The 144,179-nt window shown below is 35.8% G+C and overlaps 1 long non-coding RNA gene across 6 annotated transcripts; it reads left to right on the top strand.

Moving 5' to 3' along the window:
- Positions 1-48,662: 48,662 nt before the first annotated feature.
- On the top strand, positions 48,663-104,043 carry LOC147648183 (uncharacterized). 6 transcript variants are annotated; one of them, XR_015280734.1, is made up of 5 exons: positions 48,663-48,854; positions 50,875-50,934; positions 52,690-52,774; positions 57,689-57,788; positions 98,249-100,563. It is a non-coding gene; the product is annotated as an uncharacterized LOC147648183 (long non-coding RNA). The 6 variants fall into 6 exon arrangements; XR_015280731.1 differs by lacking the exon at positions 57,689-57,788 and adding an exon at positions 51,921-51,959 and having other exon boundaries at positions 48,710-48,854; positions 98,249-100,710; XR_015280730.1 differs by lacking the exons at positions 57,689-57,788; positions 98,249-100,563 and adding exons at positions 51,921-51,959; positions 103,965-104,043 and having other exon boundaries at positions 48,716-48,854.
- The last annotated feature ends 40,136 nt before the right edge of the window (positions 104,044-144,179 follow it).

The raw sequence follows: 144,179 nt of genomic DNA, 5'->3' as shown, positions 1-144,179 counted from the left end.
AAATAAGGGACTAAACCTGAAAGTCACCATCTTTTCCAATTACTTTGCCATGTCATTGAATTGGATGAATAATTTGCCTTTCAATTGCATCACATAAAATCAAGGACCGAGTTCTGTTACATTCAGGAATGAATGTCAGATGAAAAAAATATACTTCAGAGATGACATAAGTAAAATAACGATATATAAGCCAGTTAAGCTAAAGAATAAAATGACAAAGGTTTCATAGCTTTCATTTATTTCACTTACGGATTTTTTGCTTTCAGACTACATCTTTTATGGTTACAATTAAGTGAACACTTAGAATATGCACAGAACCTGGACAACAAACTGACTAAACTGCTATCAAGTGTACCCAACATTTACAAAAGTTTAGCTTTTTCTCTCTCTCCACGAGCATCACTGCTGTTTTAAGAAAAAGTCAAAAGCCTTTGCCTAGCTGACAGAGACTTTGTGAAGTTTAACTAACTAATGTAAGGCACAAAGAAAATGTCATATCTTTAAAAGAGATTATTAGTATAAAAGAAATGAAGCTCTGAAAAAGTAGTGGAGTTCATCATGACTTTTCAACCTTTTTAAGATCAAGAGAAACATAGAAAAATTGGTTCCATTTGCCATCCCGTCATCTGATGTTGACTCTAAGTAGCAGGTATCCATTTATGAGCACACACCGGACAGGGGTGGGCTTGTGTTTGTTACTTCACTTATCGTACAGAAAAGTGTGTCTTTTTGCACACACAACACTTAATTCTTCTTTCCAGCCTGTCTTTCTATATTTTTTTATAATCTGCTTTCTCCACTTATGTGGAATTTTAGCTAGTATGTTTCACATCAGTCTTTTGGGGGCATATTGTTACCTGGTTTTATCTACTAGAAGTACATGTAAGATTTATGTAGGATTTTTTTTTTATTTTTGAGGATATTTTCCATAAGAACAAGTGGAAAAAACCTGGTTTATAAAGCTGCATTATTCTTTCAGATTACCAACAACTTTCTTACAAGCCAAATCTGAACCCTGGCTTCAATATAAGCAAAAGAGATGTTCAAAATATGACTTTGTATGGTATATGTATGGTATGTTGCAGAAAAAGTAGTTTAACACAGAATGGAAGGAAACGCTGTTTTGTAAATCTGATTTTTTTCATCAGGTCTGTGTAATATACAGTCATAAAAGTACTTCATCCAAAGTAAGAATAGTTGAAACAATTAAGATCAACAATGCAAGACATAAGAAGGAGGGTAGTTTGAGAAAGATCAAAATACTCATTTTAGTATTTTTGGATTTGTCTGCTTTTGCTAAGTGCTAAATAAATACTGAAATCCATTGGGTACAAGTCATTATTTTCCTAATTCTAAAAATATAATTTTTTAAATTAATTCATAGAATACTTTAATACAATGTGTATAAAACAAACCATCATTATATTTGTGCTCATTGTATTTGATTACAACATTTTTTTACATTTATATGTGATAGTTTTGTTATATTTTAAATTAATGCTAAGGAAATTATTAAATAAAACTTCAATGTTTAGCAGATAGATTTTTTTAGAGCAATGTATTACTTCAGACTTTAGACTTTCGTGTGGTGTTGGTTTTTTGTTTGGTTGTTGTTCTTCTTTTTCTTTTGAAGTAACAAAATACGTTTTTGACTTAGCCTTCAACAACAGAAGGCAGATCTACTTATTTTTTAAGCACCCCTCTTCTGCATTTGCTTCTTTCATGGTAGGTAAACCGTTGGCAAGGAACTCCCTCTTGTGGTCAAATATTCTTAATTAGGAAAAAAATCCAGCATTGAGCTGATGGTACAGAGTATTAGGGCATGCGTCACTTGAAATTATTAACATTACTGATATAAGTAGTTCTAGTGAAGCAATTGATTTCAAAATAGAGATGAACATACATTTTTAATTTTTCTTAAAAATATAAGAGTCTTCTTCACTTTTCTGGACAAATCAACTCCAAAGTGAACTCTCTATCTTGCCTCCTTTCTCCTTTCTAAATCACAGCTGTATCTATAATAAAATCATATTTCCAGTCTACATCTCTAATACAAAGCAAAGTTTAACTTCTCATTGGTTCTGACCTCCCAACTGACATTCACAAAAAAATAGTAAATCATATGATTTTCAAACTCTGCAGAAGGGTTGAACATTTCTTAAAGGGCATTTCCAACATGCCCTTAACTAGGGTATAGTTACACTGTGTGCCAGGGCTCTCCTTTCTGCTCTGCAGCAATAATCGAATAGCCCCAAGTTAGGACAGCTTTGCAGAAACTACGGATGTAATTAAATTAAACTAAACTCAAATATCTGGCAGACTGAAAAATCATCTCATGCTTAATTGCTTGTTTAGAATACTACTTCCAAATACTTCAGCAACATCAGACCTTTCTATTGATTTTTCTTTAATGCTACCCACTGAATATGTCTGCTCAGGGAATTGTCTTAATTTGAGGGTCAAGTTCCATTTCCCTAAAGAAATTCTTAAGGTTTGCATGAAATCAGAAAAAGATTCTGGACTCAAGTTCTTTTCAAGGTATAGATTTTGCATCCTATAAAAAGAAATATGAGCAAGGGAAGACACACAGATATAGAGGATTTGAAAGGAAAGCAAAGCATTGTATAAAGTGAGACAGTGGATAGCTGGCTGAACTTATGGGCCAAATTTTAATTCTTCCCTTATAAATCCACCTTCCTATCTAGGTTCACAAGAAGTCCAAGCATGAGAATTGCTTGCACTGTGGGCAACCCTGCTATGCATGTGTAAGACAGACAGCAGAAACTGGACACTCACAGAAATAGCAAAATACAATAATTTCTCTTTATGAGTACTTTTACTCACGCACATTAAATACGTGACAATGCTCTTTGTCTTTAGGACACCTCACATTCCAGCTAGAAGAAATATGGATAGTGATATCAAGATTGGTATTACATTTAGCTTTCCTAGGAGAAGGTACAGCATTAATCTTTATTAAGCAGAGGAACAAAAAAAGGCTGATGAAGCTATGTTACTAAGAGAAGAACTGCTGTTTATTAATAATCATATATTTAATTTTCTAATTTAAAAATTGGGGTTCAGAGACTAGGCTTTACCTCTACAACATGTAATCTTAATTCTGGAAAAAAGAGGGCAGAAAACATAGGGAGTATAAACCACTTTTCATTGTTTCAATCCTGAAGTGATATTTAATTATCTCAAAGGCCCTAACAAAGGTATAGGAAATCAGTAGACTATGTAGTGATATCAGCAGTATCCAGAACCATGATAATTGCATGCTTTTCCAGTAGATACCCAAATGGTTAAATTATCTGGGAGGTGCTCAGGGAGTCAACCCTTTGAAGAGATATCTTGTACAGAACATTGTCTACAGGACTTCAAGAGGCTACACTTATTTCAATTCCTGATATGGTCACATTACACAAGGAATCTAGGAGAATCTATCCCCAAATCTCTGCCAGGACCTTAGGTCTTACAATCAGTAATGATTGTCTTACAATGTATAATGATAATGTCCAGCACAAATAACAGAAAGTGGAACCATCAGTTACACTTTTCTTGTCCTGCTTCCTGGTGATATGGAAATACATCTAGGTCTGTACACGTAATTTTCACACTTTATTCCATAACATTAAGCAAAGTCACCTCCCCTTAGTGTGCTCCATAAGCCAGGTGAACTCTAATGAGATGTGTGAGACCGGCTGTTCCTCCGTGTACTGTGGAGATACATCAGAGTTTCACACACCACTCCTGTTTCAATGTGTTGCAGCCAGGAGCTGTAAGAAGGTATCTGCCACTTTTCCAGTATACAGAGACAAAACCTTTTGTGAGTTTCATTTCAGCAGTTTTTCTCCTCTTGGTAGAGACTACAGAGTGTACGGCAACATATCTGAAGAGGTTTACTTTTATTAGAAGAATATGTGGATTGCATCTTCAAATAAAGAGATGGCATGAAATATTCTCTCTTCCTTGTGTAAATTAACTGGCAAATATTTTTGAGTGAAAAAAGATTTAAAGATTAAGTGAGAAATACTGGGCTCTTTGATATATCATTCAGAAATGGCATTGATAATATAATTTAAATTTAACCTATTTCATAGTGAATTCATGTTGATTATGAAGGTCCCATTAAATTTTACTTATTCGTGGAAAATGCTTGACCCAAGTGCTGTCCATGAGCTTTAAGAAATGGTGCAGACCTCTCCTAGCATCAGGGGGAGGCATCCTGGCTAGTCAGATGTTCTGTTGCTGTGACTCTCCTTGGAAAAATCATTCTTGTTTCTACCTTTTGAAATATTTCCTTCTGTCTGAGTAACCTCAAAGAACTTTCTTCAATGGATGACCCATTTCTTTCCATTTAAGAGGTATATTAACAGCAGCTGAAAGCCTCACAGCTTCATCCTGGATATCAGGTACCCAGCTAGAAGGATCCATAAGAGGAATCAGCCAGGAAGCAGGACATACTTTTTAATTTTATGATCTCCATGGAAACAAAGACAAAATTATTTGTAATACTCTCAATTTGATAACTAAGATGTGGTTGTGTCAACACTGGGATTTATGGTACAAGGCATAGAATGAAAGGGCTCAAAGAACTCCTCAGTGTTCTGGAAGGCAACTGGCTGCATGTGAGCCTTTGCTACAGAAGTTTGTAAATCTTTCATATGGGTAGAGTTTCAGCAGGTTTTGCTTGTTTACTTTTGGTTGGTTTGTTTTGTTGTTTTTAAGATTGACTGCTAAAACATGGTACGCATTGTGATTAAATAAAACTCAGATTAATTCTGAAAAAAATGCACTGTAAAAGAGCCTCTACCCGTAGAAAATTGGATTGGTTGCACAAAAAACCCCTGTAATTATGAAGCAAGTCTATACCCAGTCACAAAATGGGACAGAAACAGAGTGAGTGATAAAATGAGAGCGTGGCAAGGCTTTTTACTCTCTCACTGGGGAGAAAGAATGAGACATCAGCAAGAGTTGTGAAGAATAACACCTGAAGCATTAGAGGAACTGATAAGTGTCTTATGAATGTTATGATTCAAGATACAATGAGGCTTTAGAGAAGTACTTTTTATTTATCCTTTTTTTTTTTTATTTTTTTCCCTTTTACCTGAAACTTAGAAGCTAATAGAGGAAAATAATAGAAGCTAATAGAGAGGAAATAGATTCTTATTTTTGACACTCTGAGTGATTTTGAGAACAATAAAGAATTGCTGGTAGAATATCTGATTTCAGCTTGTTGGAGTAGCTGTTGAAAGAATGCCCTCAAAAAGCAAAAGAAGATGAACTCCATACAAAAATACGAAAAGTGTGCCTACAGTGAAACAATATTTATTTTTTCATATTAAAGAAACACTGAAAGGAAAAAAAAAAAAATAAAAAAGCAGAGATTGACCAGAATTTATACTGTGAGTCATGGTAGAAGTTACAAAGAGGAATGCTGTCCTATATGTAACAGAGGACTAGAGTGACTTGGAAAGGAAGTCCAGAATTTGCCTAGATTAGCACCCGGCAGAAAGCCTGTCTAATTAGAAAAAACTGATCAGAACTTTACCTGGGTAAGTCTAAAACACCTCCAGCGAGGGAGGGACCACAACGCTGGACAACACTGTTTCTTTGGCAATCCCCATGGTGCAAAAATAAAATAAAATATAAAATAAAATAAAATAAAATAAAATAAAATAAAATAAAATAAAATAAAATAAAATAATAAAATAAAAACATGTCATTGTATCACATCCTAATTTCTCATTTTCAAAACTGTTTCACAGTTTTCTAACTTGATTGGAAAAAACATCTGGTAAAATTACACAATTGTGTTTACCTTCTCACAGCTTCATCTCCTGGAGACTGCTGCATGCAGAAATCTACTAATACATGTGATTTCCCCTTTTCTACAGGAATTTCTAAGGCACTCTCTTGTAGAAGAGGTTTGCTTTTTTCTCAGTAGATTCCATGAAATTTATGTGCATTGAAGGTTAACCCTGTGAATCCTGGCTTAGATTCCCTCTCCATTTTTGGGTAGGTTTTTGATTCCCTTTGGTTTTTGATTTCCTTTCCTTTTCCTTAGGTACTGCCTGGTAGCTGTAAAGCTGTAGAGTTTATCCCAAAAATCATATCAGGTTGTGCACAAAACTCTTTTTTCCCTTCCAATTTGGAAGAGCAAATATTAAGGAAGCTGGATCTAACTTTCCCAAGCAGGCAATACTATAGTGCAGCACTTTAAGAGAGGGACAAAATCAGCACAAACTCCAAGTTCAGCTTTTGTGACAAGGTGAATATTTGGTGTAATTAAGAACTGTTGGGAGAAATCACATCAGTGAGAACAGCCTACAACAGTTATTACTGAAACTGAAAATCTCAATAAAATTGTTGTAAATATCTAATGTATCTCAATGACAGGACTTTCCTGTGCCAAATAAACTTGATTGGATATGTGGATACAAAAAAAGGTTTACAAGAATAGCATAAACAGGTTCCTTAATATTATGTTCCAAAAATATCCATCAAGATCTTCTCTTCCATAGCAGGAGAAGCTGCACCTGTATCCTATTCAGATTTCAAGAGAAAAATGTTCTGATATTTACTAAACATTCATTCAAGCCAACTTTTCCTTGAGGGGACTGAGAGATAGTCTCAGAAAATGTAAAGGCTGATATGGTGCCATGTACACACCTCTTCTTTAAGGAGTCAGTGAGATCTGAGACTTCTGTTGTGGGCACAACATTAGTGATATCTGTAGCCTGAAAGGCTGAGGCAAAAGAAACCCAAAAAAACAGTACCAGGAAAATACCAGGATTAAATTATCTTGCTTCAGGGAATCCCTTAAGAATTCTAATTTCAGAAAAGATCTAGTTAGAAAACCTGGACAATTTCAATAAATTTCATCACAAATTTGGGGTGATCTGAAGATGAGAATGGCTATTAGCAACTGCTGATATCTTTCACAAAATATTTGTGGTATTGTCCTCCAGCCTGAATAAACACCTACATATCATCCAGAGGATGATGCTCAGGTGCCATGTGCCAACAGGCAAGGCAAGAAGATGGCATAGAGAATTAGGGATGAATCTCAGCTACTGATTTGAAAACATAAGAGAATCAGAATTGCATTATACTTGTACTAACTAGAAACAAAGAGAAATAACTTGGTAAATGAAATGAGAAGCCACTTCTCCAGTAGGCTTAACAACAGAAATGAGAAACATGATATTGACTTGAAGGCTAGAAAACATGCGACTCATCACAGCACTGGGGTCAAAGAATAAATATTGACAAAGCAAACTGAAAAGTAAAAAGTGCTTACACCAGTAAAATCAGTTACAGTCAAACAAAAACACACTAAAATCTTCCAAGCCATAATAATCAGCAGACAGTATGAGGGAAGAAAACCAGGAAAGAACAGTTTATCTCATTTACCTGAACTGTGTCCTTGTTTCCTTTTCTTGATGCTTTACATTGTCATTTCTTGTTGGAATCAGATTTGCTAATGCCATTAGTTAACAAACATTTTGAAAATCAGAGTATTAAACTAGATTGTCGGGTATTAAGGGGGTATGGTATAAAACAGGTGAGGTGTTGGGGCTTTTTTAATTGTTCAGACTGTTCACCTAAATTCATGTTTTAATATCAATAGGGATAAACTTCAAATAGTTAAATATAAATAAACTCATGTATGTATTCACCAGCAAAATTTAACCACCTTTAATGTAAAATATTGCAACTGTTGAATATCACCTACCAAAACACCACTGAAAGACATTGGGTACCAATAATTGAATTCTTTGTATTGGAGACTATCAATGCCTTTCAACATTGCCCTTTTCTGCCCTATATGAGATATTTAAGTATATCAATAATGTTACTGTTTTTTCAGTAAAATGTTTAAGTTAGCAATTCATCTTAGCTTTGTGTTTTGACATGAAATGAGTATTTAGTTAGAAGATACTAAAAATAATATGACTATGGCATAAGCCTGTGGTTGAAAAGGCTCTCTGAAAGGCAGATGCAACTCAGATATGCGTCTGGGCATGGCTAAGAAGGATTAGGCTGCATGACAATGTCACAGATGGATTATATCCCACCATGCTATGTAGGTGCTGACCAGCCTGCTCTGCCATTTTCAGAGGTTATGAGGTTTCATGTCTGTGGCAGTCTGCAGAAAAATGTTCCTCAGTGTCACACTCACACTGATTCCGACTGTAATTAATTGCCTTGCCAATTGCATCAATTGAAGAAATGTTGAGGCCTTTAATTAACTGTTTTCTGGACGTGTCATATTGTATTTCTGACATTTCAAAATATTTAAAATGCAACTTCTTTCATTTGTCTACAAATAGTACATGTCTTTATTGTTGATTTTTGAGGGTTCATTAGGTTTCAACTAAGGAAAACTTTTACTACATCAGACTATTGTTTTGATTCAACTCTATGCAGCCATGTACTCAGATTTTCCTTAGAATTAAATTAGGTTGACTTTTACATATATTTTTTTTTTGATAGAAGTAAACATCTCAAGAAAGCTGTAATTTTTATTTTTATTTTTATTTTTATTTTTATTATTTTTATTTTTATTTTTATTTTTATTTTTATTTTTATTTTTATTTTTATTTTTTTGCTTTTAATTAAGGTTATTTTTATGTGCTTTTAAATGAATGTTCTGAGGTGGCTTTACTCACTTATTTTACACTCATATTTAATATTTTTTTATAGCTTAATTGTAATCTTTGCCTACAGTTTTTTATCTATTTTTAGTGAAAAATTTCATTTATTGTTTAGTCTGTGCTGTGAAGTATGTTGAAATTACTTTATCTTTTATTGTTTTACAAGTTTCTGTAATACAGCATAAAATATCTCTGCCAAATATTTCATCAAAATCACTGCAAATTAATACATTTATATTTCTCTGAATGTTTTATTTCCTGGAGCAGGTGTGAGAAAAACAAACAGAAAAATGATCTGATTTGGGGGTTATTTTAAAAATGAGCTTGCATTCTGAAAAAAAAGCAAATTTTTAAAACACCTACAAAAATAGTCACTTGAGAGGTAATCCTTTGTCTATGATGGCATAGTAAAATTATTAATGTAAAGTCTGGCCTTTTATTTTTAACTTTAAAAAAGTGCCTGGAAACCTCACTTGTTTAATTGGGAGTTTGAAGGCATTCAGTATGAAGCAGGATGAGCTTTTTTGACATGTTTTAGCCCAGATTGAATCTTTACAGCTGAGCTACAACCCATGAAAAACATGGCATTATAATGGAAATGCTGACACAATCTTTCAATTAGAGCACTGTTAACTGCATCATTATAATTAGGGATGCACTGACCCTTTGAAAACTTTGGTTTTCAGATCAGGAGAAGGTATTCTCATTTAGCTGGTCACTAGCCACATTTTTATAAATATAGAACCCCCTAACCTATTAAAAATGGTACACAAAAATTGTTTTCTTGACAAAATAAAAATGGTATCTAGAAAATAATCCCAGTCATCATGATCATTGTCAGTTATGAAAGTATCCTCTTAAATACATTATCTGATCTCGCAAAAAAAAAAAAAAAAAAAGTCAGAAAAATCATTATTTTGAGCTGATTTCTCCTATGATAAACCATACTATCATTCTAATATATCAAACTGACAACAGAAATCTGGGTGTTTTTAAGTAAACATTTCCCATATTTTAATGTAAAATATTTGGTTAATTCAGCTTGCCAGCCATTCTGGAAAGATTACAACTAAATAGTGATGAGACTCAAAACTGACAAATTAACAAAATTCCATTAAAATGAAAATTTTAATACAATAAATGTCATAAGCAATAGCATAGTTGTTTTTAAGAAAATCAGTAGAGTTCTTTGAGGGACATTGTGGTCTATTTCTGGAAAAAACCATCCCAATACTTTCTCAGTCATTTCGGTGTTCCTACTCTGCTGAATCAAACAGAACTGTGAGGCACAGAACTGTAAGAAAATATACTTATATATATATATATTTGTCTATGGACTTTTGAAGAAAGGAAAATATAAATCAGTAGAAAGCTATTTCCCCTAAATTCTAGATTAAAAAAACTGTTATGGTGCCCCAGCATGAATGTGGTTAAGTACAGTTCATGAAATCATAGAATCACAGAATATGCAAAGTTGGAAGGGACCTGCAAGGATCATCAAGTCCAACTCCTGGCCTGGCACAGCACCATCCCCAACAGTCACACTGTCTGCTGAGAGCATTGTCCAAATGCTTCCTGAGCTCTGTCAGGCTTGATGCTGTGACTGCTTCCCTGTTCCAGTGCCCAACCACCCACTGAGGTGAAGGACCTTTTCCTCATATCCAACCTAAACCTTCCCTTAAAGCCACAACTTAAAGCCATTGCCTTGGGTACTGTCACTGGTCACCACAGAGAAGAGATCAGTGCTTGCCCTCCTCTTCTCTTCTGAGAAAAATGTGGAGCATAATTAGTTCTCCATCACTTTCCCCTTCTTGAGGCTGAATAAAACTAACATTGAACAACTTTTTGATAATAATAGTTTGAGAGGTTTTGCTGCCTTGTAAATCAAAATTACTTTTCTTATTTTTACTGAACTTGCGTTCTTACTTATCACAAGAAAGTAAGGTTCCACAGTAAGATTCCAAAACCAAATATATTCTTGTGCTAATTAATATCTGTGTACTATTTATCCAGTTTCCTTGTGCGTGAGTGTATAATAATATTTCTTTAATTGCATAATCACATTCTATTTCTCTCTTCCTTTTTAAGTCTAGGATGCATAGCACACACCAAATAAGATTTCTATTTTTTGATTTTGTGCCCAATTTGCTACACTAAATCCAAATCCACTCTTTTAACAGAAAGATTAATTTAAATTTTTCTATAACACTCTCTGCTGTAGCTAAGTCTTTCATGACCAACTGCTGATATATTTTCTGTAATACTCAAGAGAAATTTAGTGGTATGGTCATCACAACATCTATCAAGATTTGGTCTATATACTCCAAGATGGCAAACATCTTTGCCAACCATGGCAAACATGGATTTTCCAATGTAGTTTACATGAGATAGAATTGAACAGACTCAAGTTCCAACACTGGCTAAGATGAATTCTCAGTGTACCTCTCAGAAATTACTCAATCAGAAAATCAGAGATATAAAACTACTAACAGTGTATCAAACGGCTGTTTAAATATTTGGCTCCATTTCACCTCATGCAAAACAGAGTTTTGTACTGACACCCAAGTTGGCACTGAGTGAACTAATTGCATATCCAGTCAGCAGAGCTCTCCTTCTAAACTAATTAGTTTTGATTTTACTGCAAGGGAGCAAACCTAATTAATTCACCCAAGTACTGGGCCACAATGCTGTTGAAACCTAAGCTACTATCTCTGTATTTTTTGTGTCAATATAGCAGCTTCAACATAACGAAAACTAACTACCTTCAGAGGTGCTTCCAGGTGTGACAGACATAGTCTACCGTTGGATACAAAATCTTCTGTAGATGTAATGCAATTTTCCGTGTCTCCTTTGATCTGTAGTCACAGCATTTTCAATCTGTGTTTTGTAGCTTTGGTAAAAAGTAAGCCAGAGTACTATGATGAAGATTTTCCTTGAAATGAAAAGCACCACTCAGATCCAAAGCAATGACCATCCTCTGAACAAAATAAGGCAAAGAGGAAAAAATATAGGGCACAATGAAATGCAATAATGCACAATCAAGTGCTATAATGTATTCTCACTGACTTAAATTAAGGTTTTAATTATAATCTTAATGATGGGATCTCTAACTTCTGAACAGAATGTCACTGTACAGACCTACTTTGCTCAAGGTAGACACAAGCCAATATTCTTAGATAGCTTGTGAAATGTAAAGTGGTGGTTTTAGTAAGCTTAAAAAAGCTTTAAAGTCACTTTAAAAAGAGAATAGCTTAAGCACTAGTTCTGAGATGGTATATTTTATTTGTCTTTTTCTAAAACCAGCTAAGAACTGCTGAAATCTCTCCATGTGTCATTGTATTTATGGGTTTTCAGATCATAAGTTCTAGCTACATACTTAGTTGACCACTTGAGTCAACTGTTCAGTTGGTTGAAGTTGCCTTCTTATATAAGAAATTGATGAATTCTCAAAAAAAACAAAAGAAAAATATAAAAAAGGCACTGTTTTCTGTGTTGATTTGTGGGTGTTTTCTAATTCCAGGTGTTAAGAACTGCTGTGAGTCCTTCAGCTAAGTCCTACAGCCTCAAACAAGCATGTGTCTGGGCAATGCTGTTTTCTAAGGGTTTGTGTATTAATTCCATCCCTCTTCCCCAGGTTCCAGATACTGATCCTGCTTACCTGACTTCAAGTCCATGCTGACTCTCTGGCTGTAGTCTTCATCCAAACCATGCCTTTATTTCCTTTGCAAGCTTTGGCAAGCCTCAACCTTGATCATTTAAATCTTCGTTCTAAACCCTAGCCTTAGCCTAATCCATAAGATCTCAGTTGTCCAGCAGCCTTGCTCTGGTCTCAATCCTTTCTGTCTTCCAGTTTATGAATTCCCTTTTTGCACTGTCCAGTTCATCTCACCTTTTCCCACTGAGAATTTCTGCATCAAAATGTTGTTGCCCTTTCCCCATTCTTTACTTTATAGATATACACTATATTTCATATACAATTGTGAGTATTCCTTCTCCCTGCTGTTTCCTAGGTCATGTCAACTACATCAATTGTTTTATTAGAGGTCTGTACAGCTGAAGGGGTTACAGGTGCTGGAGTCTTTTATATAAAATACTTGCATTTCTATTTATTCATGTCCTTAAGAAACTTTCTTTTACATCCCTCATATGCTAGTCTGGTGGTAGAATATTTGCTCTTTTTTCCTTTGTTCTTTTTTCCCCAAAGAGATTTGAGATCTGCAGTTGACCGTTGCTGGTGCCTTTAACGGATGTTATATAGAATTTGTTTCTCATTCATCTAAAGATGAAAAATTTTTATCCATGGTCAGATTCAACCTGAATTAAAGAGAAGGTATTTAATGTGGATAGCAAAAACTGTGATATTTTGATTCCTTTTCTCTGTTCCCATGGAAAAGAACAGGTGTTCAAATAAGGTTCAGTTTAAGGTTCAATTTTTTTCAACTTTTAAGGTCATATATCTTTGTGACAACAGTGGACGTACAAAAAATTTTGAAAGAGAACTGTAGATTTCTCACAATTCACATCTCAAAAATTTAGTTTCCACTGGTTACCTAAGTCCCCATAATTTGTATAACATATTAACATATGAATTTGAATTTAATAATATTATTGTCAGTAGAGAACATTCTCACTTCAGTTCAAGGAGTAGTTTATGGGAAAGACATTTATTGAAATCTAAAAGGTTTGACTGGATTCTTACACTTCAAGTTTTATTCTCTACTACAAAAGATCTCCCTCCAATAGTTGAATATTAAGATTCAAGAATATTAAACATTTGGGTATATTCTAGAAGAATTACCAAAACCTTCCTTTACAGAGTAGAAAGAACTGAGTAATTACTTGAAAACAGTAAGTCTGGTGCAAAATGTAGAACAGAAAATATACAAGATATATAAAACATAAAATATAGAATATCTGTATTAGATAATAGTGATTATGTAATTAAACCCTGTTTACACCCTTGACACTGGCATATTCTTTCCATAGTGGATATGAAGAAGCAGAAATCTCTCTAAGGTGTTATGATGGATTAAGGCAACCGATAATTCTCTTCAGATATTTAGACTAAACAAAAATTGGACATTTCAGTGTGCAAAGAAACCACTGAAACACTTGAATTAAATAAACAATTCAAATGATGTTTTGTAATAAACACCCCTCAGTAGAAGAGGGCCCTTTTCTACTCCTTACAATTTTTTTCTGTTGCCATATATTCCATTTTTATTTACCTTTCTCTGTCTCAGCTTTGTTACCACATTCATTAACTTCATAGATTTTAAGAAAAAAAACCACAGGTGGAGAAGTGAAAGGGAGAAACTTTCAATAAAATTGTGACATTATTAATAGAAGTTGATATCACCAGTGCTTTACAGTGTAATCTTCTATAACTCTTAACAGCCTATGCCAATCTTTGCTATCATTTCTTGAATCAATTATATATTCTACTATGCCAGTATCAGAAAATTCAGAAAAATAAGCTGTTGGGCTTTTTTTTCCCTCTTCCCCTTTTTTTTAATATTTTTTTACTATAGGAAACCACTATAATAAATGTTCTCTTTGTTTGCTATTTGTTTGGAAAGAAAGAATGGAGAAATTGTGATCAGGTATAAAATAGCTAATTTCTGATTTATAGTCATGGTAGCTTCTAAATATTTTCATGCTTGTGTCCAAGGATTAGTATCAAATGTTCATTCAAAAATACATATAAGAAGCTTCTGTTCCCAAACAATTAATTTTTTAATGAGTTATTTAAATGGATTGTTTATCTACTCAAAAGAAGTTCTTTTTCAATAAGGCAGTTATCTAATTACTTATTTGTTGTGTATCTTAAAATCATGATCAAAAAGACTAATAATATTAAAAAATTGACATTTGGCAATCTTAAATTATTGGTACCCACTGATTAGCTAATATGATTTGAAGACTTGATACAGAAGCAAAGGCAACTGGTGTTTAGAAGGAAACAGTTGTTTTCCAAATGAAGCAGAATCTGTAAAATCCTTTGAGTCATTTTGAGAGTCTGTGGGTACACATTGTATATTTTGTGCCAACCTCAATTGGCTTATACACAAACTGTCAAAATAAAAGTTCATTCATTGTATTAAATTAGGTAGTACAAAATAAAAGAGTTCTGTGATTGAAGAGTCAATAATATGAAGAAGGATTATTTTAAGGCCCTTTTATGGATGTTTATAGTATGTTAAGGTAGTATATCCATGCCTTCTGAAAACTATGCCTTTAATATCAAATATCTAATTATATACTATATTTTTAATTTGAACAGCAGCTGTATAATGTATTCTGTGAGCTCCCTTGTGCAGCTGAAATAAACCTTCCTTATGTTACATACAAGCTATTTCCAAACAAGTCATCATATTTAAAGTGCAATCTAAGGAAACCTTATTTTAAAATAGTTTTTGTTTGCCAAACTGAACATTCCAGTGAAAGTCCTAGGCTGTATTATGTTAATGATACTGATGGATTCTAATATGTAAATATTTGAATCAAACTTTTGAATCAAGCAGCTTTTAACAATTAAAATTATCTCTAATTAAAACAGATATATTAAAAAATCTCTATTTTATCATATGTACCAGGTGTCAGGGACTCAAAAATTCATTTATTTTGGTCTTTCAGTCCTTCTGAGATTTTTTCTGATTCAATAGCACTCATATCACTCACCTCTTGTGCATATGCACTTAGCTCCATTGAGTGAACAAGCTTTATGGAGTAGCAATCTGTATTCTACTAAAACTAATTTACAGGCCACCTGTAATTTTTGAAAAAAATCTCAAAGAGCTAGGAGAAAAAATAGTTACATAAACCTAGGCATTGCCCCAGATCATCTATTGCCATTTTCCAGCACTTGTAGTAGGCAGAGGGTCTTCCAACACGAAACCTTGTAGTGGACTGTAGCAGGGTGCTTTACCCTGGATGCTCTGCCTGGGGATATGCTCCAGCAACTCTGACAATATGCTATTTGCAAATCTGTTAGTGTTGGATTGAGAGCAGGCTCCATGTGCTCTTCTGCTGTGGAACTATGCTAAATCCATGCTGGCAACTAACCCTGAATTAACATCCTCATAGTGAGACAAAGATTTGGCAGATAAGCTGCCAAGTTGACCTGGAAACATATGACTGGCAGTCACATCATTTTAAGCTATAAAATCCAGTCCAATTTCATATGGTGAGGTCTTCTAAAATATTCCCTCCTGCAATGTGCATATGAAGTTTTCCCCAATGGGTAAGGGAACACCACCCAGCTACCTCCTCCTTGAGGTTAAGAGAAAGAGATCTGCTCATGAGTGTTGTGTGGGTGAGTTACATCAACCTCTACTTAATAATTACATTTATAATAAATTAACAGTTAATATTTTTTTATTTTTGCTAGCTTTAATATAATTGGTTTGATTTCATGCACTATTATATCCAATCCTATGCTAGTAGTAGTTTTAGCTTTTATACTGTCTAGTAAATACTTCTGATTAAGAACTTTTGTTTTATAATTTGACATATACATAGTTCATTTTATAGAAATATATCTGATCTACCTATTTTATCCTGTGGGACAAAGTTACTTATACCATTTTGACAAGCTTTGGGCTTAAGGTTGGATCCAGCAGAACTTAGGCTCCTCTCTGAGGGAGAGTTTAGGAAACAAGGGAGTCGTCTCTTCACCTCATGAGTCAATAGGAGGGTTCTTCTAATAAATTTCCTCTGAAGCTCCCACTCCACCCATGTGGGTAACCCTGGAGAATCTGTTGCAGAGGAAGTTTCTTCCAAACCCTTTCAATATACTCTAAAGCATATGTTGCAAATACTTCAAATTAGACATAGAGATATAAAAACTGCTGTTCTCGTTTAATGTGTAAACATATAATTGGTGCAGTTTTTAAACATGCTTTTTGAGTGCTCAACATTTAGGAAATACAAGTGTATAATGAAAGGATGTCACTGCTAAGTTAAATTAAACTTGTTCTCTATTATAAACAGAAGAACAATGTAAGAATGCTGCCAGTAAATTTCATTTAAGAGCAACAGAGTACCCTTAAAAGAGTTCTAATTTGTTCTTTGTTTGTACAGTGTTAGCATTTATTCCCATAAAATCCACCAATGACATGTTAAGATTGGGGTGGGGCATAGAGAGGTTTCTTTTTCTGAACTAGCATACCAAGCAGACAGTGGAAATTTGGGAAAGGCTGATTGTGCCTAATAATATGGCATACATGCATTCTATACATGATATTTCCCTAGTTGTGTTATCAGATTATACAACCTACAGTCAAGTTTTGAGAAATCAGAGCATCTAATAGATATGCAGGTAATTAAGAAAATACATACCAACCACTGTTCATTGAATTTGTCTAATAAAAATAAATGTAATGAATGCTTTTCCTAAGATGCTGCAAGAGACAATGGATTTAGCCAACTTCAGATGTAGGAGGTGTTGCAATCAAAACAATACGGAGAATTCGGTTGTGTTCTGTCCTGGTTCCACTCAGGATGGGGTTAACTTTTGCAGTATCCAGGAGAGGGCATGAGTAGGACCTGGAGGTTATTCTATACCACATCACATCATTTTCCAGGAACAGGAGAAGGATTTGCTTCTGGGTTGATGGAACATGTCGCAGACAAGTTGCGTTGCACAGTGAGCATTCTGCATGTGAGCTGTTTCCCTTTCTCTTGTACTTTTGTTATAAATATTGTTGGTATTACCCTTAGTTTTCTTATCTCATGGCTGCTTCCAGTAAATTGTTCTCATCTCAACCCACCATCTCTTTGTGTCTCCAATTCATATCTTCAGTCCAGCCCAGAGGAAGAGTAAGGGGAAAGTGAGTGAGCAGTAAGTTTTCAATGGGAGCACTAAACTGGAGAATACCATTCCTAAACAACAACTAGTTCTTTGAAAAAAATAAACTTACATTTGTCATTGAAATATAAAAAAATATTTTCACTTCAAAAAGTATTCTCACACTGATGGGTCATATTTATAGTGTTATAATAAATTTTGGTAAACTGGAGAAACAAACTGGTGTTTTAGAAACAGAGTTTGAGAGCACAATTGCAGGGGAGACGCCACAGAAGAAAATTTTCTTTTTTTACATGAGTAAAAAAAGAAAATTTCTAGAATATAGTGCTGCAGAAATAAGTGATGAGAGAAAAGAGTAACTGGAAAATATCAAGATAAATCATATAGTAAGATGTATGAGTGATTGACAAAACTGACTTGAAAAAATAAGATAGAGACTTGAAGTGTTAACTAACAAAAAAAAAAAAATTTTACTCAAGAAAATGTCTCACAGGGGACATCTGAACTTGTGTTTATCAATTTAGCCACTATAGTACAAAAATATGTGACCATGGCCACCATCATTATGTGCAAATCTGGTCATAACTGCATGGAGTGAAAATTTTCTTTTTTTATACCTTATGATATTTTCAGGACAAGCTCAGGTTCATGACAGAAACACTATGTGATCAACCAAAATTTCTCGTTAAGAAAGTGTTCTAGTGATAAAACTGCAAGCACTCCACCTGTTAATCCTTAGGCAGCTACTGCAGACACCTGTATAGTTAAAGGACTTTGGCCAGAATAAATGTATCTATCTAGAAATAATGAAGGGCAGATAATTGAAACTGTGCAAAGACTCTGTAAAGATTGTCTAGGTAGAAAACTTGTTATAAAGAGAAAGAACAGAAGAAAAGGAAAAACTTCAGCAGAGTTTATACATTACATGTCATTGTTGTGGCTCATTAAAATGATACTAATGGATATAGATGTTACTGGTTTTTTGATATATATGTCAAGTATTAAAAAAGTTAAGAAAAATCCATCATAAAAAATGTAAAACACTGAACATGCACTCATCTTTCCATAAAGCTATTAATTCATAAAGGAGATAGAATTTACAGGAGAGAAGCTGTATTTTGAGAAAAATATGTACCTTTTAAAGCTTGAATTATATTATAAAATTGCATTTTAATGAACCTGTACACTGCAAATGAATATGCTCAATGTATTCTACAGGCAGGAGTCTGTACTGATATTTTCTGTTCTCAGTACAGCTAAGATTTACTTTCAGGAATTCAGCACTATATTATTTTACAGAATCCATAGCTGTTATGTTTGGAAGGTACCTCTGGAAATCATCTAGTCTAACCTCCATGCCAAGGGAGGGTGACCTAGAAGATCTGACATGTGAACATGTACAGGTGGGTTTTGAATGTCTTGAGAGAAGAAAACTCCATGACCTCCCAGGGCAGCCTGTTCCAGCTGTGATACCCTCAATGAAAATAAGTTATTTCTCATGTTGAAGTGCAACTCCTTCTCTTTTGGTTTATGGCCATTGCTTCTTGTCCTGTCACTGGGCACCACTGAGAAGAGACTGGCTCCATCCTCTTGACAACTACCTTGGAGATATTTATATGCATTAATGAGAACTCAGTTCTTCCCTAGACAAAACAGGCTCATCTCCTGCAGTCTCTCCTCATTAGAGAGATGCTCCAGTCCCTTAATCAGCTTTGTGGCCTCTGCTGAACCCTCCCCAGTTTCTTGTCTCCGTCTGAGGAGCCCACAACTGGGCTCTGTACTCCAGATATGACCTCACTGGAGCCAAGTAGAGGGCAGGATCCCTTGCTCTTCTGGCCATGGTCTTCTCAATGCACAGCAGGATAATATTGGCTGCCCTGGCTGCAAGGACACTTCTGGCTCATAATCAGCCTGTCATTCAGCTAAACTCACAGGTCCTTCCCAGCAGAGCTGCTCTCTAGTAGGTCAGCCCCCAGCCTGTGCTGGTACTTGGGGTTATTCCTCCCCAAGTGCAGTACCTTACACTTTCTCTTGCTGAAGCTCCTTAGGTTTCTCTCTGCCCAGCTCTCCAGCCAGTCAAGGTCCTGCTGACTGGCAGTACAGCCTTTGGATGTCATCAGAACTTCCCCCCTTCTGATCACCAGCAAACTTGCTGAGGGTACATTCTATTCCTTCATCCAGACTGTAGATAAACAAGCTGAGTAAGATTGAACCCAGTACTGATCCCTCCAGAATGCCACACTGTATAGGCCTCCAACCTGATCCTACTTCACTGATCACAATCCTCTGAACTCTGCCCTTCAGCCTTGATCCACCCCACTGTACATTCATCTAACCCACATTTCCTAAGCATACCTATAAAGATGTTATGGGAGAGACTGTAAAAACCTTGCTGAAGTTGAGGAAGAAAACATCAACACATCTCCCCTCATCACCTGTAACATCAAAGAAGGCTATCAGATTAGTTACGCACTTCTGAGTTTTTCCTCTGTGTGCTTGTGATGACCTTCAGAATGATCTGTTTCATCACTTTTCCAGGGGTGGAGGTGATTGACCAGTAGTTTCTCAGGTGTCCTCCTTGTCCTTTTTGAAGATGGGAGTAACACTGGCCTTCCTCCAGATATCAAGACCCCTCTTCATGACTTTTCAAAGATGATGGAGATTGGCTTAGGAACAACATATGCTCACTCAGGACCTGTTGAGTGCCTGGATTTATGGGTGTTAAGTCTATCTAGACCATCTCTAACTCATCCCTCAACAAGGGGAAGGCTTCCTTCCTTTCTCTGACCTTCTCTTACCTGCAAGGTAGTATAGGACTCTTGAGAGCCATCCTCAGCAGTGAAGCCTGAGGCAAAGAAGACACTTGGTTTTTTCATCTACTCTGTGTCTCCCATTACCAAGATACCCTTCTCATTCAGCAAAGGCCTCATGCTTTCCATATCTTCATTTTGCTGCTGAGGTACTTGTAGAAACCATTCTTCTTGTCCTTGATGTCCTTTTCCAGACTCAGTTCCAAGTGGACCTTAGCCTTCCTCATCACATCCTGCATACCCATACCACATGGCCTATTTTCCACATCCATAAGTTTCTTTATTGTGTTTGAGATTTACTAGGAGCTTCCTGCTGATCCATGCAGGTGTCTTGCTGCCTTTGTCTGATTTTTTTGATCCTGGGGATACACTGGTCTTGAGCTTGGAAGAATTGTTGCTTGAACATTGACTAGCTCTCTCGGACCCCCTTCTCTCCTAGAGCACCATCCCATGAGATTCCTTTAAGCAGGTCTTTGAAGAGGTCCGTTAGTTTTCTGGAAGTTTGGAATCTTTGTCTTTCTTACTGCTTTGCTTCCTCCATGCAGGCACCTGAATTTCACCATCTCATGGTCACTATAGCTGCCTGTCCCTTATTTCTTACCCATAAACTCCCAGGTCATTCATTTGTCCCTGGCTAGAGCTCAACGTATTCAGGCTGGTCTCTCACATAGAGGCCAACTCCATCACCTTTTGCATCTCTGGTCTTTCTAAAATGTGCATAGCCAACCTGACAGTATTCCAGTCAGGTAAGCTATCTCACCATCTCTCAGTAATGGCAATGATTACATGGACCTGTTATTGATCACACATTTGACAATTTGTAGTCCTTGTCTATTGCATGTGCTGTGTGTGTTTACACACAGGCACTTCAGAGAGGTAGCCAAGCAACCAGTTGGGTGGAAGCATCAGAATTCTCAGAGGCTATCTCAGCAGACACACTGGTTTTAAGTCTTTAAGTCACATGGCCACCATTATGGCAGAGAGCTAAAACACTCAGCACTTAGCAGAGGTGTGGGCCTACCTGCAGACTGCAGCACTACTCCTGCATGCCCTGGAACTGTCATGCCACATCCTTTGGACGTGCCCCATCCTGTTAGCTGTGCATTGGCAATAGCCTAAAATCATTTAAATCTCTCTTGGATGGTCCTGGCAATGCGACCTCCATGCCTGGCTGTCTCAAAAGAGCTACTAAGTCCTGACAGAGCTCTGGTCTGCTGCTTGGGTATCCCTGAACTTGGAAACCTCCCTGTACTGCTCAATCTAAGAGTCACACCCAGACTTACCCCAGCTGTAGAAGTAAGGCCCGGTGCTCGGAAGATATTGGGATGTAACCGAAAGATAGTAATCCCCCCCGCCTCCTCTTTAGTATGGTAATGACCCCTGCAATTAGCCAATGGAACCTAGCTGTGATGAAAGCAGATGGGAGTAACACAGTGACCCTAGGTTATAAAATGTCAAATTCTCCAGCAATAAACACCATTTTTGCCGTCCATCACATTGGTGTCTGTGGGCAATGGACTGAGTGGCCAGGGGAGGCCACCGTGCTGTTCCTAAACCAGGGTGTTTGCCTTACTTGAAAGGCAACATCCAGCTGTTGATGCGGCCACCTGATCTATTGATCATATTTGAGCATAATTTTAAAACATCAACTTGAAACAGCAAATTGATAAGGTTTCTGTGATCCTACCATGAATTTGTCTTCATAGATACGCTATATGCAGAAAGAGAACTTATCAGAGAATCATAGGATGGTTTGCTTTGCCAGAGACTGTTAGAGGCCATGGGAGGACACTCCAGCCAGCCCATTACATTTCCTAGCACTTTTGCATAGGGTATAGTTCACCTAAAAGGAATTTCATGGGAATGTTAGCATTGTTCTTTATCAGGAGACAGGTATTGCTGCAAAACTAAGAGGTTCCTTAGGCTTGAATGAAACACGGTGGGCAAGGAATGGGGTGCTCAAGGAATAATTACTACAACTAAGATGCCCATAGCTATGCTTGTTTATAAATAAACAATATATAGATGTAAATTCTCAATTATCTGTTCACAAGCCAGGAGTTCACAACTATGAAACCTTTGTTTAAAATATGTGGTGCTTCAGTTTGCAAATTCATGAATATTTCACGTGCTATGCAAACAGAGCAGCAAATAGCAGCAGGGACCTCTGAGGATAGCAAATGTTGTTTAAGTGAGTGTGGGAAAAAGCAGGAGGCCTTCACATTTGAGCAGGAAATGAGCCTATCTCTACAAAACACCTTAATTTAAGCTCTTTTCTTCATGAGCTGTCAGGGGGATCATGCTGGGTGATTTGCAGTAATGAACTCCACCTGGAAGCTCAGTTAAACTGAAATGTGAGTTGAGTTGCATTGGTTACTATTGTTTCTACAGCTTTGGTTAATCCAGTTCCAGTTTGATCAATATGTGGCTATCCCAACAAGAAGGATAAGAAAATTTTTGAAATTGCCTGTTCAGCATGCTGCATTTCAAAGGACAATGGTTGAGTACACAAGACCACTTTAAGAAGCATTTGTTTTCAAAACTAGCTTTGATACAGGAAATATTTCCATGGCTATAATGTCAAATGGAAATACAAGGACAAATTAGTCTGTTAATGCATTTTAAGACAGTGAAACCTCCTAAAGTAGTTTTGGGTACATTGCCAATTATCATTTTTAGTTCTCTGTTTCTGCATTTCTGTTTTCTATTCCCAGAAATAAAGCATTACATGCATTTGAACAGTAGTATATCATACTTGACTGTCATGTACACATGAGCTATGTGTGTCAAGGGATCATCAGCTCTGCAAGAACAAATTAATAGTTAATGGTACGACAAGTGCCCTTTTACCTACTTTTAAACGTATTCAACAATCTTACTGTCCAGAGGATACTTGCCAAAACAGTGTGAGATACAAGTGTTATGAAAAGTACACATAAATTATATCTATGGAACCTGAGAAATATGAAATATTAAAATACTAATGGATTCAGAAGATATGGGATATGGGGTTTTTTTATATATATACATGTTTATAATTTTTAACCTTCCTAAAAGGTTATTCTTCTATGCCTTGTAGTAAAAAATATTTGGAATAAAATGAGATTTAAACTGTAAAAAAAAATTCACTTTTTTTTAATGTGCAATTTCTTATTCATCTTCCAGCTGCAATTCAGTATAACTTGACAACACCACATGTAAAAATCTGTCTAAAAATAAATCCAACTTTTCCTAAAAAATTCTTGTCCCAACATTACACCAGTCAGATCTCAAAATTTTATAGACAATTCTCAAAGCACTATTTTACACTTATAACTTTAGAATTTTTTGTTTTGAATTTTTAAGTAGTAACTTGTATATTGTTGACTAATATTATTTTTATCTGTTACTAACAGTATTTTTGTTATATGATTAAGAGTACTGTTGACTATCATAAAAGTCAAAGTAAAAATATAGTTAAATTAATTCTGATTTCTAAGTTTGATATTTTTTAAGAACAGAAACTGTTCTAAGATGAGTCTCTAAGTTTTGTTGATGAGACCCTCTACTAAAGCGAGACTTTTCAAAGGTAATACAAAAATCCATGAATCTCTTAAAGAAAATTGTTGTAATGTAAAGTTTTTCCTGAATAATATGAATATATAAATTAAATATTTGTTAACTTTAAATAAAACTTGAATAACACTTCAAGTACTGATGGTAACTTTTACGTCTGGCAGAATTAATCATCATATTTTGAACACTGTATTAAGATGGAAAACAAATGTATGTTTTCTCCATACATACATACATGTTTCTATATGTTTTCTACAGTAATTTGAATTATTCTACAGTAAATTGAATGCCAGAATGGAGGAAAATGCAAGTTTGACAGTATGTACTGGCTGTTCTTTAGCATCTCACCTTTGTCTGAGTTTACCTGCAATCAAAGTTGCTACAGAAAACTCCACTGACCAAATTTCTTAGCACAGGTGAAAGGACATAAATTCTCCATGCCTGTGAATTTAAGAACCTAAACTAATTTTATAAGAATGACCACCACAGTTTAGGTAACAGGTAGAAGCATGGACCTTCCCAAACTTGTAGAGCATCAGGCTTGTAGAAGTTGAGGTGGGTAAGAATAGCATTCATAGAATAACAAACATAGAAAAGAGCTGAAAAAGCAGGAAAAGACTAATTGGCTATTGAATAGAAAAAAACTTCAGTTTATTTAAGCAAGGAAAGTTCACTGAAAAGAGAACAGCAATCTGAACAAAAACTATGAACATGTGAGGAAATTGAGGGATTTGACAGAGAGACTTTCATAATGACGAGAGAAGCATGGGCTCCAGTCCCTTAAAGACAAAATTTAAAAGACTCAGAGGCCAAAACACTTCAATAATAGCCTATCAAGAGTATCTACTGTAAAATATATAAGAGAAAATGTCCAAAACTTCACAAGAAAAAATAAATTTAAAAGAAACAAAAGCATCCATCAGACAAATAAATAAAACCCCAGAAATCTGAAAGCTAAAGCAAAGTTAATTGATTTCTATCAAAATTTCTAATTTAGATATTCTTTCTTACAAATCTATAAAGGAAAATTCTGCACGTTTTTAAGACTGTAGCTTCTGATGGGAAATACATAGGGTATTTAAATAACCCTCACTGCATGACTGAGAAATACCTAGCCATTTCTTTAATTGTAAATCCTTTAAACATATTTTAATATAGGAAAATTTTTATTTTTATTAATCTGTTGAAATATTTAGTGTCTGAAAGTTCACGTGAGGTTTACTGAAACTCAGATTTACATCTTTATATTCCTCAACAGCTCTTATCAAAATTAATTGTGAAAAACAGTCTTACTTTATTTCTTGGGGAATATCCAGTCTCCTAAAATTCAAAATAAGAAGTTAGCCAAGAAAGATAAAATAAAGTAGAATTAAAAAAAAAAAAAATGAAAATGACAGTGAGAGGGATGCAACTATAGTCCAAAATAAGAAGACAAAATAAACTGCTAAAATTTTTTTCCAATGCAACATTTTTACATCACAATACTAACAGCAGTCTTAACAAGTCGGAAACAGAAAATGATAAAAAATTAAGCAATAAAGTAATAAAGACTGTAGACTACTTTGAAAGGAACAGAAAACCCAAATTTTTTCAAATATGATCTCTAAGAAGACTAACTTTGAAGGACTTACATCATCTGTATCTAATATCACATTGCCACAGAGTTATGAAATTAGTTTAGCATCTCTCATACATTGATATTGATTCCTGACAATTTCACTTCCATTGTCACAAAAACTCAGAAACAATACTTTAGTAATAATGCCAACTCAGTCAAGACAAATTTCAACACATATTGTTCTGCATGGGTCTTTTGAGTCACTAACCCTTCACTCTTCTCACTTCCCTAGCACTTTTAATCTTGGAGCAGCAATGGATACAAAGATCTGCTGAAATAATTCTTTACCTTTCATGTCTTTTAACATGATATTATTTTTCTTTCTTTATTGAAAATCCAATTAGAAATTATCTTTTGTTTTCAGTTGGCTCTTAATCTGTATTATTTCCTATAATGGAAAGGTTAGCATAAAATACCTGTAAGAGAAGGAGAAATAGTAGATATGCATTCCATTTTTTTCTCAGATATACATACAAAAAGGGTGCATGTTTTTATTAAAAAAGCTGATAACTTGCTGTTTTCTATTGTCTCTTAGAAACACCTAAAAAGACAGCTCTGAAAGCTGTTTTCTGGACACAGTTAATTTTGAATGCAGAAACTTTCAAAATATCAGGTAGATTAAACATCAGCTCACCAAATACACAGATCTTTTGGGTAAAAGAGGCAAACCTTCTCAAAAGAGGTTAATGAAAATGTTAAAGCAGCACATTTTGTGCTGTACTCTATGCAGAAACCCATCAAGAAAAGCTACATAATTAAACCATGAAGCTTTCATAACCAGTGATGTCTTCTTTGTATCTGTTTTATGTTTTCCTTAAACTTGCTTGGCTGTTCATTCATTCATTCATTCATTCATTCATTCATTCATTCATTCATTCATACGAAGGCTTCAAAATATATTTAGAAATAATTAAATAAGGTGTTTAGTGCACAAAATGTAGTTACAAAGCTTTTCAAAGTTACAAAGCTCTCTGTAGATCTCCAGACTAGGCATACATCCATAACTGTTCAGTTAATGCAGCAATGAAGGATACTTATTTAATGATTTATAACAAATTAAATCGGAGAATCCCTGAAGGAGAATAGTCAGTGAGAATGGAAAATATGACCATAAATAGAAAAGTGTTTAAAATTTTCCAAAACAAGTTTTTCTTGGTGCTATAATGAATGACCATGTTGCAGTTCTTGGCAAGATACAAACTTGCCTGAAATAAGGTTATTTTCCATGGAATTTTATATAAGGATATTCTGATGCTATAAAAACCAAAAGAGACATAGCAGGCAGGGGAAACTTTCTTAAGGAGCTGCTAAAGTAGACTAATAATTAAAAAGGACAATGAAAATCCTAATAAAGGTAACCAAACTGAAACAAAGAGAAACTGAAATGGTGCCATTGACCAGAACTTGGTACCCCAGACAGAGGGAAGCAGAATCCTTCCACAGATGCTCTCACTAGAACATCAGATTTTAATATAAGAGACCATGCCTTTCTTTTTAACAAGAATTTTTAATTTTTCTATTAATTAAAGAAAGCAACTGTTAGCACACTTTCACGAATTTACAATATAAAAGAAATACTGGTTGAAAGTTATGAGGATCCACTCTGTCACTAAATCTAGAACTACCACAGGTCAGGCCAGCATGGCTTCATTCATCTGCATCATAAGTAGCTCCAAGGGCAGAGTGGCAAAATCCTCCCAGACAGCTTGAGTGTTGTACTTTCCTCTCAGGGAGAAAAATTTTCTATTTGTCTGTTTTTTTCCACTTAGCCAATAGGAGAAGGTGACTATGCTGATTTAAGTATAATTTTTGCGTGGAAGAAGCAAGTGACTTTATTTGCATGGACTGTAAACAGCCATGCTCCATCATCTTTCCAAAGCCTGAGGAGAGAGATAACCTGCAGTTCCTCAGGTCACCATTTTGCTTTCTTCACCTATGACTTTGGTTTCTCTTTTAATACAATTCTGAGCTTAAAAAAAACTCCAAATAAAGAAAAAATGTGATTCTGATCATCATTCCAAGGAGAAAAGAGGAATATAAAATGAAGACACAGTATTTTTATTTCCACAAACTCAGTACTAAACAGCTGTGTGTGTTCCATCCTCTGAAAAAACTGAGGAAAAAATTATAAATTTTCCCCTGACATCTTTGTATTTCCCACTGGTGTCTTGTATCTTAGAAGTTAACTTACCTTATATACTGGAACATCCTATATTTCACAGTTGCTATGGCAATTGCTAATTGATATTTATTTAAAGAGCAAATAGTGTTCTAAAAATGCTCTGCAATTAGCTACCCAATTCTAAGGAGATCTCAAATGGCATTAGATACGTACTTTCACTTTGAAAAATTTCTGTATTATCATTGCTATCCTGCTTATCAAATTTGCCTTTATAACATGGTAACCCACCCAGTTGATCAAGGGAAGCCAGTTGGTGTTTGGGTTTTAGTAAAGCTTTGCATGCTGTCTCTCACAGTATCCTTCTGGATAAAATGTCCAGCACTGAGCTGGATAAACACATCATGGGGTGGGTGAGCAACCAGCTCACGGGCCAGGAACAAAGGGTGACAGTGAATGGGGTGACATCAGACTGGTGACCTGTCACCAGTGGGGGTTCCCCAGGGCTGCATCTTAGCCCTGTGCTCTTCAAAGTCTTTGTAACTTCATATCAACATAAATGCCTTGGGCAGAGAACAGAAGGGATGCTAAGTTCACAGATGGTACAAATGTGAGCTGTTGACTCCCTCAGAGGCAGGGAGGCCCTGCAGAGGGACCTCAGCAAATTACAGCACTGAGCAATCACCAACCATATGAAGTTCAGCAAGGGAAAGTGCCAGATTCTGCACCTGGCATGGGGCAACCCTGCATGTATGGACAGTCTGGGGAATGAGATGCTGGAAAGCAGCTCCATGGAAAGGGACCTGGGGGTCCTGGTCAGTGGCAAGTTGAACAGGAGCCAGCAGTGCCCTGGCAGCCAGGAGGGCCAAGCGTGTCCTGGGGGACATCAGGGCCAGCATCTCCAGCCAGGCAAGTGAGGGGATTGTCCTGCTCTGCTCTGCTCTGGGGCAGCCTCAGCTTGAGTGTGAGAGGCAGTTTTGGATCCAGTTTTACAGTATAAGACACAAAGCTATGAGAAAGTGCCTAAAGGAGGACCACAAGAGTATTGAAGGTCCTTGAGGAAAAGCCATATGAGGAGTAGCTGAGGTCACTGAGTCTGCTCAGCCTGAAGAAGAGGAGACCGAGGGGAGACCTTATGACAATCTGCAACTTCTTTGTAAGGGGAAGAGGAGGGAAAGACACTGCTCTCTTCTCTGTGATAACCCATGGCAGAACCTGAGGTAATAGCCTAGAGTTGTGTCAGAAAAGATCTGGAATGGATATTAGAAAAAGATTCTTTACCCAGAGGGTGGTTGGTCACTTGGACAGACTCCCCAGGGAAGTGGTCACGTCAACACACTTGGCAGAGTTCAAGAAGTGTTTGTACAATGGTCTTATGCACATGGTGTGATTCTTGAGGATAGTGCTGTGCATGGACAGGAGTTAAGTCCTCAGTCTTTAGAGATCCATTTCAATTTAGCATATTCTGGGATTCTGTGATTTTGGAATCTAACCCAGTTCCAAGGCCTTACACCTGTGATCATCTATGTCCCAATTTTTGCATGCAGGCCACAAGCTGAGCTGCTACAGTATGGAGTTCAATGTTAGTAAACAGGTTGGTCTTTCTGTGAGGATGCAGAGAAAGGTCATTATGGAATGGTTAAGCTCATTTTTTGAGGGCCACATTTAGGTCTAAATGAGAAAATTTTCCAAGAGGTTAAGAGAAGCTCAGAGTTGCCTTGAAATCTAGTGACTGGTAATTTGAAATTAGATAGTGTTGCACTCCACCCTTGCTATGGTCAACAAAGATATCTCTTCTTTCCCCTGGTTAATCTGGACTTGATCAGAAGAGGGGGAACACATAACAGAGAAAATTTTACTGCATCTGAGTGCAGTATTGTATTATTTACTGAGAAGAAGGATTTTTCACTCAGTTGCAATTTTAAGGTAACAAGAGGACCTTGCCTTGCAAGAGTTCTTGTCAAGGATTTACAGGAAATTTCTAGACAACAGGCTTTACTAGTCCAACTTGCTAAAGCATGATGGACATAGCACAAATATTTGCTATTCACTGAAAAAAAATCTTACATAATATATATCCCTAAATTGTATGTTTATTACAAGGACAAAAAACATTTTTATAAAGAGTCACAATACTTGACCTGAGAAATTACTGTTATAAATGTATATGCAAAGAGGTATCTGACATATTTACGATTTTGGTTTGAGATATTGACTAGATTTGAGGGCTTTTTTGCAGTCAGAAATATTGATGTATGACTTAGTTTATTACTTGATGGTAATAATTAAATTTGCATAACATTTTGAACACTTTAGTAGTCATTATTTAGTTTCCAGTTACTCAATACTACAAACTACAAAATCAACTGTACAAAATATACTAAGGTCACTTGAAAATTATGTTATATTTTAAAAATTATAAGTTAGTCAGGCTTTTTTGTTTTTGTTTTTTTACTGTATTTTTTTATAGGTCTTTAGTACATTGAGTGGAACACTAGCAATCAGTAATGAAATCATAATGGATTTAGGAGCTCAGAATAGCTTTGTCTGAGTTGCATTGTTTTACACATGAGTGGAAGTATTTTGATTCTATAAATGACAGGTTGCAGTACACTTTCTAAAAACACATTATAGTTTTAAAGCAAAGATCCAAGTATAAAAAACATATGTTGTTTACTACATCTCAAATTTTACAGGAAATCCAGGTTCTTATTAAATCTGGTGTAATTTTCTTTCTGATTTTAGCATTATGAAACAGAAACCAATTTTACTAAATAATCTAAAATTTATGAGACTGGAGATTCTTCCTAGGGGGATTCCTAAAAATCCCCCAAACAATCAAAGAAAACAAAATGAAAATCAAAATATAGCCCATAAAACTGCTGAACAAAATTGTATATATCATAATAACATGGCAACATTAGCATTTTAATGTTGTGGAATTTACTGACAAGTCAGATAAAGAAAATGAACTACTTGTCTTTCTAAAATTTTAAGTGAGTGATTCTTTAAAAAAGAATCCTTTTAATACAGTACTTGAAGTGTCTTTTGGTGAAAGAAAAATAATTGCAATCTTTCTTTATTTGATCAACATTTCTTCTGTTCACAGAGGAAATCTTATTACCTATTTCTATTGGTTAAAAAAAAAAGTACTAGAATTATGACATTTAACTTGATGTGTGTACTGAAGATGCATCCAACAAGGTTGCTTACACTAAGCAGGAAATAAAAAACTCAACTACTTTATAAAAAGTAAGTTTACTTTAGTCCATATTACTGATCCAATAAACATGATTTACAATTTCCCTGTCTGCATAATTGAATCAAGGTATTTGTTAGGCTTACTGTATTTTAATGATTTACAAATGTTACATACTATTTAGAAAAAAAACCCCAACTTTATTAAAAAAAACAAATTTTAACATGGGGAAACATTATCTCTTCTTTTCCTTCAGAGAAAAATAATCCAAAAGCATTTTTCAAAGTTACTTTCAGACTATTTTCCTTGTTTCGTGAAATGCCAGTGGCCAAAATAATGTTGCACTTATAACGTAACTGTGGCGACATATTTGTAAAACAGCATGTACACACTTATAAAAGGATAACAACTTCCTTAAGTGTTAGTAAAAGAAGCTTTACTAAAAGAAGAGACACAGAGAGGTGCTAGTGTTCACATGTAACAGTAGCCATATCACCTATTTGTTTGCTTTCTTCCAAGACTCAAAATTTTTCTGGGTAGGAATGGTTGGTGTATGTTCTAAGCCAGTTTGGAACACTAGGAGTGCATCTACACTGTCATTTTGCTTTAATTCAAAAATGTATTTTGAAAGAAAATCTCAGCATCAGTAGATCTAACCACAGAAAATTAACCTCAGGTTCCTGTAAGTACCCTTACAGCATGTGTGCTAAGTTTCTTAAGTGGAAAATACAGTGTTAGAGAACATCTGAAGTGCTGCAATACATGGGGCCATTCTAGCAACTTGGAAGAAAACCTTTCAAAACGCATAGAGTTTGAAGGATGGCAACACAAAAAGCTTAAAATTTTAATTTGCTCTTGCTGCTAACCCATAGTTTCTCTGCTATTCTACCAGGATAACATCATTAATTCAGTCCTCTTGGTGATGACAATGCTTTGGGGAATAGCATGGCACCAGTCAAATTGTGCACAGACCACTGAGGGATTTTCACCCTTCCAGCCAGGACTCAGAAAATAAGCCTCTGATTTCTCATTGATATTTAATGGTATTTTCACTTTTCTATTCATACAAGTATATGAAGATGGGTAACATGAATCATACAAAGAAAGTGTCTAGGGCGCACCTTACTTCTAGATTAATATGGACACGTGCTTTCTTTGTAGATGGTTAGTCCTATTTAAGGATAACTTCTAATGAGAAAAAGCAAGAAATTAATGACTAAAAACTTAGGACTACCAGTCCTTTAGGGTAAATTTAAAACACATAAGTATACATGATTGTATGCAAAGGTAGATCAAAATTAGTAGAATTAGACAAAATAGGCAAAATAAATCTGTATAGAAATTAAATAGCTACAGGGGAACCAAAGCCTTTATCTTCATTGCACTCTTTTGAAGCAAATTCACAGAGCTTAAAGGGAAGTGCTCTTATTTGACTGGATCTGGCTGTGACCGTTTAAAGGAAATTAATATATGAGGAAACTAACTTCTTGATAAAAGTCTCCTACTTCTAGATGATAACCTGTGCTAATATCTATACCAATATTTTTCAAATGTTCTAACCCCAGCCTTCTACTCTACTTTCTCTTAAGGGAAAACAGAGCCTTCAAGTACATTTCAAGTCAATACATTTTCCTCATAAAGTCATAACTAATAATAGAGGATGATACAAAATCAAGTTTAAATGAACATTAAAAATATACTGAATGTCATTGATTTAAATATTTTAATGAAATTTAAAAGGTAAATTTGATTAATAAAATCTTTAAAGAAACATTTTGTTTCCAGTAGCATTTCATTAGGAATTTTTCTGTGTCACACATGGAATGAGATTCATGTACTTTATGATAGCTGTATGGTAGAGAAGAATAAATTGTTTAACAATTTCAGTATTTTGTCACATTCTTTTATACATATGTGGGAGAGTGGGTGAAAGCTATATTGGTTCTTCTGTATCACACATCAAGAAAAAATCTTTTGAAAGCGAAAGACAAACATGCTGACCCATACCTGCTCCACACACCATTAAGTGAGTTAACTTCCCTGAAGACTCAAGACTGACTCCCTGCTCAGCTGAGTTAAGACCAGCTCTTATATCCACAAGCATCTGCTAAATTCTGGATGCTGAAACTCACCACTCCTTTTCTGAGCCAGTAAATTATTAATGACTGATACAAAATGCAAGATACCATGAAGAGAGAGTGAAAGAATGCCATAACAGGATGCTCAACAGCTTTGCAGACATAGTCCGCTTGAAGGAAGGAGGTTGGAGGTTTAAAATCTCCAAACCAACTAAATTAGAAAGGAGTTACAAAGTGGGTTGTTCATGATCTACAGAATAATGATATCAATGTTATCTAATCCCCATGTCCTTATCCATGTGTTCTTTAAGCTTCTCAGATCTTAGCTTCCCTGTTCTGGTACAACTAACCACACTTTATACAACATCCTTGGAGCCACAGCTCTCCAAACAAAATAGAAACAGGAAAATCCCATGTATATAACAAATCATTTATACAGAGAACACAGGAGGATGACTAAATGAATTAGCCACAAAAGAAGGACAAGTAGGCATGCTGTGGTTTGACACATTTCTTTGAAGAGAAAACAAACCACCACAGTTAAGGATAGAAATCAAAACAGGCTTCTGCAAAAAAGGGAATGAGTAAGCTCATCTAACTGATAAAGCCTTCACACAGGTCAAAACTTAAAAATCAAATAATTGAACAAATTGGCCTACCAGCACAGAGAAGGCAGACAATGGATTTTACTAATAACTTTAGCATTTTACTTACTTGCTCCATAAAATGTGAAATATGGAGTGAAATATAAAGTGCAGCCTCAGCAGTGAGAATGAACATGAACAGAGAGAAAAATCTTCTAATACATCAAGCTAACAATATGAAAAAATAACCATCAGGTTTAAAGATCCCTTTGTGTTCACCAATTCTAAAGGTCTCTCACGTAAATTCAAGACTTCAGACTTGAAACTTTGCAATACGAAACAATTTTGGAGATGATGGAAGAAAACGAATTGGTTCTTCCAACCCAGCTCTAGCCCATAATGATACCATATTTCAAAGGAATCTTTGAATGTGTGTGCTGTGCAATACAAATCTGATTAATTTAGTGTACCATTTTTTTTCCCTGAAAGTCATCCTATCAATCATAGACAGAAAAGAACAGAACGCAGATAAATACCTTATCTCCATGGAGACTGTTTAGTAGCATGGATATCCTGAATATTATGCTCATTAGAGAACAAACAATAAGTTTACAACTCTCACTACTCTATGTGTGACTGTGCAGCACTTCTGTAGCACAAAGCACTGATTTAACCAGCCAGGGCAATATCTCTCCCACTGGGATGGGATAATCAGTACTATAATTTAGTTAAGGACCTTAGACTACAGCAAATAAAGTAAAAGTACACCTTTCCCTAATATTTCCAGACAGGAAGACACAGAGGAAAAGTCATATGTGGCAAAAAACAACCCCATAAACAGGTAGAATGAATGAAAAGAAGCATTCAAATTCAGTTTCATTTAAAATTGCCAAAATTTCTGGATTTATCAGGTTTTTAACTACATAGGTCCAACTTGAAAGAAACCAAAAACCAAAGCTTTCACCATGCTAGAATTATTTACTTTTGTTTTGCCATCTGCAACCTATTACAGTCTTACTCTGGGCTACTTACTGAAATACATCTAATAGAGAAAAAGAATCACCTTCCTCTTTAACATATTTTTCATGTCACATGAATTCCTAGTCTCTGCTTGTAGAGGCCACTGTTCAAGTCTGATTTCACTTCATAAGGATTATAGCTTTCAATCTGCTCCTAAAACAGACAGCTTTATAAAAAAACTAGATTTCTGGTAGCGTAGGGGATGGAAAACGTCCATTGCTCACAAGGTCAATTTTGCTTTTAACTTTCCTGATTAAAACCTCTAAACAGATACTGCAGTAAAGACAGTGGCAGAGATTTGTAATGACAAAGCAGACCCAAAGAGCATTTGTAGATGGGCAAATTTCCACAAGCTCACTTGGTGTACAAGAGTAAAAAATGAGATGGCTCACAATGATAAGAACCTTAGACGAAGAAAAAGTGTTGAAAATCATGCCTCATTATAAATCAATTTATGGCATGTTTCTCATTACAAAATTAATTTTACAGTTTGTTTTCATGAAGGATAAGTTATTTTCACAATGTCAGCATCACAAGTGCAGCCTCAATTAAAAACTCACAGAAAGAGCTGCCACCAGAGAATCAGTCACTAAACAAAGATATCGTCAATTTAACATCTCTACACTTTGTCCTTTGATAATCTCTTATATTGTAAAATCAATGTGGTAAAGATTCTGGATACTGAGTATCCCAGGAACAAAAGAGGATCATTTGGTTGCACTATTTAAAGATTTACATAGCTGTCTTTTTGCATCTACCTAAGAACATCCCAAAACCATGGGGGGATGAATGAGGATGTGCTACCACTGTGCCTGCTCCCATTGAAAATTACTTTAGTAAGCAAGAGTATTACCCTAGACACCCTCAGGTGCTCTCTAGGCAACGCATGCTACTTGCAGTTATGCAAGAGTGGCCTGAAGAGGCTGTTCAGCTTCTCACCAGAATCTTACCAGTACAACAGACTGAAGATGTACTTTCGCAGAGAAACCTCAAGGACTGGGCTATTGAAAACCTCTACTAAGCTTTCAATCAAAATTATGCTGTGTTAAACATGTCTATGTATTTTTCAAAAAATCTTCTTTGTTATGAATTATGGTAACTTCCTTTTTAAAAATACCCATTCACTGCATCCCAAGAGAATATATGAAATTTTCAGAGAAGTAGCACAGGGCTGCTACTGAGAGAAAGTACCTAGTGAAAACGAACATTGAGGTTCCTGTCTTGGAGTTTTAGTAGTACACAACACAGATCAGGGAAACTTCTGCTGCAGAAAATACACCACATTAGCTTTGGAACAATTTTTGTTTAAAACAGCCAACTGTATGCATTTGTATGGTGTTCTGCCATGTGGAGAAATACAGAGGACACAAGTTCAACTGTTCAAATTCTTCGTCACTAGGAAGCTTCGTGCCTGAACAATAATTCAAAAGTTTCATAAGAGGATCTACCTTAGAGCAAGGTAATAATGAATGCACTTTACAAGTATTCGCACAGTTGTACACATGCAGCTTACAAAACCAAACAAAATACTGTCCCAGTAGCTGACTTCAAGATTCATGTCTTGGGATTTTTATGATGTGGGAAAAGCCACTTTACTGTGCTAGACAAAATGGAGGCAGGCACCTGAACCAGTTATTTAACACCCATCTCAAGCCCCTCTTGTATTTCTGAATATATTATACACTTCTTTTTTGGCGCTAAAATTTTTCAAAAGTCAAAAAGGACAAGAACAGTTAGAGAAAAAACTCACAGAATATATACTTCAATAGATGAGAAGTATTCATGAACATGTCAATTTCTCAAAATTTTCTCAAAAAATTGTCCAAGCAGACTAGTGGGGTTATTTTGTGTAGATTTCATACATATATTGGCTTAAAGCACCATATTACTTAACAAAAAACAAGAAAAATATGTATACTTCAACCAACATTGCATGAGGTAGTTTAGAAGGTAGTAGTATTTCACTCAGAATTACAATAAATGTATCTGGGTTCCAAAATAGAAGTTTCTAGAACTTCCATTCATGCAAAGTAACTGTTGGAGTGTACAGAAAGGGGAGGTAAGCAATAACATCCAAACCAGGAGAATCAGAACTTTAATTTATACATTTTAAATTTAAAGTGTTTTTTGTTGGTTTTTTTTTAATCTCCTTAAATATAAAAAAAATTGAATTGTTTCACAGAAAGAAGTCTGAGGTAATACAGCATAACAATGACAAGTTATTCGTTAGAGGACATGGTTCTGATCGAGTGAATAACTGCTCTCAGAGACCTAGTCTTCTGGATGTCCAGGTTGTGTGCCTTTATGAGACCTGTCCTGCTCACAGTCAATGAAGTGTCCAGGAGCACATCAAATAACTGAGTAGCTGAGGCTTAAAAGACAGAAACTGTAACAAGAATATAGTTTTAGAATAAAACATGTGGTATTAAGACTGCAAAAAACATAGCTCAGTCTACCCATCTTTTTTTTTTTTTTTCTCCCCTCTCTAGAATTAAGCTATATTTTATCCACATGCAATATATTGTATGGTTTTGCTAATTCCTAATCCAAGGAGAGAAGCTATTACATTTTGTAACATTTAAAATGCTGTCTGTGAGATTTTTATTTCATCAAATGCATTTTATTTCTACATATATAAAACATGGACAACAATCACTGGTAGTAATTTAATATACATTTGGTCAGTAGCTAATAATAGTAATAATAATAATAATAACAATAATAACAGTAATGATACAGAAACTAAGAAATATCTATTGTGTAGCTTTTATCTGAAAGACTCCTTAAGTCAAGAAAAAATTTAATGACTAGAAAAAGCTTTCCAGTCCACAATCTGCTGTTTTGTAAATTAAACTTTTACATAAGTTATTCTGATGAAGTGACTTCTCAAAAGCCTTCAATATTGAATTAATATTTTGAAGTAATCTAGTCTTTTATAGCACCTAAAAGAGAAAAAACAATGTAAAATATGTGGTTGGGATTTACTTTACTAACCCACTTATGTTAAACATATCTTTTCTGATCAAATCCTGTATGTTTTACATGCATCAAAAAATAATTACAGCAACATATTAATATCACTAAGAGACTTGATACAGGTACTCTGAGGAATAGCATTACAGCCATAACTCAGGTCTTGTTATCTCTGGGAAAAAAATAGATATTGTTACAGCAGTAAAAGTATACACTATGTGTCTAATCAAGAGATGAATTTTAAATAAATCCCTTAAGAGGTCTCAAACATAATGAACTTAATGAAAATTAACACAGTGTGAAACCGAGCAGAAATAGGAATCACAGACAGCATAAATCAGTGCTGAGGCTGGAAGTCCTTAAAAGCTTATATTATAATTTTGAAAACAATTATCTTAAGAGGTCTTAATAACAAAAAAAAGCAGTAAAGCTATTATAGCCATTCTCTGGAGTGCTCCACTTCACCTTGTTATTAAATTGCTAAAACACAAATAATGCACTTTGGGCTGTATGACCTTCATATTTGTTAAGATGAACTCCCTCTGTTTTAAAGCAAGGTCACCAAGCAGGATTCAATTTAGGAGCAAAGAGGTTAAGCAACTTAAACAATACATTCAAAAATAATTCCATCAAGGTAAAGATTAATCTTAATTCTGAGTGTGCTGCTTTTAATACCAGTCCATAAATTCAACTTTAAATAAGCCACTCCCCTTCTCTTTTCCAGTAAGGGAGGGGCAAAGCAGAGACTTGTGTTAACAATTTACTGAAAGCACAAAACGGTAGGATAAGGCACACACAGTAACAACAGCAATACTGATGGCAAGGACACATAAAACCAGAAGATATTTTACCTAGAGAAAAGGTAACTTTTGTTCACTCCTGGGAACAAAAAAACTCCAAGATGGTGGCTGCTTCCCACAGGTCCTGACTGTGTGGCTTTCCTCAAAGGCATATGGCAACTGCTCCCACATGCTGCTCATGTGGCTGTCAGGAGCAAAAGCAAGGTGGCAGGGGAGATACCGTGTCTAGTGTTTCCCACCCATCGGACTGAAATGATGAAAAAGCATGAGCTGCGAAAGCTGGGCAGGTGCCTGTGAACTTGTACCTCTCCACCATGCTGAAGGTTGTTCCCAAGCCTCGCTGCTTTCAACTGATCTGCTGTGCTCCTTTTGGCTCAGCTCAGCTTGGCCCAGCTGAGGTCTCCTCTTGGGGTCAGCCCTGCCAGCTCTCTGCCTGCAGCAGTCTTTGTGCTGGTGCTGTTAGTTCAGCATCACTGTCAATTTGCACCTTTGCTATTTTGCCCTTCAGCACTATATCCTGCATCCTGTTGTGGAGAAAACATGAGGAGAAGTGGTGGTGGAGGCAGGGGACAGGGCCAAAGGGCCTGACTTTGGAAGGAGCACCTTCCCACTGGAGAGAGAGAAACAAAATGGTGCTGACATCCATGGGGTGCACTCCTTCACATCTGAAAACCATGCCCCCATCAAGTGATTAAGTGGTACAGAATAACAATGTAAACACATGGACACCATGCTAAGCTTCACCTTCCTCTCTGCAACCAGGCCATTTAACCTTACTTTGTTTAATGGCAAAACCAGCCTTCAGAAGGATCTGGATAATCTTTCCCTTTTGTCAAAAAACTCTGCTGAAGTTTTTCCATGCAATGATAGTCTCCTGTCAGTTTCCATTCTCCATAGGACCCAGACACTGGCCATCCTTTAACATTAGGACTGTTAAATGATGAGTGAGCCTTGCTGGCCACTCCCAGGCTGTCCAGGACCCATCTCACGGCTGGGGTTCAGAGTCCTGGCTGCTGGAGTTATCGATGGTGCACTGTTGTGGGAGTGCTTGGTACCTGTTGCTCTTCAGCCCTCAGCAGAAGGATCCTCTGAGAGAACAGGCAAGCTATTCAGCTATTTCATTTCCTCTGCCTCCACAGCAGCTCTCCCAAAAGCCTACCAATGGCCTTTTGGGGTCTTTGAAATACCCACTCCTGAGGTAATCTCTGCCAAGAGTGCACAAGGCCTCTGGGCCAGTCACAATGGGGTGTTTTTGTTATTCATTCCCTGTTGGGTTCACTTCAGCTTTCACAACAGTCATGTGTTGGGATCGCCCTGTCACCCCAGAAACAGAGATGGATTCTGCCCCTATATATCTTGATGGCATCAGGGTACATCATGTGCTCTGGGGTCAACTACAGCCTCATATTCAACTCACAATCATCTAGGAGCAGAGCCAATTGGAGGACAAATACTCAGAACTGTTTATCTTCTCCTCAACAATACCTAAGTTTACTCGTATCCCTTGTTTACTTTTGACTAATTTTTCATTTATAATTTTATTTTCCTTTACAAAAGTCTCTTGAGGGGTTGTGCTACTAACCCAACAAATTTCTTTAAAAGTGTTTTTCTTAATCTTCTGTTTATTATAATCCATAATAATATATGAATTATTCTACTTCCAGATAGAGAACATTAAAGTCTTTAAGATCTTGAATTTTCCTTTGCAAAAATCATTCAAGATTTTGCCCATAATTTGTTTATTCAGACATAATAAAACTATGAGATTGTTATTCATTTGTTCTATGCGGTTTTCCAAGCTGTGCAGGTTCCCTACTAGAATAATTCTATACATTAAAATGTTCTACCATATGTTAGTAGGCAGCTCCTCCTATGCTACGCTTTAACTTCATTTAAAACAATTTTTGGCAAATTCAGTGCCTACAAATTCCCACGCAACTTCCTCAAATCCATGCAGTGTAGCACAATTCTGGGCCATATTCAGACCTGTACAAGCCTAAAGGTACAATTCCCTTGAAGACAGTACATTTTCATTATAAATTATTCAGCTCTCTTTCTCCGCACTCAGTGACAAATCAATGACTACAATTTCACTGCTTAATTACCTTTAAAAATATTCTGCATTCTACACAAATATTTAAACAGCTCTTTTTGTTGAAGAAGCAAAATATAATATAAAAAGATTTTACTTTCCTGTGCTGTCAAATCTGGCACCTTTCAAAAAGCTCTATAATGATACATCCACTTAAAGTGAATTAGATCACCAAGAACCCAACATAATACAAGAAAAAAAAAAATCTAAACTATTTTGGGTTCCCCTGTACTTGTACTTCTAGCTTTCCTAGCTGAGATATAATAAACCCACAGGAAATGTATTCTGTGTCTCTCCTGTTCATTTTATTCCTACTACAGTTATCTCTAAAAAGTGTCTTAAATCAGTCTCAGTACACTGAAATTTATTACTGAATATAGCACTTTAGTGCATGCATCATGGTTGTGGTTTTAAATAGTACTAGCAACAAATATCAGAGTGCTTTATATTCCTTAGAGATCTATGCACATTTCTACTAGAAAATAAGATGCCACCTGCCCAATTAAAAAAAAAAACAACAAACAAAAACCCCACAAAAGCATCCATCTTCTATTTCTAACAATCAAACATGGATCATATTAAGTTTTCAGCTGCTTTCAGTATAATGTTATCATGTATAAATCCTATTAAGGAAACCAGTCATTCTGAGATTTGTCTTGTTCTGGGTTTTTGGGGAGCACTGTCTGTATAAAATCTGCTCTTCAAATCAAAAATAAAATCTTTCCAGTATCTAGAACTTAACTGAATGACAAAATAAAATTATATCTAGCAGGATTTGGCTTGATTTTAGTTACTGAACACCTTAACTTCTTCAGTGCTCTCTGCTACATCCCAATGTACCATTTTAGGTGGTAACACACTTAAAGGATTTTAACTAAAACAACTATGTCTAAGAAAACAACAGTGTATTCAGAGTGGGATTTAAATATGTTCGAATATTGTCCTTAGAGAGATTTAATCTGCGTAATGCAGGTGCAAAGCATCCTGTCTTTTATTTTACTCCAAAGTTTAAATGTTTCCTCTAGAGTTTTAACATTATTGTGGCATCAATTTCTAACAAATATAAAGTACCCTACCTTTAAAAAAAAAATGGATTAATATAAGGCATAATGCTAAAGTATGTGTCAAGTGTAACCTTTATAACTTTGCTTGTCAGGTTTTTCCATTAGAGACCTCATAAGCAGCCCCTGCATATCAGTCACAGTGTACCCTGACAGGTTTAACCTTCCCAAGTGGCTGAATACACCATCTTCACTGCAGCCTATTGACCAAAGCAATAAGCCATTCTGTATAGTGTATTAAAGTCATTTTCCACATGCTACCTCAGCACGACCCATTGTTCATGCTGGCTCCTGCTGACCATGAAAACCTGCACTCCACACTAAATTGCTACACTTTACACCGTTACACCAGTTAAGCAGTAAGCCCCCTACTGAATTGTTTTTTTTCTCTTCATAGTCTAAAAAGCACAGCGATTATCACAAATGCTCAAGATATGATTTTAGACTGCAAATAATAAAAACCAACCCTGCAAATAATTTAAACACTTAAAATATATGCTGACTGTGGAAACTTTTTTTTTGTTATAATTCACCAATCCTTTGTTCATAGATATCTAAGGGTGGCAGGCCATCTGTGCAAGCCTGAGAAGCCCTGGGCACTCTGTGTCAAAGGTTGCATTTCAGCCCCATGAAATTCACGCCGTCTCTGCTGAAATCAGCTTTGTTGCTAGACCCTGTGACAAATGAGTCCAATCTAGGCTGAATGCCCTTGACTTGACCCTGGCCAGTGAAAACAATAGGGCAGACTCAGCCAGTGGAAAAGATGTTCTGCACTAATGAACCCAGCGGTGGCCACAGGTCAGTTAAAAAAGAGGGGACAATGTTCAATCTTTTCAGGTGCACATTTATAATGAGAGAAGCACACAATCCCTTTCAGGATGGAGCACATATAACAAAGAAAGTATTTGTACACTCATCAAGGCTAATGGACCCTGAGGGTACAATAGGAATATGTTTTTAATTTAATCTTTATTGAATGACCTTACACACTTCATTTTCTCTGCACGGCACCATGAAATGGACACACTCTCACTAAGTTCAGTGCTGAAAACAGATGAATATAAAAATGACCACTGCCTGCTGGGTATGCAGATTAATTTTCTTCCCTTATTTTCACCTTTGTCCACCCTGCTGCTTGCTCCTAACACAATTTCTTATGGCAATATTTCTGCTATAAAGACTTTTTTTAGCTGCCTACAGTTACTGTACCATTTTCAGCATGGGATACTGAGAAGAGAAAGGGTGTCTGGTACATACATGTTTAAAGAATTTTTCATCACATGTTGTTTCTCTCTGCTGAGGGAGTCCTTCCCCTGTTTCACTATGGGGTCCCTTCCACAGGAGATTGTTCTTCCTGAATTTCTTCAATGTGAGTCCATTCCATGGGAAACAGTCCTCCCCAGATTGCTGCAGCATGGGTCACTCTTGCATCGGGTGCTGTCCTTCAAGGACAGGCTGCTCCAATGTGGGGTCATCTCTCCACAGGCCTCCCGCGGGGTCACAGCTTTCTCTCCCTGCTCCAGTGTGGGGCTTCTCCATGGGCTGCATGATCTCTGCACCTGCATGGATCTCCATGAGCTGCAGAGGCACAGCTGTCTCACCGTGGTGTACACCATAGACTGCAGGGGAATACCAGCTGCATCTTCTCCCCCTCCTTCCCCACTGACCTTGGTGTCTGTCATAGTTCCTCTTGCATGTTCTTACCCTGCAATTTTCTGGCTACAATTTCAGCTGCATAATAACATCTTTTTTTTCCTCCTTAAATCTGTTATCACAGAGGCATTACCATAGTTTCTAGTAGGGCCAGCCTTGACCAGTAGCACATCCATCTTTGGAGCTGAGGATTGTCTCTGCTGGACATGAGGGAAGCTCCTGTCAATTTCTCACAGAAGCTACCTTGTACCCCTCCACCTACCAAAGCCTGGCCATACAAACCCAGGAAAAAAATACGACTTTTCCCTAGTGTCTCCTCCTAATGTGTCATGTTTTTGCAAAAGGAAGCCTCTTATCTCTCAATGCTTCTGGTGCAGACCACAGACATATTTTGGCATTTTTAAATGAATGCATGTAAATGCAACTGCACCAGGCCCTACCAAACTTCTTCCTATACTCTGTTAATAATTTTGTTGCAACACTGATCCTTGTTCCATTGCAGTCTGGTTTGAATTCCAACATACATCAACTTCATGCAAACTTCTAAAATTCATTGGAGGACACTCCTAGAACCTAAGCGTCAGTTTCTTTATGTATATTATTCCCAAAAATGAGACAGGAGGAGTCCTCGTCATAAACTAAAGCATGCCCTGAAAAAGTCTTCCATAAATTCAAAACACAGTTGCCAACACAAGTTGCATAAAATTTTACAGGTTATAATGGGATTATAAATTTATTTTCTTGTAAAATGTTTAACTGGTATTGAAAGGTGGCGAGAAAAAATACTATATTTTCTTATGCAATTCCAAGACCCAAATCCTCAAAAAAATCTCCTCTCAATACACAACCCTGTATGATAATTTCCTGCATGAAAACCAACCAAAGTAAAAGCCACCTGAGCTCCTGCTCAGAAAACTACACCCCCATGTGCAATTGAAAGGGGTTCTACTTGCAAAAGAATGAACAAATAAAGGTAAATAAAATCTGGTTGCTTACAAAAAATAACATCTGCATTTCCTCTTTCCTTTTCTATAAAGGAAGGAGACATCTGGAAGTCTCAATTAAAAAGATTGGTTACTTATCATTTTACAGTGATGCCTAAGGATCCAGGCAAATCCCATTTTTTTAAGTACTCTGTGAGCACAGAGATTCAAAAGACAGTCATACCTAGAAGGACTTACAGACTGAAGAAACAAGAAAAATATATATAAAAAAAATGTGGTACAGCTACATGAAGTGATTTACTGAAAGGAACCCAATGGACTAATAATAATTAATAGGATATAAAGGTCAGCAGGACTAGGGCAATGATCATGCCCCTGCACTCAGCAGTGGAGCAGCTGCATCTTGAACACTCTGTTCAGTTTTGGGGTTCTCAGGGCAACAAAGACATTGAGGTGCTGGCGAAGGTCCATAGAGGGTCAATGGAGCTGGGTAAGTGTCTGGATCATGAGCAAGGTGAGGGAGCTGAGGGTGTTTAGCCTGGAGAACAGGAGGATCAGAAGAGATCTTTTCACTCTCTACAGCTACCTGAAAGGAGATTGTAGCCAGGTGGGGGTCTATCTTTTCTCCCAGGGAACTAGGGAATGTGGCCTCAAGTTGCTCCAGGGGAGGTTTAGATTGGATGTTAGGAAAGATTTTTTTCATGGAAAGGATTGTCAAACTTCAGAACTGGTTTCCCAGGGAAGTATGGGATCATTGTCACTGAGGGTATTTAAAAGATGGGACATAGGTTAATAGCGGGCTGGGCAGTGCTGGGTTAATGGTCAGACCTGATGAACCTGAAGTTTTTTCCATCCCATATGGGTCACTGATTCCCTCCAAAATACTGGTATAGTTTAACAATGTTTTTTCATGTTTACCATCTCTGTCTTTTCTTACAGCAAACCTGGTAAGACACAGATATATCATGGTACAGTACAAATGTCCAGCCATGTTTAAAGATGTGCACAGAACTCTTCCATAGATTCTTCCCTTGTTCAGCTACAGGATTGACTGATTTTGGTAACTAAGAAAATGTAGCTACGTAATCCATGAAGAATGAGGAGTATCACAAATTACATCAGGCTTTTGAGAACAATGTACACAAGAAAAGAGAATGAAGGAGAAACTTAGATGTCTAATTCCTGAGGCTGTAAATCAGAGGCTGGCAGTGAAACAGAAATGCAAGAGAATCGTATAGATCTGATTAGAAAGCAATTTTTTTTATTTGGAGCACTCATGTATTATTGGGTTGCCCATAAAATCAGACTATGAGCCTAAATAGGAATTGGATTTTGCATTTGTTTAGGTAGATCATTCAAATGAGCTCTCAGTGCTCAAGCAGGAAACAAGATCTTCACTTTTGCATAATACACAGTGTTTATGATAGTCCCTTAAATAATCAAAAGAATTTACACAACTAAATAAGAATTTTAACACTGAGGAAAAGGTCATAAGGTCATTGGGGTAGAGATAAATCTGGGTCTTGTGTGTAGAAATGGTAATTAAAGCCATGAAAACAGATGAGGTTATTGAGAAGAACATATAAAAGGTTGCACATCAACATGGCCACACAACCTCCCTGACCTTCCCTCAATGCTAACCAAGGTGCTGCAGAAATCAATGATTTCAGAATTCTGTAGTCCCACCAAAGCATATGTCTCTTATTATGAAAAGAAAGCAGTTTTATTGTTTCCACACTCACACAACCAAATACTAACCCCCACCCTGATCAAAAAAAAAAAAAAAAAAAAAAAAAAATTGGGACCAAATGGCAGGAATATGACATTAAGCCCAGTGCAAAAATATTAATTAGAGAAACTTGCAGAAAAGTGAAGACACAGAAGCAGACCTTTGACCTACTCTTAAAGCACTGCCAAAACTATAGCAGAGCTCTGGAGCAAGAAAGAAAGGATTTGTACATTTAAGATGCTGAAGTGCCTTAGCAGATGAACATCAGAGCCAAAATAGAGGCAATTTTGTTTGGCAGGGAATTGCTTTTAAAAGTAACTCTTCAAAATAAGGTTTACTGTACAGTAAATATACTTAACATTCTTTGATACAATGAGAAATTCAAAATTTCCTTTTGCTTTGCTCTGCAGTTTGATTTTATCTTCATTCACAATACACAGATTACACTGTGCTGTGACAGCCTGAGTCAAACTTGTCTATGGCTGTGTCTTAGAAGCTCACAGTATGTTATTATTAAATCTCATGGATGAAAATGAAGCCTATTATTTCTACAGCTAAATGGTGTATTTGAATATGTGGACTCAGATTGAAACTGTGTGACTTTCAGAATACAAAACAAAACCAAAGACTCAATCATTGGCCATTTCTCTATATGTACTTACTGAGTTGTGATTCAGTTTTGTTATTTTTTATTTTTTATTTTTTTTACTTTTCTGAGTAAACCAGGATGCACAGTCTATGAAGCAAGAAAAGATTCAGTGTAAGTTAAGATGTTGGTCATGGTCAGATAAGAGATGCTTGGTGCATGCATTTATTTTACAGTCCTGAGAACATAATTGATTTCTACCCATGTATATACAAAGACATAAATAGATATAAGGATATTAGAACAAAATATAAATCAGGTATCTTATTCATAATTGGCTTTCAACAAAATTTGATTATCTCTTTCTCTTTATCTCCCTTAAATTTATGACTGCACTTTCTGACCAACTGAAATATTGTTCCCTTTCCCATCATGGATGGGCAGTTCCTACTCCTTTCAGTTCTACTGAAGAAGTAGAGTAAAAACCAGTCACTGCTGCTGCAGGATTTTTTTTGTTCTTAATTCAGGTCCAAACATTCACATCAGTATAAGAATCATTCAAATATAGGATTACTAATCTTAAGTAGGTATCAGCGTTACCAAAGCTTGTAGATAGTATTGGAAATTTTGAAATTGGAAATTCCTTATAATTATTTTGTTTTGAAACATAATGATGAATTTTAATTATATGCCTAAATTTTACATGCTAACTTCATACTTCTTTGCATAATCCTTATTTTCCCCACTTAAAAAAACCAAGGAAAAAACCCAAAAAAACAGGGTAAGAAAAGAAAAAAAAGAAGTGAAAAAAGCAAACTGTATCTATTAAATCTTCCCAAGGTCATTGCCCTGTGTCTTTTTCTGCTCCTCAACAAAGTACTCATTTTTCTTAGCTTCCTGTCAGTGTGCCATGATATCCTTCACATCTGCCTGTGCCTTTGCTTTTATTAACAGAAAATACAGCCATAGCTTTAGTGTCATGTGTACTATAAAGACAGGATTTTCAAGAGATTTGACAACTCTCATATTTTCCGAAGTATTCTCTATGTAACACAGAAACCGTTTATTACTGCTAAGTAGTGACTGTCTCTCCAGCTTGAATAATGAAGTCCTCTAGGTCAGTATTTTCTACAAGGATGCATTTAAGGAAGAATTCCTTTGCAGTCCACCACTAAAACAATGGGTGTCATAATAGAAATCTACGAATTATCAATCTTAGATGCCACTATAATCAATCTAATTCTTTGGACAATGAAAATACAATATGTTATTGTGTTAAACCAAGAATTTTATTTTTCCAAAATGTTTATAAAAAACATAATAAAATTATTTATAGAGGCTAGCTGTGCTGTGCAAGGTAGAATAAATTTAACCTTCTATGAACAGTGCTTTCAGCTGCAAGAGATTTACATCTGTTACCTGTAAAACAAATTTCCACACAATGCAGTAACATAGTTTTTGAGAATTATTAAACATTAAGAACTTTCCGTGCTTCAGAGTACTTTTTCTATAAAAAATTCACAGATTTACCACAATTATAAAAAAATACTCATCATTAACTAACATACAAAAGGTTTTTATTTATATGCCAAAATTACACAGTTCTTGAAGCAAGAACTTTTATTAGGTCATTTTCACAAAATTATGGAATACAAAATATGAGAATAAACTTTCATACAGATAATTAGAAAATAACTGATGCAATTCTACAGAAGATGCTGTAACCAATATCCATCATAGACACTGAATCAGAAATACACCAACCTTGCAGACATCTTGTGAGTAATCCTCCAAAATTATATTACGCATATACTTAAGCCTCTTTCTTTTAATCTTAGAGGATATATATAGAGGAGGGAGATAGATATCTTGGAGGATAGAGATTTTTAATAACAGTTGTAAAACGTTTGATATACTCAGTATGTTACAGATCACTTTATTTTAGTAACATAAGTACTCTACTAATGCAGAACAGAAAACAAAAAATTGATCACAATCCCTTAGCTTTTTGCTTGTATGCTATTTGGACTTGTTCTCTATCTGCAGTAAAGAAAACCAAAATGTACAATAGTGTCTTGGTTTGAAAGACAGGTGTCTATAAAGGAAGGTAGAACCCTCCCTTGGAATGGACAATGTAACCCCCTGGCTCAGAATGACTGTAAATTTGAAATGAGGGGTTTTCAGGCAGGGACATGAGAACAGCACTATCATTTCTTTGCAGGTGTGCACAGGCAGGCAAACACAAGAGCGGCTCTGCAGGGCCCAGGCCCAGAGCCAGGCCCCAGAGGCCCTGCCCGGCCGCCCGCGCGCTCCCCTCGCTGCACTTCCGGGCACGGCCGCCAGGGGGCGCTGCTGCTCCCGGCGGGCAGCGCGGCTGCGGGGATTCCGCCGCGCCGGCAGGGGGCGCTGTGCCGCGGGCAGGGGGAGCACGCGGTGATGGCGGCTCGGCCCCGCCGGGAAGGGCTGGCAGAGAGGCTTTGCTGCACGAACCCTGGGGCAGCCGGGCCCGCTGCCCGGCAGGACAGAGAGGGGCGAGCCCAGGACCCCGAGCACCCGAGCAGGTGGGCGTAGGTCTCTCTTTCAGTGAGGCAGGTGTCAGTAAGGTCCCAGCCCAATGGCTGCTCTTTGGAGCAAAGGCTCACCCACAGAAAGGAAGGAGCAGTGCGGGACTGGGCTCCGGCGGTGACAGTGAATTCTCCCAGTAAGGGAAAGTGAATTCTCCCCGCAGTAAACAACTTGGCCGTCCCATCCCATGCCAAGAGCAAGAGAGCAGCTTCCCCCAGCCCTCTCATTCACCTGCCCACTTACCTGGAGGTATCTTCCACCTCGGAGAGAAACTCCCAGAGAAAAAGAAGTATAGACATATGCTACACTCCTCTCCCCACCTTGGCCACTTTTGTTTTTCTTAAGTACCCATAAGTACTCAGTAGTTAGTTTCCTAGCAACTTATGGGAAAAAACTTTATAAGTAAAAAAGAAAGAAACCCAGCCCCTAACAAATAAGATGGTCATAATTAATTTGTAAGTCTGCATTGAAGCAAACTCTATTGTTTTTAGTTTTAATTATATGGGACAGTGTAAAAGGAGTGCTAAAATCAAACAATAATTAAAAAGTTTTGAAACAAAATTACTGGACGAGTGTTGAAATTGTATCTAAAAGCTTTGTTGGCACGCTTTTAAGTCTAAGCCTGGTGTAGCTGCGCAGCATTCTCTTCTGTGTGGTTCATATTCAGGAGCCAGATTCTCCTCCTAGTGCAACAGAAATACATTCTTCAGTTTTCATCAGGCTGTAAACAGGCTGTAGAAAAAACGTGTACATGGAATACAAGGAGAACTGAGAACGGAGGAGAGAGGTGCTGGTCATTGGGTTCCTCTAGCATGCTCAGACCAACTAGACCATTTTTTGGCCACAATGTAAAGGAGAACAAAGATTCCTTCTATTTGCTTGTAGCTTCTACTCATAGAATAGCTAAAGACCCGCAGCAAACTCTCTGTTTCTGACATTCTTTACACTGCTTCCTCCACATTTCTTTTTAGTCATATTCTTCCCCAAGTAGACCCATTCTTAGAGGGCTAAACTCTTAGCATCATTAATATTAAATATACTGCAACTACATGGGAGAAGCTAGTGCTCTTCTGAGTAACTGTGCAGAGGAGCTGCTGTTCCTTTCTCAGAGTCAGAAGAAGCATTTACTAAGATTAAGAAAAACATTATTGACATTAGCTTATTTTTTGATCTTTAAAGTGTATTACAAACTTATCTCCCCAGTCTGTACCTTGTGCAAGTCACTTGTGCTGTACAGATGTACAAATTGACCTTTGGAACTTAAGGGACTCACCTAAGGGCACAGAAGAAATACGTATCTTAATCAGAGTTAGATTTCAGGAGACTCCTGCTTGAGCCTCTTCCTATTTTGATGCTTTTCAGTATGAATAAATTATAGATTTTCAAGAATAAATGTGAGAATGAATAAATAAGCGACACAATCATAGCCCAGTCCTCATTCACCCCCAAAGCTTGCTCATTTCTACTTGGTACATTTTCAGGAATCTTAATAGCTCAGAACAAATGTGGTTTTAAATGTACACTATTGAGAAAATTTAGGTTTTCCTTAAGACTGCGAAGGAAAACCTGCACAAAGTATCCTTTTGCTAATTGGCTAGAATCAATTTAATTTGGAGGCGTAGTATTTTCTTCTCTATTTTCTGTTTCTGAAGGAACTACCACTGCAGAAGATTAGGTTTACAGAAATTGCATCTACAAATGGGTTTGAAATGCAGACCACATGGAGACAAGTGCACTGGGCACCTACATTGATGAATACATATTCATTCTACAGGAAATTCAAGTGGTTGAAACAGTAGCCTTTGTCTGGTTGAAGTTCTTGTTCATCTAATGATAATCAAGTGCAGTCATGTCACTGCAAAACTGAAGGCTGAAAAATAAAGAGGAACAGTCTGCTTGCTCCCTAACATAGAAACACACAATCATTTTGTAAACAACTTCACATTAGTTTGTTTTTTCCTTCACAGCACAAATGTCCTAGCAAGACAGCTCCAGATTCTGCTTTCTGTTTTCCAGATGTTCAGTGGCCTCTTATGACAGACACAAGAAGTATTTTCTCAAGGAACAGATCTTTGGGTGAGCATAAAAAATTTTCTTTCTCTGATGAAAGTTAGCCAAATACCGCCTAACTGAAATCCATCAGGTAATGTTGTAATCTGCTTTTGTGAAATACAGGTTAGAAATCCGTCGTTTTCTCTCACTTTGTCAGTTCTGGAAAATTTGAATTAACTTGCATAATTTATAATTGTTTGGTCTAAAGTTGTTATCTCCCCTGCTCATTCTAGGTGGGGTAGAGTGGGAAACTGGCTGTTCAGACAAATTCTACCAGAGGAAGTGACTCAGAGGTTACTAATATACCCATAACAACGATGAAAGTATCAGACAAGAATTTACAAATTGGACTGACCATTATAATTTATACAAAATTTTGTTGAAACTACTATATGAAGTACTGCTTCCATGAAGTACGTTTCAGGCTGCCTGATTCCTGAGGGAGAAAAAGTCACGTGAAATTAATTTTAGTTATTTATAAAGCATCATTTAACTATAATCTAGTATTTATAATGAGATACTATTCTTTTTTTTAGCTTCAAAGCAGTAGTTTCCAAGAGCTATAAGACCCTAAACGTTTCACGATAGAGTGTAATAGTATTTTGTAAAGACTATTAAAAAAATCAAGAAAAACCTCAAAAGATTGATTTAAAACTTTTGTAAAAATATCTACCATTTTCTAACCACAAATTTACGATGCAGTAAACAACATAATCAATCTGTCAGGTTCTTTCATGAGGAGGGAGTTGGGAAAATTCTGTTATTAGTAGGATAGGATAATGATGACAACATTATTAGTACAAGAACTGGGAAAAACACCCTTTTTGTCATAGTGTTTTCTGACATATGTGTAGTAGAAACAGTACAAATGATAGGAGAAAAGAAACACATAGAGTGACTATTTAATTCCTCTCCATGCACTTGTCCAGACTATCCTTCTGTCTGGGGTCAATGTTACATTTTGTTTTCCATATCAAAAGCTGTGTTTTTGAAAACCTTTTACTCTTTAGGACCAAGACAAACTTTGGAGCATCTCTCAGAGGATGCAGGTAATATCTCTGACTTTCTGTAGTCATGCCTACTCACATTCTGTGTGTGGTCTTTGATGGAAAACATTAAAAAAGGGCATTAGCCCACAGAACTACTCTGTGGTTTTTATATTAGATTGAACAATTGTGCATCCATAGGAAATAGAGAAAAGGGACACCCGCATGACAATTCTTATTTATGTTTTCTCTTTACTCAAAGATCTTTTTTTTTTTCATCATTATCAATATTAAGATCAGATTCTGATCTTTTTAAAAGTAGTTCAGTGTGGAAGAATCCCACTCTTGTCTTGTCTGGCTTGTCTTCCTACTTGCCATAAATTTCTGATGCTTCAGGTTGTTCCATAATATTATAAGTATTTTGAATAGAAAGTTAGATCTAACATATCTGATTTCAGCATCTGGCCTTTATTAATAAATACGGTCACCCTTTATATAAAATTTATTTTGCAATAAAATTATAAGCAAAATATGTATTGCCATATTATTCTAAATTACAACTGATAGTAATTACAAACTGAAGCAAGAATAGAGGACATAATCATGTAAGAAAATCTCCATTGCCTCAAGATATGTAAAAGCAACTAATATGTCAGCCAGGCTCTTGTAAATGTGTTAGCTACAGCTCTTTTCATTATACCCTCATATGATCTAATTTTGTCATAGGCCTTGTCTAACCTGTAGCTCAGATCACAATACATTGCAATTCAACACAAAATATTTTTCCAAACAGGAGGAAAGAAGAATGCATATTAGAGGGAGTACTTGGTCAGCTGCCTGCAGTGTTCACTTCTAGTGAATGACAGAAGAAATTCCTGGTATTGTATATTGTTTGTAGTATACAATAATCTGTGCTCAATAATAATTTAAATAAGATGTATATTAATATTATATATTATTGCTCTTACATTCTGTGTTTGAAACTGGTTGCAATGGAATGAATTGTAACTTGGCTCAGTCAAGGCATACTGGGTAAAAAAATCCAATGAAAAAATCTTGAAAGTAATCGATGTGTTTTATACCCTTGTTTATTTTCCTTTTTTCCTCTGTTAGAAGTTAATGTGATTTTGGAATACAGTAACTGATTTCTAGATAAAAGTAATATGCTTAGTAATCTAAATAATGAATGCTATTTCAGCAATCATCTTGTTCATGAACAGTATCTCACTTGTTATGTGTGGACATGATTTCTGAACCTGAGAGAATTTCAAGCTCTCAGGAGCTGATTGTTCCCAAGGGAAAATCTTTGGGAACTGTGTTTCTCAAGTATTGTTCATGTAGATAAGGTTTTACTTTCCCAAAACAAGACACAGAGAGTGTTCTGGAGAGTGTTTTCTCTCTTGTCCCTCCAATGGCATGAAGGAAGTGTTGTTCCTTCTACCAATCAGGGTGACCTGATCGGAACAGCTTACATAAGGGTTGTAAAACCCCGAAATAAAGGCTTCTCTACCTCATGAAAACCTGTGCTGTGTGTGTGATTTCTCAGAACCCTTCACTATGTGTCCTCTAGTAACAGCTGGGGAGTTACGATTTGTGTGACCAGGACAAAGCCGAGTGCTGAGATTCCCACGACTGCCCAGTCTGGACTTGGTGAATCTCCAGTATGCTCCCCACACAAGCACTGCTGGTCTAATCCAGGCAGCAGTATCATCTCTTGTCAAGAAAGAGTCAGAGTCTTTGGCTTTTTAATTACTTACTCTATCTGAGCACTCAAAATGTTCTAAGGATTCTGGTTAAGTACTGTTTTATTGTCTTCTCTGTTTGCTGGAATTATATAGCCAGAGATTCAGAGGAGACAGAAGATAGAAATATGAAACTTTATGGGCTTTCTACCTTTATCTTTTATATCTGTTTAACAGATTTAGTTTTAATTTTCTTCTTATTTGACCTTAAAAATACGAACCAAGTGTACAAGCAAAAAAAGGAAGTTTTTTGCAGAAATCTGCAAGGCAAATATATACACTGGACTTGTACCTAGCAAGTCCTCGTCTCTTGTGGATCTCTGTTCATTTTTACTAGAGCACAGTTGTAAGGTACCTGTACCTGAACAGAGGAAATGGGAAAGAAGCACCTTTAGTAAGTTATTGTTACTTAAAAAATTACAAAATTTGATAGATTAATTAAATAAACATGATCATAAAATCTGTATAAACTTTCTTTTAAAAATCGGTATGTGATTCTAAACCCTAACAGCTGAACACACACAAAACTTGTACTTGGAATTTTCAGTATTTCTTTAGACTTCCAGCTTTTCCAAATAGTGTTTTAGTAAATCATGGCAAATGATAGAAGCAAACTTTGCACATGAAATAACCTATTTACCTGAAAGTGTTATAATAATGGGAAGAATTACATGAATCCTATGAACTGTAATGAACTAACATTATTGACTAAGTGAAAATATTTTTCTTTAAGAATAATCTTCTATTTCTTTCATTGAACTCTTAGTGGTGGAAATGAACATAGTTACGTTAGAGTAAGAGTAAGAAATAGGAAACTCCGCCACACTTTTGGAAATCAATTCACAGCATTCCACTTAATAATTTTTCTACTAAGTAGCTTTTATTGAGGACTAGCTACCTTGCAAACATCCCTATCACACATTAAATTGAATTTTTAACTGTATGTTTAGAAAAACTTGAAACATTTGATTGCATGCATTACAATGTAAATGCCTTTTAAAATAGTGGATCAGGTTCTTCCATTCATAGAAGTAACTGCAGCTGGAGAAATTATAAAATAATGAACATTTTCTTTTGAGTTGTCTAAATGCTTGCATAGTAACCAGCTTCCAGTTTTTAATAATATTTTATTTTACCTACATTATTCAGGCTGAAATCCTGCATGATTTTCAATGCTTTAAGACATCTTTCAAAGCACTTGTAAAAGATTCCATCCCCTTTCAGCCATCAGGCAAATGTTGGTATTTTCACCAGGGGTGCCACTGGTATTTTCAAAATATTTTTAAGGTATTAATTAATTTTCTTTGAGAGAAAATTTTCATGTTTAGACGAAAACTAGTCCTGAGGGAAATAATTTTGGGGATTATTTTCTTTAAAATTTGTCTTTATTTAAAGAAAAAATCTAAGTTGTTGTTTCTATATTCAAAATGCAAGCTTACATCTAATGATATTAACTGTTCCACCCTTACAGGTGGAATATATCGCATGCATATATACATACATATATATATAAATATATATATCTATAAAAAAGGCACCAGAAATCCTATAGGGCCATATTGAAACCTCTCTACTCTATGGAAGGCTCTTCAGGGCTACATCCCAATAATTCAGCTCTTGGTATTCAAATCATTAAATGAAAGACGTGTTCAACATCTAAAAAAGAAGAGAGTTGAGTACATGCACAAGCAAGGTGTAGGCAAGTGTTGTCACCTCTAGGTTTTTATGAGAAGAGTGATAGGGGAGAGTAGCACCTTTTATCTCAGTCATGTTAATGGACTACCTCCCATCAAAAGCAGGACATGAGAGCCTAGATCTGCACCCTGCGGTGGCTAACCAGGGGTAAATGTGGCAATCTCCACTACTACTCATGAGAATTCAGGTAACATCTCGTAACAGCACCCTAACACCTTTACCAAAAGTCATTAGCAGAACTTGTGTTAATGTTTATAGACATATCTCTGACCAGACTTCGGTCTTTTGCTCTCAGATTTGCTGATTTTTTTCTTATGCTTTGGTCACTTTGCTGTGGTTACTGTGCAGTCTTGCTTTGCCGCATTAGCTGACAAGAGTGCTTCCGCCTGGCCTGCAGCAGTATCATTTCGAAGGGCTTTGTAAACCTGGGGAGAATTCTTGAGACTAAGTACTCTGCTTCTGTCTTTTCCTTGCTGTACCAGCTAATACTACTCACTAAAACACGTTTCTTCATTGCTGAAATTGCCAATACCCACTTCATAAAGTGGCTTTTAACTCAGAAAAGCCCTTCACCTCTTGGGTACTTTTGAACTGTAGATTAGGCTTCTGGGTGTTGAAGGACCATACTGAATTACTGCTACAGCACAGGAGTAGGATGGTTTTGTGTCTGTGGAAATATAATCTATGGAAATATAAATGGAATAATAAATGGAATTTAATCTATCTTCACAATATTTAAAGTGTATGAACTACTTTTAAAAGGACAGAAATAAAATATAACTCACATTCACAAGTTATATTTACATTAACACAGAGATGGTTGGTTTTCTTACATGCTATTTACTCAGCATAATTTAAACATTTACACAACCTAATCCTAGGATTCATTTAGAATTAACCCACCCTAGGTTCATTTGCCCCTCTTTTGGAAATGCTCATGTTTATGCTGCCACGTGGCATTTGCCCTTGTATTTGGAGTCAGATTAAGGGTACCTTCTCATTGGCTGTCATAGACAACTAAATCAGAAGCACAATTTCAACATAAATGTTTAATGCCAGGAAAGCTTTTTAAGCTTTTTAAAACTACTTTGTGAAAGAGCTGTTTACTGTCTCCTATTACCAATTATCTTCATACTTAACTCTAAACAGAATATTAAAATTACCAGAGTGGAAATGCTCCCTACCACTTCATGCAGCAGTAGTTCCAATTGCATTTATCTTTCTACCTGTTTTCTATCTAAATATTACTAAGTGCATTAACTACAGGGTAGACAGCTTTTTGCTTCCTCTAAAGAGAGACTAGACAGTGCAAGACAGCTTTGGACTATAGAAGGTGCATAGTGAAGACTCACTGAAAAAAAAAAATAATAGGAAATTCTTCTGTAGCCTGAGAGTAGACACAGACACATCACTAAAAGTGGAGTCACCTAAGCACACCACTTTTCTGCCAGACAATATAGTCCCTGTGGTATGCAGTTTTCTTAATAGCCACATTTCTGAAGAATGTGGGCAAGTTTTATCTGCCAGACCATTCCAAATCCATCTTCCCCTCATTTTCCACTTAACTAAAAGATTTAAATTTCTCTATTTTGTATAAATCTTGTCTATTACTGGTTTGCTGTTAGTCAAGTACTTGATGAAGATTGACTTTATTAGAATTGCACTGTCCATTGTAAAAGGCATTTAGGTGAGTATGGAACACAAGTGAATCAAATTCACAAAACTTCCAGCAGCTTTTTTATTTATGTTCAGATAAATTAGTGGGAAAGGAGAAAAGAATGGAGGAGGAAAAGAAATGGTACTTACTATGATTCTTGGTATAGTTATATTGAGTCATTACATCAAGAAGAGGAGCTGGAGGCTCACCATATGGATATTGTGACAGGAGAAAATAAGATATTATATCCTTACTTCATAAGGATATAATGTTATATCCTTATTTTATATGTTATACAATATAGCCCTTGTTCTGGAGACAAATTCACAAGAACAAACCACAGTTGTCTTAGGAATTAAAGCACATTTTGATATAAATTTTCTAGTAAATTATGTAAAAAAATCTAAACTTCATTGCCTTAAGTATTTGCTTAATCTCTGTATTTTATTAATAAGGAATCAGGAAAATAATTAAAACTGAATTAAATTTGGATATAGCAGATATCTGACTAAGCAGGTTGCTTGGCAGATTTAAAATATTTTTGCAGTAGCAGCAAATAGCTTATTGTACATGAAAACATAAAGAAATACAAGCTTCAGTTGACACACATACAGTAAGCAGACCATTAGGAGTTAACAGCTGTAGGCTAGGTCTAATTCAGTATTAAATTCACACATCTTAGCTTTTTCTTTTTCCAGAATCAATATCTGCAAATAATAAATGAGATCCCAAAGGGTTGAGTTAAGCTTCAACTGCCACAGAGTAACTCTGCAATTGGTCATTGACTCAATAATGCAGGTGAGCTTCACACTGTAGAACATCTTTAGCACACTATAATAGAAAATTAATAGCGTTCAAATCAGCAGCAGGGTTACCCTAAGGATTACATAATAGCTTGGGTTAGAACAATCATCTAGCTCCAAGAAGTGTAAAATGTCATAAAACTAGAAAGATATAAAATAGCTCTTACATTAGGAATAATTTGTGTAGTGTACACTGACTTTTTTAAAGCACATTAAACAACAAAGATCCACGTTATAAAAGTGTAGAGCTGAAAATATTGCCAGCAAACCGCATTGCAGTGGCGTCCATGGGAAATACAAAAATCATATATCACCATACTGTTAATAATAATATAAGACTATAGAATTCAGTTTACTACTGTATTCGGACAGGATTCATGTTAGCTACTGTAACACTACAATAAAAAGTGTAAAAATAACATGTCCACAAAAGCATATGTAAGGTTCTAATGTCTAAATAACAACAACAACAACAACAACAACAACAACAACAACAACAACAACAATAATATTAATAATAATAATAATAATAATAATAATAATAATAATAATAATAGTGCTTTACCAGATTGCAGGTAAAATAGCATAAAGTATTCCTTACAGGCTGTATAGATTCTTTTATGTATAGTACTTTGGAACATGCTATATCTGGGGATTATTTATATTTGGTAACCATCTTAAGTGCATGAAAAATTATATGAGGCTTATTTACAACAGAATAGTATGGTAGCAATCTAACAGCATTAGGGAAAAATAAGCACCTGGAGACAAAAACGGCGTTCTCAGAAACCTAAAGCAACCTCAGAAAACTTCTGCACTGCACAGCACAAATACCTATCTCCCTGAAAGAAACAATATTCTGTATAACGTGATATAATATCAATTATTTATTTAACCACTTTTCAGTAGCAGGGATCACTTTGCACAGTGAAGGGCCCAGGGACAAAACTGAAATAGATTTTATTTCTTAATTTGTGTAACACTTGAGGACAGGTAGACACTATAGGCAGTATTCCTATTTAAAACTAAGGTTCTGACAGTGATATAAATTTAAATGGAAAATGCTTTCCACAATATTTTAAAAAAAATAACAAAACATAAAACCCTCAGACTCCCCAAAGTTACTGGATTTATTCAGTTAATTTACTAAATAAAATAGTGACTTTAGCTTTTCTCATTCCGAAGCTGAGCTACAAAATATAATCACTACATTATACTGACTGTCCCATTTCCAACTAGAAATTGTATATTTCCATTTCATCTCTCAAACTTTCTGCATAGGTCCCTGCGGCTCCAAATTTAAATAGAACTTGACACACATATCACGGTCATTCTAAGATCGAGTTCAGACTTACCCATGGGCTGCCACCGTCCCATACATCGCCATAGAAAAAAGCAGCTCGTGGCATTCCCCGCAGGCTACTTGTCTTACTTTTCAGAGGAGTAATGTCCTCACCCAGCTTGGCACCAGCTGTAGGAATAAAAGATTGGAGTAGAGAATAAAATCCTCGGCTGCTCCAGTGCCTTCCCTGTGGCTCTTTTTCATAGTGACTTGTGCCATACACAAAATGGCACCTCTCTTTAAATGCGGAGAGGTCCAGGCTTTATATACCAGGCATGAGAATGTGAGTGCACCACAAAACACTAGTTCCTTATCATGCGCTTGTTAGCTTGTCCAATCTATGGCAATCACTTTGGTCCCAGGGGTTGAAAGACACAAGATGCAGGGAAAAAGGAAAGCAAAAGCTGAAGAAAGATCAATACTGCACTGTGAAACAAGAAATGTAGGCTATTTACTTTTCATTGATCTGATGATGCAGGAGAAACACCTCAGACTGGCATTAAATTGAGGGAATACATCTTCTGTGTTTTTTCACCTCAAGGTCAAGAAAGAGTCAAAAAGAAATTAGAACAAACAGAAAGTAATCACAGGAGTAAAATAAAACTATTAAACCACATTACAAAACCACATGGAAACATAACTAAATATCAGGGTGAATAAGGTTCACAATAAAACAAACACTGCCAGCTCTTATCAGTTTCAACTTACACCTGGACTGAATGCAAGAAAAGTGGCTGTATGAAACAGATTAAAACAAATCAAAGTATAATGTTAGTGCAAATACCTAAAAATCTTCCCTCACAGAATTACAAACATCTATATGACTCACATCAAAGACAGACATATGTGTTCACTTACACTAATTTATTTAAACAAATTAAGTTTTACCTTTTCTGGTGTTGAAAGGAAGGGGAGGGCATGCTTAGGCTACTTGTTTATCTTATCTTAAAAAATATGTAATGTACATATGCTTGTATAGAAATCATCGTGGTATGAATTTGAAGGTTTTTAGGTGGGAAAAAAAAGACCATCAAATTTTGCTTTAAGAGGCCAAAGCAAAATGACCAAATGTCTGGAATTGAAACTTGTAGACAATTTACACTCCTTGAAAATTTATTTAGATGCTTGGTTAAAATTTTCCCCAAATGAAATCATTATCAGTGCTCCTTAATCTGGCAAAATGGAAACCACCTCAAAAGTGACTTGACTTTCATAAGCAAATGATAGCATTATATCAACTCATGGAGGTGAAAAGTAAGTATGCTAGAGAACCACCTCTTTCATAACTGGGAGAACTGCAGAGGGAATTCTCGTGTGGGAGGACAAATAACAGTTTAGTATTCTCCAAAAACAGGAACGAAACAATGATGTGATCTCACATAAAATACTGAAAAAAATTAAAAGAAAAAGAGCCAGAGAAAATGAAGACGTTGTCTTCTATCTTAATTTCTTATTCATATAGAAAATAAGTATAGACCTTTTATACAAGGTAGAAAATGACACCTTTAGAAGGAGGTGCAAAGTTCAGACTCTTTGACATTAAGGATTTGGTTTATTGAAAAAAAACACCTGTGCAGTCTCTGGTTCATTGGTGTATTAGTAGTTTAAATAGATAGCCTTTTAGTGCTAAGGTACATCACCATGATCCTATGATGGACAAATTAAATATAATTTGTCTAGATGTGGCATTCAGAACTAGAGTCAATGACAAAGTAGGGAAAATAAGACCAGCAAAGTGTGTTATTTATTGAAATTATTTATTATTTTCACTGTAAAGCATTTATAATTTTGTCAATAGGCATTATTTAAAAAATAGTTTTGCCATAGGGAAGAAATCTGAAGAGAATTGCTATGGATCACAACTTTAGGTAAGAAGTTAGGAAGAGACTGGAAAACACCTTTGGTAGTGAAAACTAGGGGTTTTAACATCTAATTAATGTTAGTAGAGATACTTTAAATTAAACGTTATCAATGAGTGTTTAAAGTAGAAGAAATGCTCAGCATGGGACACATTTTCAAACACGATTTCTTTCTGCTTGTTTTTTTCCTCTGTTTTATTGTTAAATTAAGTTTTTGGGGTGAACATCTTCTGTCAGAATAGATTCTTTTTAGGAGAGATTAAGTTTTGAGATCTAACAATTCAAAATAACACTCAATACTGTTTCTACTTGCTCAGGGAGATGTTTTCCTTGATAGAAATTTGCAGTTACTTCAGAGTAACCAACTTTTCTGTGGTTAGACATGCATTTTTATGGGGAAAGCCACCCACATCTACTTGAATGAGGCTTCCCAGAGATTTTCTTCAAATTAGGAGACACCACAAAGGGAAATTTCTGTTCTTATATCAGATTGAAGATAACTTTCTCTCCATGTCCAGCAGTGTCTGTTGGTCTAATATCACATCCTATTTTTGTAAAACTTAGTTGTGCAGAAAGATCAGTCCTCAAGCTGGGCTTATTTAGAACAACTTCTTCAAGTTAATTTTCTAGAAGTATTTAAATGTACTGTTCTCCTCAAAACTTTTTATTTTCCTTCTATTCTTTTGACAATAAACAAAAAGCCCAAATCCATCAAAGTTTACACAACACAGCATTCACCATAAGAAATCTTGCCAGAACAGCAAACACAGCCTGCCAAAACAAGACAGCCATTAAAACACACACAGAGGTCCCACACTGAGACATATGTTAGAAAATGCAAACTATGTCAGTGAAACCATGTGCAAACACCAGAACTTACTGATACAAATAAAGGGTAGAAACTGGTATTTCCAGTTAAGCATTTGCCACAAAGCAATTTCTCCCTGTCTTGGTCTTCTAGATAAACCTTTAATCAAACATGCAGAATATCTTAAGTTAAAAAGATGAGAATTAAAATTCATAATTGTAATAAACACTGCAAAACAGGAACAGAACCCCAGATTTGAATGGGTTTTAAATCTGTCTATGTCACACCTGCTTTCTGCTAATCTTTCATGTCCTCTTTATCTTGTTATTTCTGTTCTTCAAGTGTTCATTTCTTTTCACATTTCAATTCTGTATCACAGTCATATCACAGGTAAAACTACCCAATTTTTTCAAAGTACTTTATTAACATATTTAATCAAAACAGATGGTTCTTTATTCCTACTTCACTTGAACTTCATTTACATTTGTACCAATACCAATAAATGGGTTCAGTACCTGCTTTTTATTTTGTATTTGTCCCCATCAACAATTTATATGAAGCAATTATTGCCTTTATCTCTAGATTACCAAAAGGCTTTTGACTTCTTTCTATAAGAATGTACAATTTAATAATACCTTAATTCTAGCTGAAAAGATTTTTCAGTAAAATTCACTGATAAATATCTTGACAAAAAACATAATATGTTATAATATATAAAAGTAAATTAATTAAAGCAATGAATATAATAGTTACATTCATATATATCTGTATGAACATATAAACATTCATTACAGTCCAGAGATTTTTTGTATCAAGTATATTCCTATGTATTTTAAAGATATTTAGTCTGAAAAGGTTCTCTTAACTATGTTTGGAGTACTGCTTTAATTCTTCTTGGAAAAAAAAAAACAAACTAGAAAGATAAATAATGTAATTGCAGCTACTGGAACAAAGAAACTCTTTGATTCTCTAAGACAATATTGCTATTAGAACCGTTTAATAAATATTTTTGTTCAAACAAAACTATATTAATGTGTAAAACTATTAGACTAAATTAAAATTTTAATCACCTTTGAAACAGTTATCTTGAAGATAAAATGTAAATCCAAACAGTTAAAGAATAATGGCTATTGATAAACAGCCTACCCATGAATTTCTGAAGGCTGAAAATTTCCAAACCAAAGGAAACATCTGAATTATTCCAGCTAAAAAAAAGCAAAGAAAAAACATATAAATGCAGTTTGTCACAGTTTATATATATGATGGATACTAGTGCAATTATTTTATATAGATATTTATATAAAACCAGTATGCAAGCATAAAAACATTTACATAACTTACAGGTTTATAATGTACATTATGAAAATGAACATTTTATAGTAGGCAACACAGTCTACCTGTGAAAATAGAGATAAAGATATCTTTTCCTTAGCAGATGAGAGTAAGCAACATTAGAATTATTGGAAATGGACATTTTAAATCTGGTCCAGTTGATACAAAGCTGTTGTAAAAACATTTTTGGTTGCACAGGCCTCTGAACTCTTGTTTTCACTTACTGTAATTTGTGTTCCTCAGTTCAAAGTTTATCTCAAGAAGAGATTTATGTCTTAAGCTACAAGATTCAGTTCAATTTCATTCTTTGTGACTTCTCTCATTGCTTTTTCATTTTAACCTTTGAAACATTGACAGTAACTGAAAGCGTCAGAAGACAACACATTCAGAACAAAAATGTCATACTGCAAGCCTTTTGCAGCAGTGTTATATGTAGTTCTTGTGTAGCAGTGTAATAATAATAATGCAATGCTAGATTTATATGAAATGTTTCCAGCACAAAGCCAAATTTTCTAACGTAATTTTGACAAAATGTTCAAATCCTTTAAATCTCAAACAAAAAAAATTAAGAGATGCTTTCACAGGAAACTCTGTTTTTATTTCACACTATAACAAACTAGATATTTCTTTAATTATATATATAAGTGTGTATATATATATGTAAAATAGTTTTCTAGTTGGACATTTTCTTTTTCAAGGGGAGATATTCGGCTTTCTACCTACTAACATGATGTGCATACCCATACAGGGAATTAGTGCCACATATCTCTTCTTCCACATGATTTAATTCTCTTTCTTTACACATAAACAAGACTAGGAATGCTGCTTTTCTGCCTCATTCAGTATCTCAGACAAACTGAGTATCTTTATGAAAGTCAAATACAAATAACAATAGACTACAATAAGGATAATGTAACTGAAAAAGCTGAACATAATAAAAATCTGAAAAACTGCACATCTTGCATCTCTGCAGATCACATGTTTACAAAGTTTACTTCTAGCACCTTCAATGAATAGAGACCACCACACTGGAAGGACTAAACTCTTGGTCTCTCTCCTGGCCATATAGAAAATTGTGACAGAAAAATCCCACTCTTCTTTACTGATGTCCAATTACATTACAATTACTGCTTACAAATGCAGAGTGAGAAATGGCCACAAAAATCTGCAAAAGAAATGCTTCAGGATGTGGGTCTAAAGCAGATTGAACCTAAAGGTTCCTATGATAAGAGTAGCCCACTGTTTGTTCCAACCTCAGTGAAACAGATACAAAGGGAATCTCTCCCTACAAGGCTGACAGCTGACCTATCTGTAGTGGCAACAGCAAGCTTTTAGCAATTCTCAAGTTCATGAAACTTGAGGGCAGCTTCTCTCCTTGATTTTTCAAATGCATATACTTGTGAATATAGTAGTCTATGATTCCTACAATAAGTTTAAAAGTCACAAAAATTATCTGTTATTTGATAATATAATCTCATAAATACAAAAGACACACAGTTGAAACCATCTGATGAATGCAAAAAGGACCAGACTCAGCTGATGATGGCGAATATCATTGTACCCTTCATTATGACTCTGGCAAACAACACAGGTACCTTTTTGAATAGTGACAGGTCCAGAGGACAAGGAAAAGATGAAAGGGAGAAAATGGCTAAAAAAGGGGATCTCTCCCCTGCCTTCCTCCTCACTTCTTCATTTGCCAGTATTTAGACCTGCTGGACTCACAAATACAGAAGTTCCCAAGAGCTTCAAAGACCTCTCTTGTTAACTGGGAGTTTTCTGATTTGTCTAACCCTCATTCAAGGAATCAAAACTAGTGATTAAGAGTTTCTGGAAGTGCATCTCCCTCAAACTTCTTTCTCTCCTCTGCAAGTGAGAGCTAAATGGCCACACAGCTCTTCATTCCCATGGATGAATAGGCAGTGAGAGGCAATCTGCAGGGCTCAGAGTGTCACAGAGCAGGGACATGTCATGGTGTTATGAGTGTGTTGGTATTTAATCCTTCTAACTGTTAGTTACTCTTCAGATATGTGACGCTGTGATCATGTTAGATGCTATCAGGTTTGAGGGAGGTTAACATTTTTTGGTGAAATTAACTCAGATTTAGTATTTGGCATTCTTTACCTTTCATGTCTGAAAGGATTGACATAAATAAGACATCTCAATGATGTCCTTTCTGATACTAAAGCTGCAAGAAAACTGCAAAATTTAGAATGGGGATCCTCTAAGACAGATAACGTTCATGTAGCTCTTCCAGAAAAGTCACTTATTCCTCTTTCTGGGCACAAATTGAGTCAAATAAGGTCTTGGCTGACAGTTTTGGCTGACAAGAAGCAGCATTACTGGAGTTCTGAAAATCAGACACTGCTCTAGATAATTTTTTATACATGTTTCAAGATCGTATCACAATAATTTCTTTTGTTCTAATTCTGCTACTTGCATTTCTTACCACTTTGGCAGTAAATATTGTGCAAGGAAAATTGAGACTAGACTTAACCGCATAAAACAGGCATAAAGCTTTTTGAGCATCCTACCTGAGTGTGGCTCACACGCTGCTCTAATTCTTTCAAAGCTGTTGGATTTCCCTTTATAACACAGATATAGATTTTATGAGCATTATGAAAAGACATAAGGGTATGAAGAACTGAGAACTATGCAGATATGCAGCAGAAGCAAGTAGGCAGATTCATACCTAGAATCTGAGGTGATTTGTGCACATTCAGTGGCAAATGAAAGGTGCTTCATGATCTTGACTCCTTAAATAAAAAGGATAAAATAATTCTTTATTTTAAGTGGGACTCTTATAAATGTAGAAGGAGAAGATATTTCTTTCTCACTTGAAAAAGAAGTAGTACTTGTATTTGAAGGCTATGAAGAATTAATTTTCCCTTGAAAAAAGAGAATTCAGAAAGACATTATTTTGTCTTCATATGTGATCAGATATGAAATCAACACATATTACTCAGTGTTATATAAATAGGGAAAAAACTCCCTGAGACTTCAGAAATAACTTCAGAGAATGAGGTTGGACTTGGCTTGTCTGAAATAGGACAATTTGAAAATTGTAGTGTAGTTAAACACCTCTTTTTGGCTTGACAGCATATTAATGGATCTTTAAAGACCTACTTTAGAGTGTTAAGCTATATGTCTGCAAGGGAAAAGTGAGTCTAGAGTCACATAGCAAGAGCACCCACTCCTTTTAGAAGTGATGGGCAATTTCTCAGTTATGCTGTTTCTCTTTACACCAGTTGAGTGTCATATATGGTTGATGAAGTAAGCTACATATTTCCTTGTCTTACCATAGTAGGAGGGCTGAACTCCTCCACAGAATCCTCTAACTGACACAGGTGGGATGGCAATTCAGCCTGTGAAGTAGTCACATGTTGGGAGGAACAGCCAGTGGGGAAACAGAGTCAGGAAAGCTGAAGGATGAAGTGCATAGAAGGTTTAGTTTTGCATTCAATCTTTGGAATGTTTATCAAAATAGAATCTGAGGTTTCTTTCCTTCTGTGATAAATTAATGCATATTAGCTCTTGGAGAGAGAAGTCTATTTCTAATATAATCTTGGACTAGTTAATAATGCAGACAAAGGTTACAGTGTAGTAGGCACCTAATTTCCACACTCTTCTGACTTCTGTATGATTTTATTAGTTCTAAGAGATTAGCTCACCATCTCTAGTTTTCATAGTCCTTTTTTCTGCAAAGTTTTAGGATGCCTGAAGTTAGCAGTGTGAGCAAATTTGTATTTCCACAATCTTTTCCCTAGAATTCTAATGAAAACAGACTTACTTTTACAAATACTTTCTTTAATATTCGAAATAGAAAAATTATGTTTCTGAGGAAGTAATACACTGATTCTTTCCCTAAAGAGTATGTGAATCCATATCTGAATATTGTTTTTAAAATAATTTATGGTGGAGACATCTAGAATTTAAGGAAGACTTAATAATTTGCAGCACAGAAGAATTGAAGCCTTTTTAAAGTCAGTGTTAATTGGGTCATAAGCTTCTTGGAGTTACTACACACTATTACTGTGGACATGAATGGCCAGTGCATAAAAATTCAGAGGAGTAATATACATCAGCTTTGTATACTTAAAGTCACATCCATAGCAGAAACCAAAAGAAGACATTAAAGTGATTTTATAGTTTAGTTCGTCAAACTCTCTGTGTGAATCAGAGAAATCGGTGTTTGTATGAATTGTAAAGCCCACCAGGGTCATTGAGACTGGAAGAATCTGATATATGCCATAAATAGATCAACTCTTCTGTTGCCTGGAATACCAAGCAATGCAACCTAAGCATAAGGGTATAACACCTAATTTGATGAAGGAAGACTGTCAGACTACTTTGAGTGACAGTAGTGAAAAGAGCAGGTTGCTGTAATGTAATGCTGTAATTGTCATTACAGCTCAGAAGGCACTTCAGGATAAAGCCCTATTTTAAGGTTCAGTGAACAGCAGGGAAGACATTTGGAACTGAGAATGTTCATGCTTGTTCAAAACCAAAGACATTTATTCCATATTTAATTATTTGCTCTTATAAAGTAGTTCTAATACATGTGGTACAAGCACTCCTGAACTGAAGAGAGTCTTGAAAACATTTAAAGTCATTAGGATGTTTGAGAAGGGCAGAAGTATTTATGACACTGATAGGAAGCATTGTAGATTTAAAGAGGGAAAAATCAAAAAGCTGCTTAGTCTTCACAGTGAAAAACAAAAAACATAAGAAAGTATAAAGTTTTCATCTTCATATGAAAATGAACTGTGATTCATCTTATTAGGATGCTGAGCAAGAGAAAAGGGTCTAGACTCACCACTCTCCTATGCTGACATCCCATTACCCAGTGCAGCCAAAAAAACCTTAAAAATCAACCTTAAAAAGAAATTGATTATGGTTTATTGGAGAAAGCAATTGTCCTGGCCTGGAAGAAGCTTCATTGTTAGGATATCAAATCAGACTCATCAACTTCCACTGCCCACAGAAATATTAGTGATACCAATTTAAAGTTCTGAGTGAATTTGAAATTTAGGGACAAATAGTTAAATATTTCTTTATAGGTAAATTGGAACACAGGAATTGAAATGTGAATGAATGAAAGGCCAATGGACAACATCAGATTTGAAGGACCAGCACTCAGGACATGAATATTTTCTGCTGGTTTCAACAATACCTGTTGGAAGAACATTCCAAAACTTAATTTGAGACAGGCAGTGATCTTCCTGTTTTTCTTTTTTTTTTTTTTTTTAAATACACAAATACACAACCAGCATTAATCTCCTCAACTTTAATTTTATTATGCCAGATCATATTCCATGTATATAAAAGATACTATATATAATAACATAAACTATGTTTTATCACATCTTTTTCTTAGAATAAGACAAATTTCAATGCATTATTTTCATTCTTCTGCCCTATCTCTATAACTCCAGCTGCTTTTTAGAAAAATTACTATGTAAATTAATTTTATTTTACATGTGTGAATATAATGAAAATTATACATATCATCAAAGAAATGGTAAAAAATTTTATACTGTCAGGAAAAAGAATAGTTCCAACATTCTCAATTATTTTGTGATTACTAGTATTTCATTTTCTTTTAAAAAATTCCCCATCGTTATGTCATGATTTAAGACTTTTTATGAATTAAATATATATTTCCGGACAATTACTAGGTTCATTGCTAATCTAAGCCCATCAGCCAGCATGTCTTCTATCATATTCATTCAAGGAACCAGATTCAATAATGAAAGGCATTGCATGGTTGGACAGTTAGCAAACAGGGCATATTCAGCACACTAATTTAAATAGTCCATATTCTTTTCTTACTGAGAGAAGAAGGCTGAAATAGCCAGCTTACTAGATTCAAGGACAATGTTGACCTCCTCAGATACTGAGTTAGTGAAAGCTGGAGTAGTGTCAGGAACAGTAATCACTTTTGAGATCTTTGATGTTTAAGCAGGTGCAATAACTGATCTGGAAGTATTTTACAAGCATTTATGAGTTACACAACATTTAGGAGTTTCTCTACTACTTCCACTTGCTTTGATGTCAAAGGGGAAAAATAATCAAAATACCTCAGTGACAGAAGATATATACAGAGGAATTAAGTTGCTCAAGGTCCTACACAGCTCCGGTCATCTCAGCAGTTTCCTAGGCTTTTCTCCAGACTGTGAAAAAAAAAAAAATCAATTTTAGCTGGTAATTGGTGGAATGAATACATGTTGTATGAGAGGTAACCACTGCTGACTTAAGGAATTACATATAGATTAATTTTATGTAATGCCTCAGTTATTCCCCAAATTAGAAAACAATATAGACATCATTTTACAAGGAAAATAATGTGTTCAGACTAATTATAAGTAGAATTATAAAAGTTCTCCTGTTTGACAACTTTGTCTAATTCAGACTAAACTTGAAGTGAAGAGTTACCAATACCTTTGCAACCTCTTTCTGAATAAAAGACACTTGAGGATAGACCCTTCCTGAAAAACATTCTCTTCAAATTACTCCTTATTTGTGATGTAGCTGAACAAGTCATTATTTAGTGGACATTTTCTTTCTTTATATTCTCCAAATATTGCTTTGGGGTTTTTTCCAATCTTTTCAAGCAAACACTCTGAATATAGCAAAATATAAGTTTCTTCCTTTTTGTCTCAGGGGAACAGAATACTAGTTCCTTATTTAGACAGCTTTTATTACTTTCCCCTTCAGAAATAGATAATCTGATAAAAGGATTATGTTATATAAAACTCTCTTAGATTACCAAAATCAGCAGCAAAAATTATTGTTAATTTATCTTAAAAATGGTATCGGCAACAAGTCAATGATGCATTATGAGCATTATAAAATCATGAGCAAAACAGAAGACTTCTTTTAGGCTGGAAAACTTTGTTCCATTCATTCTAAAGAAAAAGGCAGCAGTAATGGGAAGACAAGAACACAGCACATTCCTCTTATGTACAAATGCACATAGTCACTCCAGTCACATTCATGTTGGGTAGATGCAAACCAGGTCTTGAGAGACACCACATAACCTAACTCCCTCTTAAACCAATTATTCATCTCTGAAATGTGGGGAAACCCAAAACATGCAGTGGACACATACCCCAACCTGAGTTATCCAATGTTGTGAGCAAGTCAAAAGAATCAAGGAGAAAGAACCCATATCCTGAGTCTTGAGTTCTTCTTAGGAAACCATATTTTATCAGTCTTCCCAAATGTCAGCCTTTCTGCATTTAGGAGGAATAAAAATAAAAAAAAGAAAGCAAATTTTAAAGTAAAAATCCAGAAAAAAGAGATTTATCAGAAAAAGAATATATAAAAGAAAGTATTTGATACAAAGTCATAGAAATGTAAGGTGTCATTAAAAAGCCATCTTGTTTCCCTTGAACAGATCACCTGGCTGGCACATTGCCTGGAAAGTCTTTGATAACAAACCTTGTACATACAAAAAGTTATATAAGAAAAGAGGATCCAGTAAAACCACTTTGTCTTGTCTGCTCACAGTCCACTCAAAGACAGGTTCTTATAAATAACAAAGGCTGTATACTTAGCTCAAGCTGTGCCTTTCCCATCAAGAAAATGATAGATGGCTTTAAAACTTGCCCAACACTGGGTTGAGATGAATCTCCTGTTTGGCTTCTTACTCAGCAGTACAATCTTTGGATTGGTTTGTTGTTTTTTTTTGGGGGAGGCTGGGGATTTTTTCCCTTGATTTTTCACTACATATTTTTCACATGCATAAGAGAGATTGGTGTTCTTTGGGAAATGGAAATTGTTAATGCACATCCATCAGCAGAAACCAGGGTGAACAGAGATAAACATTATACAGAACACATTTCATTTTTCATCAAATTCAAAAAGAAATGTATTCATTTTTCAACAGAGGGCTAAAAATATCTTGCATTTGCAACTATTCCTACTTGTATATCAACACAATTCATAAGTCTTAATTCATTAGACTAATGTGTTTATAAGGCAGCTGAAATGTCAAAGCACTGCTAGATTTAGTATAAACTTAAATTCCATTACCTGGCAGGCATTAATTGCTTATGGAGCGTGGGGATTCTTCCCAAGGGTCTTATATGTTTCCTTTTGTCATTTTGCTAACTATTCTGTCTAGACGAACTTAAAGCCCTTAATCCACCATAGGGATCAATAAACTGCACAATAATTCAGTCCTAATAATTAGCTTTCACTTAAACACAAATGGTCGTTTCATTGTGAACTGCAGTACAAAATGATAATGCAATAATTAAAAAGACAGATGAAAGAATGACTTAATAGGAAAGAGGCCTTACTGTTCAATTAGAGACATTACCATTCAACCTTTTTATTACTGCCACAACCTTTCAATTTTTAAAAAAATAATACTTCAAGCTATGCTCATTTAACACATGACAGTATCACTATTATATGCACAGTCTTATGATATGAGCCTCGCACTACGAGACTGATGCAAGCCAGTTGTCTTGCTGAAACCATTAAAATGATGAGCATTTTCTGCTAAGGTCTACAAGTTATATATAAATCACAGCACTACAGTTGCCAAACAGGATAGTTTCTTTTTTAAAAAAGCTCTTTTGTCCCCAGGCATATGAGGAGTATTGTGCAGCCCTTTGCAACAATCTTAACATGTTACTCCTCTAAAAATGTGTTAAAATATATTTGAAAGTAAATTTGATGACTTTCTACTCTTTTTACAGTACCAGTTTCCTGATAAATCACAGAGTGCTAAATTCCATATATTTGCTGATACAGCAATTTAGCTATAATAAGTCCAAAAAGGTACAAAACTTCATTAACCTTTTAATACGGCTTCACAGATGTAGGATGATAGATATATTTGAAACCTTATGATCAAAGCAATGGCCTAATAGCAAGATCTTTGACTTTACCTTTGCCTTTTCTTGCTTTCATTTTAATTTCTGCTATATCTTAATACATAGACACAACCAGAATTTTATGCATTCTCACGGGCAGATGGAGAATCCATAAGCAATTTCTGTTCAAGTCAGCTTCTACAAATGCTGGTGTAATTTCTTTCTTTGCTCAGGCATGGCTTTGCTCTTCATTAATGAACATGTTCCTATTTCTGTTACTCCTATTCTCTTTATATGATAGATATCCAATGTTTGATGAAGTACAATGGCAGCACAAAACACACTGACCACCGTAGAGCATTCTTACTACTTTAAGCTAATCTGTCTCTCAATAAAAAGCCATTGCTAAATAAGGGAAGGAAAAATGCGATTTTATATTGGAGACTTGGGACCCAACTCCACATAATCTGAACTTCTGAACAGCAGAACTTCAGATGTGTAAAATTTGGATTGGCAAGACTGTTTGAGGAAGGTGCTTCTCCTCTATTTTAGATGAAGGCTGGAGATAAACTAAATAATTGGAGCAATTGGAAGAAAAAAACTATGAAAAAAGTAGAAGAGTTGAACTTTAGTCCTAGAACTAGTAAATGGTTGACTAATAATAGATGAAAGGGATTATTGCTCTTCTCAATATCTTAGATATTTTACTGCCAACTGATTAAATTATTTATATTATTATTTATAATAGTTATCATTATTATGTTATTTAATTTGTATTTATAATTATAATATATTAAAATTGCCAACATGATCTGTACCAAGCTGGAAAATTACTGAAGTTGCTTATTTAGATGCTCCTGACCACAATTCTAGATTCAAAGTACTGTGAAGTAATTAAAATTCAATGGCTCTGGAAAAGAATTGGGAACATATTCATCACAGACTTTTTTTAGATATCAAAACTAATTTCAGAGTATTGGATGTTTAAGTTTTGATCAGTATTAGGCACTGTATAGGATTTTTAAGTTGAAGCAAAATGACCAACATAGCTATGACTATTGTGTTTGCCACTAATGCCCCAAACTCCCTGTCCAATAGACACACACAGCAGACGGCTGACGTAAAAAACTTGATGACAAGTAAATTCTACCACTGCTTGGTTCAGAGAAGGGTGCTGAACTTTCATCTTCAATATGTCATCACTAAAAGACTGCATGATTTTTTTTGTTTTAACTGTTTTCCTTTGAAATATCAATCCACAGTTCTCCAAAGCAGTTCAAAGTTGATGTTCACTCTTTTGCAAAATGCAAGCTAAATTGAATGAAAATCATGCGGTATAAGGAAGATTCTACTTACATATCAATAGGTAAAAACTAGTTGTCTTATGTTTTGTTCACTGTTTTGACAACTTGAATATTGAAGAGCATGAAAGCTCGTGAGACCACAGTTTGAAACAAGTTTCCCCTTAAATTACCTCCCAGTCTTTCTGCCTAGATGCTGAAAACATCACCAGAAACAAATATTGTGCCACTGCCCTCCCACCTCCCAGCTCTACCAGAGATGCATGAAAGGGTGCTCGCACGTGTACAGAAACATAAATCTAGATGAATTGACTTAGCTAGAGAAACAATAAAATTGAAAAAATAAAGGAAGTATTTGGGCGTATCCAGAGAAAGAGCTGCTTGTGATGCCAAATTGATTTTTTGCCTTTTTCTTTTCTTCTATGTATTCCCTATATTCTTTATACATATATTTGTAGCTCTGTAGCCTATTTTTGTATTCATAGTTAGCTCCAGTACTTTCCCTTAACCTGACAGGCACAAAGACAGAACACATTCCAGGGGGTCGAAACTAGGGGTCCAAGGCTCCTGTCCTGTCTTGGTTCTTCCTGAGAGCCAAGGCTGAAATCTGCTCTTCAAGACACATTTTCATAAACACAATTTAGTTCCTTTCTAGAGCAGAGGCTGTACTTAAAAGGGTCAAATTGGGGGGAATTACCTCACCACATATATCTCTGACTGGGGATTCTTGTCAGATATGCTAATTTGCAAATCTATAAAAATTGTGTATGCATTATGCTGCCTGTGCATCTACAGTGTTTTCCACCTGGCAAATCATGCACCTAAGGATCCTTATAAAGGTAGCATCCTTTTTATCACCCTAACTGTGTCTGGCTCATGATTTTAGGACCAGGAAAAAGGCATCATTAGAAGCAGCTAACAGCTCATGGCTTTTCCCCCTGAAATCCCTACAACTCCCTGTTCTGCAGCTCTAAAGCAGCCTACTTAAAAGTGACCTTCTCATGGCAACATATTACTCACACATGGAAAAGTGATTTCTGTCAATAATGCGTGGTAGGAGCAACAAGATTCCTGAAGTAATAAAAACAACTCACAGCCCCAAACCCAGCAAAAATACAGCATTCGTCATCTACCAAAGTAGAATAAGATGAAGCATTTATTCAGGATATACCTTGAACTGAATGTGATTGCATTTGGTACAATTTGTCCAGCAATCTAGCTTTAGTCTAGCTGTTAGCTTTCTTATGGTGGGGAGGGGGTGGGGAGGGTGGGAAGCAGAGAAAAGTAGAATTAGCCATCGGGCTTGAATTCAGCAAGTTTTAAGAACATTTTTTAAATTAGATACGCATTTCTCTGGATGAATGGGTAATCCAGGGAATACCCGTTTCTAAAAAGCACTTAATATGGAGTGAGAAACAGAAAACCACTAAGAAAAGTAAACTTCTTTCTAAATGTAAGCAGTGAAAGAGTCATCAGAAAATGCATCCACTTCTTTTCAGGTGTTGATCATAAACTGGGGAAATAATATTCAGTGTGTAAGGTACTCCATTATTCCAAGGTTTCTGATAAGAGGCAATGCTTGTTGGGCAGAATGATACACTAAGGGAAGGAGAACTAAGAGAACTAACATGCCAAGTTACTAATTCTTGCAGTGTGTCAGCTGCCTTCATAAGACAAAGAGTTAAGGATATTACCTCTTTCTAAAAAACTTGTCCCTTTTTCCTCCAGAGATTATCATAGCTACAAAAGTGTTGCTATGATTTTTTCAGTTAAATCAAAATATTCTTTTTAGCAAACTCTTCTGATTGACAAATCGCCAAGATTTTTTTTTTAATAGTTCTGTTACATGCATTGTAGTATGTTACAATCAGGACACATTTTGGATCTATATTCTATAACCAGAGAGACAGAATGTATAGAGTGGTGTTGGTAACATGCTATTTTCTCAAACCCCTTTGTTTCAAATAGCCATAGTGTTAGGAGGATTGGTTTCCTAAGATATTAATATAAAATGTCATGCTTGAAATTTGTACATTAAGAATAATATTATCCATATAACACTGCTATTACCTTATATGTTGCATTATATTATATAATGTATGCAAATACCTCAAAAATATGATGAACATTCACAGACCACTGGGAAGTCTACTACTTCTGATAAATTTTAGATAAACTTTCTGATAATCAGAAAAGCTGTTTTTAATTAGACAAACTGCGGTCTCAGTTTTGAAATTAAACATGCTCATACATTCTGCTGGTGGATATCTCAAACTGATATGTCTTGAAACTTCAGCAGGCAACATCTAATAACAAAAGGTGCTGTACCTCGCTGGCCTCAGATAGTTATCAATATCTAATAAATGCCAAGGACGTGCTCCTTCTGGTTGATGGAAAAGGCAATCAAGGTTTAATGAGTGCCAAGAATCACATTGTAGTCCATTGCTTGCTACATAACTGGAGGTTAAAAATGTAAAATTTAACTCTGCCACTAAAAATGTTAAAGGTACAGTATTTCCAAGATTACCATCATTCACAACTCTCTGCTGCTTCCACAGCAGAGTGTTATATGTGAAAAGCAATAAGCTTAGCACATTTTCTTCAAAATTGAGATGCTTTATATGGAAACTGAGATAGTGATGTAAATATGGAGCTTTTCTGCTCTGTTTTCTCAAAATGTGTGCACCTTTTCTGAACACCTAACTTGATACAAACATTATTTTCTGTCAGCATTTAGATGCCACAGGTACACAGCTTAATGAGGAAATGCTTGTGATGACAAGCAGCTTAATGAGGAAGTTATGGCATTGGTATTATTACTGTTATAGACAGTAATTTTTAAAAGGTCATTTAAATAACTCATGGTTGTATAAAACAACATAATCAATCCTAGTGTTTAATAACTCATCAGATTTGAGATAACACAGTCAATGCATGTGACAAGATAAATACAGGCAAGAAAATAGAGAATAAGGAATTTTTTAAGTACTAATTAGTTAGATAAAGGAATTTGGGTTATCTAAAAGTAGATTTTCAAATAAAAATTTTAAATATTTTGATACCAGTAAAGCAAAACCAACATACACAGAAAGAATGAAAAACAGTCAGCAGTATACAGAATTATTCTTGACTACCAACCCAGAAGTTAAAACATCACAATGTCTTTCCAGTGGTTTAAAAGAAAGTGATATTTGTCTCTCCAACTTTAAAAATCACAAAGTTTTGGAAAAAACTAAGTTTTTGAGTCATTCCTTAGGACTTCAAGTCATTCAGATCACCTGCTGTACACCTTACTTACAGTGAACTCCATGCCAAGTTTACAAAAACAGGATGACAACCGTATGTTTGAAAGTATTTTAAATAAGGGAGAGCATAGTTACTGTAGTACTATAGTATCATAAAAATACTACTCTTATCAGGCTCATGTATGTACTGTACACAGTAGAAGTTCTCTCACAGAGATAATATTTTTGAAGCAATAGTTTATAACCATCTGCAACTATTTTTAAAATGAGGAATTCTCTTGTTCTGGTGTACATCTCTCTTGATAAATACAAAGAGCTTGACTTCTGGTGAGGTGAATATTTTAACCTTATATACATAGTTATTTTCCGTTGCTTCCTGACAAGAAAAATAAGATTTGGATTATGTACAGTGATTCCAGATCCAAGCACCTTCTCTCTTGCCATGGAAGTACCTTTTCCTTCGCAGCTATATCCACCAAAGAAAAAAGGAAAAAAAAATAAAATTAAATTATGTGGTTGACAGTGTGTGTATGGATTATAATTTTATTTCAAATTCTGTATAGAGTTTGATTAAATTTGGCATGGCCTAGCAATGGAGAGACAAAATAAAAGAAAGGTGATAGTAAACATGTTATAGATTTTGTTACAAAAGTATACTTACAAATGAATAAGCATTGCCATTGAACTTTTCCATTTTATTCCAAGGACGTTTTGAAGGCATTTTGCATTTCACTGCCAGATCATGTTTGACTTTATGCCATTTATATATCTGAATGCAAAATGTTATCCTAAAGTCATCTAAGAGGTAATGGGTGTTTCCAGCTTTTACGCTAAAGTGAGGAGATGCAAGAGCTCTAGCAATCCAAGTCATTGACATTTACAACTATGGGGTTTGTTTTTAATACAGGGCAGTGAGCAATGTACTTAAGGCATCAGAAGATGGTTTATAGCACACACAAAAGGTGAATCACTTTTTTAGTAGATTTATTAGCTAGAGGACCTGCAATCTCAAGAGGAGATTTAGCCAGTTTTAACCCAAGTAGTGCTGCCTCTCATAGTCATTTCCTTTGAAATTCTCAGCAGATCTCAGGCATCTAAAATGTCCTATTCGGGGATGTTGCTTTTTTCCCCAGCTGGTTTCTGCTACCTTGGGTAATGGCAGAGTACTCATTAACAAACTAATTGATTTTTATTAATTATCTGTGGTGTAATCTTTTTTACTGATTTTTTCCCCTAGTATCTAAGCTTATTAACTGCAAATACACAGTCAGTATATAATTAGTCCTGAAGTAAAGTGGACTCAATGATACTCATTGATTTTAAAATCAAATACTCTAATATATATATATATATATGTATATATATATTTACCCCTATGTTTTAAAGTATTTTTACCGCTATAAAAAGAAATTACTGAGAATTTATGACAAAATTTCAAAACTGAACCCCTTGCATAAACTGACCTATGAATGCATAATTCACACTCCCATATTTGATGCACAGATTTTGAATGAAATGATTCTGAATGGTACAGAGTAATAAATGCTACCAATAATACAATTAAATATGGTTACTATTATTATTTTTGATTTTCAGGATTTTCCTCAGAATATATGTAATGAATAATCTATTATTAGATATTAAGTGCCTTAAAAATACAGAACGTGGATATATGTAGTTATCTTACAAGTAAATTGTCAGCACCCTCTGCTCAAACCAGGAGAGACATTTTAGAATATCTGTCTGACCTTTATGAAACTAATTTTAGTAAGAACAGCCCAGTTTTATTAATTCTCGTAAAAGCAAAAAGCCACTCATCTAGGCTAGCTTTCATATAATGCCTGATAAAAGACAGTGACAGAGACCAATTAAGAGTTCCACATTGCAGCAGATTCCTTTTGGCTTCATGACTGTCAGACTTTAACTGTTACATAGAACGCCAGAAATAATGAAACCTCTGGTTGTTGTAGACTCCATTCTTCCTTCATCCACAAATAAGGCATTCATTAGGAAGAGGATTTTAGTCTTACTGCACATCTCTTCATTGTGAACCATGCAGTAGTTTAAGTTGTTGACAGCAAATGAGGTGATCATGAATCCTTTCAGGGGGCTATGAAGGACACACTACATACACACTGCAACAAGTAACATATCTCCCAGTAATTATTTCAAGCAACTAATTCTGACTAATGTTATGATCACATTCACCCCTCATGAATTCATGCCATATTTGAACATTTTATTTATTTGAATAGCTATCTAAAAGCAATCTCTTATTAATAGATTGTTGTAAGTATTAAGCTTTCATATTTGGTTTTCCATAAATACAGTAATGAGACAGATGTCACATATTGCTGATAGTAATTGACCCCAAAAAGCTCTGATAGAACATGGTTGGAAATTTGGTTTCAGTTGACAAGCATTTTATAAACATGTACCCTAACAGATGCCTATTGTATAAACATAGGCAACAGTAAACACTATTAAATTGGAGCACAGAATAAGAGCACAATGGTAGATTCACTAAATTGATTCAAATATTTGACTGATTGTTCAAATAAAATTCTCCCGAAGTTCTAAAAGCACTGTACACTAATTGTTTCACATGTTCTAGCTATTGCTGGCTGTCAAATTACTAACACTACTAAGAGAGGAGAAGTAAAAATAAATAAATAAAAAAAAAATCTAAAAATTGCTTTGATATTTTAAGGTAAAAGTAGCAACAACAACAATTTATGTCAGATGTTCCCATGGAAGCAAGATTTGTCTGTGTGGACAGATTATCTGAACATGAGTTATGAAAAGTTCTGACCCATTACCTGATGACACGTGAGGTTTAGCTGATTAGAAATAGCTAGACAGATTTTCAGTATTTAATCCCTAACTGTTAACAGTCTTTCTGAAAATCATTTATTTCTCTGGTCTTTTCAATAAACTATCTCTTTCTGTTGCAAACATATTGTGACTATGGAGAGAAGCAGTTAATATTTCTAAAAAAAAAAAGAAATTGGGACGCAGTAAGATCAGTCAGACGTAAAAGAACACTCAGTTAAAGGAGAATATTCTAATTTTACAACAACCCCTGTCCATAAAAATAGCAGATCCATGGTATGAGGATCTTAGGAAATAAAGAGTAAAATTCAGTCCAATCCATATATTTTTATGCAACAATACTTAAAGTGACATCTAAGTTTATTATGCCCAGAAGAAATTATCGGAAAGGTCAGGTTTCCTAGACTAGTCTGGTGATAATCTCAAAGCCACATTATTTATCTCATTTAGTCCCATTTTTTGTGTGCCTGGTAGATCAATACTGTCCCATTTCTGCACCTCCACAAACAAATCAAAAATCAGATAACCATGTAACACCGTTGTATTAAAAGAATTAGTACTATCATTTTAGTCTTACTTATATAGCCAAGATTGTGAGGCAACACATCAAACAGCATCATAACCACTGTCACAATTCCTGGCGCATATTTTGAAATATCAGTTTTAAAAATTTGGAATCATTTTCAGCTAAACTTTTCATTGTATCATTTGAGTATGATACAACTTCATGCTATTATTGTGTTTTCTGAAAATGAGTTCTGCTAAAGTTATTATGATGGAAGTACATCTGGAAGATTAAATATTCAATATATCAATAGAAACTTATAAATGTCAGTTCTCCACTTCCCATGTTAAAGCCTGTTCAAATATGCTTCCTAAAGCAAAACTAAACTAAAATAATTATTATGAGAGACAAAGAGCACTCCTTGAATCAGCCTTGAGCAAAAGTGATTGCAACAGTTCTAAACACACATTTTAGCTGTAGTTACATTATTTTTATTCTTTAGCCCACAAATCATGCTGGTTCCACTGCATCAGTTTTTAAGTAAAATTGAAGATATCACCCACAAAAATCTGTAACAGATTAGGCCAAAGTCTCTGTCTACTACTAGGCAGATAGGCAGATGCATGTGACAAGAGAAATACATGTAAATATCAACACACAAAACCCAGATGCCTATAGAAATAAGGTAAGAATCTTATACAAATTGCATAGCACAAGCTTTTCCAGTAGTTTCACTCAGTTGCTTTTTTCTCTTGGAAGCAAATTCTCCATATCTTGACTATTCAGCAGAAACTTCCCTTACCGGTTGAAAAGGAGAAAATGATCTTCCTCTTGCTACACACAGAGAGGCTTTGGTGATATAAAAATATGTATACATGTATGTTTCCACATAAAGGGCGCTGTATGCATTCTTTGTGCTTCTCTGAGAAAGAAATGTGAAATCTTTATTTCAGCCACACTGTCTGCAGCAAGGGATGTAACAGGATTTAATATGACATGCTGCAAAAGCATGAACTCAGCATTTAAACAATAATAAGTTGATGAAAATCACCATCTTCAGTACTATTATCTAAACACTTTATAGTGTGGCTCCCCAGGTTCATGTACTGGAAATCAATCTGACAGTCATCTCTATTATGACCTAGTGTAATCTAAACAAACTGAGGTCTAAGACATATTTACATAAAACTGGGAATTATACCAAAAAAAACAAACCAAAAGGGAATGCTAAAGATGTCAAAGGAGGAAGCCTAGTCAACGAGCTAATACCTATATCTTCTCCCATAGCATGAACACGAGCACAAGTTTTATAATGAGATGACCCTGACCTACCACTTTCTTTTGCAAATTACTACTGCCTTAATTATTTGCATCCGTGAACTCAAATGAAAATACTTAAGGATATATCAATATGCTCATAAATCATCTGCAGGCAATAAGTAATCCAACATAGATAATTAGAGAATTTACGGAAGGCTTACTCCTTCTGTTTACTGCTTATGACATTTGCAGTACAGCCCTAACAGCAGGATAATTACTAGATTTATTCATCAAACAAAATCACGCCTTCTGGGAATGCACAGTGACTCTGGTTTTAGGACTAATAAAGACATTTTTCACCAAAACTCAAGTACTAATTTGCTCAATAACTAGCTGCAATAAGCTTTTATGGAAGCACTCAAAGAAAAGGCTTGGCACCAGAGGGCAGATAATTAAAGGTGCAGTATCCCATACAAAAGTCTCTGAACAATTCCCTGACCATATTAAAATTTAATTGTTGAATGTTAATTGAAAAAAAAATGAGTCATTACTGTTCCCTCTGTTTCAGTAATTATTCTTCTCATATAAAAATATATATGTATGTGACAAAAGAAAGCATCTAAGATTTTTAAAAATTTTTATTTTCATTAATTTCCGGTAACACCTGAATAACACAAAGAAATAAAGATACTGCTTGGTTCACAAATTAATTTTAGTAAAATTGGTGAAAGTATTTTAAGTATTTGTGGAAGAATATGGATGCAGACTAGTGCATTATATAAGTAACCAACTAAACAACTATTCTTACTGCACTACAAGCAAAAGAATTCTAATAAACGTAATAAAGGAAAGCACAAATTCCACGCTATTTGATCAAGGTGACAAAGATGGTATAATTCTTACTGTTGCAAAAATTTAAAGAGGTTTTGCAATCTAGCCCAGACTTTCCCTTAATATTTTTCTCATTATTTTTTTTTATTTTTGTATCTCTTCTGAATTTCTAGTCTCAAACCAGAAATCCAGAAGTTCTTGAATCATACAAATTAACAATTACTCTCTTTCTCATTTCCTCAGAAATTAAGTGTACAGCTTTTACAGTACTGGCCAGGCAAAAGACATGCACATTCTCCATGCATACTTATCTCAAAATTTGGCTATATGGGACAGGATGGGTGTTCTCTAAGACACTAAGCCTTTACTGTACCAGAATGCAGCACAGCCCTAGGCCAACTGTCTGCTGTAGAGAAATGATGAACTACACAAAATGCAGACTTTTAAACTAGTATTTAATTGTTTAATGTCATGGCTCTTGGTAGAGCATTGTTGCTTGAAAAATAAATTGGGTAATTCAATTAAATGGCTACAGAAGATACATCATATCAGCTGTAGAAAGGCACTAACCCCAGCTTGAACTTGACGTCCCACATTGCTTCACTTATTTGACAAATGGATTCTTGAAAATAATTGAAACACATGGCTGCCAGCGTAGGTCAATAATACTTTTTTGCCATTCAGGCTCTTAACAGCTTCCATTTTTTCTTGCACTGTGCCATTCAGGGCAAAGATTGCATTTTCCTGGTAAATCATGCAAACATTATTACTAAAATTGGACTAAATGCAATGAAAATGGACTACATAAAAGTAATGGCACTTAAATAAAAGAAAGACCATCTACTAGGGCAAACACTTAATGTTGGATTTAAATACTATATGATATTGCTTCCATTATAAATTTGCATCACAGATGTAAGAATGCAAACTCACAAACTATACACATGCTACCATTAGTTTAGCTAAGCTAAGCAGTGTTAACAAGAGAGACTAGAGAGAGACGTCTCACATATTAGCCAGTTGGGAATATTTATATATTTTAGTGGGTTTGCATTAAACAGCCAGGATACAAAAGTATAGTTTGTCAAAGATGAAGAAAAGATGCAATTTTTAATTTCTTTAAGCATTGATTTGTAACTTGTAGTGAATATCAAACCTGTCTGGAGGGAGATGTTTCTTTGGTGTTTGGAAAATTGTTTGGAATCACAGATGTAAGACATATTAATCTAAAATCCAAATCCTGCAGAAAGGAAAAATCACGTTTATTTGAACTGATAAAGTTACAATTTCTTGGTAGGGTGATTTACACTCAATAAGTCAGAGAGGCAGTACATCAAAACCAAATATTGGAGAAATATAGCAGAGAGATTGTTGGCATTTCACCTTAGTATTTATTTTATCTCATCCAATTTCTCAGTTGCTTATAAGTCTCACCTTTGGTAAATCACTCGGGCAAAAACACGGATGTTTATGAAGAAGTGGCTAGAGGCTTGCCTAATGGCAAGTACAAATAGATTTGAAAACCCAAACTAACAGAACAGCAAAAAGCAAGAAAACAAACAAACAAACAAAAAGCAACTAGTAGACTTCCTCTGTGTACCAGACTTCATCCTTCATTCTCCTACTTTGAACAAATATTCCTTTTCCCAATAGGTACAAGCTAATGGTTCTTTCCTTCAAATCCCACTTAGGAGAAATTGAGTTTTAGCAGCCTTTTAACACTAAGCCTTTCACTCATACTTTGGAATTAATACCAAGATTTCAATATACTAATTCAATTATGTGGTGTTATGGGTAATATTCTTAACTTAGATCTTGTAGAAAGAAAAAATTAAACCATCTTTCTCATCTGCATTTCTTCCATCATAACATCAGAGTTTTGTGTGTCTTACCTACTTTACCATAATTTTTCTTCATAGAAGACTCATTTCTACATCTAAAAATGTTCCAGCTGCTGAAGAAATTTCAGTGCAACTACAAAATACACTTAAAAATTTCATGATACTTTAGCTAGAATTGAAAATCTAGTTTAAGGTAGCCAGTCTATACGTGGAAATAAAATAACACAGAGTATAAAAAATATGCAAGCAGAATATTACAAAAATTTAAAGGACGACTCACCAAAAGATATATTTAAAATATTTTCAAAATGTTATTAACCAGTTATCATCCTAATGCACCTAAATTTAATATGAACTCAGTGAATTCTTGCCTTAGTAGTTTGGCTTTATGTTTTGAGGTGTGCTTAGGACAGCAGCTTTACCGTTTTACATAGTATTTACTGCAGCACATTAAATAATAATCTCTGGGGAGTGCTTCCAAAAGCAACCTTGAATCCTCCAAAATTAAGCTTTGCCAGCAGGTTTCCCACCTTGGAGCTCACTGTTCAAATGTCTACTTTGACACTGTTTTAGCACACACTGCCTAGTACATATTAGCCCAGCTGAGGTTCAGAAGATAAACAATATTTCTTTCCTTTCTCAAAACAAATTGAATTATCTCTGCTTTGAAGAAAGCACTTTATAATAAACATATATTTTCCAAGCTCCTCTCCCACTTATTCAACATATGCCATCACTGTTCTGAAATAAATCTAAATCAATAGAAAATGCAAAATAGCACAAAACCAGTGTAAACTGTTTCATGCTCTGCCTGTGCTCTATTCAGCCAGTCTCAGTTTTTGTCTTTTAAATTATTACTAAGTCCATGTCTACTAAGAAAGCTGCCCTGAAAATTAGTGGCACAATGAAAGACCTTCCAAAAATTTGGAAAAGACAAAAGTATGAAGGTGCATGGAAATGCATTTTTTATAATGTAACTTACTACTATTATTTGAAGCCACCTGTATGACCCTCCAGTAATGTGCAGAATTAAGAGAGGCAGCTGAAATGGATGAAGAAGAAAATGATGAATTACTGGTCGTAACCCTACTCTTACTGAGTATTCTGAAAAAACCACGAGTGCCTTTGTACATTAATCAATTCCCATCAGATAATTAAGGAAAATATAACATAAACTATTATTTGAGAGGAAATAGCAAACATCTACTTTTCTTCAGAAATATTATACAAAAAAAAATAAGAGTTTATTCCTATGTTTTCAAAAATACAGTTAACCCAGAGTTTTATACTTGTACTATTTCAAATCAACTTTAGCAGTCTAATTGTGCTGTAGCTGCACATTTTCTAGACTAATGCCAAAGAATGGGAAGAGGTGGTGCATGTGTTACTGCTTGTGGGCTTACACAGGGTGTTTTGGTGGTTAGTGTTTTGAATTGTACTTGTCAAATATTAAGCAAACATTGGTATCTCCAGGCTCACAAAGCTCTGGTGAAACTATGTCTGTGAAATTATATAAATCAACTGGAAATATTATGTGGTATATGTCAGAGGTAATTTCATAACAAGCATCATAGAAACTAGAAAATAGCAACTACACCCTAATGCTTTATTTGACTCAGCTGCTAATAATATTTTAAAAAAATATATATATTTTCAGGGCAAAATACAATCCCTAAAAATAAGATATTTTCACATAGCTTTCCCCAAATAATATCCATAAAATCTTTCATCTGCAAACCAAATATCCTCAGTATGCCACCAGTCAATTAGGTGTGTATTTATCCTTAAGTTTTTAATTTATGTCACTTGGGATATGAGTCAGTTTTCCTAATTAGAATGTATCCATCAAGATTAGAAAGTAGGTTTGGGCAAATTTATAAGGAATTGGCTTAAAAAAAAATTGCATAAAGTCCATTGTAAGCTAATACAACATTTTAGTTTAGGTTGACTTTTCAAGGGTCAAAATCCAAAGTTTCCATACTGGTGTGCTCCCTTTAGACCTAAAAAACTGGATCCTTATCATGAGCCTGGGTCCCACTAATGACTGTATTTTATAGCACCAAAGAATGAATTTGATGAAGTAACAATTTCAAGATTTTCCAAAGTATGGAAAGTGAAGCAGCTGTTAGAATAAACTCCTGAATTTTCTGCCACTGACAGTCACAAGCAGTTTAATATGTGAATATAGAAACAGAAGTATATTGTAAATTTCATTTCTTAAGAAAATGTTGAGAGTGCCACTGTAGAATGAGGAGTTTTTTACACCAGTGTTTCAAGTTCAGTCAGTATGAATGGATATATGATAAAGCAGCTCAGGAGGCTATTCATAGAGTCTAAGTTAGACTGATCTTTTGAAAATCACCTTAAGCTCCACTCTCTCCATTAACACTAGGAGAACAGGCAGCTAATTTAGCTAACTCAAGTAGGTACTAAGGTGAAATATTAGTCACTTCAAGGAATGTACATAATCTTATCTGGAAAACAACCTTGCAGACTTGGTTAGAGTGAAAGCTACACTGCCAAAATATGGATAGATAAAAAAAACCCAAATCAGCTGCTGAAATCAGCTCCAGAAATCTCGTGAACAAGCCCACACTCAGGTGGGCTGCATACTTCAGGTTCAGGGACAGGAGCCCTCCTCCATCAACCCACCTTAGAGTTCTCTTTAGAAGGTTATTGGTAAAGGAACAGATGGAAAGGTGTAATGGTTGATGTCTTTCTCCCATCTTTTCCCCTCCAATAAAAGACCAAACTCCCCATCAAACAGATTCTTGCAGACAATGCCACTCCTTGAATAAACATTCTGAATGGATCAAAGCTAAGACTTTGCCATTTATATTGTATGAGGAATCACCTCCTAACTGGGATGGCTCTCTTTCTTGTTTCTCTCCTGCTTTTATGTCTTTAATACATGTATGCATCTCGTTACCCAAATGAGCCCAGTTTCAGTCTGAGTTACAGAACCCAGTAGCAAACATTATTGCATCTTCCTACTCCCCTCCTACCTTTGAATTACACCACTGAACATTCAGAAACATTACTCATTCAGAAACATCCTCCCCTATGACAGATATGTCTCTTGGAGTACTCTTTCTCTTTTTTTGGATGTGTTGTTTTCGAAAAAGAGTCCATAAAATGTTTTTAAGCTCCAAGACTATTGACACAACTGCAAACCAGTTATAGACAAAAAGGAACCTCACTGCTAAACTGGAAATCAACTTGTAATGATGAAATCACAGGCTGAAGAAAGACCAGCTGAGCCAGTCATGAAGTAAGGTGTCATTTTCAGAAAAAAAAAAACCTCTCAAATGATTTTTTAATTGCAGAGATTCAGGCAGAATAAAGTGAACTGCTCAAAATTAAAATCTGTTGCTGTAGATTGTGCTATTATGAACTTGCCTAGAGATGGTTTGCTATTGCAGGAGCTCTTCAGCAGAGGGGTCACAAGCTTTCAATTACATATTGAAATGAATTACATATGTCTAAAATCCATTTTGACATTTGCAATATAATCACCGATTATCATCTGAAAATTACAGAAGCCCTCACAGCCACTTTCTATGATTTAATCTTACTTTTCCTGAGATGAAGTAAGGATACCACCAAACTACAATAAGGATAAGTTTACAGGATTGTTAAAAATCTTACACTTACTCTTAGAGATCTCTCTGGATGAGATCTGTAAAAGAACAGTTGCAGTTCTTGAGTCGTTGGTACATGTCCCTTAGAGAAATGTATGAGAGCAACTTCATCAGATACAGCTGTGATTTCTCCACAGGAATCTGCTTTTCCTCTTTTTAATATAAATAGATACTGATGAAGATATCTATAATATACATATATACCTATATTTATACTCCCCCAAGTATTTTGGATTACGAGTTCTTAGAATACAAATTAAAGCTGTGTTTCAGATACTTGAGCATCTTAAATTACATTCTGATTATTATCAGAATTAGAATTATTATTACTGGTTTGATAGCGAGTGTTAACACACTTAGGTAGAAGAGACAATCCCTTGGGAATTACTTATTTTAAGAAAAACTTTACAGGTGTTTGAATTGAGAAACTCCATCTCATTCCTGTAATTTAGTGTTGCTTACTGAGAAAGTTGAATTATTCTCTTCCCCTATTATTTAAAAAACTGTTTCAGGAATTGTTGTCAGAGACTGGAATCATTCTGATGTCAATTATTTCTTGTTGGCTAATTTGACTGGAGGCATATTTATACTGTTTCTGTTGTAACAGAAATCTTTTAAATAAGAGAATTAATTTTCCTTACAAGAGCACAGAGTTTCACCTGACTGTGGATGCTAATAGCTGATAATTACTTGAAAAGTTTAGCCTTATCTTTTGATTTCTACCACAAAAGATCTCAAACAGGGCTGATGACTGCTTCAGCATTTCTTAAAACTTTAAATGTTATGGGACAGTCATAACTGTTTTTACTAATGTTCCCCAAAGCCACACTTATCTCACCCCTCTGTTGAACTTGTCCTGAGCTCTGGTCAGTTAAGCCACCACACATAAGGCTTTTCACATTGAAGCCACCACTGTGCAATTTGCAAATGGAAGCCTTACACAGACAGTGTATGTAGTATAGATACAGATAGTATGATCCTCATAAACAGCAAGTCCTCCAGTTTGGATAAAATAGGACATAACTGTAACAACATAATATTAGGGATGGGATCCTATATTCAATGCTTTGAAAAAAAATTAGTTTAAATGCTTGAGTAGGGCATTAAACAGGATCTGTAGAGATGTGGTTGCTATCCCAATCCCATGAGCCTACACAAACAAAACCATTTAGTCAGATTACATTTTAGGAACTAGAATTTACTCTATGACACTGAAGATCTCCAAATTCATGACATGGTTATGAAAACTTTAGACCCATAAAGAGTGTAAAACTTTTCAAAGTCTAATCTCTAGCCTGAATAAAATATCCTTTGTTTTGTTTTCATAGTCGACTTGTAGAAAATGTTTCCTCTGCATCACAGCATGACTAGAGAATCTCTTCAAAAATGGTATATGAGTGGTGGAAGTGGCACTCACTGGAAATATAAGGAGCAGATAATATTAGTTTTAAAAGATTAAAGATTTGAACTATCATTTATGACTGTCGTTTATTGAAAACTTTTTGCTGGGTCCAAAAACCAATATCTTCAGGCATTTTTTCAGGTAACAGTTTCAGGTGGTTGATCCTAAGCTGATAGGAATGTCAAGAAAGACAACCAGATTTGAAACATAGCCCAGCATTCAATGTTTCTTATCAGGTGTTTGAAGATTCAGTTGCTGAGGTCTGTGTCAGTAAGCAAGTTCATGTACTGGCCTCAAGTTTAGCTTTCTTCCTGAAAACCTTGGAGGGATAGGGATGATTTCAGGACAGAAGCTAAACAAGATGTGCATGCTACAGCCACACAACTCATTTTGGTAATTTATTTATGCATTCCTTCTGGTTAGAAGGCCTACATTTATGTGAAGAAAGGGAACGAGTGAACAGGCTGTGCTTAAGCAGAAATTTATGCATGAAGGTCTACACATTTTGTTGTTATTTCAGGAGTGATCCTTTGAGGATTAACAGCACCATTCCCAGCATGTTCAGGGTCAGGGACTGATTGTTGAAACACAAGCTGACTCCCAATCTTTGCTTTTTGCATCAGATATCATCAGACAGTTAACCAGCAGGTTTTGATTCAGTATCAGCCAAGAGACACAAATGCAGTCTGCACTAATCTTTGAGTTCTTTGGAACCTACAGAACTTTCAGCCTCTGCATGCACATGCCAGATTTCCTCTTCCATGGAAAACCCAAGAAAAATCACAGTGAATTAAGTGGACTGAAGCCAAATACAGTAATTGGAGAGCAGTTACTTTGACTATTTCCCTGTTTCCAGATGTACACCACCATTAAGCCCACCCTGACAATTTTTCCTCTGTTAGGAAATGGAGTAGCTATCATTCTAAAATACTAACAAACTCTAATCAATCCTGTTAATTCTACCAAATTTGTATATGTATGATTTTTAAACTGACAAAAAACTCCAATCAAAGGCTAGTTAAACATCTTCATCATAAAATTGCAGCTGAAGGAGCTGTATGTGATCAGAATGCTGAGATTCACAGGAAGCTCAAACTCAGATTTAAATTTCAAGCCAATGAGTATGAGGAGCTCAGAGCTGAAGATGAATAACTAGCAAACCTTGTTTGACTCTTCAGTAATGCAAGGAATATATGCCCAAATACTAATTACATTGTGATATTGTGCTACTGTGTTTTGTTCTTAAAAGGCTTACCACACTGTTCTTAAGAAACTGCTGGTTTATCTTGAAAATTGTAACATAAATTTTTAGGGGCTCAAGAGAGCCCCTAGTCATCAACTGTCACTGTGAAAACTTTGTTTATGAAAAAAAACATACATGCAAAACTCTGACAAATTGCATCTGCCAGGCAACCAAAGCTTTTTTCAGCAATACAACAGTAAAAATGCATGATAAATTTCAAAATATTTTGTTGATTATGGGAATGTGGAGGTAACTAGTAAAAATTCTATTGTTAACTAATGCAAGATGGGTGTATGTAAGTGCTGTGCAATGAAAGAGACAGAAGCCTTTCTTGCTGTGAAGTACAGTACCTCATGTTTTTCCTTTCACTTCCAACACTGACTGTTCCCCATATTTTTTGCATGCATCTACCACTAACTTCCTCAAAGATAAAAATACTAAAAATTTACAGAACACACATAGTATTGATCAGAAAAGTATAGAAACTTAGGAGAGGAAATGGCATAAACAATGTTACAGGATGAAGGTAAATAATGGTAGTCTTTGAGAAACAGTGCTATTCTACAATAAAAATTTCACCAATTTTGAACTTTCCCACTAAAAGCATAATAGCAACATTCACCTCCTAGCTTATCCTATTGTCTCAGGAAATCCTTAATGACAGTAGTAGTCCAAGTGTGCTCCTCCAGCTAAGAAATGTTGGTTTTTGATCACTCTGAAATGTGCAACTTGATTTAAGACTATGAAGCTGTATTTAATTTTAAATATACAATGACAAGAAATACGGCATCTGGAATCAGTAATTCTCAGTACATGTAACTCATCTTCATTCACAGTGTCTCAAGTCCCAGTTAGCCAAGGACTTAGTGAACTGAAACAATCAGATTAAGGTAAATCTGTTCTTAACTAAGACTTTGAAATCTGTTCTTATTCTGGTAATTCATGAGGTGGCAGACTTTCCTCTGCATTGCTGTATGAACAGATGCTTTGCCATTGTGCTTAATCACCTACTGAAACGCTATATTTGAGGTAAGATGTAGAGTTGACATGTTGAATTCTTTAGCATTAACCCTAATACTTAGGGTAAATTTCCAAATCATATTATGCCTATGTTTACATTCCTCCTGAAACTTTAAAGGAAAATGTTTTTGTCATCCAAATTAATTTTAAAAAAATAATAAATGTCCCTTTACTTCAGACATTATAACCTGGTCTCAGCTGCTCTGTTCCTGCACTTGAAACAAAAGAGAAAAAGAAAGCCCTAAAAATGACCTTTATATAAAGACCAGATGGACCCTGAGAAAACAGAGATTTTTTGAGCAATGTTATGAATCCTCTGGAAATCTTGCATTCTGAAGCCATTAATAAATGACACAACAGTACTTTGTAGTTAGGGAAGCTTCCTAAACAGATGTTACTTTCTGAGCATTTTTTCTACTTTCTTCACATCTTTGTATGTCTGCAGAGCACATAAGCAGCTTTTTAAAATAAAAAAGCTAAATTTAACATTTCCTTCACACGGGCAACACTGCCACATTGGAGTGCTTCTGTAGCACATATTCTGCCAGACTACTCTGTGAGGTTGTGTGATGTGCAGCAACTGAACATCAAATGTGTTACATCTATCATTTGCCTTGTCTAACCGTGAGCAAGTCATGATCATGACCCATCTGTGTAAGATGGTGAAAATAGTACCCTTTGTTTTCCATGCTGATCATTAAAAATAGACGGCCTTACTAAGATTTCTAAATTTATTTTTTAAATTTAAAAAAGTACCTGTTTAAATACAGTCTAATAGTAGAAGCAGAAAAGAACTTGGTGGGAAATCTTGTATTTTCTCAAAACCAGAAGTTTGTAGGAACAAAAATAAGCCATTGCATTGTATGCATGAAGTCAGTCACACTCACTACAGAAAGAAATGTGATGGTTCTTTCTTTATTTTGAAAGTAGAAAACATCTTGTGTCTCCTAAAAATATCTGTAAAAGATGAGAGTAGCAATTTTTTCCCACTCCCCTTCTGCAAAAGAAGTGTTCCAGGTAAGGTATTTGTGATCTTATCAGAGATCAAAATTACTTCACTCTTTCAGTAAGAAAAATGGTATGTACATGCAGTCAAGAGTTCTTTAATAAAGAACAGTAAATATACTAACATCAGTAAATTACTTGTCTGAACTTCAAATGTCTAGCAGTTAGAGAGTTTAAATATGCCAATATATAGATTTTTAAGAGTCCTTTAAGTGCTGAGCTCCTTTTCTTATTCTGCAATAACCTTAGTTAGTTTATTAAATAATTTTTGGATTATGGTCATGGATATTGATTTGGTATATAGAATTTTGATTGTATTGGATCTTATATCACTTAAAATTGCCAGTAAATAAAGTACCAGAATAAAATTATCAATATTAAAAATATTACAAAGAAATATTTGAATTAATGATTCCATAATTCTTAATGAATATTTGCAGTTGCAAGATTCAAGAATGTCATATATAATATATATACATATATGGAAGAGGATACTGCAAATCTACAGTGAAGAAATATAAATTTTGTACATTAAGAGGAAAGTATTACAGTTTCTTTTAAATAAATCTGCTCCTAAAAGGGAGCAAACAAGTAGCTAGAATATTTTCAGGGTTCACTTAATTTACAGGTACTGTGAATACTTTGATGGTTTTAATATTCCACAAAAATTTTTGTTTGCCTCATCAAGAAGTGAAAACAAAGCAAAATGGGTCAACTGACCATAATGTTCAGGGTACCTAAAATGGATTAAGAAATTTTATAAATATAACTTCAAAAATACTCCTTTTTGTCTGAATAGGTAATGAAAATGAATTTTTGAAGGCTCAGATGACTAGTAAGAATATGCAGACTAAAATTACCTTTTTTTAAATAAATAAACTTACCAGTGACTACTAAATGTCATGTCATTACCAGCATAGGACACTATTAATTAACTTTAGCTAACACCTAGAGTTAAGATGTCAGCTGCAATAGAAAAGACAGAGAGCTTTTTCTCCTTCATCCTGTGATTTGCTTGCCAGCTATGAAAAAAATTAAACCAGGGATCTTTTTGAATTCTCTCAAATATTTCTTGACTAAGCAGTCAAGACTGAGGGTGGAAGGAACCCTTTGGGGTTTTTTGTGGGAGTTCTTTGGTTGGTTGGTTGGGTTCTTTTGGAGGTGTTTTGCTGGGTTTTTTTTAAATTTTGCATTCTGAACAATGCAAGTTTGAACTTCCTCTTTGACACAAGAAAGCAGAAAGCTAATTAAATCTGCAGGCTGTTTCCTAGACTTGAGTCCTAACTCCCAAGTGCAAGTCATGACTTGAATCCCTGTTATCTGTGAATTATCACCATGGTATAATCCTAAATAGCAGATAATAGAATGAAACTGAATAGTCGGAAGAACTGCTCTTCAGACAACAGCTTCACAAGTAAGCTAAAAGAAAGTTAGTAGCAGGTTTTTCAACATAATACCCCTAAATTTTAGTTTCTCTTTTAATTTGGGACAACTACAGCTTGCAAATTGTCTTTCCAAGACTGTGAGAGGGAACAAATTGGTAGACAACAGATTCATGTAGGGTTCATTTTAACACTGAAAGAAATATCTCTCGAGGAGAAGCTGGGCCTACTTATGAAATCAAAAACAATTTAGAAAAAAAAGGAAAAAAAAATAGAATGCAAAAATTCTTTCCAATAGAAAGTACAAACCACTGAAAATAGTTGAAACTCTCCTTTCAGGTGATTAATTCTGGAAAAGTTGAAATTAAGTGGCCTGCAATGATCGATGCTAAACCAAGCATGGAACAACAGAGCTTTGCCTGTCTTTCACTTGGTGTGAAAAATTTGAAACTAGACTTTAGTCAAACAACCCAGAATTCACTGGTTTATTCTCAGAGTTCTTCAAGTATTGTTAAGTCAATCAAAATACCATAGAAGATACAAATGCTTTTTCTTTGCTGCTTATAGAAGATTTATTGAACAACTTGGAAATCACTCCTATGAAAACTTTTATTTTTAGTTTGTTATTCCCTAAACCAACTAATTTACTTACATGACTTACTGGATGACACTTAAGGAAAGAAAAAGAAAATATGAATAGAACTATATTTGCAAGACTTTGAAGCCACTTTTTTATTGACATTGTGGATATGAATGAAAATAAGTCTCCAATCTTCATAATCAATTAATGTCTAGGAAGTATTTAACAAGAATATATTAAGAAAATGTAATTAGGTAATGATTGCCTAACTTCTTGTGATGTTCATTTATAATGTGAAGAAAATATTCTTACAATCATCCATATTGTCTCATATTTTAAATGCTGTGTCACTAAATTCCCAAAACCAAAGATTTTATTTTCTTGAAACGTTATATAGCCTGACCTCACAAATTCAGAAAAAAAAAAAAAAACACAGTTAAAGAAATCTTTAGGGGTTTTAAAATTATCTGAATTTTGTGCTAGTTAATGACATGGAATAATATTAACTTAATTTTGCTATTTAACTGTGTTTTTTTATAAAATACCCACATCTAAGTATTTTACTGCGCTGTCACAGTGAGAAACTGAAATGCAGAATCAAAAGGACATTCCTTTTTAGATACATCATGAAAAATTAACACCACCTTCTGGTCGAATCTGTGCAGTCACTAAGATCAACTGCAAAATACTTCTACTTCAGTATTTTCTCTAAATATCTATCATATCTTCTCTTTTAGTCTGTCTTGTAAGTCAATAGACAAAAACTCCAACCTTCTTCTTAGCCAAAGAAGACAGAAGAAGCAAAGCATTTACTTATGTCATAGACTATTAATTGCTACATAAAAGAATATATATGGATTATAACTATGAACACACTTCACTTCTTTTGCTTAAATCCTTCTTTAAAATTTTCACATGCAATAATATCTTAACCAAAGTTCCTCTTAATAGGTCACTAGCATCCTGGGACCATTTTCCTTCGTATCTAAGATGCTTGGCAGCTTCTATAATTTCTTTCATTGATGGGTTTGCAAGCTTGTAGAGATTGCCATTTTACTTGCATGTAGACATTGTACAATAAAGTGAAGTTCATGACTGACAGTTATAAATAAGTATTAGCTTTGAATCTTGAGATAAATAAAATCCAGAAATTTTTGTTGTTACTGATTTATACCTAGTATATTTATTACCCTTACCAAACACCTAAAGATATTAAATATATCATTTGAATTGAGTAACTTGAGGACAAACTAATGCTTTGTAATGTCATGTTTCTTGTCAACACATTTTTGTGGGACATTCTTAATGACTTCTCTAGATCATTTGCTTGTGCACAAACACTAGCCAGCAGTTAAGGAACATGGTTTTAAATAATTGTAAAGAATCACAATATTTGGTTTAGTGCCTTAGATAATATTCACTTTTCACTTTGAAAATTGCAAGTTATTTATGAGGCAAAATATCCAGATACACTATTTGGCTACTGCAATGTAGCATAATAAAGCATCCCTTTAATATGCATTGTTGGGCATTTTCTAGATGATTATAAATAATAGTGGCATAATCTGATATTAATATGTATAAATTAATGAAAAAAATGCATTGTCATATTAATGATTTACAGAGTTGTTTGGCGATTCTGATCAATATATTGATTTAAACATGTAGAAACATTCCTGTTACTTAGGCAGCTTTCTTTTGTTATATCAAGAATTGTAATTTTAACAGAGAAAAACACAATAGAAGATGATTGATTGTCTCCTTTTGTCATGGAGATCAATTATTGTGGAATGTGAACATAAGAAAATGAAAGCATTTTTATATAAGCTGTCCCCTGAGTCTTTGCTCATTTTGGTGTATTGTTTGCAGACTGTTGCATAGGCTAATACAAAATAGCATAGTAAATAAGGCATTCTGCTGAAATAAAATAAGTTTCCTCACCAAAGAAACCTGTCTTTCAAAAAGTCTGGGTGCTGTCCTGCCTTTTACATATAAAATGTGTGTTTAAATCTATGCCAAAAGCAGCATAATCCAAAGTTTGCATAGCTATTATCATTATATTACATTTGTAATGAGAGAACATAATGAAAGATGAAAAACTTTATTTAAGCCATAATAGAAAAGCTGCTCACAAGCAACACAAATTAAAAAGTAATACATTTAATCTTAGACAGCTGGTAGAAATAATTATATTTTTTCTTAATTGTCAGTAATTTGTGAATGAAGCCAAATTTTCTGTGTGGGTTTTTTTTGTAACTCAAGATGAATCAAACTGCTGTGTTAGAACCATCATACAAATGGTAAAAATGAAGGAAGCAATGAAACATTATCTTTGTGTGGTCTGCCTTACAAACTGAATGATGCAAGTTTGTGCCACCAATCTCTGTCCAATGGATTCAAATAGTGGTCTATAGCATGAAATTCAGAGGGGCTTTAAGTGGTTGAATTTCTAATTAAACAATGCCATTTTAAAAATGCCTTCTGGGCTTAAATGTAGATTCTTCTCGTGCTGCTTTAGAAATACATTGGATTTCCTTTAATGAGGTTGATTTAGGAACAATATTACAGAAGCTGAGAAAAAAAAAATCAGCTAAATCTAGCAGTCCACCTTTTATGTCTTTCTCTGATTCGCTGCTGCTCTGCTTGGGGACAGAAGACTTTATTCTAGATACTGCTATCACCTGGTGTTTGCTAAATTGCTGTGAAATTGTTGCAACAGCTGTTTGTTACTGGGGAAATATTCGCTTCATATTGCTGCAATAAACTGATCATTGCCAATTAAATGCCCATTAATTGTGTAAGCAAGGAATGCTGCCAGATGTTTACATTAGAAAGAAAAATATCCTTTGCTCTTAATTTTTCACTTATAACCCTCCCCTTTCGTGTGGATAGTAACATTAAAATGTTCTGTTCTTGAATTTTCCACAAATTTGGGTTTGGGAATAAATAAAATGCATTATTCTTGGGTGATGAGACCTTGGGATATGTGTAGAAATATACTAATAAATATTATTAGCACACATAAATAAACCATAATATTTTATTTAAAACTGAAATATACATATCTGTATCAGTATATGCATATATATATATATATATAAATTATACTATATAGAGTTTTCTATTAAGTTTATTCCCAATACTTGCTGTTAGATTTAGTTTTCAAAATAATTGATTTAATTCTAATGTTAATTAATTACATTAATTCTAATGTTGAATTTTCAAACACATCTCCCCACCATCCTTTAACAAGACACAGACTGTATACATTCCCAGAAATTATGGAAAAAATTTCTGATAGACATTTCTGTGAGTAATTGCTTGCAAAAGTCCCTTAAAAAAAAACTTTGCTGTTATCATCTGAGCTATTAAAGGAGCTTTGAACAAAGGCTGCCAGTATGCTGCAGGACTATGTTCCCACGAAGAAAGCATGAGAAAACATGGCTGCAATCCCAAATATATAATTTTCTTAATCAGTGTTCACAAATCATAGAATCACAGAACCCTAAAATGCTTTGTGTTGCAAGGGATCTTTAAAGTCCTTCTTGCTTAACTCTCCTGCTGCAGACAGGGACACCTAGCTCATCATGTAGCTCAAGGCTATGTCCAGCCTTGGACACAGAACAATGATGGGCCATTCACAATCTCTCTAGTTTACCTGTTTCCCCCCTCTTACTACCCACACCATGAAGATTTTTTACTTATATCTAATCTAAGTCATATAGAGAGAATCATATGAAATGATTTGTGTTGGAAGGAATCATAAAGATTATCTAATCTGACCTTCCAGCCACAGGCAGAGACAACTTCCCCAAGACCAGTTTGCTCAGAGCTCCATCCAACCTGGCTTTGCACACTTTTATGTTTAGGGCATTCACAGCTTCTCTGGGCAGCCTGTGCCAGTGCCTCACTACAGCCACAGTAAAGAATTTTTCTAATAGGTAATCTAAATCTTTCCTCTTTTAGTTTAAAACTGTCATTCCTTTTCATATCAGTACAGGCAGCAGTAAAACATTTTTCTTATAACCTCTCTTTATATATTTAAAGCTGTGTCTGCTTGGACCCCTCTCTTTCCCAGGCTGAACAACCCAAGCTCTCTCTGACTATCTTCCTAGCAGAAGTGATCCATCCCACTGAGCTCCTGCATGGCCCTCCTCTGGACCTCCTACAACAGATTCATATCTTTCTTGTGTTACAGATACCAGAGCTGGATGTAGCACTCCAGGTGGAATCTCGTGAGAGTAGTGGAGGTGCAGACTCCCCTCCCTCCACCTGCTGCCCACAGTTCTTTTGATGCTGCCCAGGACACAGCTGGCTTTCCATACTGACATCACACATTCCCAGTTCATGTGAAGTTTGTATGCATTGTGCTCCCAAGTCCTTCTCCTCGAGGTTGTTCTCAACAGGTATTGACAGAGGTTTGCTCCTCTCCAGGTGTAGGACCTGGGCTCACACTGGCTTACTCTTCAAGCCTGTTAAGCTCCCTCTAGTTGTCATCCCTTCCCTCAAGAGTATCAACTCTGTCACTCATGTCTGCCTCATCTGTAAATACTTTTACAGGAAAAGTTATTATCTATAACTTGCATCCTTAGCCATGCATGTAGTAACCATAAAAAGTGTGTTGAAATATGTACTTTATAATAGCACATAGTTGTCATATTAAAAACAAATTTGAAACTAGTAGATAAAATAGATAAGTTACTGGCCTGGTTAAAACGGCCACAAAAATTCACAGCCACTTACTACTATCAGAGTTAGACTAAATTGTACATAACAAGGCTGGGATAAAGAAGTAGGTCAAAAAAAGGTCAAAAAAAGTTGTCTCAAAATGAAATTTCCCCAAAACACTGAGCATAAAGCCACTCTTCTGACCAATTATTAAAGCAATTATCCAGCTCTTGAGTATTACTTCATATTATTCAGTCTTACATAGTATATCATAATTCGTAATATCACAAACAACAACTACAACACTACTATTTCTACTACTAATATTCATAATATATAGCACCCAGATTTCAAATAGCATACAGCCAAATAACCATAGTGAGGTAAACAGGACAGCAAAGAGCATTATTTTCAGAGAAACACTGTGACAACTAGGAAAGCCTTTAGAATTCCATAGGTGAGGTGAATTTATCCCATCTCCTCAGGCATAAAATTGCATCCTGTCTTTACTTACTGAAACATGAAGTAACTTTGATACCATCAAGGAAGGTCAAAACAAAGTGATTCAAACACTGACAGGTCCTTTTGTAATTGTAAACAGAAAATGAGATGATTTTCTACTGAAATACTTCTGGAATCAGTTATTATCCAAAATTTATTTAACAATAATGAAACAAAACTGAAATTTTATTCACAAAAATTATCAAATTCTGATTTTTTTGTTGGTTTTCAATTAGAGTGATATGATCACATTCAATAAACAGGGTCAAGGACAAATTTACTGTTCATAATCAAGTATTATTTACACTAAAGATAGTTTTAAAATGGCTCAATGAGCAGAATTTAATGTTATATGAACTTAGCTCAAAAATAGAGAATAAACTTTCTCCAGAATTGAATAGACTGACTGGAAAAAAATAATCTTTTTTTCCTATTTTTCCTAATTTTAAAAATAACATACTTTCAGGTTGTTTTTTTTTTTTTTTGCTTTCTTCTTCACTACTTATTTTGTTTCATGTTTTTTAGGGGGTTGGTTGGCTTGTTGGTTCATTAGTTGATGGGCTGGTTGTTTTGAACAGCAATTAGTACAGGAAGTTCTTATTGTTTGTGTTAATTAGAAGCTTATAAAAACTTATCATAATTATCACTTCTGGGGACTTTTTCCTAACAAGAAACTCTTTTTCCTGAAGCAGAGTTCAGATATTCTTTTCTAGCAATGGGGAACAAAGAGACATGGACCCCCTTCACTTTATTGTAGAAACCACCTCCCTTTTATACCATTAATCTCAACCAGACAAAAGCAAAGCTTAACAAAAGAAGGGCACCCACTGTCTGGCTCAGCTGCAGTGCTGCTTTCCACGAGCCATAGCTATCTCACACCTCCCCGCAGACTTCCATCAGTCCCTCCTGCAGCTGTGCCTTGCCACAGGGCCTTCTGGTGACCATAAGCCTTAGCAACTCCAACAATTACAACCCCATATCCACATTCTTCCATACTGGCTAATAAATAAGGTGGTGATGCCAGTTAGGGGTCAGTCTCTTCTCCCAGGCAACCAGAAACAGGAATAAGAGGAGACAGTTGCACCATGGCTGGATATTAGGAAAACTTTCTGCACAAGGAAGAGTGGTGGAACATTGGGATGGGCTGCCAGGGAGGTGGTAGAGACACTGTCTCTGGAGGTGTTAAAGAAAAGACTGGACATAGCACTCAGTACCATGGTCTAGTTGACAAAGTGGTGCTGGATCACAGGTCAGACTCTATGATCTCAAAGTCCTTTCCCAGTCTAGCTGATTCTGTGATTTAAACAGAGAAAGGCCATATAAATCTTTAGAAAAAAAAACAAAGCATCTCCATTGGCCAATCATGACAAGGACAGGCACGGGAATCTGTTTGCTGATCCCCTTCTTGACAAGGACAAAGAGAGAGCTAGCAAAAACAAATTGTTTATGTTTGCTATAAACCATGGAAATACAATCTAATGAAAACTCTCAAACCGTCTTGTGGGGGGATTTTTTGTGCTTGTTTCTTCCTTTGTTTTAAAACACTGTCTAGTAATATATGCTCAGAAAAACCCTGAAATGTGTTTTTCAAATTGCCTAAAAGGTATGAAAGCACATAAGAGCAGAGATGGCTGGGGGCATATGTATAGAAACATATATACATATACATTTATACACACATATATATGCATATATAGACACAGACATATACGTACACACACAATATGCTCCCTAAGTACTTGTGCTAGATAAATGCTAAAAGAACTAAAGAGACACAAACTGTCTAGATGGAATATTGTTTATTGCAGCATATTGAACCCCACACTCCCTTTGGAAGGTGATCACAGGACACAGGCTGAGCTGTGGAAAATATAAGGCAGCAGCATCTGGCTCCTTAAGTATCTCCACGGGCACTTGTAACAACATCTTTGAAGTTGTCTGTGCATCTGTCACATATTTAGTCTGCTTATTGACTGCCCCAGCTGAGCATCATTTTGATTCTTTCAGACATGGAATAATCAGAGAATAAATCCCTGGAAAATCCTTTGCAATATCATTCACATGTCTTCCAAAATTAATAAGAGGACAGGACACTACTTCATTCCTACATCTGTTTTTTTGGTGGGGTTTTTTTAGGGTTTTTTTATTTATTTTTTAAACTGATGTTAGGCCTTTCATCTAAGTACTGCCTCTGCACAGTTGTTTTTTTTGGGGGGATTCCATGTAATATTGGTCACGAGATAAAAATAGCTATCAATCCCTTATCTCAACTGCAAAAGCCAGAGGAATTATTTTTACCACAGACACAAATCATAAAATGCAACATTGTGAGTGTCCTAGTGGACAAACTGCTGCAGAAGATGATTTTTTCCTTTTATTTTTCCCTTGTTATTTTGCTATTAAAAATCTCTTCAGAAGATTAATTCTGATTAAAAAAAAAAAAAAAAAAAAAAGACGAAAGAATAGCTAGATACCAAACACAGAATAGGGAAGAGTTACAATACATTGATATAAAAAAATGAGCATTTTAGGCTATTTGATTTCACAGGAAAAGTCTTAATCAACGATACACTTTTGTCTCACACATACTTCCTTCTAGTTTCATCAAAAAAATTAGCAACAATTGGGTTGGTACAACTGGAGTTCCATTTGCTATCTACATGAGTCAGAATATTTGGGGTTTAGAATTAGCCCAGGACTTAGTTAAGTTATTGACTGACTGGCAAGTTTTACTAAAGCAGTAGGATACAGTAGGAGGCACTTTACCAGAGAATTTCAGATTCTGGGCACAATTGAAAAGTCTTGGTGGAGAAAATATAGCAAATTTTTAGTGAAAAAAAAACAAAGGAAAATGGTTGTCCCTTGATTATAGTTAAAGCTGCCTTCAGCCAGAATTCCATTTGAGTTAGAAATTGATTTCTACAGAAATCACCTCAGAAATAACATGGGAGAAAGCAGAGGGAAATAGAAAGATGTGTTAAGAGAAATAAAGAAAAAAATGTGGAGAGAAAAAAGTTATCTTCTGTGCTCAGTTGACAGGACCTAACAGTATAGAGGGAGATAAAGAAAGTATCCTCATGTTTGCATGCTGAAATCAGGTCTAGCACACTATATTTAAGAAAAAGACACTTCTCCAGAACTTTCTAAAAGTCACTTAATTTGAAAGAATGAAAGAACAGCCTGTTAAACAGGTGTTTAACCCTACTTCTACCCAGACATGTAAACTTTTTGTAATTGTTAGTAAATTTCTGAAAACAATGGATTGAAAATACAAAGTAATTATCCTGATATTAAATACTCACACTTTTTTCAGTTCACTTTTTGTTTTAAACAACACTAAAAAGCCAACTATGTATATGAAAAATACAAACTAAAATGACTTTAAAATTTCAAAACACACAAAATGCTCAAAAATAATTCACAATTCAACATGAATGCTGCAATAATTACAAAGGTTTTAGTATGAAGAACAAGATTTTTTTTTGTCTGTTAATTTGCACATATTAAAAAAAAAGGGTCTTTTCACTTACAGATTTTGTCTCAAATTAAGGGGATTGAAATTATTGTCATCCTAAGGAGATATGGAAAGAAGGGTGTAGTTTGGGATAACTGAGGTTGGAGGGAACTTGAGTGACTCTCAAGTCTAACCTCTTGCTCAAAGCAGGACCACTTATGAGATGAAAGCAGGTCATTTAGAGCTTTTTCCAGTCAGCACCTGAGAACTTCCAAGGATAGAGACTTTACAGCCTCTCTGGAGAGTGTCTTCCAGTACCTCAGTGCACTCACATTGAAATTTTCTCCTGTCCTCCTTTCATGCACCGCTATAAAGAGCTTCACTTGTTTTCTTTTTTATTACACTTGTAGTTATTGAAAGACTGCAGTTAGGTGGCCCCAAGGCTGCTTCTTTTCTAGGTTCAACAGATTTCATTCCCTCACGTTCTCCTGCCACAGCAAGTGATCCAGTGGCTCTCTGATCAGTGTCTTGCTCATATGGCAGATCCCCAGCTAGTCTGTGTCACAACATGATCTAACAGGTCTGTGGTGAAGGGAGAAAACCCCTGTTCTTGACTGGCTGGGCTCTCCTCAGCATAACTCTTTTCAACAATGTGTTGCTAACTTCCTTTGTAAACAAAGGACAGTCCTGGGTGCCTGACAAGGTCCCTGGAAAACCTTGCATTGCAGCTGCTTCACAAACAATTATGTGCAGCCTGTAAAACTGTAGGCACTAGTAATGCAGAGCTGTACTATATACATATGAAAAGCAATACATGCTATCAAAGCAAAAACATCCAACTGATTTCACCAGTGTGAAATCTGAGTAACCAGGTTTCATGTGCTGTGCTCCATATACTTTGAAACACTGACAAATTTGCAAATCTGGTCTCTGGTTCTATACAGGCTAATGTATATTATATGTATGCTTTGATTAACTTGTTGTTTATCCATCATATATAATAACAAAGCAAAGGATACATGACATATTTACTTTCAGCTTTAATTGAAAATGAGATAACAATACAAATGCTCTGACACTGCTTTTGTATTTTAACCTTGTCGATTTGAAAATCATTTAACAGTTGCTTTTAATCACCATTAACATCCCACCTTGAACACACTGCATCTTGTACTGTACTGAAAAGCAAAGCCTCATTATAGACAGCTGTACTCTATGGTGCTACTTTGTATGTAAATAAAACTGACAGAATAAAGGAAGACAGAGAATGTGTAATTCATTTGTCTTTCAGGACCTCTACAGTGAAGACACAGAGCCTATTACTGAATCTTATTTAAATAACATGGAAAAATTTAATAGCTAGTGTCATGCTCAGCAGAAAAGATAAATGTTGACTACACATATCATCATATATGATGAGAACACAGCTGACCTGATACATCCAGGAGTTACAGCACAACCCTATAGAGGGAAAGGAACACCATTCAGCAAGTGGAATAGCTGCACAATCACAGTGAGTGCCCAAGGTGAGAAATGCTCTCAAGAGATCCCCCATTCCAAAGCTTGGTACAGCAGCTTCCAGTGTTGCTCTGGAAGGAATTGCATTTGAAAATAAAGATACTTGGTCCTAAACCAAACCAACTGCTGACACGTATTTATATTCAGACAAAATGTTTCCTTTTTCTGCCTCTTCCTCTTTTTTATTGTCTGTTTAGATTAAAGTTCATAGCATCTACCCAGAGAGGTTGTTTATTCCTTATGGAATAAGGAATAAGTACCTTAAGTAAAAGTAACCTTCTGCTCCTGAAACAACATTTTCTAGCAGACGTTCTGTGGTATTTCTGTGTCAACAGATGTAATTTTCCTCTATCAAAAGTTAATTGGCTTGTATATGTTAAAAAGCCCACAAATGCTAAGCTCTAAAAAAAATAAAATAAAAAAAAAAATATTCTCTTATATTTCAAGAAAATGAAACAATATTTTCAGGGCAAATTTGTCCGCAAATGTACCTAGACTCGATTCAGAAATGGAAGTGTCCCATGAAGAAACACTATAGAAGATGGGCAGGGGCTCAGCTGTTTCTCAAATAGTTATAGGATTTATTTTGGAAGGAAAAAAATTGTTCTCTATAACCCTTTGCTGTATACACTTTACAAAGTAAGCAGCACACACACCTAGATCTGGAAAAGCCTTTTCCACTCTCTGCAGCTATCTGCTGTAAAATTTTGTCAAGAGAATTTGCCCACTGATTAAATATCTACAAGATCCTGAAGTGGTTGGTGGTGAAAGTGTCTTCAGGAAATAATCCATTCCAATGCCTCTTCTCAAAGCTGAGTTAAAGCAGGTTACCCAGCACTGTTTCTTTTAGGTTTTTAATATCTCTGAGCATAATTACTCCTAGATCTTTCTGAGAAAACTGTCCAACTTTTTAGCCATTCTGCAGTACAAAACTATCTTCTTAGGTTTAAATGGAATTTCTTGTATTTCAGTGTGTGTGTAGTCAAGAATCAGAGGTTCAATTTCCAATTGTGTCAGATTCTCTCTGTAAATCACTTTCTGAGACAGGCTTCTGTGAAACAGGAAAAGTAGTATCTAGTCACTCAGACTTGTGTCACAGGATATTTCTATTAGATTTTAAAGTACTTATTAATCTCTGAAAGCTTAGCTGAAATAAAGAGTTTTAGCAAGACGAAAAAAAAGTTATGACAGTCTTTGTTTCCAGGAAATGACATTTCAAAGATGGTCTGAACAGAGATTCACAACACTTGTATTAAAAAAGAGAAAAAACATTCCCCAAAAAACCCTAACTTCTTGCTCTCCAGTAGATATTTAACTGGGTTATTCAGAAGTCTAACTCAAATGACATTTTCAGAAATAGAAAAAAAATGACCAGGATTTTTTTGCTGCTTCATTCACTAACAAAAATCTTTAGGATGAAAAATGTTTGATGTTATGTAAATGGCACAAACACCATACAAGTTTACTATGGTATCTAAAATATTATTATTACTATCTAATCTCTATTTCTAGAATGCACATTTTAAGACATTAAAGACATTTTAAGACATTTTTTAGATTCATCTGCATAAGGCAATGTGCTTATATGTGCAATTGATATACATATACATTAGAGTTGCACTAACTACTTGCAGGGAAAGGTAACCTACCCTCCTCTGTTACCCTTCTCTGATGACCACTCTCTCCAGACTTTGAATTATTAGTATAATGGTATCAAGGCTATGCTGGAAGTTATTACATAATTCAAGAACAGCTGAAGTGGGTTAGTCCCACTCCATCATCACTCCCTGGCCTGTGCCCTGACTCAGGGAGTGATTAACTCCCTACAAAAGCAGGAGAGTCAAGAGATACAACCCTGAAAATTTTTAATTCCGACCTCAAGTTGTATACCAACAGAAAAATAAAGGCATTAGTTGTTGCTTTTTTCCCATGTTGGCCAGCTCAGGTCCAAGTGACCTGCAATCCATCTGGGGTGGCACATCAAGGTAGAACAGTAAAGGAAAATCAACCTTCTTCATACACAGAAAAAAATGGTCAGTGCTACACTCTAATTTTCAATTTGAATTAAAAGCATTATTTAGTCAAGTTATTATTAGTCAGTTATTATGGCACAGAAACTCATGTCTAAAACTAAGTTGGAACTTATACTTCTGGACCATTTTCAAGCTTTTCACATTGGCTTTCTATTAATTTTAACTCGTGAGTCACATATACTTGCAGAGGAACCAGCTTTTGCTTGTGGGAACAGGAGAAATGGATCCATTGAGGAATACAGGCAACACTAGTTTGTATGTGAAGAATAGCATGATGTAAACTACAGATTACTACTACAATCATAAGAAATTCTCTATTTTATGCACCAAATAAGATTTTAATTAAAGTCCTTAATTAACTAGATCTATATACCTCAAGTGACAAAGCTTCTGTGAATAGATTCAAGGTGAAATTATGACAGTTCTGCTGATGAAACAGTAAAATTCTGATGTAATGCACATGGAAAGACAAGCTTCTCATGTGAAAAATGCTAAAAATATGAGGTGAAACCACAAAATTGTGAGGTATTTTAAAAAAAATGTAGAAAGGTTATGGTTCTTCCTTCAGTTGCACAAGGTTATGGTTCTTCCTTCAGTTGCACAAGCAAAAAAACTGACTGACACAGTTATATCATCCCTGGGAATTATGTTATTTTCTGTATTTCCAGAATAACCATCATATTGTTTCCATCCTTGATTCTGTTGCCTTTTCCTCAAATGGGGATGTCTTAGTCTGAGCACCCTCTTTACAATCAATGGCCAAGTAAAATATTTAGGATTTGATATTTGCTGGATGTTATTGCACATAAGAAGCTAGAAGGACAGATTCTTAAGTTGTGGAGACATTATAAAGGGCTTTTGTAATCTTAGTACAAATCAAATTCAAAACATGAATAGATCCTTCCTGTGCTATGTAATTACATTACAGGCATTTAATTGAAACTTAATAGAAATGAAACTTTGCCTAGCATAGACATGTTCTGATGGTAGAAACTCAGCGGGAGGGCACTAGCTTATTAAAAATGTTCTTCATCTGTCTAACACTTCAGGAAATAAATATGTTTTGTTTTGAAGGTCTCTTTATCATGTAAAAGCATCATAGCCACAAAACTAAGACTTTTTTTGGTTAAATATAATAATAAATAAGTTCAATTTTACAAATATGACCCACTGAATTATAAAGTTGAAAACAAAGGTTTGCCTTTGACTGTGTTTGGGTAAAACACCCCCACATACAAGCAGAAAATTTAGTGGTTAGTTAGAGAAGCAACTGCTTTTACTCACATACAAAATACATTGACTGCAAAAATCAACACTTTAGTAGATAATTTGATATATGGCTTAGGGGAAGCAATTTTAAAAATTACAAACTGACTTGAAAACCCCAAGGCACACTTCCCTTCCAGAGAGGACCATAAATAGTTCCTGGAAACAGGATTGTGCAGGAGTGTCCTTTGCACAGGAAAGAGCTTCCAGTAACAAATGTACAGTAACAATTTCTGATGAGCAATAAAAAAATACTCAGCAAGGTTTTGAAAACACTGCTAAGCCAGCAAAACTCTGTTGCGCCCTAAAATCCAAGTTAGAATGTATTCCATTTTAATTGTGATACTATTCTCTTGAATATCTTTATATCTGCAAAAGAGCTCAAGTTAAAGAATTACCTAAAGTATTTCCATATGCCACATCAGCATTTATCCAGAGATGTAACTATCCAAAAAAAAGAACCTTCTTAAACCATTTAGTCTGTTCATATTAAGCAAAAATTACCTGTCTCAAGGAAACTGCAGATCTGAATTCATGCATTGCATGCAACTGGAGAAAGACTGACTTAATTTCTGTGAGTTGTCAGGAAGGAGTTAAACACAGAACTCAATTTTAGAGCAAAATATCACAAAGTTGCTGATGTAGGAACTCTCTCCTAAGGAGGCAACATATAAACTGCACCATTTACTTGCCAATTAATCCAAGGAGCTAACATTAACATTAGTTCCAGTAAGAGATGCTTGCCTGCCCACTTTCCAGGTGGTAAAAGCTAGGTTTGCAGTCGCCAAACTCCACATCAGAGGAAATAAATGGCAGGAAAAATTAAAAAAAAATAATTATCAGGAAATTTTCATATTGTTTTCTTCTGTAATGGATTTACATGGCCAAGCTTTGGTAGCAGGGGTGCTATAGGGGTGGCTTCTGTGAGAAGCTGATAGAAGCTTCCTCCATGTCTGGTAGATCCAATCTACCAAGATTGGATCTGGTATTTTGGATTTGGATCCATCGGACATGGAGGAAGCTTCTATCCAAAGGTGGATGTGCTGCTACCCAAGACTGGGCTGAGAAGAAGTGGTAATAATGCCCCTGTTAGAACAGATTTAGGAAGAAACAGAAAAAAAAAGTTTTTGCACAGAAGTAACAGGCCAGAAAAGAGTGGGGGGTGAGAATGTGTGAGAGGAACAATTCTGCAGACACCAGAGTCAGTGGAGAAGAAGAGGGAGGAGATGCTCCTGGTGCCAGAGCTGAGATTCTCCTGCAGCCTGTGGTGCAGACCGTGGGGAAGCAGCTTGGAGATCCATGGGCATGCAGAGATCCACGGGCATGCAGAGATCCACCTGCAGCCCATGGATAAGCCCCATATTGGAGCAGGGGGATGGCCTGAGCGGAGGCTGTAGCCCAGTGGAGGACAAGAAGAGAAAAGGTCCTTGGAGATGTTGAAGGACTGCACCCTGTGGACAAGTGACCCATGCTGTCTAGGGAGGACTGTTGATCATGGGATGCACTCAGATAGAAGTTCATGGAGAACTATTTCCCATGAGAGGGACCCCACAGTGGAGTAGGGGAAGCTGCCGAGGAGAAACAACGTGTGATGAACTGACCATGAACCACATTCCCACTTCCCTGTGCTGCTGGGGAAAAAGGTAGAGCTGGGACAGATGGAAGTGGAGAGAAGGTGTTTTGAAGGTTTTATTTTACTTCTCATTATCCTGCTGTGATTTTGTTAGTAATAAATTCAATCAATTTCTCTAATTCTAGCCTGTTGCGCCCATGATGGTGCTTAGTGAGTGATCTCTCAGGGTTGTCATCTCAACTCATGAATCCTTCTTTATATTTTCTCTTTCCTGCCCAGTTGTGGAGGAGAGTGATAAAGTGGCTTTGGTGGATACCTGGAATCCACACAGCATCAAACCGCTACATTTTGTAAAGGACACCCAAATGTCGTCCTATCTTATACAATGCAAGACTTAAAAGCTTTTAGCTTCTTGCAGGAAGAGGGACCTAGCCAATGCCTAAAACCATAGATTTGCCCTAACAAAGGAATGATGAGTCACTGCAATACAGCTTGGAGAGAAGACAAACAATAATATAGTTCCCACAAGCAAGATAAATGTTTGCACATTTAAACCTACATTTATGCTTGCTTGCCTGCTTAAGCCTCATAAGAAACACTTTGATATGTAAAAATGAATCATATAGTCTGTTCAGTACTCAAAGCAGCCCACATTCTCCTATCCTGCTTGAAGTGGTTCCAAGTGAAAATTGGATACCTGAGGTTCATGTGGACAGCTCTCAGTAACAGTCAGGAGGTTTTGCTTTTCACTGCTATTCTCAGTGTAAAAGGAGTTCATAAGGAGCTGCTGAGAAGGAACCACAGCCAATGGACTTCATTGTGGTCTAAATGACAGCAGAGACCACAGCAACAGCAACACAATCCTATCTATTTACTTGAAAAGGGACTCTTTACCTCTCTCTCTATTTCTATTGCACGGATATTCTTACTTTTGTTAGTTCTATAATGTGTAGAAAAAGCCATAACTACTTTTAATTATTCCATAAGCTTTGGAATAAGCTACAGCTTCTGACCTTCTTCACTTTTATTCAGACAAAATTTCTTTTCCAAGAAAAAGGGAAGTTTTTCTGAATGTAGAGAATAGGATGGGCAGAAAAAGCTACAGCTGAACTATTTGTTCACGGTGAAATTAACTGTTGACTCAATTTTTTTTTATATCTATCAGCAAATTTATTTTTTTTTCATTCAGTTATTGAGTTATTCTTCCCCTTAATGACCATAATGAATTAGCATATTTGTTTACCATTTTGTGTATTATTATTCTATACACGGTACCCATCTAAATGAAGATGAATAATAGTGCCATTTTCAAGGCCCTGTAGAATTACTGAAACTTTTAACAAACCAAAAGCTATCACACACATTCATTGAAATTAAGTTTCTCTTGGTCTCCCTACACTGCAGCACGTCTAGAAGCCAAGTCAGTTTCTTGATTTCTACAAACAATGGAGAGCAATTTCTCTAGAACAGGTGCTTCCTATATCTGAAGATGTTCTCAGGGTCCCATTCATGGATGAAGTAATGGTAAAAGAAAGTGAATTTTTCTACTTTTCAGCAGAGCTTCCAGGGGACCAAGAACATGCCCTGGAAGCCTAGAGAATTGAAGAACAGGCTAAAAGTATGAAAAAATTACTGTAGTTGAAAGAACTTTATAAAGCAAAACTTGACCATGGTACCCCAAAAAAGCATGATACTTCAGCTAAAGAAAATCTAAAACTTCAACACTTCTTATAAAGTCAATCCCAATAAAGTCTACCTTAAAAATGCTTCAAATAAGACAAAGTATCATGGAATTACGGCAAGTCTCGTTAGTCTCTATGCAAGTCAATTATACACACAAGTATTTTAAGCACAAAAAAAATTCATTTGTATCAGGAGAATCATACTCATCTTTTGGTACTGTGTCATCTCTTGCAGTATTTATATCTGTACTCTATATCTAAAACAAAAAGTGAAAATTCAGCAGTTTTTCTATTTTTCCTTTCCATATTTTTATGTATATGTAGTTATTACAATGAAAACCATCTTTGCTTTTATTGCTATGGCTGCATGTCATCCATTAGCAAACAAGTTTCACTGCATAACCATATTTATCTATTTTAGATGTTATACTGCATCCTGCCTTCCAAATTACACAATAACCATGTTAAACAGCTTAGCTTTATTTCTTTTTTAAGAATAGGATCATCCGTAAAAATGACAAACAGTAATCATCTTACATTTAAGATGAGTCAAACAGACATTCTCCTTCAGCTGAACTTTTTGATGAAATCTTTGAAATTGATAGATTAGAAGTGATTCATAGCTGTCAGAATTGTATAGTTTGCTGAACAAAATAAGAATAAAAACTTTGCAGATAACTGTCTGTGGGCTTACATGGCAGGTTATCTTCCTATACCCACTGCCAGTTAAATTAATAATGTCATAATCTATCTTCTCTGTCAGGTGTAAATGACTTTATCATGTCAAAAACTAGTTTGCTGTAATGTCTCACCTATGTATAAGACCATATATTGATTTCACACTTGGAACAGAATAGCACATACATGAACCCCATATTTTGTTGTAGGATGGAATGACAAATAAACAAAATTTTTACTAAATAAGTAAAGCAAATACTTTTTAAATACTATTTAATAAATAAGCAAAAACTACTCTTGTGAAAAGGTAGTAAAAATGGAAGGCCTTGGCCTTCAAGGTATCCAATGCTTTTAAAACCAAAACTTCTACCAGTAATGATCCTATGTTGTTATTTCAGATGTGTGAAGTTGTGGTACAACTGACATTCCTTATAGAAATGAGTGTTTATTACTCTGTACCTTATCTATACAAAGGCAATCAATGAAAAGGAATTGATCCCCAAGAGCCAAAGAGACAGAGAGCTTCCACAAAATTTAAATCACCAACATAACTATTTATAGAATCATAGAATATATCCTGAGTTGGAATGGACTCAAAAGGATCATAGAGTCCCACTCCTGGTTTTGCACAGGACAGCCCCAAAAGTTACACCATGTGCCTGAGAGTATTCTCTTGCTTCTTGAACTCTGTCAGGCTTGGTGCTGTGATCAACCTAAAACTGCCCTGACACAACTTCATTCCCTTGGGTGCTGTCACAGGACACCACAGAGCAGAGATCAGTGCCTGCCCCTCCTCTTCCCCTCACAAGGAGACTGTAGACTGTGATGAGGTCTTGTCTCAGTCTCCTCCAGGCTGAACAGATCAAGTGACCTTTTGCTCCTCATACAGCTTCCCCTCCAGAGCTTTCACCATTCTGATAGCCTTCCTTTGGACAGTCTCTAATAGCTTGATATTGTGGCACCCAAAGCTGCCCCTCACACTTGAGCTGAGGCTGCCCCAGAGCAGAGCAGAGCAGAGCAGAGCAGAGCAGAGCAGAGCAGAGCAGGACAATCCCCTCCCTTGCCCGGCTGGAGATGCTGGCCCTGATGCCCCCCAGGACACGCTTGGCCCTCCTGGCTGCCAGGGCACTGCTGGCTCCTGTTCAACTTGTCACTGACCAGGACCCCCAGGTCCCTTTGCACAGCACTGCTCTGCAGCCTCTTGTTCCATAGTCTGTCTGTACACCCAGAGTTTCCCTACCCAGTACTTTCTCTTGCTGAACTAATGTAATTCATGACTGCCCAGCCTTCTACTTTGTTGAGGTTTCTCTGCAAGGTCTTTCTGCCTTAGAGGAAAATCAACAGCTCCTTGTGGTTTATTATTGCAGGCAAACATATCTTTGAGTATAAACCCCCATCATTTATGAAGACACTGAAAAGCACAGGGCTAGGATGGAACCCTGGGGAACCCCCACTGGTGACAGGTCACCAGTCTGATGTCACCCCATTCACTGTCACGCTTTGTTCCTGACCCATGAGCTGGTTGCTCACCCACCCCATGATGTATTTACCCAGCTCTGTGCTGGACATTTTATCCAGAAGGATACTGGGAGAGACAGCATCAAAAGCTTTGCTGAAATCCAAAAAGATTACACCATCTTCCCTTGATCAGCTAGGCGGGTTACCATGTCATAAGAGGAAATCAGGTTTGTTAAACAGGACTTTCCTCCCATGAGTTAGTGCTGACTGTGACTGATGAGTGCATTGTCTTTCAGATGGTTTTTAATACCTCCCAGGATTTCCTTCCCCATAACTTTACCAGGCATTAAAGTGGGACTGACAGCCCCATCGTTTCTAGGGACCTTTTTCTTCCCCTTCTTGAAAACTGGGAGAACATTCACCAGCTTTCAGTCAGCTGGGACATCTCCAGATTCTGAAGACTTCGAAAGTCATTGAGTGAGGCATCACATTGACACCAGCCAATTCATTGAGTATTCTCAGCTGTATCCCATCAGGCTCCATAAACTTATAGGGATCCAACTGAAGCAGCAGATCCCACACAAGCTCAGGGTTAACTAGGGGTTGATCATTCTCACAGCCATGGTCCTCCAGCTCAGAGTGCTGGGACACTGCTGGTTCATCATCTGTGCTGAAGATAGAGGCAAAGAAAGCATTGAACACCTCTGCCTTGTCCATGTTCCTGTGGGTGAGGTGACCATCCTCATCCTATAATGGGCTGATGCTATTTCTGCAACATCCTTTGCTATTAAAATATTTTTTAAAATGCTTTTTATTGTCACCCATAGTACTTTCCAGCTCCCAGCTTTGGTCCCACAAATTCTCTCCCGACGGTGACAGCAGCATCTTTATTGCTCCAATGTCAACTGACCTTGCTTCTATTGGGCTCACACTATCCTTTCTGGCCTCAGCAGCAGCAGAAGACCCCTGCTCAGCCAAGCTGACCTTCTGCCTACTCTGCTTGCCTTTGGACCTTTAGGAATTGCCCTTGAGAAGTGGTTTTTAAAAAGTGACCTGCAAGGATGGACCCCAGCAACGTCAATAGAATTTTCCCAGGGCGCTTTACTCACTAGTTCTCTGAGCAGTCTGAAGTCTGCTCTCTTCATGTCCAGGGCTGAACTTTTGCTGACACTTTTCCTACTGTCAACACAGATTTTAAACTCAATTGATTCATGGTGGCTATGCACAAGATGGCTGAAAATCACTAAGTGCAAGACTCTCTCAGTAAACAAACAGGAAAACGAGGAGGTCCTCTTTCCTAGTTGGCTTACTGAGGGAGAATACCACAAAGTTATTATCCAGGTGTTTTAGGAACCTTCTGTGCTTGTTTGTGTCAGCTGTATGATATTCCCAGTAATTTTATAGCAAGCTGGACATTCATAATGATGCTTCTTTGCACATATATATATATATTTATCTATTTTTATATGGTTTTATATGCATTTATATACTTTACAGGTGTATGTCTGTGTAAATATATACACATATATATATAGGTAAGCAGTGGACAGAAGGAAATAAATGCAATAGTTGTTTGAGCTGTCAGTGCCTCACAAGCACTTCTGTCCATACCATGCTTTGTTTCTAAATGATTGTGATCCAAATTAAATTCAAACTTGTGAGTCACCCTGAAAGACACACAAAATCCATCCAGTTCTAGATGCTTTAATATTCCTTCAAAATACATTGAGCATTCATTTGATTTCTAGTGAGATAGAATAAATTATGAGCAAAACACAAGCAAAAAAATTATTTTTGAGGAGTTATTTTCTCTCTCATTTTATGAGTTCATTTGAGACAAAAATTTAAGAGGAATGTCACCATAAGACAAGCTAAGTCAACAAGGTAATTGCTTCAGGAATCATAGTATTCTTGCTCTACCTTAACAAGCTACAAAAGCCCGTGATTAGACATGGGAGTTTAATGTCCATGATGAACTTTCATGCCCTTCAAGAACAGTTTATATGTTTGTAGTGTCTTAGTACAAGCAGGTTTCCCTAAGCCATGCTTTTATTAGAATGGCCCAAATCTCTGTCTTGGGACATTATGAATCACTGCAGGAGGAGTTTTAATACTCCCATAAGACTGATTATTTAGAAATTAAAAACTTGCACATATGTTGCAACTAAAATTTCAGCCAACAATACATGTGGACTACTAGTCACATTAAAATACTAGTCTAAATGATGAGATTTGTTTATTTTCATCCATGATAGTGCAGAGCATCTGAGAAGTTCCTGTGGTGGCTATTCTCAATTTCTTAAAATAATTCTAAGCCAAAATTTTAATAGAAAAGATGTGGATTTTCCAAAAATATTTCTGTTTCCAAGAAAATTCACCAGGAAAAACCTTCCTTAGTAAAACCATAAATATAAATATTTTATATATATTCTGTAAGATTCGTCATGTAACCTCTATGAAAAAGTAAAAAAGATATCTCACCTGAACCCTATTTCTCACATGACTCAGAGTCTGTGTTGCATGACACTTGAAGTGAAATTGTTCTAGGATAACATCTCCTTGGACTTACCACTACAGCACACAAAATTCAGAAAGTGTGTCCCTTCTCATGGTGACAGAGTAAGTCCATAGGCTGTAGACGTGCTGTGTCAACCACTTCTATCCCAAAGTAATTATCTGACCTCCTCTACACTCTGGCAAAAAGAAGGCACCAGAAGGATTTCACCAAGCTCCCATGGATGCACCACAGAATCTCAATGGTTTCTTTCCAATAGTATGCACTTGGATTGCAGGCAGACTACCTACTCTGAAAAGAAAAAAGTACTGTTTTGCTGTTTGTTTGTTTACATAACCAAATAGCATGCCTGTTTCCATCCTGGTTGGTTAAACTGGGTACAATTGCATAGAGCACAGAATTCATCCATTTCTCTGCATGCCTGTCAGATGTGCCCATGGGGCTAAGGCTGACTTTATCATTCTTCTGCCATTCCTACATTAGATGTATGGCTAATTTGCATCAGAAAAGAGCATTAATGAAATGAAGCTATGTTTTCTTTTCGGATGCTTTATGTATGTATATACTGCTACAGAAAGAAAGTTTGTTGGGGGTTAGGTTTCTTCAAGAAATTTTATTTCCCATTTATCTGTTTTCCCATGGAAATGGCAAATAGATGTGGATTAAGAGAAAATGCCTTGGCATACTGTTGGGGCAGTATGGGGATGAGGTGGTAAGTGGTGTGATTTTGGAAGTTTCTTAGCTGGAGGTGTTTTGGTCTCTGTCCAGCTTGGAGAGACGATGGCTGTGGTGTTTGGTGCTGGGCTTCTGCTCCCCAGGGGTTTGGTGCTGCTGAGAAGCTTCCCCTGACTGCCTGTTGGTGAGGCTGCTGCTGGCAGTGAACTGTCCATGGACTGCTACTCCCTCTGCAGCCTGCCCTCGCCAGGAGAGATCCTCACCATCTGCCTGGGTGTTTCCAAGGGAAAAGACCGGCCCCCACCTCCTCTCTCTCTCTGTCTCGCTCTGGAGAGAGCGGCTCCCAGCTGCTGGTGGACTGGGACCTCGCTGGGGCTGCCATCATCAGGGTACCACACACGTGAGACAGCAGGGAAACCAAGTACCCTCCCTTTCCCCTACCTTCTCTCTCTTCCCCAGGCTGCCATTAACCGCTGCAGGGCTCAGAGCTTGCACTGGAACACATCCTGAAGCCCTGGGGGAGTCACTGCAGCTATGGCCCTGCCAGGAGCCATCAGCATCCCCTGCCTCTTATGGTGGTAGCTGCACCGCAACGGGAAAGTGCTTGACAGGTGGGAAAGGGCTGATATTGCTGTGGTTTGTTATTTTTTTTAATTGTTGCTATTGTTTGTCTGTCTTTATGTATATTTATATATATTTTTTACACACACACACACACATATATATATGTATATACATATACATATATATGTATTCTAGTAAGGAATTATTTTTTCCCATATATTTGCCTGAAAGCCCTGTAATTTCAAAGGTAAAATAATTTGGAGGGAGAGGGTGTCAACTTTTCCAATATAGGAAGTTTCCAACCTTCCTTGGCCAACACCTCTCTTTTAAACCAGGGCAAAGGGTCAGGATGTTTTCTAGCTTGAACAGAGAATAATAAATGTGTTAAGAAAGAACTGTCTTTGAGAGCAACGTTTGACAACGTGTTGATTGCATACTGTTAGCATTCCTATTCTCAAAAAATTCTAGTAAACGCTTCCACAGTATAAATCCGACCAAGATCACTATATATCTTATATCATTGTTTCAGTATCCATTTTACCTCACTGTGTACAGTCTCTTTCTAATGCCTTTTATTTTTGGGAAAAAGGGATGCTGTAAAAGCTTATGATACCTAGGAATTTGTGGAGTTTAACTAGTAAAGTACCTGAAACACCTGATAGTTTGTATGTGCCAAATGAAGACAGGGTTTAAAGGCTAAACCTGATTCACACTGGTATGAAGTGAATGGGTGCAAGAACTAAAGTCAGTGCAGTAAAACAGAAACAGAGGAACTCAGGAGTGCAGTTGTTGCAAAGGACAGCAGAAGAGAGACAGTCACCACCTATAAAAAAGAATGTTTAGCTCCAACCAAACAGAAAGATAAGAAGCTCTCAACAACCTCTCCATTCTGAATAGCCTCTACAAAGTATGAACTTCCCATTTCTGCAGCCCATTGAGGTCATAAGATGGCTAGGTAGAAAAGTCCTGGATATAGTGAAGAGTTACTTTTATGGAAAAATATTTTTTTCCCTTTATTTTCTTTGTTCAGTCAATCTATTTCAATCTGAATATTGACCACACCTTTTAAATTATTCATATTTTCTCACTGCTTCCATGTAACCATGGAAGTTACATGTTCAGATAGAAATGCCATAGGAACACAAATATTGTATTTTACAGATTTTAAGCAATGTCAGTTTCTAAGAATATTTATTGGCTATACTTTAATATTACTTCAAAATCACCAGTAAAAAATTTCAAATGACAGTCAGTGAGTCAAATATCCAGTAGTTTACATGATAAAATCCAAAATGGTCATCTCAATTTAGCACTGCCCTCTAGAGGTGATATATCTTTTTGGAAAACTAAGTCATATTACAGAGGATATTGAAATTATTCAATTAAGTTTAATTTGTTGAAAATCAATCCTGCCCAATTTATGCATACATTCAGATGTAACTTTTAAGTTAAAAGAACCCAAACAAACAGCAAATAGGTATTGAAGCCTAAAATGTGACTTAGAAAAATATAATGTTGCTTATGAAAAAATTACTTTCAATCAAACAATCTAAAAAGTAATATTGAATTAATAAATTTTGTTTCTTTATCTGAACTTGGAGAGTAGTTTGGAAGACTATATTTCCACTTTGAATATAGAAGCCCTGGACCTTTAGCTTTAGCTTTAGCTTTCCCAGCAAATGGGTCCTGAGGGATGGTGGCCTGATATTAAAAGAGAAAAAAGCACAAGTGGGAGGTGAAATAATGAGGAAATCAAATTCTGTGACAGTTTCTCCAGGAATAATGAATGTTCTTTTTGAACCTTAAAACCAAGATGTTTTGATTTGTGTTTAAAATGTAGATTATTTATTTATTTATTTATTTATTTATTTATTTTGTTGAGGATAAGGAAATATTATTCAAAGACAAAATAAAATGCCTTCTGTTCTACAAGAGGAGAAGAAGCCAAGCATGTTTGTATTTAGTAAGTTTATTGTTATTAATATAAATTAATATATTTCTAAGGACTACTTAACAACTACTTAAAGAATAGAAAATGCTAGCTGAAAGTAATTGTTGCACAATTTTGTGAAAAATTAAGTTGATTTTACTCCTTTCTCTGTCTTGAACTTCCTGCTTCTTTTCCACAACCAGAAAAGTAAAATTTTTTTTTTTTTTTTTTTATTTTTTTGTTAACAAGTGGCTTGGTTTGGGAAAGGTGTTCTCCAATTTCATGTTCCTACTGACACAATACAAGATGAGTCATTTTCTCACTCCCCCCACTTCCTCCCCCTCCTCCTGCAGCAGGCTTGAGAGGAGAATTGGAGGAAAGGATTATAGTTTGAAACAGGAAAAATTTACTGGAAATAGCAATGAAATAAGAAACGAAGAACAAGAGCGACAATATTCATGAAACGTATACAAGAACAGTGAACAGTTCACGTGTGAAAAAAAACTCACCACATGGGAACCTTCAGTATGTGAACCACCTCTGACTGGAAGAGACTCCCTCCTCCCAGCCTTGGGAATAGCGTGAAGTGCTGCAGGATAATCTCTATATTCCAAGCATGCCCCCTCCTGCCTACTGCAAAACATTATCCCTGTCCTGACTCAAACCAGGAGAGCCAGCATTTTCCAGAGACTTAAAACTGATTGTTGAAGCAATTACGTGAAAGCAAACTTTATCTAAGATAAAGGCTTGATTTGGGATTTTGGGTTTTTTTTCATTTTTCTACAACCCTCTGCCAGTTCAAAGGACACTGTTGTGTGAAAATAACTTGGCCTCTTTCAGACCCTCTGTCCCTCATGGGCTGGATGATTCTTAAGGTCTCTTGCAACCCAAACATTCCATTATTCCCAACATAAACACTAGATTGGGAATATTTTCCAGCAATGTAACAAAACCCCAAACCACACCCCAGCCCCCTTAAAAAAATATCACAAAACCCAAAAAAACAACCCCCCCAAAAAAAATCAAACAAACTCAAACCAAAGCAACTTCAGAACATGTAGCATCATAAAAGAAGAGTTTGAGGATAGTCTGGCTTTGCAGAACCATAGTTGAAGAGTGAAAGACATAAGGAATTAGATTTGCACTTTAAGACAGTACAGCTTTACTGAGACAGCAGTGTGCTAAAAAGTAGATATTAACCCAATGCAACACTAAATTTTTCTTTTCAAAATATGAAACAACCACTGCTCTTGCCTTGTGACAGTCCAATTATCTTTTGGAGCAGGGGTGGTGGTGAAAGTTTCTGTGTGTGAAGGTTGGGTGAAAGGTCCTTAAAAGTTAAGCTAAACTAATTAAACTTGGGTTTTTATAGCTGACCCGCCTCTCATTTTTATTTAACCTAAATTGATCAACCACACACCTATTTCAAGTACTCAAATCCATTCAGAAGTTCGTATTACACTAAATAAATATTTGCCAAGGATCTTCAGTATGTCTAACTTAACATAAAGCATGCTTCTCAATGCCAGGAATATAGAGTTACATATCTACAATTTTTAGGTGTATTTAAGAGTGTACCATTTCCAGGGCACACATGGTCATTTGTGATTGGAAGAGCAGTGTCTCCATTGAAGAAAACCTGATTTTTCATTGAATATGTCATTTCACTTGAGAAATTTCTTCTAATGGAATATTTTAAGCACCTTAAAAAACAGGACTACAGTGAAACTGAGAAAGAATTACAGATGGCCATTATAAATCAAAAAGAGTGATGGACATGTTCTGATACAGACTTTAAAAGGGGCTTTTATTTTCATTTTGAATTTAATTTACTTGGGCATGACAACACTGGGGTTAACTTCATTGGCAACGGTTTCATGAATTAAACAAGAAAAATCCAGTCTTTTACAGTAACCTCACTGTAACATGAAAACCAACAAACAAGGAAACAAACCTTGTAGAGTAAATGATGTTTGTTCCAATGCAGAACCAGTCCAGATTCCAGTATCAGAACAGGCTTAGCCAGCTAAGGTCCTGATAAACACATGGTGCCATTCCTGAAAGCATTACAAGTAAGCAGAAACAACAAAAAATGTATGTTATGTGTTCACAAAAGACAAACTTGTATTTGCCTCTAACCAAGTGCAAAGTGCAGGACTCAGCCATTCAAGTATGACATTGAAAAACCTGAATTTTCCTTAATACTGATGCAGATTTTATTCAAGACTGGTCATCAGGTGTTTAATATATCCATCTGTTAGGAAGTCTAATTCTAACTGTTTAATTTCCTGTCAAGGGCAACAGAAAATAATAGGAGCTGGGTACTGCAAAGAAAGGAAAAGTATCAATTTGCTTTTATTCTTTTTCTCACAGAATCTGGACAGCCTTTTTTCAGCCCACAGGAGACAAGATGTTCTCGAGGCTGTGTTTCTGATTGAGAAACCTTTACAGCAAAACAAAATAGAACCAAGCCAAAATGAAACAAAAAAAACCCCACCACTACAACCTAAATAACAACAACAAACAAAAAACAAACAAACAAGCAAACAAAAAACAACCCCCAAAAACCCAAACCCACCAACAAAAAAAACCAAAGGTCCAACAGAGTACATTGCTAATGCTATGTTGTGAAGACTTAATGTTTCTTCATCTGCCTAATGGGTCCAGGCTGACCAAAAATTGAATACCTATTTGCAAGGAGAGGACCTTACATATCAAAACATTTTATAAAGGTCTTATGAATATATATGAATATAACCGACTTGAAATATGTCATTTACTTTTAAAAAAAATCTGAAATCCAAATGGAAAAAACAACAGATGAGTCACACATTTAAAAAAACCTCACAAATAAAAACCCCACAAACCTTAATGAATTGTCAGTATGCACTGCAGTAAAACAAAAAAATTACTTCAAAATCACCTTCAAAAATTTTTCTTAAAAAATTCAAATTATTGCCTACACATGGTAGTTTTTATTATGCACCTTTTCTCCTTATTGCGAAGGCTAGGACCAGAAGAAACAATGATAAAATATGTATGAAAAAAACATGAAGCTCTGGAAAACTGTCAAGAAAAGATCCATTCTCATAAAAAATTCTAGGTCAGTTTTTCTTCCAGGAGATCTGACTATAACTCATTATTCCCTATGTTTATTTTATTTGGGTTTGAATGAAATGATCAATTAGAACTTTTTATTTCTTAATTTATATTCAATATGATTGGCAATATTAGTACAATCCTGTTTGTATAAAAACCTCAGTAATTAAAACAAATTTAAGGAAACCCCAAAGCCAAAAAAGACAAGAAAACTACACCAAAACACCACCACATAGCTTGTGAAAGAAAGACAGTGCAGAAATAAAAAACAAGAGGCAAGAGTATGGTGTATGTACTGAATTGACCTACTCCTTCACAGGTCAGATTTTCAGAACTAGCTCCAAGACTGCATGTATTTGCTGTTTATACATATTATCATGTAGCTGTGCATTCAGATCAGGCTGTCAGACACATGCAGCTTGTAAATGGACAAAAAGTTCATGGTTTGCTTCTCTTTAGGGATTATTTTGAAAAGATGGACTGGAATGACTCTGGAGTGGGTGGGGAGTGAGGAAAGCACAGAGTTTGGCTGTTTATTCACAAAACCTCATTATTAGTAAATATTTCTTGAATGAAACAACTCAGCCCCATAGTTCCATGAAAAACGTTGGCAACTATCATGTTTACAGAGAAGTGTGAGAAGAAACAAGACCAAGTATCTTGCCTATTGCCAGCATTGGCAGAATCAGTAGGAATGTACTGGGATCCTTCAGAAATCCTGTTCTTGCTTTATCAGCTAGGCAAGATGGATTAAGCATGACTCTAAGTCCTAGTGCCTTCTAACTTAGGGGTTACAGCAGTGCCAAGATTCTTCCCTGCTTTTTCTAGAACATAAGGTCAGGGACTTTGCTCAGACACAGAATCACAGAATGGGTAAAGTTGGAAGGGACCACAGTGGGATCATCTGGTCCAATCTTCTTGCTCAAGCAGGAAGCATATATTCCCAGAGCACATATTTTGATATATCCTTTTATTTATAATGCTTTTAATCATGATCAGCCTTCCCTTACTCCAAGAAAAGCCAGGCTTGCTCTCAGACATCTTGGGAACTGCCTATCACTCTGCTCCAATGAACAGAACCAAGAGAGCACAGAGATGTATTATAAATACTTGCAAGTACACAAATACAGTTACAGTAAACTGGAAAATCAGACATTGTGTCAGACAGAAGCAGAATTTTCACTTCCTCAATGAGGGATTTTTAATCTATTCATTTTTTTTTTTTTGGTCTTGTAGTCATGATGCTTCTTGTTCGCTTCACCCACACCCTAATATATTTTGTACTTTCATCATTACATTATTACATACTTACATCAACTTCTGATGTTTTCGGTATGGCTCTTTGTGCCTGTGCTTAATCCTAATTTAAAACATGTATGAGAGAAATTGTTACTACCAAGCACTAAGCAGGAGCTGCCCATCTCCCAGCAGGTGTGAACAGCCCCAGACAGTATGACACATTCTTCAGGATCTAGGAAATGGGATCCAAATAAAAATCGAGTGCCATCTTTGCCACTGATAGCTTTGCCTGGTAGATCAATATAGCGATTTTTCTTCACTTCAATGTCTACCTGTCACCGGCCATCAATCTCATTTTCAAATGGAAAGTAGAACTGTCTGGTAAAGTTTCCTCTTGAGAAGTTAAATCACTCATTATTTTCAGGCCATTATGACTGCAAAGTACTGCTGAAAACTCACACAAACAACACACTTGGAGGTGGACAGATGACACAAATGTTCATTTCAAGTAGAAGTACAAACACATTGGATTTTTCTTATACCCTCTGATGGAAAAGGTCATCACCTCTCTTTCCTGGACACCATCTCACACATTTTCTGCAAAGGTCTCATGACATTTTGCATTATTATAAATGGCTGCAGTTAGACTCTTCAGCAGCATATTTATGGGTTTCATCTGTAAAAGCTCAACAAAAAGTCCACAGAGCACTGTGGAAACAGCCATGACGTACAAGAGAAGTGGAAGGAAGAGGTGACAAGTAAGAGGTAGCAGAAAATCAAAATATTTTCCTTCAGAGAAGGGTCTTACTTTTCTTTATCAATTGTACCTAAAAACTTGTGATTTAAAGATCTAAAGAAGAGATTTATTTTAACAAATGCTTCAGTTATCCCCTCAACAAAGCTTTCTTCATCTAACTGCTATGAGAGACTAGAAAAACTAATTTGCTAGACACAATTTGCAGTAAAATAGCTGGGGAATGTTTTCTCAAATTAAATTAGTGACGGCAATCTCAGAGAGATATAGGTAATGAAAACATTCATGAGTGTGCATGTGACAAAAAAAAACATGTGCTTTAAGCCAAACTTGCTTTTCATTGCTCTTTTGTCACATCAGATGTTTTTATACAAAAACATAGACTGTCCATGTATTCACCACATCTGGTGTCCCAGTTTGGGTTTTTAGTGAAAACATACAAGAATGTGACAAACTTTGATTGATTAGCTAAAGTGAGTGACAGCTTCCTTCTAAGTGCCTAGACCTGATATTGTGCACCAGCGCACAGGAACCCAAAATGAAGGTGTCAGCCAAGTGCAGCAGTGGCTCACGTTAATTTTCATCAGGAGATCCAATCTTCACATCCTGTTCACATAGACACATAGAGCTGAGCTCTGGGTTATTCCAGAAAATTGTCAGAGCCTGACTTTTATTAAAGCTCACTTTGGCTGACAAAATGCTGACAGTTTCAGAGAAAAATGCCTATAATGTTATACAGTGTGAAAATGTTAACCAGTAGGCAATGAGTGATCTTTAAAAAATATATACTGTTTGGAAACTAATGTAATCTTCATAATATCAGTAAAAAATAGCATGTTAAATATGTAGAGAGAAAAGCAAATTGAGTAAGATCTTTCATGATGGGTCTCGATAGTTACCCCCTCTTTGTGAAGAAATTATACAGTTTAAGAAAACAGACCTGAAATAGATGGGCATAATAACAACATTATATATACATATAATACGCACACACACATATATATAATACATGTACATAATACACACACACACACACACACACATATATATGTGTGTGTATATATATGAATGTAAACATTAAAATATTAATTGTCTTTATAGGTATGTCCATACTAAAATAAGTCTGGTTTCATAGAAAAATTATGTTTTTCTAAGCAAAAAACAAGGCAAATTTCTTCTCATATTTTCTTAAGTGTTGCTAGAAGATATTGGCAGCATGTTCTCCCTTTCTGGCAGGATTGAGGGTGAAGAATGAAGGTTCACTCCTCCAGAGTGTGAAAGAGATGTTCATATTTTCTGTGTAAAGATGAGACCCTTAAAATTAAATTAGAGATGGGCAGAAAAGGTTTTTAATGAATTTTATCTTAGAAAAAAAATAGTTGCTTGTTTCCAGCTGGTTTTAAAAGTCAGAGAACCAATGTGTCCAAAATATTCCAGCAGCCTGTAGAGCACAGTCTTCCCAGAAAAAAAAATTCACATAGTGACCATGGCCTGCCCAGTTCAGCAGTATTTTTAATAATTTTGAGAGATAATCTCCCGACTGTTCCCTACACTCATTCATTTGGCATGCATGTGTATGGAAAAGGCAAGAAAATTCTCTCTAGAAGTCCAGAAAATTATATGCAGTCAAATTTTTTATTTTTTTTTTTTTTTTTTAAGATCCATGCTGTCTAATGAAAAATTACTTCTGCTTAATTTCTGCAGTCTGGGCTGTCTGGACCAGCATTCTCTTGTCACTGTTCTCACTCCCTTCCCATACCCAGCTGTCCACTCCTGAGCATTTCAGCCTGAGCACCTGTGATATTAAATTTTGGTGAGAACTGCTTTAGCCCTTCCAGCTACATCTCCCACAGATAATGTTGATGAAGAGGACCATTACACGCTGTGCATGGAGCCATGCAATTTGGGCATCTTTTCATCATGGTTTGCTGGTCACTGTCTGGTCCACCTTCCAGAAGATTTAAGCTACTAAAATTTAGCTATAAGGACTGTTTTTCTTTCTACCTCAAAACATAACACAATCATAATAAAGGAAAAAAGGAGATTAATTTCTAATTGAATAAATTAATTCACTTTCCACAGCCCTAATCCTGATAAATTAAAATAGCTTAATCTACCAAAGTTTTCCTTGACCTCTGTAAACCCATAGATTGGTAGAAAATTTCTAACACTCTCTACCAGTACTCCATCTGGGAAGGGCAAGAAAATGGTTTCTTCACTAAGTGTACTCTCAACTTGCTGGCTGCATTTCATCTGTGAGGTTAAGCATCATTCAGTAGGCATCATGAAGAAACTTCACAAGAGTGGATCAAAATAGACATCATGGGGTGATGTACACAGATACAAAATATCTCTGACTTGGCATTTGTACTACTCAGACTGTGGATAAATCTCATTTGCACAAACATTTTTTTTTTTTTCCTTTAAAGCAGGAGAAACATGCAAAAATATATGTTAAATACTTTAAAATTCACTGGGGTTTTGAAATCCACACATACGTTCACCTCCACACTTTACAGATGTTCCCTCTCTATGTCACTTCCATGCAACAGGCCTGGCTATTGGATATTTTAGGGTCCCACAGTCACATTTTCCACTTGAGCCCAGATTTCAGTCTTCTGTGCATATACTTTTCTCCCTCTCAAATTTTCCTGCAAATGACATATCCTAAGCAGCTGGCTATGTAATTGCATAAACCAAGCATACACCAACTCATCAGCTGGAAGCAACCAGATCTCCTTCTGTTCTTCTTTTACTTGGTCACAGGGTATCCAAGGCACCAATTTAAAGCAGCCACAAAAAAAAGCCAAATATGATCTGAAAGTGTATTCCTGTTGGACCCTAGGTAATCTTAATATCACTACTCAAAATACTAGTGGCTTTCATCCAGGTTACTTTGTCTTATTCCGGTCATCTGTTTCAAGACAGAAAAAGAGATAACTTCTTTTAAGAGGTGGCAATTATGTGGGTTTAAAGCTTAATTTAAAGAAAAACAAAAATTTTTGAGTAAGGGAAGGGAGTGGGAAAAGGTTTGTACAGACATCAGAATCCAAGAGTAGATGAAGAGAAAACATAAGGAAAAATATTTAGCCTTTACAAGAATAGAGGAATAATAGAAATGAAATTAATTGGTCATAGATAAATTCAGACTGAAATCAAATTTCCTAGGATCACAGCAGCACATTTAGGAACAATTCTAAGTTACAACAGCAAGAACACAAACCTTCAAATAAACTTGATGAGAAAGTTCCTTTGACGACTAAACCTCATCAGCCAGTTTAAAAGCACATTTACCCAGTCCCTGGTGAAGGACATGGCCAGAGCTAAAGATACAAAGAAACTTCCCGTCTTATGAATATATTTATCACTTGCACCCTGTCGTAAAGTTATCATTTCAACAATCATGGTCATTAGTTGTCAGGTCCCAAATAGGAAATAGAAGTTCCTCACCAGAGTCTGCATTCTGTCTGGAAAAAGGTACGATGACCGCAGATGAGCACATGCGAATGAATAGAAATGCTGTTTTTAGGAATGGATATACATACATCAGCAAAAAGACACCCCCCAATTCTAGTACTGATTTATGGACAGAAACCTCCCAAAATATTTATTTAATTTTAAAACTGTTTATTTTCACTTGAAATGCAAGAGAAAATGGAGTCATAGGGCTTGAGCTGTTAAACCAGGCTATGTTTCAAATTGCTCTGCTGTCAGTTCTTATGCAGGTAACATCAGTTAATCAAGCAGGAAAAGGAAGGCTGAGGATAGTGGACAGAACACATATAAAAACTCTTGTAGATTAGTTTGTTTTATCCTTTAAACCTGGTGTTTTGTTGTTTGTTGGTTTTGGGATTCTTTTCTTAGTCTCCAGCTAACAGAAAAATTGCAAAGATATTACTTTGTGATCATCACTGAAAGTGTGTAGTAATTCAAAATTCATTTTGACAATTTGCTAGCTGATGCAGTTCAGATATAATGAAGACAACTCAGTCACTAGATTGCACACTATGCATGCAGAATTATGCAAATTACAGACATATCAGTCTAAGTCAAAATTTCACCATCAAAAACTTTTTTTCCCCATGTGCCTTTTAATAGCTTTTTCTACTATATGTATTCTTCCTCCATTTATTGATCTGCCTCTACAGATTTGATGTATTGGATTGTTACAATTTGCAGATTTTATTTTTTTAGCATCTCTTTTGGGAACTTTTTACTGTTTAGTTCAAAGAGTCATATCAAAACTCCTCTGGAATACAAAGCCAATTTTATATATATATATATATAGATGCCATAGTTCAGCAACAATCCTGCTGTGATTGTAACACCCTCCAATGTTGACAGGGATTATATACTCATTAATCAAAGCCTGTTTAAAGCCTTGACTTGGACGCAGATCCCTAAAACTCACTGCACTTAACAAGACATTTAAGTTACAAGTGCAATTATCAACAAGCTTACTGCTTATATATGTAACTCTTAAAATCACTATAATTTACATACAGAAATATGAGAATCTTCAGCTATTTTTGAAGCAGAAAACTATTTCAACAACAACTAGAGGCAAAAGACAATGCTGTTAAAACTTAACTTCCTGGAACAATGCATATTCTGTCCCTTCAATATCAAAACATGGAGAAAGTTTCTCAATGCATGTTGAATATGCAATTCCCATGCATGGCAGCTCTGTTCCTTATCATCCTGGAAAAAAAAAACCACTGACTGCTGCCTAAAGTTTTAGTGGAAAGATGAACTTTACCTGCCCTGTCAGTACTGTCAGCATGAAGGACACCTGATCCCATCACTTAATCTTTTGTCAAGACAAGTGAGGATAAATGCTTTCCAATTTCTTCATCTGATTGCATTAAATGCTTACTTACAAATAATAGTAGTAGTAGTAGTAGCAGCAGCAGCAGCAGCAATAAATAGTAATAATAATAGTAACATATAAATTATGTAAAGATTTTATTGGTTTCTTATTTAGTAACAGAAGCTGTCTCGGTGCATGGACTCACTCATCTCTAGTGTAGAACATCCATCTGTTCTGATTTGTGCTATATGCACAAGCAAGTCTGTAAACTTTTTGAATATCTGCACATTTAAGCAAAAGACCCTAAGTTTGGAACAATAAGTGGGAAAAAAACCCCACAATAAAAAACACAAAACAATGAAACAAGACAACAGTAGAATTTAAGGTGGAAAACTATAAGTGTTAAAAGAAATAACTCTTCCATAGCGGAATAAAATAATCATGTGAATAGCAAGAATTTATTCTTTTAACAGCAAAGCCTAGCAGCAGACCACTAAATTCTGTAACACACAGGATATCTTTGAACCTGTTTGTTTGGCTGACATGGGACAGCTTTTTGGCATGATACCTGCCATAGCAAATACACACAACCTCTTGTGATTTCTGTTTCTCTGCATGTGAGTGATCCCTGTTACCCCATGGCCTCTTCACTCATAGTCCAGAATTTACTCTTCTATGATGGTATCGTAGATATGCCTTGCAGCCTGCTCTCAGAGGATGTTTACAGAAATTCTTATGCAGAAAAACTAATGGGTGACACAGCCAGACAGGTTTGGGCTTGGATTTCTTGGCATTGGGCTGTGGAGGAATTTCTTCTCAGAATGCAAAGCTTGAACATTAATCTCAAAGTCCTGAACTTCTCTTTTACTGGCTACCAACAATGTTTTCTGTCTTTGTAACCACATTTCTACCTTGTAGTTTTGTTTTTCTTGTTTCATCCATCTCCTCAGTTTATTCCTTATTTAACCTCCCTGGATCTTCTTCAGGACAGTTTTCAACATACATCTCCTTTAAATCATTTTTCCAGTGCTGCTGGCTTTTTTAATGGCAGCACTTGCTAAAACATCTTATTGGGTTACAGATGGCAGAAGTAATGGGGCACCCTCTTATGTTAATTGCTGTGCAGAGTGCCCGTAAAAGAACACAAAATCATTCTCAAAAATGGGGTCAGTGATAGGTACAACAGGAAAGTGGGAGTATCATCCCCAAAAGGTGCTTAGATATGTGTGTCTCATGATCCAATTAGTGAGAGATACCTTTGCCCAAACTAAGGTGAAAATGACACCATATGCCCAAGTCAATAATACAGACTTTATTTAACAATCAGTGTTACATAGAGAGACAGAAAGAAATAAAAAAGTGTTTATGTGTGTGTGAGAGAGAGAGATGGAGTGAGAGAGAGTGTGATCAAGCAGAAGACAATCACTACCCATGGGTCCAGTGGTGTCCCCTTGGTCCTTCTTCACCCTGGTCTTCTCAGTGGTGTGGATCCCAAGGCAATTCAAAACTTTGTATTTTAGCAAGCAACAGAATTAATGTTTATTGCCTACAGACTTCTCTTATGCTGCTGGTTAAATGATTTCCTTGCTTTTAATGCTAACTAGTCTCATGTTCAGTCATTCACCCGCTGTGTGTCAGCGGATTTCTTGGATCAGTGTATTGTAATGTCCCCCGACCAGAATAGCCTTTTATCCTGTCAGAACTGATTTCAGCACTGTTTCTGAGCTGGATTTCTTTGTGATCCATAAATTCTGCATCCTTTGTGTCCATTACCAGTGCTGCACTCTTCACCCCAAGTTTTGTTAACCTTTCCCTTGGTCTCAGATAATAGTACACTTTTATCTTACGTCAAGCTCCCACTGTGATGGAATAACCTACAGTCCAAGTTGCAGATATCCATGGAGTCATATTTCAAGGGAGATGTTAAATAGTCATTGGTGGTTGCAGATGCCATCTGTCCCGTAATTTGGTATGAACTTTGACTGGAGATACGTGTATGAGCCTCTTTACACAATTTGTCACAACAGGAATTTTTGTCTGGATGCACTACCCAGGATAAGCTAACCAGATCTTGCCTACACCAGCCTTGAAGATAATGTCATCCTGTCACACTCTTCTGTGTTTATCTCATGGTAAAGACCTTCTGTGGCATTAGCAATGTTAGAAGTGACACTTCAGTTTAAGTTCTTACAGACTGAAGGAGTAAACACAGCCCCCGTGATTCATCTTGAAGTATATTTTTAGATGTAGAGGATTAAATAGAGATTGAGATTTTATGAAGTTCTGATCTACTAGCAGATAAACTCCTATCTATGAGAGAATGGAGATCATAAGGCAAGGAGCACCTTTATTAGTTCTCCCTAGAGAGGAGAGACAGATTGGTTTTCTGGAGAGGGCCTCCTACCACCTATTGAATGGCCACTTACATTCCCAGCTGTGCCCAAAACCACAGAAATTTCTAATGCTTTATTTAATGGGGGCAAAAGAGAGCTTCTTTCTTGAAGCCACACTACACTGATGTTAAAAATTGCTCTGCTTTTCCTGTTTTCACAGGATCAGCCTTTCTGCCCAAGCTGTCCCGTGCAGGGTACCCCCAGAGGGCATGGGTACCAGGCAGATGTCCACAGTGCTGGGATTGGGATACAATGGACTTTCTGCTGGCTTTCTGATTCTTGCCAGGCACTGTTTGTTGCCAGACAAAGAGCTACCAAGAGCCTCAGACATACGCTGGGATTTTATTCTCCACCTGATTTTTGATTATTTAAAAGCAGCTAATGAATCCTACCTAATGAATCCTACACTTAAAATTTACTACCCTTATCTAAATTACCTACCACAGCCTTATACATTTTTGGAAATCAGAAGTGATGCCTTTTGATGGCAGTTTTCTAGAGAGATATAAACACATTATAATGAAGGTATAGGTTATTTATAAATATTATTTCCCTTGTTTTGCAACTTATATTTTTTGTGCCTGCATCTATGTACTTGTGCCTTTTTACCTTCTGAGGACCTACAATGCACCTCTGAGTGCCAAGGCACACACTTTGTTTTTGCATAATGTCTTACCAACAATTAAACACTCATTTATAACCACTGTGTAAGAAGCTACTTAACCTATGATTTATACTGAGGCATGAAAAAAAGAAATGGAGCGAGGTGAAGATACAGGAAGAAAATACATTGGTGGAGGCAGGGCAGGGCAGAACAAGCCAGCTTTTGATTTAGAAAATATCCTTAGGCAATCATATTCTGAAGTATGGAAAAAATGCAAAATATTTAGGATATCATGTACAATATAATGAGTGTTTAGTGTTTTTTGTGGTTGACCAGTTTTCCCATGACTAGCTGGAAGGAAAGTAAAAAGGGGAGAAGCCTATAGGCTCTTCTCAGAAACCGAATCAGGGTCTTTCATTGATTTTCCATAGTTCATGGCTCTGTCAATCCCAAAAAGAAACAAAAAAAGCAGTATCATGGAATTTCAAGCACCTGGCTGATTTGAATGAATCCAACTAAAAAATCAAAACATGTACTGCGAAAAATAGTGGTGACATTTTTGCTGACATCCTGATCTCGCTCTTTCATTTATACCCTTGATCATTGCTGATACTCTGAATTATTTTCTGTGCTAACTTCAACATTTTCACACAAATAGCAAATTTAAATAAACAGTGCATTTCCATTGGAGCTATAGATCTACAAAAAAAAATTGCAAAAGTTTCCAATTTTACTGTAAATAAGCTGCCTTCTGGGAACAAGATATAGTCAAAGAATAAAGAATGACACCTGCTTTTTGTTTTGCAAGATATAGAATGACCAAAGGCAGTGGATAGTTTAATGTAACAGGAATTGCACAGCTCTGCTCTTTTCCTTGTGTAGATGATACTGTTGAAGAGTTTTTACAAACAATTTTAATTTATTGATACTTTATAATTGTAAACATTATAATATGCATCATCTATAAATTAAAATCATACCTATATTATGGGGCAAAGGATGCTAAGAAAGGGCAATGACTTAAACATTCCAGAGACGGAACAGGCTTCATCCTCTTATAATTTAATATACAAGAAATATCTTTTACATGTTTATAGAATAACTTCTTGATCAGTTAAATAAAGCTTTTGCTAACATTACTGCTGTAATTTCTAAGCACATATGGATATATGTACGAATGCTCTTTTTAAAATATTTATGCAACTGTGTATTTAGAAATGAACTGCTCTTTAGCAAATGAGTGTTAGTGAGCCTGTCAAAACACTGTTAGTTCTTTTATGGTTATTTGTATTTAAATTTCTACCTGCTACAATAAAAAGATTTAAATGATATGGCAAACAGATACTGAATTCTCTACAGGGTTTATCACACTGCTTTATTAACATAGCATACAGATTATCAAGCAGCTGTGGTTATCTTCCAAGAAAAAATAACCACAAGTAACATCCTTCCCAAATTCCTGATTGCCCCAAATACTAAAAGCCAGTGATGTGTGGGAATTAAAAAAAAAAAAAAAAAAAATTAAAAAAAAAAAATCCCTCAGAACTCCTTGCCTGATAAATGATAGGAAAGTTTGACAGATCAGAACGATACGAAGCAGCCTAAAACATTTGGCACAATGTGTGTCTGGCATACAGAGACTGCTTGTCAAATGCCTATGACTCCATACAGCAGCTAGGGACCCTATGGAGCAGCAGATGGACCATTAAGGTAGTATTAATGTAGATGCCATCAGTTTTCAGTTCTGACTGGGACATACTCTTTAGAACTATGAGCAGCTGCTGCCATTTATTGTGACAGCTTCCTGCTAACTTTTGCCAACTGGCACAATCTGACTCTTTGTACCTGAGCTATTAAATGTGTGACTTCCACAATTTTATTCCTCCAGAGAACACTTTTAATAATCCTCTGAAAAAGGAATAAGGCATTTATCATCAAAGTTGATACACATACAATATAGTTCTATTGTCCTTTCACACTGCTGTGGATTTTACATCAGGAGTAAGCATAAGCAAGCCTCCCACGCCTTACACAATGCCTGAAATAGGGAAGATTGGTGAGTTCTTAAACTGCATTTAAATGAACTGCATTTCAACTACTGTTTTTAATTTAGCTTACCTTACAGAGAAAAAATAAAAATAAAAAATAAATAAATAAAAGAGGAAGCATAATTCATTTCATTAATACACAGAAAGGAAACCACTTCCTTTTTAACTGATTCTTTCTGTCAATGAGCATAGGTCAATATTACAATTATGAAGGGATTTTTGAACACCCGCTGGTCTACTTAATATCTAAACATTCCTTTTGTGGCAAGCAAAGCTGTCCATCCTTGTAATGTCTTTACTACATAGCAGGAATAGTGCATTATAAATGATAAGTGATCATGTATTTGTTATCGCTTGCACTATAATTTTAGCAAAATGTGCAACAATACTACTGGCAGAAAAAAACACCCTGTTGTATATGTCTTTGATCCAGCTAGACTTCTAGGGATACATTACATCATTTGATTGTGCCAAACAAGAAAGCTAACAGTACAGCACAGCATAAGGTTTGACATACAAGAAGAACTGCAGCTAGTCATTATAAAAAAATGTCTGGCAGACATTCATTATGCTGAGCTAACACTCTTTTGCTTCAAGTCTTCCTGCAATTGGACTAATAATGTGTGCATGGACTTCTATGGCAGAATTTAGTTGCTTGATGCCACTCTAGGCATGTATACATGTTAACACATACAAATACCATACAAAAATACATACAAAAATCCATGAGTCGAAAAGAAACATTTAAAAATTCCTGTATGGGAAATGTGAGCCATAGACACACTACTAAAGATACAGAGGATAAAAGTGTAGAGCCTGCAGATACTGGGAAAATTATAAATCAAACATAACTAGTTATTTATAGAAATTTTACATGAGGAGGAAACATTTGAAACAATATTACCTGTTCCAGTAGAAACTTAAATCCTGAATATTGCAATGATTTCACTTCCAGTATCATTTAACTTTTGCAGATAGTATGCATCACACACATAGACTTACTATATTAGAATTCTTTTCAGCTGTATTTTTATACTATTATACATTCTTTGAGTGAAGGTTACCCTAAAATTGTCATTATTTTGATGTTTTTGAGCCTAAGCAATTGTCCAGTGTGAAGAATACCTGTTCTAGGAAAGTAGGATTATGTAAAGTAATGCATGTATAATAATATCAATCCTAGAATTCAGGAGGAATTTAGAAAATCTCAGTATTTACTAGGATTAAGGATTCACACCCTGATTTTAGTGGTTGACCCAACATAAATAGCAGCAATATGCTTAAATAGCATCTGATAATGGTTCTAAGGATGATGAATTAGAAAAGCATCTTTGCTCAAGAAAGACCTTTACCATACACTCAGCTTCAAAAGCCTGCTCAAGACTCACTGCAATAAGCATGCTTCTTAAAAACAAATGAAACAAACAAACAAACAAAGAAGAAAACAACAAGGAAAGCACAGACTTAAATGATGTTCTGGATGGAAGCCTGGGGTGGGAGATGGTAGGGAGGGAAAGGGAAGTGGAGGCAGAGGAGAGAGTGGGAGGTAAAAGTCTGTTGGAACTTATATGCAATAAGTACATAGACATCACAAGTACTTACCTATCAAAGAACAAGCTAAATGAAGTGATGCATAACGTTCTGTTTTTGTTCAGTAAATGGTTGTTCAATCTTTAACCCCAAATGTGGCAGATAATTCACATGTGTGGCAAAATGCCCATCTAGTACCACAATGATAGTTCCTGACTTTACTAACTGTACTTGAAACAGCCCTTCATGAGTAGTATTACTGAAAATACACTCATTCTCACATGTGCCACTGAATAATCCCTGAGATTTTTCTTTCTGTTTGTTTCTATAGAGTGTAAAAATAAATATTACAAGAACAAATCCATAAACAGAAAATGTGGTTCAAGAACCTGGATTTGATAAGCACCCCTTTGAGAATATGGAATTAATTATGTGAAGACAGAGGAAGACTCAGTTAATGTGTTTTCCAAAGCCATTTCCAACACTGAGAGGTTGCACATATAAAAGTGATTCTTCTAGCAATATTGTAACATAAACTATATAGAATCATTTAGGTAAGAAAGATTTTTAATGTCAATGAGTCTTTAGCTTCTGCATTTAAAATCCTTTGTATTTACTCAACATGTTAAAGTAATGGGATATTAACTGTTTATAAATTTTCTACAGCTTATATAGAAATTATTTTTCTACATGATTACCACAGTTTTTACACCCTGTGCTGTGCTATACACCACTCCACTGTAAACTAAGCATGAAGATAAAAGTGACTCCATGTAAGAACTCGATCCAGGTTTTGAACCAATGTAGTAAAACATTTCCAGGTTATAAAATTGGCCCAAATTATAGAACATTTCTGTTGCAAGGACAAATATATAAAGTCTGATTTAAGACCCAAAAGAGTCCCGTAGAGTTTTACGATTTCAGAATTTCTAGACAGATTTCTAGAGAATTTCTTTCTCAAAGAGACAAGCAAATATTTGAGGCAAGCTTGTTTCTTACTGAACAAACACATCAAATGAATGCTGCAATATTTACAAAGATTTTAACATGAAGAACAAGATTTTTAGTCTATTAATTTAGAAAACTGCTTAACATGTGGGTCATGAACTGGAACAGAGGGAGAAGAGAAATTTGTCCTAATTTAGGAAATATTACTCTTCAAAGTTTTAGCTGATTGTAAATTGTTCAAAACAAAAATTGCTGAAAACAAGATGTTCCACCCAAAAATTTAAAGTAAGCCCTAAATCTGTGATATATTAAAATGCTTTTGTCTTAGTAATAATCTGCATAAATATTCCATTGAAAATGATAATATAAAAAATGTATATCTGCAGAACACTAGGAAATATTCTGAAAAAAAGAAGGTATATATGTATGTATGAAATTTTTTCCTCACCTTACCCCCTTTCTTTATTATTTTTTGACTTAGGAGTCTGAATATTGTGTTATATTTTATTTTTTTTTAATTAAGATTACATCTCTCGTAGTTTTTCAAATATGCTAAGCTTGTAGTCTCAAATTAATTGTCTAAGCAAGAACACTATGAAATAACTATCACAAATGGTCTGGATTGACACCCATATCAGAAATTCCCACCACAGAAGACAAGAGCTCAGTTGTGAGTGGGACAAAATGACCTTCTAAATGAGTTTCTAGCTCAAAAGTTGTAATATATCTTTAAAGAAGTATGAAAACCATTTACATCTAAGTACATAAAACTGGATCACAGTGTAGAGTTCCATCCAGACCACTATGCAGTGGCCAAAAGCAGGTGTCTGAGGAAGAAGGGAAAGTACATAATATTTCCTTCAGCAAATTCACATGGAAGTTTCAGCATCAAGAATATCAGAGACAAAATTGCAGTTGTGCTTAACAGCCTTTAATAAAAATTTCATTCATTAATATATGCTGTTATTTTTTATCCTGGGGGAAAAAGTCTCATCAAATACTGTACTGAAAATGTATTCCACCTTGGTTTTTTTGGTATTCCACTTTCGTTTGTTTTAAGTGTTAGCTGCTAATTTAATTCACTTACTCACAGTTTTTATACTTATAAAAAATTTGGTTAATAAATTTCTTTTTATCATGCCATTGATTCTTCTGTCATGTCTTGATGACCTCAAGAAAAAGAAGAAAATGAATGCAAGAAATGAGTGAATAAAAATAAAAGTAAAACTGTTATTATTAAGATGCATGATCCCTGGTCCAGCTGACCACACAATCAGCACAAACAAAAAAAACATAAAAAAGAACTTATGCTTATGTGGGAAATGGAGAGGACAGTCCCTAGAAACAGCCCATACATACAGCAAGCTGTGTTGATCAGAAAATGGGAAAGCAGAGCAGCTGCACGCTGCCTACATGTGATTTTCTTCATACTTTTTCTGAGTTTGGAGATTTGCTGGTTGGAGGAAGAAGACATGGCTTCAGTTCTCAGCCAGGCAAGGGTATTTCCTTTCCAACAGAAGATGGTCACTACCAACCCACAGGATCTGCTTTGCACTACCATACATGAATGAGCAGAATATAATCTTCATAACGCAAACAATAAGCAATGCTCTGTGCTCTCTTTCCACCCCTAGAAACAAAAGAATATTGTGTCTTTTATTTTCACCCTCCCCAACCCCCAAATAGAGTTCAAAGACTTACAGGTGCTTTAAAAAAAATATCTACTTTTCATCAATGTGCATATTTTACCAGTTTCAAAAGCATATTAATATCCTTTGTGACTTCAGTTAAAGTAAACAGAAATAATTGGAAAGGTGACAGATAAATTATTAGAAGACAGTATTTAGGATTTGCAATACAAACTAAGCAAAAAAGACAGTAAAAATTCTTCTCAGATAAATAATTTAAAAGAAAGTAACACTTTTATTTGAGCACGAATTGTTTATTTAGGATAATATTTTTTGTGTATATATATTTTTTAGGAATGTATAAAAAAAAAAGAAGCGTGTCTTTATTTTATAGTAAACCATACACACAACTATTTATTTTGGTTAAAATTTTAACAGGAAAAATTTACAGAGATTAGTGTGTGAAATGTTGAAATAGCTGTCTCTAACCACTATTAATGCAATGTTTCTCTGTAAACTAACTATACATTCTAGTAAGCTGATAATTATCTCTGTATTAATCACTGTACATTAGATCAAATTAGTAATTACTCTAAGGTAAATGTTTCCAGCATATCCAAAATAGTACTACCAAGATAATTACAAACTTAGTAGTCTTTTGTTAGTTAAAGTGTACTTTCCTCAGAAAACTTTTGCCACTTCCAAAGCCAAAGGATTCTTCTCCTTTTGATGAGGGTTAAGCAACTTTTATAATTTGTTTTCTTCTACAATTAAAGATAAGCAATTAATGAAAATCTGTGAGAAGAACTAGCAAATGCATGCAGTAGAGCTTTATTAAATAATAGTGGATATATTGGTTTCTATGTATGGGTATATTCAACTGGAAAATGTTTGATTCACACAATTTACAAAAAATAGGATTCCTGGTTATTTTGTTACCTGAAGTTTTGTCCCTTGCCTCAAGCAGGAACCGTATTTTGCAAAGGACATATCTCTTGACATGCATGATAACGACAGATGGCACAAGCACACCTGGAACTAATAAATAAAGTGCACTCCTCTGCTCAAGGAAAAACATCTTTTCTCATAATATGAAAGCCTGCAACATGGATTTGGACACCCTAATGTCACATATTACATATATTATCTCTGTGCTGTCTCTGCTCATCAATTGTGTTTGTTGTCAGAGGCTGTGCTCCAAAAACAAAGGCTGTGGGAATGCGCAGAGCTGTGTGACACATTGGTGGAGGAACAGGCATGTCACATACCTGCAGCTTCAGCAGTGGAAAGCCACCAAGCTGTGCCATGTCACCACTACCTTCTGCAAAATCTCAGTTCAAAGAAAGGTGTGTGACATGTCTGCCTCACACTTCAAAGACACATATGCCACGTGGCAAAAGCTGCTGCAAGCCCCTTCTCATGTTTTGGATCAGCATTTTATACTCGGGATTTTTATTCCTTCCTCCCACATGGTGCTAATAAATGGAGGAAAATCGTTTCCATTTTACACACCTGAAAGCATCAGATTTCAAAAGCTAGTGTCAGACCTGTCACCTTGCATGTATATGCATTTTTGACTGTTCACACTGAGTATGGCTTTTGCATCCCATCATGCTAACCTGGCACTTTTAAGAACACAGTTTCTTTAAGTAGTATTGAATATACACATGCAGGATTGTGCACCATGGGAGGTTACACAGATTTTATTTAGTGGAAATACATTGTGGGGTTTATCCAAAATAGGGGAGGCAATGGTATAAACCTTCTACCAGTAAAATTAGTGATGCTGCCTTGGAGGCAGTAAAATAAAATTGATTTACATGGGCTGTACATTGCACATTGCAATGTTCCTTTGCATACGGCATTTAATAAAACCTTTAATCAATCTTTGATTACAGCTTAGTCCAGACATCTAAGTCTAAAGTATCTCATATCTGAAAGGAAAGCCTCCTCATTGGTATTTTCAGTCCTGAGATGAAAATATTTTCATTTGCACAATATTTTCATCATGGAGAATAATCAAGCACTTTGGCATATTTTAGGAAACAGATTAAGTGCTGCTTTCTGAGACACATAAAAATAAACCAACAAATGCAACATTTTTCTATTCTAAAGGACATTGTGTACATTTGTAACTGTTACCATTTCTTATTATCCTCTTCATCAGCTAAACTTCTGAGCTATTCAATATTGCCTAAGAAAATGTTAGTTTACCATCATCGCCACTTGAATTCCCTTTGAACTGAGGAAGTATGCATTTCCTAACATGATCCTCTTTTCAGACACTTTCTGCCCACTGCATAAAGACAGTCAGTCACACAGCACTTCAGTGGTAATTCTGACAGCTTTCCTGGACCATGTGCAGCTCAAGGAATGGCTACTACAAGGAGGACTCCCTGGGAAACAAGGCTTCCAGATTTCAAACTACACTGCCTTGGAAAAGAGAGGCAAGGTTGTGCAGAGAAACTAGGTGATGCAAATGGTCACACCAACAGGTTTCTGTGGGGTACCTTCCGGATGCAATTATGCCAAGACTACTGCCTGTATGCAAGTTTTTTACCCTTTCATAACTACCATTAATTTTACATTCTTTCTTAGGCCAATGATGAAATAAGGTTTCCAGTGCACTGCAGTGCACTATGCAGTACTCATATGCTCCATACTCTTACAAAATTATTCATGTTCTTAATAAGAAAACTTCTGAAATCAACACAGTTTTGTCTTTATCCTACACTTTTCTAAAATTTCCAAAGATTTCTAACAACACGTTTCAAAACATAATTTTCCAAAATTACTTTTTTGCGTATAAACCAATGCTCTGGAAGACCCACCTGAATATGAAGAAGAACTTTCCTGTGCAGATGACCCCCACTGTAAATATTCAAGAACTTTCTGGATGTACTCCTGTGCCACGTGCTCTGGGATGACCCTGTTTGAACAGGGATTCTGTAATTCCCATGACATGTTAATTGGGCAGCACTTGCAACTACTCTTACATGATACATAAGTCCTCATCTAAGAGTGAAAGAATCAAGTACCTTCACTTCTACATGGTATCAGAACCATTCTCTGATGTAGGTGAAAACCCTGACAAGGGTGAAGAGCTCATACTCAGAGAGTTTTTGTTCTAATTTATGCATTTACCATGAGCAAGGTTCTTGATTTCATATGGGGGAGATGCCAACCAACTGGAAATCCAGAACACTTCAAAATCAAATGTGATATATAACTTCTGTCTGTGCGTGTCATTACAGACCTTTCAACTGTAAAAGGGAACTGGTACTATATTTATGAGTCCACACATTTACCTTCTGGACTGAATCCAGAAATAGGCCATGAAGGAGTCAAGGCTGTTCAGCTTGGGGAAGAGAAGGGCCCAGGGAAAGCTTAAAGAATATTCCAGGACCTAAAGGGACTACAAGTAAGATGGAGAGGGAATTTTGAAAAGGGCATGGAGTGATAGGACAAGGGGTGATTGCTTCAAATTACCAGAGGACAGGTTTAGGTCAGACATTAGGAAGAGATTCCTCACTGTGAGGGCTGTTAGGCACTGGCACAGATAGCCCAGTGGAGCTGTGGATGCCCCATCCCTGGAAGTGTTCAAGGCCAGGTTGGTTGGGCTCCCCGGCCCATGGCAGGGGTGTTGAAACTAGATAATCTCTAAGGCCTCGTCTGACCCAAACCATGCTAGGATTCTATGATTTTTAATAGAGAAAACAGAAACAAAGCTTAGTCCTCCTGAAAGCTCCAGCTACCTAGATCTTTTGAGGATTTGTTTTATTTTGCAAGGGCAAAATCCAGCCATTACAGAGGTCGAGAAATAGATTTTCAATGAAATCAAGATTCATCATGCTTTTGATATTTAGGGAATTTAGTATCTATAAGCTGCCAAGTTCAGCGGCTTTAGGGTTGTTTTTGCATATATAGCTTTAATAATGTCAATTAACTGAACAAATTCATTCCTATTGCTCCAGATCTCTCAGTAAATCATATTCCTTCTAATAGCTCTAATTCAGCCATAGTTCTCTCAAGATTCCTGTAATATCTGAAACTTCTGATGTTGCCATCACAATAGTTACATCATATCTCTATACCTAACACCACCCTTTTTTGAAAAGATTTATTCCTTTACTGTTTTCAAATACAGCTGAGCTAAGACCCAGCCCCGTAGCTAACATGACAGTGGGTCTCAAAAATAGAAAATATTCTTAGTTCTAAATTTCTAATTCTGGTCCTACACAATAAAATATTGTCTCAGCAATAACATTACATCAAATTTAATACTATTATTAAAAAAGTCAAGATTATTCAATTTTTCAAAATATGCACACCTAAGCCATAGTAGTTTTAACCTAAGATCGAAATGTGGTAAAGTTCTCTTTTTCACTGACACAACAGACATGTCAAAAACACTGTTAAGATGAAGACTTCTCACTGTATACTTATAGAATTGATGTAGAAATTATTAATACAAACACAGTAACTTAAAGGCAAGTAAGCAAGCCATCAACTCTCAGGAGAGAAAAAAAGCACAAAATTAGGGAAATTTGAACATACAAAACCCAAAAGTCATTCAACCATTATCCATATGAAGAAAAAAAATCAGCTTATTTGTATAAAATATAGGCTAGAGGGATTTTTAGATGTAATTAGCTTATCATTTTTGTGAGGCAGAAATCTGACCAGTATTCCTCAGGAAGAAAAGTTCCCTATAATCTTACATATTTTCTTCCAAGACCTGCTGGGGCACAAACAAAAAACAACAAGGAAAAAGATGATCTCTCTACATTTAAACATGACAGTGTTGACTGAGTATCAGCTACCTCTTGTATCTCTATAAAAAAAAAAAAAAATACTAAGAATCTCAAAGCCCTTATTGCCAAATATTAATAAATAAATGGAATATACTTTGTTAAAATGAACAAGCAAACAAACATACAAACAATCCCAACCAAGAAGAATTGTAGATTTATTACCCAGGATATTATTGAAATTACGAGGATTCACTAATAGGCATACACAATCAAATAGGACCATTTAAATAGAAAAGCTTTTGCTTGTACAAATCTCATCTTTTTATAACCACAAAATGTATCTGAATAGAACATCAAAGATGACCTTTACATACCTCGTTGTACTACAACTGTTTTCATCTCAACAAAGCTGTTTTTTCAGGATTTCTGGAGTACAGAATGCCTAGGGTCTGTCTTGGGGTGGTATTCCCTGATCATTTGCTCCATGCCCAGAATTGGTTACAGTAGCTTTAAGATGGGTCTGGGGTAGTGGGGAGCCCTGGGGTTCTTGCACAAGCTTTAACAGCCTAACTCCCCAGGTATCTATGGTGCTGGGTGGACTCTTTCCTCTTTTTTTATTTTTTTTTTTTTTTTTTTGCCTAGCTAGCTTGGGTTTTGTTAGCTTAGGCAGGAATTTTATTCTTTCCCTTTCCCTGACCTTGGAGACTGCAGCAATAATCCTTTGGAGGCCTTTTTGCAAAGCTGGCTGTTTGGTTTGGTTTTGGTCTGAGGTCAGAGAAGACAATCAACGGCACACAAATGTCCAGGGACTGGCAGGACACTGAGGGGCTGCTCTCTCCCAGCCCCAGAACCTGGAAAAGCCAAACCAGTAAGGGAAAGGACACCAAATCTACCAGGTTCATCTGCTGTCAAGAGGGGACCCATGCTGGAGGTTCACTAGGTTCTCCTGTGTTTTGTGCAAGCTGCTGCATGAGCCCTTTGTTTTCCTTCCTTCCCTGATACAGGAAGCTGGCACCATTTCATTTTCCCTTCCCACCACGTTGTGACCATTGTGGGTTTTTTTCCTTTCCCTGGAATTTGGTTTTATTTAGTTTTCTTTATTCCAGTGTGGATGTGTATGTACAGGCAGGGATAAGGTCGGACAATTCAATATCTAACATTTATTCTTTTTTTATTTTTTCCACACCATGTGGATACTCTGTTTGTCAATAAATAGTTGAGCTTTTTTCACTTTCATCCACTAGTGTTAATCTCTTACTGACAGACAGGGATTGTCAGAATTCTTTTTTTTAGAGGAATACTCATTCCAAAGCTTTTTCCTTCTAAACTCGTCTCTAAACTGAGACAGGGTCAAAATTTCACTTTCATTAATTCAATGAAAGGACACTCTTTTTTTGCACTTTCCCCAAAAGAAATACACTCACATACAGCTTCTTAATTACATTTTGTAAGTCAATATGGGCAGTCACATGAAGTCTTAAGCATTTTTAAATTTTTCTGTTTACTTATATATTTCAGAAAGCTTTTACTTTCATCCTTTGCCAACACTAGCACAGAGAAAGCCAGATGATGTCATTGTCAGGCCACTCTAAAACATCTCTAAAGGCTCAATGTAATTAGGAAGGATTTCCTTCTTAAGAAAAGTAGTAAAAGTCAACCATTCAAACAAGGCAAAAAAAACCCCTAAAGGAGCTAAAGTTTTATCAGTCTCATCTTGACTCCATGGAAGGTGATCCACGACATCTTCATGTAGAGTAATTTCCAAACCTACTAAGGATGTGAAGCTAATTAGGAGTGGCTGGCAAGG

Source organism: Cyanistes caeruleus, chromosome Z (genome assembly GCF_971803275.1).
Source record: "Cyanistes caeruleus chromosome Z, bCyaCae1.hap1.1, whole genome shotgun sequence".
Lineage (NCBI taxonomy): Eukaryota > Metazoa > Chordata > Aves > Passeriformes > Paridae > Cyanistes > Cyanistes caeruleus.
This window is presented reverse-complemented; position numbering and strand designations above follow the sequence as displayed.